Genomic DNA, 144,179 nt, shown 5'->3' on the forward strand with positions numbered 1-144,179 from the left:
CTGAGATAATCCGCTTCCCAATTGTCTATACCTGGGATATGAACCGCAGAAACTAGACAGGAGCTGGATTCCGCCCATACCAGAATTCGAGATACTTCTTTCATAGCCAGATGACTGTGAGTCCCTCCTTGATGATTGATGTATGCCACAGTTGTGACATTGTCTGTCTGAAAACAAATGAACGATTCTCTCTTTAGAAGAGGCCAAGACTGAAGAGCTCTGAAAATTGCACGGAGTTCCAAAATATTGATCGGTAATCTCACCTCCTGAGATTCCCAAACCCCTTGTGCTGTCAGAGACGCCCACACAGCTCCCCAACCTGTAAGACTTGCATCTGTTGAAATTACAGTCCAGGTCGGAAGAACAAAAGAAGCCCCCTGAACTAAACGATGGTGATCTGTCCACCACGTCAGAGAGTGTCGTACAATCGGTTTTAAAGATATTAATTGAGATATCTTTGTGTAATCCCTGCACCACTGGTTCAGCATACAGAGCTGAAGAGGCCGCATGTGAAAACGAGCAAAGGGGATCGCGTCCGATGCAGCAGTCATAAGACCTAGAATTTCCATGCATAAGGCTACCGAAGGGAATGATTGTGACTGAAGGTTTCGACAAGCTGATATCAATTTTAGATGTCTCTTGTCTGTCAAAGATAGAGTCATGGACACTGAATCTATCTGGAAACCTAAAAAGGTTACCTGTGTCTGAGGAATCAATGAACTTTTTGGTAAATTGATCCTCCAACCATGATGTTGAAGAAACAACACAAGTCGATTCGTATGAGATTCTGCTAAATGTGAAGACTGAGCAAGTACCAAGAAATCGTCCAAATAAGGAAATACCACAATACCCTGTTCTCTGATTACAGACAGAAGGGCACAGAGAACCTTCGTAAAAATTCTTGGAGCTGTAGCTAGGCCAAACGGCAGAGCCACAAACTGGTAATGCTTGTCTAGGAAAGAGAATCTCAGAAACTGATAGTGATCTGGATGAATCGGAATATGCAGATATGCATCCTGTAAATCTATTGTAGACATATAATGCCCTTGCTGAACAAAAGGCAGGATAGTCCTTACAGTTACCATTTTGAATGTTGGTATCCTTACATAACGATTCAATATTTTTAGATCCAGAACTGGTCTGAAGGAATTCTCCTTCTTTGGAACAATGAAGAGATTTGAATAAAACCCCAGTCCCTGTTCCAGAACTGGAACTGGCATAATTACTCCAGCCAACTCTAGATCTGAAACACATTTCAGAAATGCTTGAGCCTTCGCTGGGTTTACTGGGACACGGGAAAGAAAAAATCTCTTTGCAGGAGGCCTTATCTTGAAGCCAATTCTGTACCCTTCTGAAACAATGTTCTGAATCCAAAGATTGAGAACGGAATTGATCCAAATTTCTTTGAAAAAACATAATCTGCCCCCTACCAGCTGAGCTGGAATGAGGGCCGCACCTTAATGTGGACTTAGGAGCTGGCTTTGATTTTCTAAAAGGCTTGGATTTATTCCAGACTGGAGATGGTTTCCAAACTGATACCGCTCCTGAGGATGAAGGATCAGGTTTTTGTTCCTGGTTGTGACGAAAGGAACGAAAACGATTATTAGACCTAAATTTACCTTTAGATTTTTTATCCTGTGGTAAAAAAGTTCCTTTCCCTCCAGTAACAGTTGAGATAATAGAATCCAACTGAGAACCAAACAATTTATTACCCTGGAAAGAAAGGGAAAGCAGAGTAGACTTAGAAGACATATCAGCATTCCAAGTTTTAAGCCATAAAGCTCTTCTAGCTAAAATAGCTAGAGACATATACCTGACATCAATTCTAATGATATCAAAGATGGCATCACAAATAAAATTATTAGCATGTTGAAGAAGAATAATAATGCTATGAGAATTATGATCTGTTACTTGTTGCGCTAAAGCTTCTAACCAAAAAAGTTGAAGCTGCAGCAACATCCGCTAAAGATACAGCAGGTCTAAGAAGATTACCTGAACACAAGTAAGCTTTTCTTAGAAAGGATTCAATTTTCCTATCTAAAGGATCCTTAAAAGAAGTACCATCTGCCGTAGGAATAGTAGTACGCTTAGCAAGAGTAGAGACAGCCCCATCAACCTTAGGGATTTTGTCCCAAAACTCTAATCTGTCAGATGGCACAGGATATAATTGCTTAAAACGTTTAGAAGGAGTAAATGAATTACCCAAATTATTCCATTCCCTGGAAATTACTTCAGAAATAGCACCAGGGACAGGAAAAACTTCTGGAATAACTACAGGAGATTTAAAAACCTTATCTAAACGTTTAGATTTAGTATCAAGAGGACCAGAATCCTCAATTTCTAATGCAATTAGGACTTCTTTAAGTAAAGAACGAATAAATTCCATTTTAAATAAATATGAAGATTTATCAGCATCAACCTCTGAGACAGAATCCTCTGAACCAGAAGAACCATTATCAGAATCAGAATGATGATGATCATTTAAAAATTCATCTGAAAAATGAGAAGTTTTAAAAGACTTTTTACGTTTACTAGAAGGAGGAATAACAGACATAGCCTTCTTAATGGATTTAAGCCTTCTTAATGGATTTAGAAACAAAATCTCTTATGTTATCAGGAATACTCTGAGTATAAGATGTTGACGGAACAGCAACAGGTAATGTAACAGTACTAAAGGAAATATTATCTGCATTAACAAGTTTGTCATGACAAACAGTACAAACAACAGCTGGAGGAACAGATACCATAAGTTTACAGCAGATACACTTAGCTTTGGTAGCTCCAGCACCAGGCAGCGATTTTCCAGAAGTATCTTCTGACTCAGTTTCAACGTGGGACATCTTGCAATATTTAATAGAAAAAACAACATATAAAGCAAAATTGATCAAATTCCTTAAATGACAGTTTCAGGAATGGGAAAAAATGCCAGTGAACAAGCTTCTAGCAACCAGAAGCAATAAATAATGAGACTTAAATAATGTGGAGACAATAGTGATGCCCATATTTTTTTTTTATTTTTTTTTTAGCGCCAACAATGACGCCCACATTATTTGGCGCCTAAATGCTTTTGGCGCCAAAAATGACGCCACATCCGGAACGCCGACACTTTTGGCGCAAAAGAACGTAAAAAATGACGCAACTTCCGGCGACACGTATGACGCCGGAAACAGAAAAAAAAAATTTGCGCCAAAAAAGTCTGCGCCAAGAATGACGCAATAAAAACATAATTTATGCTTACCTGATAAATTCCTTTCTCCTGTAGTGTAGTCAGTCCACGGGTCATCCATTACTTATGGGATTATAACTCCTCCCTAACAGGAAGTGCAAGAGGATCACCCAAGCAGAGCTGCTATATAGCTCCTCCCCTCTACGTCATACCCAGTCATTCGACCGAAAACCAAACGAGAAAGGAGAAACTATAGGGTGCAGTGGTGACTGGAGTATAATTTAAAATTTAGACCTGCCATAAAAAACAGGGCGGGCCGTTGACTGACTACACTACAGGAGAAAGGAATTTATCAGGTAAGCATAAATTATGTTTTCTCCTGTTAAGTGTAGTCAGTCCACGGGTCATCCATTACTTATGGGATACCAATACCAAAGCTAAAAGTACACGGATGACGGGAGGGACAGGCAGGCTCTTTACACGGAAGGAACCACTGCCTGAAGAACCTTTCTCCCAAAAACAGCCTCCGAAGAAGCAAAAGTGTCAAATTTGGAAAATTTGGAAAAAGTGTGAAGTGAAGACCAAGTTGCAGCCTTGCAAATCTGTTCAACAGAGGCCTCATTCTTAATGGCCCAAGTGGAAGCCACAGCTCTAGTAGAATGAGCTGTAATTCTTTCAGGAGGCTGCTGTCCAGCAGTCTCATAGGCTAAACGTATTATGCTACGAAGCCAAAAAGAGAGAGAGGTGGCCGAAGCCTTTTGACCTCTCCTCTGTCCAGAATACACGACAAACTGGGAAGAAGTTTGTCGAAAATCTTTACTTGCCTGTAAATAAAATTTCAGGGCACGGACAACGTCCAGATTGTGCAGAAGTCGTTCCTTCTTTGAAGAAGGGTTAGGACACAATGATGGAACAACAATCTCTTGATTGATATTCCTGTTGGTAACTACCTTAGGTAAGAACCCAGGTTTAGTACGCAGAACTAGCTTGTCTGAATGGAAAAATCAGATAAGGGGAATCACAATGTAAGGCCGATAACTCAGAGACTCTTCGAGCCGAGGAAATAGCCATTAAAAACAGAACTTTCCAAGATAACAGCTTGATATCAATGGAATGAAGGGGTTCAAACGGAACACCCTGTAAAACGTTAAGAACTAAGTTTAAGCTCCATGGTGGAGCAACAGTTTTAAACACAGGCTTAATCCTGGCCAAAGCCTGACAAAAAGCCTGAACGTCTGGAACTTCTGACAGACGTTTGTGTAAAAGGATGGACAAAGCTGAGATCTGTCCCTTTAACGAACTAGTGGATAAACCCTTTTCTAAACCTTCTTGTAGAAAAGACAATATCCTAGGAATCCTAACCTTACTCCATGAGTAACTCTTGGATTCGTACCAATGCAAGTATTTGCACCATATTTTATGGTAAATTTTCCTGGTAACAGGCTTCCTAGCCTGTATTAAAGTATCAATCACTGACTCCGAGAATCCACGCTTTGATAGAATCAAGCGTTCAATCTCCAAGCAGTCAGCTTCAGAGAAATTAGATTTGGATGTTTGAAAGGACCCTGCACCAGAAGGTCCTGTCTCAGAGGTAGAGACCATGGTGGACAGGACGACATGTCAACTAGGTCTGCATACCAGGTCCTGCGTGGCCACGCAGGCGCTATTAGAATCACCGATGCTCTCTCCTGTTTGATCCTGGCAATCAATCGAGGAAGCAACGGGAAGGGTGGAAACACATAAGCCATGTTGAAGGCCCAAGGTGCTGTCAGAGCATCTATCAGCACCGCTCCCGGGTCTCTGGACCTGGATCCGTAGCATTCTTGGAGCAGTAGCCAACCCGAAGGGAAGAGCTACAAACTGGTAATGCCTGTCTAGGAAAGCAAATCTTAGGTACCGGTAATGATCTTTGTGAATCGGTATGTGCAGGTAGGCATCCTTTAAATCCACTGTGGTCATGTACTGACCCTTTAGGATCATGGGTAAGATTGTCCGAATAGTTTCCATTTTGAACGATGGAACTCTTAGGAATTTGTTTAGGATCTTTAAATCCAAGATTGGTCTGAAGGTTCCTTCCTTCTTGGGAACCACAAACAGATTTGAGTAAAGCCCTTGTCCGTGCTCCGACCGCGGAACCGGGTGGATCACTCCCATTAGTAAAAGATCTTGTACACAGCGTAGAAACGCCTCTTTCTTTATCTGGTTTGATGACAACCTTGAAAGATGAAATCTCCCTTTTGGAGGAGAAGCTTTGAAGTCCAGAAGTTATCCCTGAGATATGATCTCTAACGCCCAGGGATCCTGGACATCTCTTGCCCAAGCCTGGGCGAAGAGAGAAAGTCTGCCCCCTACTAGATCCGTTTCCGGATTGGGGGCCCTCACTTCATGCTGTCTTAGGGGCAGCAGCAGGTTTTCTGGCCTGCTTGCCCTTGTTCCAGGTCTGGTTAGGTTTCCAGCCCTGTCTGAATCTAGCAACAGATCCTTCCTGTTTTGGAGCGGAGGAAGTTGATGCTGCTCCTGCCTTGAAGTTACGAAAGGCACGAAAATTAGACTGTCTAGCCCTTGGTTTGGCTCTGTCTTGAGGCAGGGCATGGCCCTTACCTCCAGTAATGTCAGCGATAATTTCTTTCAAACCGGGCCCGAATAATGTCTGCCCTTTGAAAGGTATGTTAAGCAATTTAGATTTAGAAGTCACATCGGCTGACCAGGATTTTAGCCACAGCGCTCTGCGCGCCTGAATGGCGAATCCGGAATTCTTAGCCGTAAGCTTAGTTAGATGTACTACGGCATCAGAAATAAATGAATTAGCTAGCTTAAGGGCTTTAAGCTTGTTTGTAATCTCATCCAATGGAGCTGTTTCAAGGGTCTCTTCCAGAGACTCAAACCAGAATGCCGCCGCAGCCGTGACAGGCGCAATGCATGCGAGTGGTTGTAATATAAAACCTTGTTGAGTAAACATTTTCTTAAGGTAACCCTCTAACTTTTTATCCATTGGATCTGAAAAGGCACAGCTATCCTCCACCGGGATAGTGGTACGCTTAGCCAGAGTAGAAACTGCTCCCTCCACCTTAGGGACCGTCTGCCATAAGTCCCGTGTGGTGGCGTCTATTGGAAACATTTTTCTAAATATAGGAGGGGGGGAAAAGGGTACACCGGGCCTATCCCACTCCTTGGTAATAATCTCTGTAAGCCTCTTAGGTATAGGAAAGACGTCAGTACACGCCGGTACCGCATAGTATCTATCCAGCCTACATAATTTCTCTGGGATTGCAACCGTGTTACAATCATTCAGAGCCGCTAATACCTCCCCTAACAATACACGGAGGTTCTCAAGCTTAAATTTAAAATTTGAAATGTCTGAATCCAGTCTATTTGGATCAGATCCGTCACCTACAGAATGAAGCTCTCCGTCTTCATGCTCTGCCACTTGTGACGCAGTATCAGACATGGCTCTAACATTATCAGCGTATTCTGTTCTCACCCCAGAGTGGTCGCGTTTACCTCTAAGTTCTGGCAATTTAGATAAAACTTCAGTCATAACATTAGCCATGTCTTGTAAAGTGATTTGTAATGGCCGCCCTGATGTACTTGGTGCCACAATATCACGCACCTCCTGAGCGGGAGATGCAGGTACTGACACGTGAGGAGAGTTAGTCGGCATAACTTTCCCCTCGATGTCTGGTGAAATTTTCTTGACATGTACAGATTGGCTTTTATTTAAAGTAGCATCAATGCAATTAGTACACAAATTTCTATTGGGCTCCACATTGGTCTTAGAACATATTGCACAAAGAGATTCCTCTGTGTCAGACATGTTTAAACAAACTAGCAATTAGACTAGCAAGCTTGGAAAATACTTTTAAAACAATTTTCAAGTAATATAAAAAACGTTACTGCGCCTTTAAGAAGCACACAAAAACTGTCACAGTTGAAATAACAATGAACCGGATTAGTTATAGAAACCAATTTTTTACAGTAAATGCATTGATTTAGCAAAGGAATGCACCCACTAGCAAATGGATGATTAACCCCTTAATACCGGAAAAACGTATAACAATAAAATATAAACGTTTTTATCACAGTCAAAACACAGTCTCACAGGTCTGCTGTGAGTGATTACCTCCCTCAAAACTAGTTTTGGAGACCCCTGAGCTCTGTAGAGACGTCCTGGATCATGCAGGGAGAATAAGGAAGACTTGTGACTGAATTTCTACTGCGTAGAAAAGCGCCAAAATAGGCCCCTCCCACTCATAATACAACAGTGGGGAAGCTCAATAAACTGATTTTATTTAAAACAAACGACAGCCAAGTGGAAATTAATGCCCATAAAAGTACCTCAAAGCTAAAACGATTAACATGCCAGTAAACGTTTTAAATATAAATACATGAAAAGTTATAAAAAAGCCTGTTGCTAGTCGCTTTTACTGCAGAAAGGCTATAAGTTATATGTATACAGTATTTTCTTAGTGAAATGCCATTCCCCAGAAATACTTAGGTGCCAACATACATACATAACAGCCTGATACCAGTTGCTACTACTGCATATAAGGCTGTACTTACATTTTAACGGTATTAGCAGTATTTTCTCAGACAATTCCATTCCTTAGAAAATAATATACTGCCACATACCTCTTTGCAGGTGAACCCTGCCCGCTGTCCCCTGTTCTGAAGTTACCCCGCTCCTCAGAAGGCCGAGAACAGCAAATGGATCTTAGTTACGTCCGCTAAGATCATACACAAACTCAGGTAGATTCTTCTTCTAATGCTGCCTGAGAAAAAACAACACACTCCGGTGCCGTTTAAAATAACAAACTTTTGATTGAAGAAATAAAAACTAAGTTTTAATAACCACTGTCCTCTCACACATCCTATCGATTAGTTAGGTGCAAGAGAATGACTGGGTATGACGTAGAGGGGAGGAGCTATATAGCAGCTCTGCTTGGGTGATCCTCTTGCACTTCCTGTTAGGGAGGAGTTATAATCCCATAAGTAATGGATAACCCGTGGACTGACTACACTTAACAGGAGAAATGAAGCATTTTCAGCCCCCGCGAGCCTAACAGCCCACAGGGAAAAAGTCAAATTTTAAGGTAAGAAAAAAATTGATTTATTCATATGCATTATCCCAAATATGAAACTGACTGTCTGAAATAAGGAATGTTGAACATCCTGAGTCAAGGCAAATAAATGTTTGAATACATATATTTAGAACTTTATAAAAAAGTGCCCAACCATAGCTTAGAGTGTCACAGAAAATAAGACTTACTTACCCCAGGACACTCATCTACATGTTGTAGAAAGCCAAACCAGTACTGAAACGAAAATCAGCAGAGGTAATGGTATATAAATAAGAGTATATCGTCGATCTGAAAAGGGAGGTAAGAGATGAATCTCTACGACCGATAACAGAGAACCTATGAAATAGACCCCGTAGAAGGAGATAATTGAATTCAAATAGGCAATACTCTCCTCACATCCCTCTGACATTCACTGCACGCTGAGAGGAAAACCGGGCTCCAACCTGCTGCGGAGCGCATATCAATGTAGAATCTAGCACAAACTTACTTCACCACCTCCATAGGAGGCAAAGTTTGTAAAACTGATTTGTGGGTGTGGTGAGGGGTGTATTTATAGGCATTTTGAGGTTTGGGAAACTTTGCCCCTCCTGGTAGGAATGTATATCCCATACGTCACTAGCTCATGGACTCTTGCTAATTACATGAAAGAAATAACAAACTTTTGATTGAAGAGATAAAACTACAAATCTAACACCACATTCACTTTACCCTCCCGTGGAGATGCCCTATCTGTTAGAGCGGCAAAGAGAATGACTGGGGGGCGGAGCTAGAGGGGGAGCTATATGGACAGCTTTGCTGTGTGCTCTCTTTGCCACTTCCTGTAGGGAATGAAAATATCCCACAAGTAAGGATGAATCCGTGGACTGGATACACCTTGCAAGAGAAAGTTTAATAACATGCAGTAAATAAGGTAGAATTTGTGTTTTATTTTCTCAAAATTAGTGGGGGGGGCTTTTTCGCTACTGATGCATGCTTTGAGGGTTCCATAGCGTCCCAGCTTGTGAAGTACTCAATATAGATGTCCCTGTATGACTTTCAGACTTTGTGCCTGGGAGCGTGTGTGATTTTGAGTTTGAGAGCCTATTTGTTATTATGTTTTGTAGAGTAGAGGTAGTTTGATAAGGACCTGACAGCAGGGGTGTCTATTTCCTCCCCGAAAGGAGCACACTTTCTTTGCTCTCTTACTCAGCCTTTGCTGCAGCTGATGTTGCCTGCTGCTGATTCATCTCCTCCCCTAAGATCCTTATCACCGCCTCCAACAGACACGCAATACGCTGAAAGTAAAGACAGACTTGCTGTGACATCGCCTTCCTACTCAATGACGTCACCGCATCTAGAGGAATCCATTAAAGAAACAAGGATTCCGGATTTGGGTCACAATGGATCATGGTACTAGTTTCAGGGAGATTGCTTTTTTATTTGCGTGCGTCAGTAAGCCGCTATTACAATGAGGGAGACTCCCTGAAATTCAGGGAGAGTTGGGATGTCTGAAATCTTGAAATAACATACATAGCAATTTTACAAATTTACTCTTGGGGATCAATTTATCAAGAAGTGGATGCTACTTCAGAGGCCCATTTTTTCTGGCACAACGGAAACTAAAAGGTGGAGGATTGACAGCCCCTGCTAGTAGAAAGAAAGAATAAGGAATTCCGGTTTCTTGCAAATCACGATCCAAAGTTTATTGGGTTAAAATTGTGCAACAACAACAACATTTGTTACAGCCTTCTGTGGTACAGCACTGGGTGGTGGTCACTACTGCTGACGCGTTTCGGCTTTTCCCGCCGTAGTCATAGCATAGCTGATTGGCCACCAGTGAGGAGGGGGCGCCATTTCACAAGCATTTCTAGTGATATGCTGTCCGCATATAGCGAATCATGTCTGATCGACATTTTATAAATCAGGCCCTATGAATGTACTGATAAGGAAAATATACATTTGTATCTTTTCAAAATTATGATTTGAACCCCTATGTTCTGAAACAACACTTGAGGACTTACAAAAGGGGCCAATATTGGAGTATGCACAGCACATACACCCCAAAGCAACTGTCAAAAGTGTGCACTGCACACACACATCAGATTATTTTTATGTAACTGGTGTCAATTATAAACAGGAGTCTTATTTTAATTTAAAAAAGTATAAGCCTCACATAAAAAAAAATTAATCACAGTGGACCTTTTATTATCAGATTTGGCTTTTATCACAATTTGAGTGAGTTACCAATAAAATCAAGTATTGTTAAGCAGTCAATGCACATTCAAAAGTTATCTTTAGAACCTCCATCTTCTAGAATACAAATAGTTTTATTTAAAGGGATATAAAAGTCACTTTCATTGTACCCTTACGACTATTATTTTCAGTTGTAGTTGTTACTTTAAACTGTATATCAGAAGAACGACAGAAGGCCGCTATTGCTGCTGTGCAACACACTTTTGAAATTTCCGGCAGTGAAGGGGTTAATAAGGTAGCTTTGAAAGTTAATTTTTGCTGTAAAGTAGAGATTACCCTCCCACCTGACACCTCTGATCCCTACCCGATTCCTCCCAAACAGCTCTCTACCCTCCCTCATCCCAATTGGTCACTAGCTACCATTGTAGGTACTGGCAAAGAGTCTGCCAGTATGCAGTGTAGGGATGATATTTTTTTTTATTTATTTATTTTTTACATTTCTGGATTGTAGGCAACCTTCCTCAAAACCCACTTTCCCGATCCCACCTCAAACAGTTCACTAACCCCCCCAACTAGATGCTGCCATCTTAAGTACTGGCAGCTGTCTGCCAGTACCTAGTTTCCATGTTTTTTTTAACATTTAATTTTTAATATTTACAAAAAAAATTACTCTCTAGTGCAGCAGTCCCCCCTACCCCCTCACCCCTTTTCCATAGTGCAGCGTCCATCCATCCATCCCTCTCCTTTCTTTTCTGATCTGTAGCGTAGGGTCCCTCCCACAACTGCTGCTGGGCTGCCCACTCGCCTCCCACATCAACCGCTGGCCGCAATGGAGATTGCTGTAAAGAGTGGCACAGACCGTGTTACTGTCTGTAACAATCTGGCAATCTACCTTTACATGGTAACAAGAGCACGATCAGTACTCCCTTACAGTATAAAGGTAGATGCCTTCTGCCTCTGGCTGCGTCCTCAGCTGACAGCAGAGACCGCAGCATGAGGCAGAAGGCAGGACGTAGCTACTAAGTCAACAGGGTACACTGGGCAAAGCACCCTGTGACGTAGTAGCTACATCCAGGTGGCTTAAGCGGTTAAAGATACCATTAAAACATATATAAAAAAAAAGATGAAGTAACTACTATCCTTGTCATATACTGTACATGACAACAAAATAGTTTCACACACTCTAAAACAAGAATACTTGCCCAATCTAGAAGATTAGAAATAATATCTAGTATATATAATTTAGATTCTAGATTGCCAGTCACCATTTGCTGAGCCTTTACAGACCACAGTAATACTGTGTAGTAAGTAGTCTCTACATACCTCTGTGTAACGTGTCCTTGCTTTTAATGCTTTTATATGTTTAAAGATATTGCCATTCACCTTATCTACTTGTTGTTCATTTTTATACTACAAGAGTACAAAATAAAGCACTAAGTCATAGCTCACAATAGTCTGAGGACAGTTTTAAGTTTCCTGTTTTCATTAACCTGAACTTCACTTTTTGGTGTATCTTTCTTCCTTTGAGGTCATCTGTTCCTTATCATCATTGAAACTGTTTCATACTTACAAGGATCGTAATAACAAGGCCTTATTTTATGTGCACAGTATTTTTATTTACTTTTTTTTCTGTCACTGTTTTGTACTATTACTATTTTTTTGTTTTTTATTATGTAATTATATTTGTTTTTTTATTGGTATGGTTTACCTTTTTTTGTTTTAGAGTTTGCTGCTATATTTTTGGTTTGCAATGTAAAATTATGCCAATAGACAGGGGATTGCTATGTCTGACAAAATGGCTTTATGACGTTCTGACATATCTAAAAGTGTAACACAACAACAGTCACATTCCCATGATACTCATTTGCTAAACGGAAGTTCATATTTTCATATGAGGTCTCTCATGCCTTTCTAGATAACTGACATAAATAAAGGAATGTGTAATATTAGATTTCACACATATTTAAAATTTATGATTTTTTACAGATAAGAATTTATATTGCTACAATTTGGAATTGTGAACAAACGTTAAAAATTGATCCTTTAAGCTTTTGACAGAGATTTAGAACAAAAATTAAAAAAAAAAGTTAAATATGTTAAATCAAAGTAAACATAAAAAGAACGAGATCAAACAATGTACTTATTTTCTTGCAAAGAAGATAAGGGTGCTGCCATGATATAATTTAAGTTGTCCTGTGGCTTCCTGTCACATGAATTTTGCAGCAAAAATCCTTAACTGTGCATGGGCAAGAAACTGACTTATCATTGCTAGTGCACATGTCCTGTGAAGCCAGCTCAAGTAAAATATAAGTAGTTTTTGCTTTTTTATTGTCGTTCTTCTTCTGATATACAGTTTAAAGTAACTACTACAACTGAAAATAATAGTCGTAATGGATGAATGAATAATGAAAGATATTTTGATATCACTTTAAATAAAACTATTTGTATTCTAGAAGATGGAGGTTCTAAAGATAACTTTTGAATGTGCATCGACTGCTTAACAATACTTGATTTTATTGGTAACTCATTCAAATTGTGATAAAAGCCAAATCTGATAATCAAAGGTCCACTGTGACTTTTTTTATGTGAGGCTTATCATTTTTTTTAATTAAAAAAAGACTCCTGTTTAAAATTGACACCAGTAACATAAAAATAATCTGATGTGTGTGTGCAGTGCTCACTTTTGACAGATGCTTTGGGGTGTACGTACTGTGCATACTCCAATATTGGCCCCTTTTGTAAGTCCTCAAGTGATGTTTCAGAGCATAGGAGTTCAAATCATAATTTTGAAAAGATACAAATGTATATTTTCCTTATCAGTACACTCATAGGGCCCAATTTATAAAATGTCGATCAGACATGATTCGCTATATGCGGACAGCATATCACTAGAAATGCTTGTGCAATGCCGCCCCTCCTCACTGGTGGCCAATCAGCCGCTAGCAGGGACTGTCAATCCTCCACCTTTTAGGTGGCGGAGAGGTTAATGAGCAGCAGTTTTACAACCGCTGCTTCTTAACTTTAGTTTCCGGTGAGCCTGAAACAATGGGCCTCTGAAGCAGCATCCACTTCTTTATAAATTGATCCCCAAGAGTAAATTTGTAAAATTGCTATGTATGTTATTTCAAGATTTCAGACAACCCAACTCTCCCTGAAGTTCATGGAGTTTCCCTCATTGTAATAGCGGCTTACTGACGCCCGCAAATTAAATGCAATCTCCCTGAAACTACAAGTACCATGATCCAACGTGACCCAAATCCGGAATCAATGTTTCTTTAATGAATTCCTTTAGTTGCAGTGACGTCATTGAGCAGGAAGGCGATGTCACAGCAAGTCTGTCTTTACTTTCAGCGTATTGCGTGTCTGCCATCCTCCCTTCTGCTGTTTGGAGGCGGCAATAAGGATCTTAGGGGAGGAGATAAATCAGCAGCAGGCAACATCAGCTGCAGCATAGGCTGAGTGAGAACTGAGTAAGAGGGCAAAGAGAGTGCACCGCTGTGAGGGTGGAAATAGACACCCCTGTTTTTGGGTGAGAAACCCAAAGTTTGTGGAAAGATTAACGATTTTTTTAAGATAATTTCATTTGGCGGCGAAATGGTGGCATGAAATATTCGAAAATGTGCCTAGATCAATACCTTGGCTTGTCTACTAAAAAAAACAATATATAGTTTTGATAGGTAAATAAAAAAAAAACAAGGCTCTAAGTCTGTTTAAATGGAGTGATCGCAAAAATGCTAAAATTTCTCTGCTCTTTTGGGAATTTGTTTCTCTGAAATTCCCAGTCCTTAAGGGGTTAAACACAAATATATATGATGGATACTTATTTGCACCTCTGTCTGTTTTTTAATATAATTTTAAGGTAAACAGGACTCTAAATTGAATCATATTTCCTTTTGTAAATAGTCAAGAACCTGTTATTTACAATGGTATGAGAACCCAAACTTAACATTTTGAAATCTGACTTTTAACAAAAGTGTTAAACTTAAAAATCTTAGCAGCCTAGATGAGATCTATATTAATATGTTAAAAGAAAATAGTTGAGTAAAGAAAGTACACAATCATTATGCTGTACCAAAGCTTATTGTATTTCCCCTAGAGAATCTGTATTAGTAAAAACTAGAAATGAACAGACATGGCTTGTTCAAAACGCACATCTAAGCACTGACCTGTAGATCTGAATACTGTTATATGCTTTCCCATTTTCCTCTTTTCAGTTTTACAGACCTAGCTCATGTTAACGTAAATATAGAAAAGTGTTTTGCACAAATATATTTTACATTGCAGCAGTTAAAAAAAATGTATTTTGCATGAGTAATATTAGAACATTTAATGCATAATATTTTCAAGCTTAGATGTCATATTGTTTGTTGCATGCACAAGCAGATCATACAGACAAACTTCTAAAAAAAAAAATAGGTCCAGGCTCCCTAAAATATGGCACCCGTTATATTGGAAGCTCTGCATTTTCATGTTCGGTCAGTAGAGGGAGATCTTTGAAATAAAAAGCATAGTAAACCTTTGATACTGCATGGAAATAGGTATTATTTTTGTCTAAAGAGCTCAAATAAATTCTGTAGTGTTGAAAAAAGTAAACAAAAAACTACAGGTTATGTTTGACCTTTCCTCAATACCTTATATTACAATATAAATGAGACTATTGTTTTTAAGGAAGCTAACTCCCAGAATTTAGAAATATTTGTTTAGTATAATTTCAGTTTAAAAACAGCAGAGAATGTTACATTTAAATTTCAATTTATTAAAATGCTTATATTGAGTTAGAGTTTCTGACTTCAAAGATTTAATCTGCAGTAAAAAAAGATGTATCCAAAAAGTGCATACTCATCTTTGTAGACTAAAGCTATCAAGGGACATAATAATACAGATGTGCTTAGCTTCCTATGTCCTTGTTTTTAAGAAGTTAGATATCTGAATCAGTATGAACACAAGTATTATGTCCAGTTTCAATGTTGGAGTCCTATAATTAAATTTTATGGAACCCAACATCCAGGTAGACAAAGCAATAACCAGGTCGCTGCATGCAGAAGACCTTTAAATAACTCACTTTATTGTTCACTGCTAAGCAACTGAACTACACAAGGAACAAATAATACTGCAGGTTTGAACTGATAGATATTAGACAACTAAAGGGAAAATTAAGTAAATGTAATTTAGTCATTTGTACAAAAATGTATGCAGGCAATGTATATGCAAAAAATATTTGATGTATATGCATCTATATATAAGTATCAGCATATCATAAAAATGTCACATTGCACCATTCATTCCATTGTGCCAGTGTACTGTTGAAGTGTGTTGGCCATTTAGGTGTTGAACAAGGGCATGTACAGACAATGTTAAACTTCAAAATAATAAGCGCAACAGTGTTTTTTTTCTATGGTTTACAGAAAAAAAGTTCTCGAATTAGTAGCTGAAAGACCAGAAATTGGTTTGCCACCCAGGTTTAAAATTCTGGTCCTGGCAGACACATTCATTTTATATATATATATATATAATAAGTATGTAGGAAACCAGTTTAAACACATGGTATTAAGATCTGATAAAAACAGTTCTATTTCACAAGATAAATAATTTATGATTGCAAAATTGAATATGCTAATTAGCATGACCAAGATTTTTTTCTAACAAAAGCTGAAACCATTAAATCCAAGCGTAAATAAAGAATTACTAGAAACAATTTCCCGTTGTACTTGTTATTTATAGACCACTAATACTTGCTGGTTACTATGGCATCATTAGACTAACGTTTTAACAACATTGTTATAGCCAATGCTCAACATTAGTGGCTGTATACTTAAATGGCTAAAAAAAATGCTGTTAATATCTATTAATTAGAACAGCCTCATAAGCGTTATCGGTTTCTAAGGTCTCTCAGTATATCATTTTCTCTCCGGCTTTATATATTTGTCTCTATTTGTCTCCTTGTTTTTCCACTTACATTATTGCAAACTCTTCCATCTTGTGTCTATTAGGTCTGGATCATTCTCTCTGACCTCATTGTGAACCCAGGCTTGAGGTCAGGGGTCATCTCTAGAGGGAGGATCTATAGGAGATGTTCAGAGACCTGACACGCGCAGGGCCAGTTACTATTTTTCTCTGCACAGGAGGGCATGGGTTAATGAAGTGATGCTGAGCAGATCTCAAACAAGGCAGCAATGCCCTGAACATTCTTGTTAAAGCAGGTAATTATCATGTGATCTCAGCATTCAGGAAAGAGTTAATACAAGGTCTTCCCAACATACAATGCATAGTTATCATGGCTGTACATGCAACATTAGATTTTTAAAAAAAGGATAGCACATTATAGAGGAAGGATTGAAAAAAATACTGTGTGTGTAACATCTGAATGCAGGTACCCTCATCTGGACTTGAAAGTGGGTAATAATGTAAAAACATAAAATGTTCTCTCTGTGGCTATGCAAGCCAGAAAAACTTAACATCCATGTGACACTGATAACTGACCTTAAAAAAAGTCAGAATCTGAGAAATCCAGTTGCAATATCTGCATAGTTGAACTTCTACTGACATGTTTCATGCAGTAACTTCAATAGAGTTTTAGACATGTGGGTCAGAAAGTGCAAAATCTCACTGGGAACTTGACAGCTTGTAAGTGGCAGATCTCCTCACATCCCTAATTGGCCTGGTGTCTGTGAAGCCAGGCAACAGAAGATTTTAATTTTCTGCTTGTGATGGCTTCAAATACAAGTAACCTGCTTATCAGATATCTTCCTCTGCCACAAAGGTTTGCGGGGTATCACGTCAAACAGCTCTTACGTTTGAACTGGATATGTTTATAGACACGTGCATCTAACACCTTACTGATTCTTCATTTTTGAATCAAATATATTTGAAACTTTAAAGATACAGGCCAAATAATATTTGCAATTAATTCACCAATACTTGCCTGTCCATTAATAAATATCCTGTTAACATTCTCTATTTATAAATGACGAGTTTAAAGAAGAATTGCAAAAGTATACAGAAGTGCACTACGCTGAAGATTTTAGAGATAATTACCATAAATGAAAATTCAGGAACAGATGCTGACCAGATTTAAAAAAATAAATAAAAAACAATATATAAAATCTAACGCTGAAAAAAAAGAAAGAAAACATTATAGTAAATATAAATGCAAATAGTGATCCAGCAAATAATGATCTTTACTGTATAAAGGTAAAGCAAGATTATCAACAATCCAGCAAACTACATTGTGTAAATATAATACACGAGCATTTATTGTTTGTACAAAACAGTTATATCAGCTATAGACTGATCTATATGTGTTTGTAGTTGAGTAGGACTATGCCATGTATGTATAGCATACATGACAGCAAAGGTAGATTTGCTTTCCTGCAGAAGAGATATGCATAATGTGCAATAATTTAATAAAGCAAAAATCTGTTTTATATGTTTTCTGAATAGTGAACCCTATATCGTGTTTTTCTTCACTTTAAGCTTGCAAACAAACAAATAAGTAGAACAAAACAAAAGGAATTTGTCTTGATGCTTCCAAGAAGATATATCCTGAGATGAATCCTACACACAAGACATTTTGTAAGAGAATGAACCAGGTTTAAATGACACATCCACTTGCACCAAAAATATTGTTGTAGACTGATCATATATACTAGAGTAAACCTTTTTTATAAAAAGTGTCTGCCTAAATTGGCGATAACCTTCGAAATATCCCATCCTCATGGTACCTTTTTTATTTATTTATCTATTTTTTTATTGTAAACAAAAAACAAAAACTTGAAAGGACATTAAAGAAAGATTAAAATGATTTGTTTTGTTATTTTAAATCCTTAATATATATCAATAATTAAATATATACTTTTGACATATATGTATTCTTAATAATTTGCGATGCAATGAAGCCATATAGTATGGCGCAGCCCACAGGTGGAGTAGCAGCAAAATTGTTATGAGTACCAGCTTGGACACTTATGTCACAGGTTCACCACCCATGTGCTAGAGAATAGAGCTTGGCAAAGTGCCAGTTGTATGGGCACAAAGCGTGTAGGTTCTTCATGCAGAAGGTCTGTTGGCCACATTTCACTGTGAGATACTCATTTTATTCATTGCTCAATAAAAGTTATTTTTTTAATCCCCTGTGTCTAAACTGGATTAAAGCTTGAATTAGAGAATGGAGCTTGACCAATCCTTTAAACTAGGGAGCCAGGGCTCATAGAAATCTTATTTGTGTTAATAACATTTTGGATCTACGCAAACAGCCTTGTCTGGTTCCTACAAAATCTCTGTGTCTGGTTTTTCTGTATTCTTAAACTTGAAATAAATTTGTATAACTAGCACATTGTTAGAGCCCTTTCCTCACTAAAGGTGCATCTTATTAAAAAAAATACGTAAAACAGTGATACAACCGTTAGGTGGAATTTACATATCACAACCAAAGATCTGAAAATGAGTACATTTAAAGGGACATTAAACACTAAACACACGCTAGATAGAATGATGCATTCAAAGAAAAGATTAGTCCATGACTAACATGTAGATGTATTTTTTAAAGTTTCATTAGTTTTTAAAAAAATGACAAAATAAGTGTAAAGTTTTAGTGTCTATAAAACACTGGGAGCTGCCATGTTGTAACTTGTGTTACCTCCTCTGCTGTGGCCAATTAGGAACAGTTATACATAGGTCATTAGAGTGTGCAGCCAATGGTTGTGCTGTATTTAACGGTGTTCTGCACTTCCATTTCTAACAGGAACTGAAAAGCTCACAATTTCAGAATGGAATTACAGGCAAAGAGGACAAAATAAATAATGAAAGTATATTGCAGAGCTGTTTTATATATACAATTTATCATTTTATATTACCATCTCAAAGTCTTTAATATCCCTTTAAGTGTGAGACAATATGTCTACAACTAAGATATTTAACTGCACAGAGCCTTGTTACACTTAATGGGCCATGAAACTTTACTTCAATTATCAAATTTTCTTTGTTTTGGTACCTTTTGTTGAAAAGCAGTGATGTAAGCTAAGGAGTGTGCCGTGTCTGGAATGCTATACGGCAGCAATTTTGCAAGAATGTTATCCATATCGAAGAGCACTTGATGGCAGCAGTATTTCCTGCCAAGTAGTGTTCCAGTCACCTACCTAAGTATATCTTTAACAAAAAATATCAAAGCAAATTTGATAATAGAAATACCGTAAATTGGAAACGTCTTTCAAGTTGCATGTATTCTTTGGGTTTAAACCACATCACCAAATCTCTAGACACTTAAAGGGACAGTATACTGTAAAATAGTTTTTCCCTTAATGTGTTTACAATTGCTTTTTATACCAACTGCAGAGTAAAAAATGTATGAAAATTAGCTTTTTAATGTTTATTTCTGTATATTAAAGCTCTGATTTTGTGTTTTGAAGCCACAGCCTAATAAAATAGGTTGAGCTTGTAGATATAATCAGATCTCATTACTGTATCACATTGTGCACATATACCAGCTTCTTTATCTTATATCTGTCCTTAAAACAATCACCAATACTTTGAGAGAACAATGGAAAATCAACATTTTATTACCTTATCTCTGCTTTATCACACTGGGAGTGTAATTTCTTCTGCTGGCTGTGATTACAAAGCTTATCTATAGCTGGTACGCGCGGCCACAAACTTTCAGAATAGGTGGGGATACCACATGCTAAATTAACAATTTCAAATGCCAATATAAGGGTAAAGGAGCTACTTGTAAACAATTTAATACACTCCAGCAGGTAAAGTGGATCATTTAGAACAAATTAAAGGGGAGAAAATTTTTGAGTAAACTGTCCCTTTAAGGCTTCTAGTTGCTATGTATGTATTACACAAGTTATCCATTAGCTAAGCTAATACAACTATCATTTCATTTTCTTCATCATATAACCCATCCTGAGCCACTCACACATATTATTAGGTACTGCACCTCACATAATATTGGTTCTTAACTGCTGTATTCTCTGCAATCAACGTAAACAACAAATAGGGATGTAAACAGGGCTGGCATTAGAAAGAAACAAAAGCCTCACTTGCGGATCTTCGTTTAGTTGATATGCTGATATACCTTCAGTAATATTTGTATTATTATTATTATTTTATGTACCGTATGGTTTATGGATCCCTAATTTAAGAGCATTTGCTTGCAGTGCTTGTTCCAATCTACTTGCTGGAAACACTCAAAATCTGGCTCAACTGTTGACAGTGATATTTGGTTGTTTGACGACATATAGCAGTCTTAGTAATAGCAAAACCTGTGCTGAAATAAGAAATATTTTTCACCCATTACCATGCAGTACTCACCATCTTCCTCGTATTTGCCTTCATCTTGGTTATATTTAAAAAAAACAGACTGTGAGAAAGCAAAATGTACAGCATGAGTGGCTAAAGATAAGCAGATGCCGAGATATTGAGTGGGTCAGCTCTGCAAGAACAGACGGGCACTGTAAAGAATGGCGCCAAGGGCAGCCACACCTGAAAAGCCAGCCATGACTGTATAAATAAGACCCTGTACAAAATTTGGTCACTCTTAGTTTTCTTACTTGCTTACTGTAGCACAGTGAGGGATGAAAGCTGTTATTCATAAATTGGCAAATGTACACGTAAGAATTTAAATGTTTATCAGAAGCAGGTGTAAAATGAATTAATAAAATGTATTTGTTTAAACACAAATAACCATAATGTATATCATGTACAATGAAAATATAATTATGTCTGCCCCATTCTCACTAAAGTAACACAAAAGAATTAATAAACAACAAATTGATCTGGCTAGTAAACATTTTTTAATGAATATTACAAAACTCTATTGATCTCCATCCCTACATCAAGAAATTTGTTTCCTAAAACAGCCATGTCTTTGTCCATTAAACGTAAAGACAATATAAAAATAACTGAACATCTAATTAAAATGATGTAAGTTAAGAAAATATACTTCTAACAATCAGAGATTTGTTAGACAGCATATAATATTTATCTGAAGGATATATATCTATATCTGTCTGTCTATCTATATATCTATCTACCTATCTATAAGTATAAATCCCCAAATCCGTAATTCCAAAATCCAAATTTATTCTGAAATCCAAACTTTTTCATTAATATTTTTGTAAAAATAAAACGATCAAAAATTAGTTTTTTTCTCATCTGTAAGTCACAATCTTCTGATGTTTGTGTTCTAAAATGCAAATAATAGTCTATATTTATTTAAAACAACAAATATTACCTTTCTGATTACAGTACTGTACTATATCTTTCTGATGGTACCATGTATACAAAAGTACTGAAGATGATATAAAAATAGGTTGCATTCATAAGATGTATATGACATGTAAATATTGCCTAATGACATAAGATAATTTTATTTACACTTGCTCCCATACCCTCTCCAAGGTGTCCCATTTTACCCATGTAAATATTCCAAAATCCAAACTATTCCGAAATACAAACCTTTCTGGTCCTAAGCAGTTTGGATAAATGGTTTAGATAGATAAAGAGATAGATAGATAAAACTTAGAGAACAGGTACTATTTATAATACCATGAAATCTGATGAAGGGGTTAAGTGTGCTGAACTATCTCATTAAAATTAAGCTAAGAAAATACATTTGTAACAATAATCACAAATCACACATTAGTTAGACACACAAAAGGTGCAACAAATATCTTTGTCCACCCACCCCAGGAATAAGCATAAATGCCAATAAAACATGTAAAGCCTATTAATTAGTCTTAGCAGATCAGATAAAATTGAAAAGAAGCACTTTGTATATATGTATATTTTACTACTGGTAAAGGATCATCCACAGTGGGGCAACTATCTGGATGATGGAGTCAGAATGTACAAGAAATGCAATAAATCTCCACAATTGTCTGAAGATAGGAAACGTTTTCCTCCAAAACGTCATAGTAAATGTGGCTACTATTAAAACAAAAACCTTTTAATGTGTAATTCTTGTTTGACTTATTTATCAATTAAAAATACCCAATAAACATAGCACATTATTCCACATTATTGTGTGTGTGTGTGTGTGTATGTACATATATATATATATATATATATATATATATACACACTATATATATATATATATATATATATATATATATATATATATATATATATATATATATATATATATATATATATATATACACACAGTATATATATATATATATATATATATATATACACACAGTATATATATATATAGATCAGTCATTTTTATTTTATTTTTTCAATTCACAATTGCATCTTTTTGCCTTCCAGATGCCTTCCAAGAATTTCTACTAGTTAGGTTTCCTGCAACAAGATGTTAGGATTTTGAGAAAAGAATTTGCAAGTACTACAACAATCAAAGTGAGATAATGGAAAACAGGAGAAAAAATAACGAGGAAAGTACCAAAGAGCGCAATAAAATATAGCAATAAAGAATGGAGGAAAACTATATTTATTTATATATGGTTAAAACAAGACAATATTAGAATTTGTGTTTGATATTAAACCATTTTTAAGAAATGTTATTTAATGAATATTGCTGAATAAATACACAACTGCTAAACAAATGACCACCATAGATTATACCTTATACTCAAATGGTACCTGCAACTCTTTGCCTTTATCTAACTTCCATCAGCTGACAATTAAACAGTTAGAAAACAGAATTTTGGCAAAATGTGTGTCAATAACACGAATAACAAAATAGGCCTCATTAAAAGGTTTTAGAAATATACACCAATAACCCATCAAACGCCTAGTTATAGAATTGTACAGCTAACAAAACTCTTATGGAAGGCTTGTCAGCTGATGTAGTGTATAAAATCACAACACTTGTTCACAGCCCACCCCCAACTCCTGGAATAAACCCCTCCAGGGGCAAAAAGGGACATCAACAAGGAGAAGAAAGATACAGGAGCGATGGGACTCACTCATCTTCCATCGGTTCAAGAGTTCAGTCACAACCTCAAAACAGAAACTTGCACCTATTCTTCTACAACACGGAACCACATGGCCAGACAACAGCAGGGGGTAAAGGAAAATAATATTATATCCGAAGACTAGGGGAAAACGAAGCAGAACATGAAGGGACAGAACAGTGTTGGGAGACAGCATCATACTGAAACCAAGGATACAAGAAGAAAAAAAAATCATTCAGTGAGAACAGATCTGTACAAACAAAAGAGAAAAAGTGAAGTGTATCAATAACAGGAAAAATATTTTTTTATAGTATTTAAGAGTTTTTGCAGCTGAAGCTCCTATGTACCGTGAGTGTCTGAATCTAAGTGCTTACAAGATCATTTTTGGTTTCCAGGGCACTTCCTAGGGCACAGCCTTTAGATATATCAAAAAAGAAAAGAAAAAAGCTACTTCTATATTAAGCATGACAGAAGACAACATACACGTGACTAGTAGATGTCTTTATTTTAATTAAAAAATATTATGCTACAGCTAGGCTGGGCTGTGCCTTACTGATTATATTTATTTTTTCTAGATTCAATTTCCAGTTGGGAAATATCATGCAATGTTAAGCATACTACATACAAAGGATAGATATATACATATATATATATATATATATATATATATATATATACACACAGTATATGTGTGTATGTGGGCATTTTTCACAATAAATTGTATTTCTTCCTATACAAATATTAGTAGGTGCATTGTATAAGCTGCCTGAATATTATTTGCCGTATATTGTACTGCTTGAGTACATTAAGTACAGCACGTGTGACACTTAGAGATGCTTATTGGTTTGTCTACCAGTAACAAATATTTTCACTAATTAACCATTTGGTTTTTCAGTCTCCTGGTTTGACTAACAGAACAAGAACACTGCAGGCTTGTGTGTCTATAGGATAATATATTAGGAAGGGTTTTATTAAATTTTTTTAAATCTATGTGATCTTAAAAATAATAGGGAAAAAATTGTACATTGTACCCCCAAACTCGAAAGGGTGTGCAGTGGTAGACTGAAGAGCGGATCTGTTCCCTCCGCCCTCTGGGATATAAATGAGATTTGGAGTTAGGGGAGCAGCACCTCAGGGAAGCGCAGGGACGTGTGTTGACTGATGAATCCTTCATAACTTCCTCCGTGTTGCCGGGCGGGTTCATCTGCAGGACAAAGCTATCCATCTCCTCTCCGCTCTCCCTGCAGCGCTCACCCCCTCCTCTGCTTTCCTCCTCACTTCTGCTCTCTTCTTTGCCTTCTCTCCTCCCTTTTTTTGCTTTTTGCTTAGCTCTTATCTCTCTCCTCCCCACTACCTTCATTTCCTAAGCTGTTCCTCAATTTTCTGTGCTTGCTACCCCCTCTCTCTTTTATCCCCCTTCAGTTCAACTTCAGTGAAGGCTCCTTCATACAGCAATCAACGAGGAATAGAATTAATAAAGATTAACAGGGTAATGCTCTGCAATTTTATGGCAGGAAATAGGTTACTGGAGTAATAGTCTGCAGCCTCTTTTTATGGGTGTGGGTGATGTCGGCTGTGATAACCATTGCATATACATTAATTTTTTTAATGAACCAAACCACATTTTAAGGTTCTTATGTACTAATGAGAAAATTCACTGACATCGTCTTCTGAATCCACCTTCAAAAATATATTATGGGTGCAAACTATGTACCAATCATCCAAAACTTCAATGAAGAACAGAAATATCACCTTTTTTCAGGAACACATTCCTAATGAACCTATATGTATATCAGGTGTGCATAAATCATGCTCCACCTACATAAATAGTACAGACACAATGGTCTATCACCATTCAGAAAATACATTTGGGATAGATACCTCTCACTGCCTACAAAGGTACATCAAGGACACCTACCTTACAAAGATACACCAGGGGCATATGTTTCTCACCCTTTCTACAAAGCAGACATTAATGACACATACCTCTTTTTTGTTTTTCCCCAGAAACATTAAATGTATTTATTATACCACAATTCCTACAAATATAATATAAATATAAACCAATGACCAAAGCACATTTTCCCTCATCCAATAAAAGTCAAGTTAGAAACAATGCCAGATAAAAAATAAACAATATACATGTATTATATTTTAGATGTTTTGCTCTGTGATTATACATTTGCCATCATTTTATTTGTATTTATAATATTTATATTATATATTTTAGATGTACAGGAGACAAATAAAATGAACACATATTATTTACCACCCCCCTCCCTTAATCTTACTGTTACCTCTGTTTTTTGTTGTTTATTGTTTCTTTTAAGGGGCTACTGACAATTATGTTAACCTGTGAACCTATATCTCAAGTCACCTATTACCGGAGAAATATTGCTGTACATAACAGACTAATTACTAACTAGCAAGCACATTACCAGGGTCACCCACACATACCAGAGTCACGCTTCACAAACTTTTTTTACTACTCAAAAACATTAACTTCCTTTATCCAGCCAGGTAAACATGGTCTCATGTTATTGGAGTACCTAATGTCAGCATTTTTTTTCTATTTAATAAAATATGATATTTTTAATGTACTTTCATCAAGAAATGATTTGCTTTTTTTAATTCACTACAATATTTTGGTGGCACATCTGGCAATAAAGAGGTTAATTGTGAGATTCTTAAAACCATATCATTCCCTCAATAATGATGATTAATTGTTCAATCCTCTCTGACCTATTGAAGGAAGTGGGTGGGAATGTTGGGAAGATGAATATCCAGCTCATCTGCATAGCAGAATATGATTTACATGTATAATGCAACTACCTTGGGTCACTAGATCTTCATTTCAGCTCTCATTAGCTGGATAGTTTTGTGACTAGGCTTTTCTATTCCTTGTTACATTGGTGAAATTCATGTTTGCATGCTTAATTTCCATAATTAATATATGATTTTCTACTTACAATGTATATATTAGCCCTAGTTATCTCTTGTTTTACTTCAGGCTGGATACATTTCTTGTGCTATGTCCCCTGGTATACGGCTACTTTATTTGGGGGGGGGGGGTAATAGGACACAAACAATAAGTAAAAGGGGGAATAGAGTAAGACACAGCACATGAGATGTTTGGCTGGGAACAAGCAAGCACACACAGCCTTGTGACATTTCAGGCAGCGTCTCTTTCATCTCCTTGATCTATCGGATTCCATCCTGTATTGGCATCGTGCCACGCTCCCTCCCTAATCGCCATCACATGGTACTTAATGCATGGGGCGGGACACGCAGGAGGGAGCCGGGCAGAGACGCCGCAAAACACCAGCTGAAATCATCAGCAGAAGGAGATGGGTAGATTTCACAGTTAACAAAGTGCAGGGGACATTGGATAATTCAAAGCCAACAGTTCTAGCTTGTTTTTCCATAAAGGCGCAACAAAAACTTTATTAATATACATACTATCAAAAAAAAAAATTAAAGTGCATGACTTCCCCACCAAAACGTCAAGAATGCCATATAGGAATGCAATGTAGATGCCAGAAAAGGTAAGAATAATCATGCTCTATTGGAACAACACCAATGAAGTCTCCTATACCTATACCAACTGTTCCACCAAGTACATACAGTGAACAGCAATGTGATAAAGCACCTGTGACAGATTAATTCATCCATTAAACATGTAATATACTCACGGGTAATGTAATATATGATTCTATAATGCTGCAAAGCCACTAACTTCATATAAATATACTCACACATTGCATTCAAAAGGGGGTATTGCTAAAAAGGTTGGTATAAAAAAATATTAAACAAAAAAAAGTTTAACGCTACATAAGAAAAATCACTTCTTAAACAAGTAAACTCTTTTCATGCAGCAAAATATTTTCAGATAAAGTTGTTTAAACTGATTTTGACACTAACATGAAGTGTTTTTTTGTGCACAACCTATTTTTTGTTGCTACAGATTCCTGATTGGCTTATAAGAACACCTCCCACAGCTCTGTTCTAAGTAGCATGCCACAGATGTATGAAAGCAATAAATGAATAAATATAGGGCCAGATTACGAGTAAAGCACAAACGTTTGTGCACGAGCGATAAGGGTGTTTGCTCTTGTCGGGCTTACCACTGGTATTGTGAGTTGAAAGTAAACACGATTACTTGAACGCAATCGCTATTTTTGCTAGAATGATTACGACTTCAGAGCTCTGGTTAAAGAGCACAAAAAAAGTTGCACAAAACACATCAAAAATACATTACAGAGTACAGTTATCCTCATAATAACACTATAGGGCTCTCAATTCCTCCTGTATGTGTTTGTAAATGTTGTCCTGTCTCTTACAAATTTTATATTATTGTTTTATTTAAATGAACTGTATCCATGGACAGCACTGCAGAATATGATGGCGCTTCATAAATAAAGTAGAATAATAATAAAAAAAAGGGAAATTTATTCTTACCTGATAAATGTGTTTCTTTTACAATACGATGAGTCCACGGATTTCATCCCTACTTATGGTATTACGCCTCCTGGTCAACAGGAGGAGGCAAATAGCACCACAGCAGAGCTGTATATATAGCTCCTCCCTTCCCTCCCACTCCAGTCATTCGACTGAAGTTAGGAAGAGAAAGGAAAAGCCAAGGTGCAGAGGTGACTGAAGTTTAACAAAAATAAAAGACCTGCAATAGAAAAACAGGGTGGGCCGTGGACTCATCGTATCGCAAAAATAAACAAATTTATCAGGTAAGAATAAATTTCCCTTTTCTTTTACAAGATAAAATGAGTCCACGGATTTCATCCTTACTTATGGGATACAATACCAAAGCTATAGGACATGGATGAAAGGGTAGGGACAAGACAGGGAACCTAAACAGAAGGAATCACTTCTTGAAGAACTTTTCTCCCAAAAACACCTTCGGACGAAGCAAAAGTATCAAATTTGGAAAATTTGGAAAAAGTGTGAAGAGAAGACCAAGTTGCAGCTTTGCAAATCTGTTAAACAGAAGCATCATTTTTGAATGCCCATGAGGAAGCCACAGCCCTAGTGGAATGAGCCATAATTCGATCAGGAGGCTGCTGTCCAGCAGTCTCATATGCAAAATGGATGATACTCTTCAGCCAAAAAGAAAGAGAGGTAGCCGTAGCTTTCTGACCCCTACGTTTCCCAGAAAACACAACAAACAGGGAAGATGATTGACGAAAATCCTTAGTTGCCTGCAAATAAAACTTCAAGGCACGGACCACGTCCAAATTATGCAACAGTCGCTCCTTCTTAGAAGAAGGATTAGGACACAAGGAAGGAACAACAATTTCCTGATTAATATTCTTATTTGAAACAACCTTAGGAAGAAAACCAGATTTGGTACGTAACACCACCTTATCTGAATGAAAAATAAGATAAGGAGATTCACATAGTAATGCCGAAAGCTCAGATACTCTGCGAGCAGAAGAAATAGCAACCAAAAATAAAACTTTCCAAGATAGTAACTTAATATATATGGAATGCATAGGTTCAAACGGAACCCCTTGAAAAACTGAAAGCACTAAATTCAAACTCCAAGGAGGAGCAATTGGTCTAAACACAGGCCTGATTCTCGTCAGAGCCTGACAAAAAGATTGAACAACTGGTACATCTGCCAGACGCTTGTGTAACAAAATAGATAAAGCAGAAATCTGTCCCTTTAAGGAACTTGCTGACAACCCTTTCTCCAATCCGTCTTGGAGAAAAGACAAAATCCTGGGAACCCTAACCCTACTCCATGAGTAGCCCTTGGATTCGCACCAATAAAGATATTTACGCCATATTTTATGGTAAATTTTTCTAGTAACAGGCTTACGTGCCTGAATCAAGGTATCTATGACCGAATCAGAGAACCCTTGCTTAGATAAAATTAAGCATTCAATCTCCAAGCAGATAGCTGCAGAGAAACTAGATTTGGATAATGGAAGGGTCCCTGAACGAGAAGGTCTTTCCTCAAGGGAAGCTTCCACTGTGGCTGAGATGACAAGTCCACCAGAACGGCATACCAAGTCCTGCGAGGCCACGCAGGAGCGATGAGGATCACCGAAGCCCTCTCCTGTTTGACTCAAGCAATCAACCCGGGAAGGAGAGCAAACGGAGGGAACACATAAGCTAGGCTGAAAGACCAAGGTACTGCCAAGGCATCTATCAGCTCGGCCTGGGGATCCCTGGACCTGGACCCGTATCTCGGAAGCTTGGCTTTCTGACGAGAAGCCATAAGATCCAACTCCGGCTTGCCCCATTTGAGAATCAGGTTGGCAAATATCTCCGGATGAAGTTCCCATTCTCCCGGATGAAATGTCTGTCTGCTCAGAAAATCCGCCTCCCAGTTTTCCACACCTGGGATGTGGATCGCCGATAGATAACAAGAGTGAGCCTCCGCCCACTGAATTATCTTGGCTACTTCTGTCATCGCTAAGGAACTCCTTGTTCCTCCCTGATGATTGATGTAAGCTACAGTCGTAATGTTGTCCGACTGGAATGTGATGAACTTGGCTGCAGCCAACTTAGGCCAAGCCTAAAGTGCGTTGAATATTGCTCTCAACTCTAGGATATTGATGGGAAGTAGAGACTCCGTTCGAGTCCATACACCCTGAGCCCTCAGGGAGTTCCAGACTGCTCCCCATCCTAACAGGCTGGCATCCGTTGTCACTATCACCCATGAGGGCCTGTGGAAGCATGTCCCCTGGGATAGATGATCCAGCGCCAACCACCATAGGAGAGAGTCCCTTGTTCTCTGGTCTAGATTTATTTGAGGAGACAAATTTGTATAGTCTCCATTCCACTGACTGAGCATGGTCAGTTGCAGAGGCCTGAGATGAAACCGAGCAAATGGAATGATGTCCATTGCCGCTACCATCAAACCAATTACCTCCATGCACTGAGCCACTGACGGCCGAGGATTTGTCTGAAGGGCTCGGCATGTGTCCAGAATCTTTAATTTTCTGACCTCCGTCAAAAAGATTTTCATGGATAGAGAGTCGATTAGAGTTCCCAAGAAAGAAACCCTTTTGTGGAACTAGCGAACTCTTCTTCAGATTTACCTTCCACCCATGAGTCCTCAGGAAGGATAGAACAATGTCGGTATGAGACTTTGCTAGCTGATAAGACGACGCCTGGATCAGAATATCGTCCAGATAAGGTGCCACTGCAATGCCTTGCGGTCTTAGAACCGTCAGCAGAGACCCCAGAACCTTTGTGAAAATTCTGGGTGTCGTGGCCAGACCGAAAGGAAGAGCCACAAACTGAAAATGTTTGTCCAGAAAGGCAAACTTCAGGAACTTGTGATGATCTCTGTGGATAGGAACATGAAGATATGCATCCTTTAGATCCATGCTAGTCATAAATTAACCCTCCTGGATCAATGGAAGAATGGTACGAATAGTTTCCATCTTGAAAGATGGAACTCTGAGAAACTTGTTTAGACTCTTGAGATTTAAGATAGGTCTGAAAGTTCCCTCTTTTTTGGGAACTACAAACAGATTTGAATAAAACCCCTGTCCCTGTTCCTGAATTGGAATGGGACAAATTACTCCCATGGAAGATAGATCTCTTACACAGCGTAAGAACGCCTCTCTCTTTATCTGGTCTACAGACAATTGAGAAAGGAATCTTCCTCTGGGGGAAGTATTTCTGAACTCCAGTCTGTATCCCTGAGATACTATATCTATTGCCCAAGGATCTTGAAAGTCTCTTATCCAGGCATGGACGAAAAAATTATATTTTGCTCCCTACTAGATCCGGTCCCGGATCGGGGGCCACCCCTTCATGCTGACTTAGATGCAGCAACGGGTTTTTTGGGTTGTTTGCCCTTGTTCCAAGCCTGGTTGGGCCTCCACGTGGACTTGGGTTGGGAATAGCCCCCATCCTGCTTAGTGGAAGAGGAAGAGGGGGTTCCCTTGAAATTTCGAAACGAACGAAAATTACTCTGTTGACCCCTTTGTTTGGGTTTTTTATCCTGAGGGAGGAGGTGACCCTTGCCACCCGTGATATCAGAAATAATTTCTTTCAAGTCAGGACCAAACAAGGTCTTTCCCTTGTAAGGAATAGCCAAAAGCTTAGATTTGGATGACACATCGGCAGACCAGGACTTCAGCCACAAGGCCCTACGTGCTAAGATTGAAAATCCTGAGCTCTTAGCCGCCAACTTGGTAATTTGCAGAGAACCATCTGTCACAAAAGAATTGGTCAACTTAAGGGCTTTATTTCTATCCTGCATCTCTTCCAAAGAAGTTTCAGTTTTAAGAGATTCCTCCAGAGCATCAAACCAATAAGCAGCCGCCGTGGTAACCATGACGATGCAGGCTGCCGGTTGCAAAAGTAACCCCTGATGAACATAAAGCTTCTTAAGAAGACCCTCTAATTTCTTATCCATAGAGTCCTTAAAGGCACAACTATCCTCAATAGGGATAGTAGTTAGTTTAGCCAAAGTGGAAATAGCACCTTCCACCTTAGGAACCGTCTGCCAAGACTCCCTGATAGAATCCGCTATGGGATACATCTTCCTGAAAACAGGAGAAGGAGAGAATGGTATACCTGGTCTCTCCCATTCCTTAGCAATAATTTCCGAAGTTCTCTTGGGAACTGGAAAAACATCTGAATAAGAAGGAACTTCTAGATATCTGTCCAACTTACTCAATTTTTCTGGAGGAACCACGATTGAATCGCAGTCCTCCAGAGTCACCAAAAACCTCCTTCAATAACAGGCGAAGGTGTTCCAGCTTAAACCTGAAAGACATTACTGCTGAATCCGTCGGTAGCCAGGCGCTATCCGATTCAGAAAGTTCACCTTCAGATAAGGGCTCCAATTCCGATCCCTGTAATGGCATATCTGACATCGCCATTAAAGCATCCAAAGTCGTATTAGCCACAAGTTCATCCTTCCTTCTGCGTTTGCCTTGAAGGACAGTAAAGGCAGACAACACTTCAGAAAGTGTAGAGGACATAACTGCTGCTATGTTCTTTAGAGTAAATGCAGTCGAAACTGCGGAGGTACTGGACTGCGCCTGGGAAGGCGTTAGGGACTGTGACGCTTGGGGAGAAAGATGCGGCATACTCTGATTCTCATCAGTAGAACCCTGAGAAGCATCTGCTTTAGTTAAATCCTTATCAAAAAACATTTGTTCTCTGAACTGTAAAGCCCTCTCAGTACACGTGGGACAAAAGGCAACAGGAGGTTCCACATTTGCATTCAAACATAATGAACATGTAACATACCTGATATCATCCATATTAGCATTTAAACAAAACAGACTTGGTCTTAGTTTTGTAAATTAATAATAAACAAGGACCTCTGAATAAAGTGTGCAGCTGTACCTTTAAAAGAAATTCCCAAAGTTACAGCACCCACACACCGGCCAAATTAAAAAGGAGAGATAAGGGGAATATAAAAAGGAAAAATAAGAAATGAACCCTTTTACCACAGGTCCGTTAAACTAAGCTGCCTCTGCCGCCTCAACAGCACTGCTGCGACGCCTACCTGCCCCCTCGATATCCTCTCCGATGCAATATAATCTGCCTAAGACCGCTTGCTTTTCATTCTAAAACCATGCGGTCCTGGCAGTCAGTGAGGCTCCGATCTCTCTCTCACCCACGATGCATATGTCGGAATATAGCCGCGCGGCTTCCAGAGCGCGGGAGAATAACTCCGCCCTTCGTGGGCGTGACCCAACTCCGAGCGTCTCCCTCAAAGAAAACCGTGAGTCAATGTCGCTGCAAGAGCAGCCGTAAAGACAAGCGGTCTGGCCCAATAAAAGTGCTTTCTTATATTACCGCACACACATTGAGAGAAACACCACATAATCACTGGAGACATGCTCCGTATTGTCCAAACAGTTAGCCCCGTACTATCAAACAGTTAGCCCCAGCGTCAGCCCTAAGTCCAACTGCGCTCCCACATAGAAGTAAAAATGTGTACAGAGCGTCCCTATCTAATCCTCCCCCACCTCATCCTCCCTATATACCTGTAGAGAGGTCCTGGGGTAAAATTAGGGAGTCATAGAAATAAAATTTTGCAGCAATTTCTGAGTTAGTGCTGTGCCAGAAAATAATTGCTGCACATACCTTGGTGCTGATCGACAGCATGAATAGTCCCACAGCTATGAAGAAGTCTTCTGTATCTTCTTGCCCTCCTGTGGAGACAGACAGGGCCTTAGTTTGGAATTGCTAAGACCATATTAAGAAGGGCAGCACACAAAATGGGAGGCACAGTGAGAAATTAATCCCACCAGTTCCCAATGCTTTAAAGCCACCTGTAGCTCTGCTAACAAGAGGCTGACCAGGTCCTGGCTACACCCTGAAATAAAATAGTACTCACTGGTACCATTTAAAAATAAAAAAAACTCTTGATTGAAGAAACTAAACTAACACCTCACTTTACCTCTTCCTATTACTAACACAGGCAAAGAGAATGACTGGAGTGGGAGGGAAGGGAGGAGCTATATATACAGCTCTGCTGTGGTGCTCTTTGCCTCCTCCTGTTGACCATGAATCCGTGGACTCATCGTATTTTGTAAAAGAAAATAAAAAAATTCCACACAAAAGTTATAAGGGCTCAAAGATAGTAGTGAGTACGGCATTCAGCCGAAACGCGTATAATGTAGTGTTTTGCTTTTGTACCTATGTCCCTCCATGGACTTTTTAACATTTTACCAATAAATGTTATGTTTTATAATTTTGCTGCTGTTTCAACCCCTCTTTTTGGTTGATTTACATTACGCCTATTGAAGCAGCACCACCTTCAAAGTGAATAGCCATTTGTTTGGCTCTATCGGGACTGTTTCTATATAGTTGAATACCTGCAACGAATTGCCTATGAGTTACGGATGTGAACTGTTCGATTTTCTGCATATTCTTCCATATTGCTCATACCTACACAGTAGGGTTTATTCATATTGTCCCTGATATTGTGACTGTATGTTCCTAAATCACTATTTTAAGTCTCTCTCACTCCCGACACGTTCTCTGGTTGTTTATATGTATTTACAGACATATATAATTGCATTGGAGCCCTTTGCAGTTAAGTAGATGAAAACACGAAAAAAACATATTAATGCAATATTCGTTTTTAATAAAAGTTTTAACTATGTATTTACTGTAAATATTTCACATTCCAATGTTCTGTAAATAGCAGAACATGTTCTAAGTATTTTAAATAGATATTCCTATAAATATATATATATATATGAATATATCTATACCTATATATAATCATGTATATATATATATATATATATATATATATATATATATATATATATATATATATATTTATATATTTAGGTATAAATATATATTGTACCAAAATACCATCAGATATATATAGTAATATGTATTTCTGAATATATAGAACATGTTCTTCTATGTGAAGAACCTTGGAATTTGAAATATTCATATTTTCATCTCGGGCTAGGGTGTGAGTTGGGTGTTTTTTTTCTCCATTGAATACATGAACACCGCTCGTCCTATTAAATACAATAAATCGAATAAAAAAATATGTAATGTATGTCCCTTTAAATAGGAACACAAGGAATAGGTTTTGTTTTTTCCAGATGTCAAAGAAAGATCGAAACCCTGATCACCTATTAACTCACTATTTGCTAATATATTCATGTTTAAGACACATATAACATACAGACAGGCTTAACGGTATTAATGAACTGATGTTTGTGTAAAGATATATTCAGCAAGGAGCAATGAAGGTTATACGGAGAGACTGACATGCGTGTGTATGTTTGCATGTGCATATGTGTGTGTATATATGTGTGACTATATACAGTGATCTTTTTTGTATTACTTAATTTGCATTGGAGGTTTTCCCCTATTATCTTTTTACTCACCATAACTGCTTTATAGATATACATCTGTTGTCATATGTTATATTTGCCCCATGACTACAAATGTGGGTTATATGTACTGCTTTACCACTCCCTGTTGTTATGACACATTCCTATGCACTGTTCCACTCTCACAGTGAGCCTGCCTTCTCCAGCATTCTCAGTATTGCCAACCAATAGATGGTGCTATAAGCACAATGCAGGGTCTCTGTTCTTATTTGAAGCTTAGGAATTAACCTTGTCTTTGCCTCACACAAACACCGCACAATACTGGAGGGAATTAACCTGTTTCACTCCAGAACTAAACAGTAGAAAAATGATTTAACACTAGCCAGCTTCATTCTCTGCATTATGATATGGTAGGGGGATACTTTAACCTATATGGTAAGGCTGGGACACAAGTCTGAGAGCGGCCTGATGCGGCTGTGCGCGCTCAGTGTGTCCTGCCTTTTCATCTCTGCGCGCTCAGCTGCATCAGGTCACATAGCTGCGTAGCTGAGCGTTCAGAGTTGAAAATATTTGAACTTTAGAAGCGATGTGACACGGCGCGAAGCAGCTGCTTTGCGCCACATCGCTCGCAGTGTGTCAAGCGGAGCGACACGCAGCATGTAGAAGCGGCTGTGCGCGCTCAGTGTGTCCTGCCTTTTCATCTCTGCTCGCTTAGCTGCATCAGGTCACGTAGCTGAACGCTCAGAGTTGAAAATATTTGAACTTCAGAAGTGATGTGACGCGGCGCGAAGCAGCTGCTTCGCCTCGCGCCACATCGCTTGCAGTGTGTCACAGCCTTTAAGGCTGTGATACACTGCAAGCAGAGCGACACGTAGCATGTAGAAGCGGCTGTGTGCGCTCAGTGTGTCCTGCCTTTTCATCTCTGAGCACTCTGCTGTGTCAAGTCGCGTAGCTGAGCGCTCAGAGATGAAATATTTGATCTTCAGAAGTGAAGCAACGCGGAGCGAAGCAGCTGCTTCGCCTCGCGCCGCATCGCTTGCAGTGTGTCACAGCCTTTACACCTCAAGCTGTTATAGCATGTCACTCCTTCTTTAGGTGTGGGACCTCACTTAGTAAACCAGCAGGAATCAGACAGCATATATAGTAACATATTGCTGTAAATGTACTTTATAAATAACCATATAGACATACACAATTTAATTTAAAGCTATGAGTGAGCTCATAGTTCAGGAATTTACTTTTTATTCTTGAGTTAGAACTCATGAAGATTTTCCTTTGTGTTTATATATATATATTATTAAAACATAATTAAATCAAGCAAAGCAAATTGAACCAAGATCCTAGTACAAAGGAGGCAGGTACAATATCTCTTAGGGGTAGATTTATCAAAGCCATTCTCCTTTAATTCCGTCCAAAATAGCGCATAGGAACTGATTGTCATATTCATCAAAGCACTCTGCGCCTATAATTGCGCAAATTTTAAAGAAACTGCTTTGCACTCCGCTTGCATTCGCCTAGGCGCACGGGCGCGCTCCCAAGTGCAACAATATACATTAGTAATAGGCGTAATTTAACAGCCCGACCTACAAATATGCCCAGTTTCTTATTTATCATTGCGTGCTTCAATTGCGTGCTGTATATTTCGCCATACAGACTGAGGTGAACACCATTATAATACTTGCTTTTACATCTTGTGGTGCAGTACTTTCTTCTTTTAACTAATTTTTTAAAGGCTAAACGCCAAGAAGACTGTTATTGCCAGAAATTTGCGCTTCCACAGGCGCATATGGGTACCAACAGTTTTATATATATATCGATATATTGATATATTTATTTTTGCGATCTTAAATTATCAACATATGGCAAAAACACAAAAAGAAAAATGTATACTAGGCGCTGCAATATGTTGTACAAATTATACTTATATGGGTATTGATCAATATTGAGTAATCAAAAAGAAACAATACATATGCTACATATAAATATATCTACCTAAAAAATCAAACATTCGATAAACGATCTGTAGATATTGATAATCAAATGTTAAGTAATCCTCCACATAAAGGGACACTGTACCCAAAAAATTTCTTTCATGATTCGGATTGAGCATGAAATTTTAAGCAACTTTCTAATTTACTCCTTTTATCAAATTTTCTTCATTCTCTTGGTATCTTTATTTGAAATGCAAGAATGTGAGTTTAGATGCCGGCCCATTTTTGGTGAACAACCTGGGTTGTCCTTGCTGATTGGTGGATAAATCCATCCATCAATAAAAAGTGCTGTCCAGAGTACAGAAACCAAAAAAAAGCTTAGATGCCTTCTTTTTCAAATAATGATAGCAAGAGAACAAAGAAAAATTGATAATAGGAGTAAATTAGAAAGTTGCTTAAAATTGCATGCTCTTTCTGAATTACAAAAGAAAAAAATTGGGTACAGTGTCCCTTTAAGGATAATAAGGAAAGTTCTTACAGTTCCCAAACAGTTACAATTCTTTCAGTCCAAGGGAGCAAAGGGAGAAATAATCCAATGTATATGGATAGTAGATCTCTGTGGCTGCTCCTTTAAAATAGTCCCATCACGAACTCTGCATCGAAAACTAAAAAAACATAGGAAAGAACAGAAGCGCACAAATGCATCTAAGTGCAGATTAAAATGACACCTTTAATATTATAATGCCCTATAAATGAATCACACTCACACTTTAAAAACAATGTAAAAGCAGTGTTACAATTATAATAACTTGCAAACCAGCTCCGCGTCTTCTCCCGAATACACAGAACTCCAAGTTAGCGCATCCACCAATTGCTGAAGAGGGTGAGTTTCCAATTAGGCCAATCGGATGTTCATAGGCTCTCAAATCTCCTGATGGTTTGTAGCTCCTAAGGGAGTTATTTAGGAGGCAGAGACTGTTCTTTAGTGGAGTCCGATGGAGTGATCTACCCCCTTAGACTACCTGACTTGTGCAAGTCTTTGGAGGTTTATTAGCAATGTTCCTCTCCTTTATAATGTTACAATGAATCAACCAGCTAGTCCATCTTAAACTGAGGTGAATTGCGTTCACAAAAAAGTTCTCTATGCAAATCATCTTCATCAAATAGTTTATAAAGCTAAAAAAATCCCATCTAAAAGTACTAATTCCACTGAAATTTAAAGGAAAAAACAACTCAGATTAAAACTCCATATTTAGACACCTTTCTCCCCAGTGCACCCAAGTCTGAACATAAAGACTTGTGGTTGAATAAGTCTGGCTATTTTAGATGCTAGGTAACGCTGGGTTTTTCATATTTGGTTGTTCAGGTCTAGAGGCCCTTTTATCAAGCTCCGAATGGAGCTTGAGGGCCCATGTTTCTGGCGAGCCTGCAGGCGGACCGCTACTCCACAACCCTGTCCGCCTGCTCTGAGCACAATTGTGATTGACACACCCCTGCTGGCGGCCGCGAATCTGCAGGGGGCGGCGTTGCATCAGCAGCTCACAAGAGCTGCTGGTGCAATGCTGAATACGCAGAGCGTATTGCTCTCCGCATTCAGCTAGGTCTGTCGGACCTAATCCGCACTGTCGGATCAGGTCCAACAGACCTTTAATAAATAGGCCTCATAATGTTTAACATTTTGATTACTTTGGCGTAATTAGGTGACTTTTCCATTCTACATAATAACTCATTTGTGATTACCGTTTATCAATGATTAGACACTTTCCAATTTATTTCCATTATCGAAATTTGCAGTCTTTTTATATGCACACTTTCTGAGGCACCAGTTCCTATTCAGCATGTGCACAAGTTCACAGATTATAAATATACTAGTCTGTGATTGGCTGATGTTTGTCACTTTATACAGGGGGGGGCGGAAAAGAGAAGAAAAAATAGATTTGCCAGAAAACAAATATACTACTTATTTGAAATTCAGAGTAAGTATTATACATTATCTTTTTTTTATACACTTATTAATTATGCAACTCTACTGTATTTAGTGGTCCTTTAATGAGAGGTAAAAGTGGTTTTAGAATAATAACTATTTTGGTGCTCTGTATTTTGATTTCCTTTCTTTGTCCATTAAAGGGACAGTATACACTCATTTTCATATAACTGCATGTAATAGACACTACTATAAAGAATAAGATGCACAGATACTGATATAAAAATCCAGTATAAAACTGTTTTAAAACTTACTTAGAAGTTCTAAGTTTAGCTCTGCTGAAAAGGTGGCTGGAAAGCCCACTGCAAGTGGGAAATAAGACCCTCCCCCCCTCCCCCTTCTTTTGCATATAAAAAGACCCTTTACACAAACAGGAGCAAGTTGGAGAAGGTAGCTGACGGTATTCACATAAAACTTTGGGGCTTGGTTAGGAGTCTGAAAATCAGAGCAATGTTATTTAAAAATAAGCAAAACTATACATTTTTTAAAAAAGAAAACTTTATGGGCTATATAAATAGATCATCTACAAAACATTTATGCAAAGAAAAAAATGAGTGTATAATGTCCCTTTAAGGAATATTAAAAGAGTAACTGCACCACAGTGATATATGGTTCTTCTTTAAATGCAGTCTTTTGCACCTTTGCAAGGCATTTCTAGATAGGTAGATCTGTCTATCTATATACATACATATGTATATATATATATATATATTCACTAAACAAATTAGCCAATGTCACTGGCATGATCAAAAACATGTTTGTAAAGTAATACATACATCTCAAAATCCCCTGGCTAGTACATGATGCAAATTCTTAGCCTAAGACAAAATTCTGCGAGCTGACGAAAGAAATCAAAGAGGAGAGTTCTGATTAGAGATGTGTGCTTATCTACACAGATGACAGGAATCAAGTGGTTACGGCCTTCCCTGCACATGCCTGTCTCTGATCTCTCCTGGCTCTCCCACTGTCACCCACCTACAGGCCATCTAACCTCACTATCACAATATAAACATGTTATCTGCCGAGACAGATTAGGCTGGTGCAAAAAATCTGCAAACCTGCAGTTGACAGTAACAAACCCAGGGCTAATACGCTGCTTTCTTTATCCTACTGCCTATGGCACTGTATTTGAATTTGATTTTTTTTCATGTAAAACTTTTCAAAACAGTCATATTATATAATATAGTATATAGCAGGGGAATTTAGACGCTAGGAAGATGTGCTATGTTCTGTTACCATTTTCTCCATTTCTCAGATTTTGATAATTGATTATTTTATTTCTTTAAATAAACTTTTTTTTTTACATTCACCTCAATATCAAACAATTTTGTACAAATAGAATCCAATAGGCACTGCATATTACAATCTTATGCTCTTTTAAATCTTTAAAGGGACAGCACTTTTTTATTCTTTTATTTATTTTGCTCTCTTTTCCTGTAATTTAAGTCTAAAAATGAAGTTTGACATGTCAGAACATAACAGGCTTCACAAACCTAACCTTCATATCTATCCCTAATTGGCTTAAGCAGAGATGATTAAAGGGACAGTGAATTCAAAATTAACCTTTTGTGATTGTGATGGAGTCTGCAACTTTCCAATTTACTTCTGTTATCTAATTTGCTTGTTCTATTGGTAACTTTTGTTGGAAAACATAACTACGTATGCTCAGGAGCACATCGGGTGAGCTAATGACAAGAGGTATATATGTAAAGCCACCAATCAGCAGCTATCTCCCGGTAGTGCATTGTTGCATGGATATCAAGAGAATGAAGCAAATTTGATAAAAGAAGTAAATTGGAAAGTTGTTTAAAATAGTATGCTGTATCTGAATGATGAAAGAAACAAATTGGGTTTATATATTTGCCTATTGTACTGCACAACATATATATAAGTCTGAGCTGCAGGAATCTCTAGCAGTTACGGCTGTAAAGTTTCAGTCGAGAGCTGGAGATCCTAAGCTCATGGCATCTGTCTTCATATAGAAGTCAGATGCCCAATCGTTACAGATGGTGACACTGTGTGTGTCACCGTATGTAATGATCGTTGCTGGTGCCAGCGGGACGTGTGGGAGGGAAACCAGGAGGCGATCCAGCAACGGAGGGGGGAGGGAGGAGAGAGGGAGTGGGATGGGCCCTACTCTGAAGAAAAATAAATAAAGGGAGAGGGAGGAATGGGGGGCTACAGTACAAAAAAGAAGGTGATGTGGGGGGCACTAGGGAATGTCCCCCCAGACTACTAAACTACAGAAAAAAATATATATATAGTACTGAGCAAAAGTCTTAGGCCACCATTATATTTGTTGTTCTAACAAAGTTTTAATGACCATCCATATTTATTTTTCGGTCTCTATATTAAGATACAAACAGAAAATACAGGAAATATGTACACAAAATATAAAAAACACAATTTCAGGACAAAATGGCATCTTCAGGCAAAAGTCAGTATTTAGTGTGACCTCCCTTGGCACTAAGCATATCTATTCTTGAACACTTTTGGAGAGACTGCCCTGAAGTTTTCTGAATTAATCTTCTGGTATATTATACCAGGCTTCTTTCAGCACTTCCCAGAGTTCTTCTTTAGATTTACGTTGTCTATTATTTCTTTCTATGTCCAGGTGATCCTATACTGCCTCTATAATATTCAGGTCTGATGACTGTCAGTGTTTTATCAGCTGTTTTTCTCTACAAATATGATTTCACTGCATTAGCAGTGTGCTTGGGATCGTTATCATGCTGAAAAATAAAACCATTCCCAATAAGGCGCTTTCCAGAAGGAATGGTGTGATAAATTAAAACCTGTCTGTACTTTTCAGCATTTATGATCCCATCAATTCGGACAAAATCGTCAACACCACTGGCAGAAATTCAGCCTTAAACAAGGACAGACTCTCAACCATGTTTCACTGAAGTCCGCAATCACTGATTCTTCCATCTATCTCCAATTCTACTTCTCACATATTGTCTACGATTGCACCCAAACATTTCAAACTTGGATTTGTCACTCCATAATACTCTTTTACACTGATCTTCTTTGCAATATTTATAAGCTTTAGCATATCTTAGCCTTTTCACCCTGTTCCCCTTCCGAAAAGTTTTTTCTTGGCTGCTACCCTTCCACAAAAAACATTCCTGATCAAGCTTCTTCACACTGTAGAAGGGTCAACTTGGCATCCCGATGAAGCTGCCAGATGCTAAGCCAGGTCCTTGCTGAACTTCTTCCGGTCTCTCAAAGAAGAAACTCTGAGAAACTTCTCTTCAGAAAAAAATAAAATAATAAATAAAAGAAAAGCTACTTAAACAATCTGCATACTAGTGTGGGGGGGGGGGGGGGGGTGAGGCAGGGAAGAAAGGTGTTTGTGAGGGATCGGGTAGGGATCAGGGGATGGGAGGTGTCAGGTGGGAGAGTAATCTCTACACTAAAGCTAAAATAAATCTTACAAGCTTCCTGATTAACCCCTTCACTGCCGGAAATAATGGAAGTGTGGTGTACAGCAGCAATTAGCTGCATTCTAATTACTAAAATGCAATGGCAAAGCCATATATGTCCACTATTTCTAAACAAATCCCAAAGAAGGATCCCAGAGAAGTTTTTACAATCATTTGTGCCATAATTGCACAAGCGGTATGTTAATAATATCAGTGAGAAACCCAAAGTTTGTGAAAAAGTTAACTTTTTTTTATATATGATCGCATTTGGCGGTGAAATGGTGGCATGAAATATACCAAAATGGGCCTAGATCAATACCTCGGGTTGGAGTGATAGCAAAAATGCTAAACATTCTCCTGTATTTTGGGCAAGTTCTCTGAAAGTCCCTGTAGTGAAGTGGATTGGATCCTCCAAATAAAGTGGGTGGAGTCTGCCTATTTAAAAACAATTGTAAACAACAAGGTGAGTGTGCATTCAAAATATTTTCAAGGCAGCTCAGATTGCAGAAAAATCTTGAAATTACAATTTGTTAACTGTCCCTTTAAAGCTACATTGCACACACAATTGTCTTTCCATCTAAAACAAGGTATTCCTATATTAATACATTTTTTATAATGTATTTTCTTAATAAAACTATCCTTGCCACATTTCAAGAGGATTGTCTCTCTCCACCAATTTGAGCTATGTGAGTTGTCTCTACTAGCCAGTTTAAATTTAAACAGCTTTTTTTTTTTTATCTTGGTAAAAAAAAGAAAAAAATGCTGCTATGTTCAATGACGCTTTAATAGGCCATTCTAATGAAAAAATACATACTCTAATTCGCAAAGAGCATTTTAACACTAGCGATCCTGCAACTCTATGGGCTAGATTGCAATTGGCATTCAAATTTTTTTTGCTCACTCCCAAACTTCACTAGAAGTAATCTTTTAACACAGTTGCTTTAGCATGTGTATTACACGTTGTAAGTAAATAATTTGCGCACACGCAAAACCCGATGCATGCTAACTTCCGTACTTTGGATATTGCGTCCAGGTTTACTTCTTATCCCCATAGACGTCAATCGAGCGCACTGAATTAAAAAAAAAAACACACTTATTGCTTACTAGCTAAACTGACACGCATTAGACCTACAGCACTAAACCTGAAGTGAGTTATGAATCTTTAACATTCCAATGTTCTTCACATAGAAGAAAATGTTTTTTTTTATTTTAAAAGTTTATTTCTATATATATCTGATGATTTTTATGTAAAATATATATCTATACCTATATATCTATATGAATATATATATATATATATATATATATATATATATATATATATATATATATATGTATTAGAGACACAGTAAAACACATTACAATATATAAACTTTTTTTTTTAAATTCATGTTTAAAGGTATTTAAGTGGAAAGGGCTCCAAAGTGTATATATATGATATATATGTGTAACTAATGGGCGTATTCAAGACAAAAGATGAATATTAGATGGGGGATGCTGCATCCATACGGTTGGATCAAGTGAAGATGATGGCAGCTGTATGTCCTGATGAAGTATAAGCTACAGAGATCATTTCACTAGCAATGCAGAGAAATAAAATGGAGTGAAGAGCCACTTAATAAAATATCGCTTTTATATAGAAAATATCTTAACTTTTGAACGCTGTTATGACGTTCTATTCCATCCTAACTGTGTCAGGCTTTAGCGCCGTTAGGACGGAATAGAATGTCATAACCGTTTGGCTGCCCTGAAGCCAACAGCGCTTCCAGGATGCGATCGCGGTCTGGAGGGCATGCCTAGCATCATAGGGACGCCCCCCTGACCCAATCCTATTATTGAAATCTCACGATCGCAAGATCTCAATTTGTTTACATTGGAACAATGTTCCGATGTAGACAAATTAACCCTGTCATCAAAGGGTTAAAGGAACAGTGTTATTATTTTTGTACACATCACATATCTGGAGTTATTTTAAATCACTGAAAAAAGTAATATTTGAAAGGCAGTGATTTATAAAATATATAGTAGTATATTTAAATATGGACCACATACACAGTGAAAATTCTCATTGAAAACAGTAATAGCTTTTACAAGAAGCATTTTCTAATACTTCAGAAAAAGAACAGAGGCGCCACTGTGGCCCAGTACCACTAAAACAGGTAGAAATTAATGCTGGATAACAAGTTATACTCACAAACGGTAGCACCCAACGGTGCTAGTGGGGCAGGCTGGAACTTTGCAGTGGTCCAGCTCACTGTAGGCTTCCAGCAATAAGGTCTGGTTAGATCACCTTGGGGGAGCCCTCCTGTTGCCTGTATGAACACAAAAAGCAATTTCTACCTGTTTTGGTGGTACTAGGCCATGGTGGCACCTTTTTCTGCAGATCACGTTATATCAGGATTTGACCGTCTTTCGACAGAGAGCTGCCTCATTTTGGATCATTTGGACTTTTATGTTCAGTTGGTTTATGGTTTTTGATTGTTTTTTGTATAGTGAATAAGAAGCACCCCCTTTGGGATTGGTTGTACAGTTATACACCATTCTCTATTCTATTTTTCTAATACTTGCATATTTTAAAAATGCTTCTATTCAAAAGTGAAATGCATTGATGTATATTTCAATTTTGGCTGGAATGTCCTTTTAAAGGGACACTAAAGACAAAATTACCTTTCATGATTAAGAGCACACAATTGCTTTCCAATTTACGCATATTATCTTTTTATATGCACACTTTCTGAGGTATCATCTCTTACTGAGCATGTGTAATAGTTCACAGTCTGTATGAGTATGTGATTTGCTGATGGCTGTCACATGAACTCCAGCTCTGAAGTTTCAATGCACAAGAATAAACTGAAAAATGTGACAAGTGAGAACACAAATTGGCTTATTTTTTAATTTCCTTTCATTTAAATCTGAACATAGTAGTCTTCCCCTGGAAAAGGCTGGAATGCATTTCATGACCCTCCTGCTAAAAGGGATATGAGACCTAAACATGTTCTTTTGTGATTCACACAGAGCACACAATTTTAAAAAAGTTTCCAATTTACTTCTATGATCAAATTTGCTTTGTTTCCATGCTATTCTTTGTTGAAGAGATACCTGGGGTAGGTGTCTGGACCACTACATGGCAGAAAATAGTGCTGCCATCTAGTGAGCTTGCAAATGGATAACATACTTGCAAAGCTGCTGCCATATAGTGCTCCAGAAATGGGCAGCCTTCTAAGCTAATGTCCTTGCATTTCAACCAAAGATACCAAAAGAACAAAGAATTGATAATAGAAGTAAATTAGGAAGTTGTTTAAAATTGCATGTTCTATTTATATCATAAAAGAAAAAAAATAGGTTTTATTTCCCTTTACGGGAACTTATTAAAGGGACATGAAACCCAATTTTTTTTCTTTCGTGATTTAGAAAGAGCATGCAATTTTAAACAACTTTCTAATTTACTTCTAATATCTAATTTGCTTCATTCTCTTGATATCACTTGCTGAAAAGCATATCTAGATATGCTCAGAAACTGCTGATTGGTTGCTGCACATAGAGGCCTTGTGTGATTGGCTCACACATGTGCATTGCTATTTTTTCAACAAAGGATATCTAAAGAATTGAGCAAATTAGATAATAGAAGTAAATTGGAAAGTTGTTTAAAATTGCATGCCCTATCTGAATCATGAAAGTTTAATTTTGACTAGACTGTCCCTTTAATATCTCTATCTAATCGGCCACAGCAGAAAAGATGAATAAATAAAACTCAATGGGCTGTTCGACCTTTAATGTATTTTTATTCTTCTGAGGGTTTTCCTCAAGCACAAAAAGGGACACTGCTACCTAAGGGCCCGTTGATCTAAAGGTCTCTGGGCTGGCATAATTATTAAAGAATGCTCATCAGTCCTTCTATTTCCCTCGTGGAATGATCTAAAGCCGGGGTGTCTCACTAAGGGGCGTATACTGCTTTTCCATATGCTATGTGCACAATAAAATTTGTATTTTAAAAATCTTACAAAATGAATAAATGAACCATTCACACAAAAATACGTAGGGAAAAATGAAAATTTGTATGTAAATTACTCCGGAATAATTTGTATCAAATATAAACAGCATAATTTAAGTACACAGGATGTGCAAAAATCACTTAGAATTTTGTATTTTTAAGTACAAAATACAAATGGACAGATTACAAGCGGAGCACTAAATATCGCTATTAAGAAAGCGATATTTATGCTCCACTGTATAATACCAGCGCACACTAATGTGTGCTGGTATTACAAGTTAAACAGCAATGCGAACACGAGCATTGCTCTCACAAGAGCGTGCTTCCATAGGCTCCAATGGGAGCCTTGTTCTGATGTTGTCAGATACGGCATCAGAGCCTAAGCACAGCGATTGCAGCATTTGTGAATATATATGTATATGCTGATATAGATATATATAGTTATGTGTTAATATGTGTATAAACAAATATTAACACATAAATATATATGTATATAAGCATATACATGTATATTTACAGGGAATACACAGTTCCCATAGACTGTAATGTAAAGGCACTTTTCAGTGTCTGTTTTCTTCTAACACCCCACTCTCACCATCCTTAGACCCCAAAAACTGCCTAGTGCAGTTGTTTTTTATTTTAAAAAAAAAAAAAGCTACATTTTTTTTAAATAAAAAATTATAATGCCCTCTATTTTGAGGGTATTTGGGGCACTTTTAGAAAATTAACCAGAGATGGGATCTGTGGTTAATTTTCTGAGCGCTAATTGCTACTGCGAGCTTGTGGTAGCAATAACCAGTCACATGGATTTAGCGCTCCACTTGTAATCTAGCCCCGAGTGTAATTGTTGTTTTTTCGTAAAATGGGCTGAACATGGGCGTTCCATGGGCGTATATGAAATTGTCTCTCTAATTCCAGCGTAATTTTGTAAAGATTCTCGCACTTCAGATGTCACAGTTTTTTCTCATCAACTAAAAGCTGGCAGGCAAGCTTTTCTCAAAACACTGAAAGTATTTATAACACTAACAGACAAACACATGCATGCGAAAATGTAGGCGATTTTAAGATGCTATACGCAGAAAGCAGCGTAATTTGATTTATGTTGGCTGCAGGATTTAATTTTTAATGTGTGCCCCCCTCCTCACTGCTAACTTCGCTCCCCAGTGCGAAGTGTTGCTTTCCAGCAAGCTCCTTTACTTTCAATAGGAGACATCTTGCCACTCGCAGGGACTGCCCATTTTTTACGATAATTCCACCAGGGCAGCCCTTACGAGGGTCGAAGAGAAAACCCTTATCTGATCTTGCGAGGTTTAGATAATCGGGTCTTTAGAGTATGAAATTGGTACAACAACATATAAATATGCACAGACATCCTATAAAAAATATCCTTTTGGTTTTTTTGTGATAGTGCAGCCTTAATAGTATGATTTATCTGATGTCAAAAAGTTGATTTTTTTTTTCTGGTTTCTTAAGTGAAATCACAATTACTGAAATCAAATAAATCATTGTTATCTGATACAAAAGTAATAACTTAGCTTTAAAAAAAAACAGTAAACACCCTGCAATTACAACATTTTTCTACCTGTGTTTGAATATTAGAACAGAATAATACCTTGTTTGATGCAGTTGTTTTTCAATGGTCAAACTCCACACAACACTTTTCATATTTGGAAGAGCCAATCTGGAGCCTGCAGATGACAGGACTTGTCAGTGTCATTGTGTTAACAAAATCTTCTTTGTTTGGCTTTAGCAAAAATGATAACAAACTGGAAATTAAAGGTACATGAAACCCACATTTTTTCTTTCAGGATTTAGAAAGAGAATGCAATTTTAAACATCTTTCTAATTTACTTCTATTATCTCATTTGTTTTATTCTCTTGATATTCTTTGCTGAAAAGCATATCCAGATATGCTCAGTAGCTGCTGATTGGTTGCTGCACATAGAAGCCTCGTGTGATTGGCTCACCCATGTGCATTGTTTTTTCTTCAACTAAGGATATCTAAAAAAATAAGCAAAATAAATAATAGAAGTAAATTGTAATGTTGTTTAAATTTGTATTCTCTATCTGAATCATGAAATAAAGATTTTGGGTTTAGTGGCCCTTTAAGGAGATATATTGTCAAGCCTGTCATGTGCGTTTTTCAGTTTTTAGGACTAGAACATCCACAATTTTCATACTTAAATTACAGAAAAAGGGGGTAAAAAAATAATACAAGTATATTGCTAAGTTGTTTTACTATGCATAATTAAGTAAAGTAGAACATGAGCTATGTATCAAATGTGTATAAGAATTGTATACAGCATTTTAAAACAGAATAAGACCATATAATATAGTTCTGAGTTTAATATCACAGTATTGCCTATAAACTTGTCTTTCTACAAGTATTCAACACATAACTAGTTCTTAGAGTGATGAATGGAATCCCTGCTTGGTCTTGCCTAAAATACTGTTAAAGGGACATGAAACCCACATTTTTTCTTTCATGATTTAGACAGAAAATGCATTTTTAAACATCTTTCTAATTTACTTCTATTATCTAATTTGTTTTATTCTCTTGATATTCTTTGCTGAAAAGCATATCTAGATATGCTCAGTAGCTGCTGATTGGTTGCTGCACATAGAAGCCTCATGTGATTGGCTCACCCATGTGCATTGCTTTTTCTTCAAATGAGGATATCTAAAAAATGAAGCAAAATAAATAATAGAAGTAAATTGTAATGTTTTTTAAATTTGTATTCTCTATCTGAATCATGAAAGAAAGATTGTGGGTTTAGTGGCCCTTTAAGTTACTTAGACAAGGACCAATCATCATTTACTGCTGTAATTAGGGTTGCCAGGTGTCCAGTATTCAACCAGACAGCTCAGTATTTTAGCAGGCTGTCCAGGAAAATCTTCACACAAAAATACTGGACACTCAAATGTCCAGTTTATTTGAAGGGACAGTCTACACCAGAATGTTTATTGTTTAAAATTATAGCTAATCCCTTTATTACCCATTCCTAAGTTTTGCATAACCAACACAGTTATATTAATATATGTTTTACCTATGTGATTGGCTTGTATCTACACCTCTGCAGACTGCCCCCTTATCTCAGTGCTTTTTACAGACATACAGTTTAAACAATCAGTGCATACTCCTAAATAACTCCACGGGAGTGAGCACATTGGTATGTATATGACACACAAGAATTATTACTGTCTGAGAAAAACTTTCAAAATGCTCTGAGCTATGAGGTGGTTTTCAACAGTTTTAGAAATCAGTTTGAGCCTGCAAGTGTAGCTTTTCAAAAATACCACCAAGGGAACAAAGCAAATTTAAAGATAAAAGTCAATTGGAAAGTTGTTTAAAATTGCATGCCCTATCTGAATCATACAAGTTTAATTTTGACTAGACTGTCCCTTTAAAATCGCTGTGAGTTAGCTTCTATGCCTTATTGCAAATATAAGCTCCTATGCCTTATTGCAAATATGGGTGCGAAATAAGCGAGGGACAGTTAAAGGGGTTAAATCTATTCTGTTTACATGTGTTACTGGCAGGTAAAATTATTTATTTGTATATCACTGGCAGCCAAAGAGGTAAAAATATTTATCTGTATATCGCTGGCAGCCAAAGAGGTAAAAAAAAGTATTTGAATGTCATTGACAGCCAAGGGGCAAAATTATTTATTTGTATATCACTGGCAGCCAAAGCGGTAAAATGAATTATTTGTATATCACTGGCAACCAATGAGGAAAAAATATTTTTTTGTATATCACTGACAGCCAAATAGTAAAATTATTTATCTGTATATCACTGGCAGCCAAATAGGTAAAATTATGTATTTGTATATCACAGGCAGCCAAGGGGTAAAATAATTTATTTGTAAATCACTGGCAGCCAAATAGGTAAAATTATTTATTTGTATATCACTGACTGCCAAATAGGTAAAATTATTTATTTGTATGTTACAGACAGCCAAAGAGGTAACATTATTTATTTGTATGTCACTGGCAGCCAAGGGGTAAAATTGTTTATTTGTATGTTATTGGCAGCCAAAGAGGTACAATTATTTATTTGTATGTCACTGGCAGCCAAGGGGTAAAATTGTTTATTTGTATGTTATTGGCAGCCAAAGGGATACAATTATATATTTGTATGTCACTGGCAGCCAAGGGGTAAAATTGTTTATTTGTATGTTATTGGCAGCCAAAGAGGTACAATTATTTTTTTGTATGTCACTGGCAGCCAAGGGGTAAAATTGTTTATTTGTATATTATTGACAGCCAAAGAGCTACAATTATTTTTTTGTATGTCACTGGCAGCCAAGGGGTAAAATTGTTTATTTGTATATTATTGACAGCCAAAGAGATACAATTATTTATTTGTATGTCACTGGCGGCCAAGGGGTAACATTATTTATTTGTATATCACTGGCAGCCAAAGAGGTAAATTTATTTATCTTTATGTCACTGGCAGCCAAAGAGGTAAAATTATTTATTTGTATGTCACTGACAGCCAAAGAGGTAAACATTTTTTATCTGTATATCACTGGCAGCCACAGAGATAAAATTATTAATTTGTATATCACTGGCAGCCAAAGGGGTAAAATAATTTATTTGTATGTTACTGACAGACAGAGAGGTAAAATATTTATTTGTATGTCACTGGCTGCCAAAGAGGTAAAAATATTTATTTGTATGTCACTGATAGCCATGGGGTAAAATTATTTATTTGTATATCACTGGCAGCCAAGGGGTAAAATGACCGGTCAATTGCGGAAATACATAGTAGAATAAAGAGTGGGAGGTTTGTGTGATCCTACCTACCATTGTGCCCAGTCACCAACAGATTATCCAGTATTTTTGTGGCGGACAAGTGGCAACCCTACTAAGCAGCCAACAAAAAAAGTTTAGGGTTTATTTTTATTTTGTTTTTGAGAAAATATGCATTATAATATTAGTAAACCACTACTGTCATATTTTTAGCAGATAAGACTTTAATTAAATATCGCTCCTTCCTATAGGCTGAAAGTCAAGCCAGGTCTTCAGGTGCTGCCAAGATCAGGAAGGACCAGAGACATCAGATGGAAGCTGCTGTCAACGTTTAGAGTACAGTATATGGCCCACACTTCATTTTTGTAGCAATTTCTGGTATGGCTCTGCCCCTGAACTGCTGTCTTTTGCACAGGTGATGAGCATAGAGTGTTTAATATTTCAGTTGTTTAATGCAGCAGGTCTGTCATGAGTACAGTAAGTGGCTTTGAGGTGCTTAAGACCCGTTAGCAGACTAATGAGGAGAGAGAAAAAGGCACTTGATATCTACAGTTGCACTCATGTGCTTTGTATACATGTATTTATTAATGCCAGACTTTAGTTTCCAAATCAAACATTAAAAACAATGGAAATTCTGGCATTAAAATCCCCCCCTAAATATAATATATTGAACTTTTAGTGGAAAACTGTGATTGCATTTTTTTTTATGTGATTAAACATTGTATATTGGATTCAATTTTAGTGTCCCTTAATTATATGGGGGGGGGTTGTGCTTAAAAAATACACTTAAAGGGCCATAATACCCAAATGTTTAAACACTTGAAAGTGATGCAGCATAGCTGTAAAAAGCTGATTAGAAAATATCACCTGAACATCTCTATGTAAAAAAGGAAGATATTTTACCTCAAAAGTTCCTCAGTAGCCACCTCCCATTGTAAAGGATTTCTAAGCAGCATTTTAGTGTGTTTGTCCTGGGACATCTGAAGGGACTAGCATCATGCACTCTCATATTATTTCACCAATCAGGTAAAGGAAGCTTACTATGAAATCTCATGAGAGTTAAGTCAAATCTCATGAGATCACAGTAAGAGTTCATGACCTCAGCACTGCTGATGCTGATTGGCTGCTTTTCATTTCTTCATTTTTTTTAATTTTTTTACCTGCAGCTGGGAGCAGCTGAGTATAACTTTTTACACAGAACTTACTCTGCTGAGCTGAGGAGATTGTGAGGTAAAATATCTTCCTTTTTTACATAGAGATGCTCAGGTGATATTTTCCTGTCAGCTTTTTACAGTTATACTGCATCAGTTTCAAGTGATTTAGCATATGAGTATTATGTCCCTTTAAATTATTTTACTCTTTATTTGTGGATCTTTAATAAAAGTTTATGAAAATATTAAATTTAATTTTTTGAATATACATTACCTAAGATATAGCTTAAATCCTTTAACTGGTTTCTAAAAAAACAGAAAATAAACTGGAAATTAGGCTAATAAAGCCAAAAGAAAAGAAAATAATTCAACAGCAATTCTAAATTGTCTCATAGTTATTCATAAACACAAAAAATAGTGGTAATTGTTAAAGGAATATGAAAACAAAACACTAAGATTAATTAATCTTTTCCATTCCCCCAGAGCATTGTAAAAACATTTAGTATAACACATACATACTACTTTTTGCATAATAATCTCTCCCCTGCTACAAACATCCGTGTGCACAGTAATATTGCCGATAACATTAATCACTCCCTGCATGCACGGTAACACTTCTCACTCACTAGTCACTTTCTTAGCTGTGCAAGTTTACTTTAAAAAAAATGCTAATTTGCTTGGTTTGCTACAGCGTGATTGGCTGAACCCATCCTGCATTAAAAAAAAATGCTGAATTCAGGGGTTGGCTTTTTAACCATCTCAAACAAAAGCTTTATTGCTAACATACCTACAGTAAGTGGTGCATCCCCATCTATTTTATTATGACAGATAGGGAGGCACAGATCCTAAAATATATTCATGCCCCTCCCCCACGTTTTGGGATTATTCTTCATATCCTAACATGTATGCACTGTATCCAGTGTAAAGCACAAATATATGTAGCAGTAGGAAAGTAAGAAATATAGCTTTTTCCTATATGCAGAAAGAGTGCATAACCAATACAAATTATTGAGTGGGCATCTAATGAATGGGACATGTATGTGTATTTTAAAAAAATAAACAGGAGAGGGCACTGCCCTTCGAGGGTGCTACCATTTGAAAGATTTTCAGTCTTTCTACAGATTACTAAAAATTTTACTTTTTACTTAGTATGTGTAACAGAAAAAGGTTAATAGCATAAGAAACACAAATGTACCAAAAACTGAACAAAACATCACTTTTATTGATAAATTCACTTAGCATACTCAAATATTCCATTTAAGAATCTACAAAAAAATGCATTAGTCAAGAATTTATTTGAATTGGGAAATTATTACTACAAAAAAATAATAACACAAATATTGTTACTTCACAAAGTCATTTTATAAAACTAATATATTAAAATAATGAACTTCTGTTATACTTCAAAACCTAATTAAAAAGGGACACTAAGCATAATGTTTTTTCTTTAATGATTAAGATACGGCATGCAATGTTAAGCAACTTTCTAATTGACTCCTATTATCAATTTTCTTCGTTCTTTTGCTATCTTTATTTAAAAAGCATGAATGTGATGCATAGGAGCCAGCCCATTGTTGGTTGAGAACCTGGGTTATGCTTGCTTATGAGGGTTGCCACCTTTTGCCCAGAAGATTCCTGGACACTTTCTAAATGGGGGCATGGCTTGGGCGTGGCTTGGGGCGTGGCTTCGTGCAGCCTCAAAATTAATATGAAATCAAATTTATATGTATATAATATACAGTATATATAAAATATATATATAATATATATATATACACATATATAATATATATACACATATAATATATATATATATACACACATATAATATATATACACACATATAATATATATACACATATATATATAATATATATACACATATATATATAATATATACTGTATACACATATATATAATATATATATATATACACATATATATAATATATATATATATATATATATATATATATATATATATATATATATATATATATATATATATATATATAAGCTTTCAACCAGCCGAAAATACGTTATATTTAGCAGAACTTAGGGAGCATAAGGAGAAAAAATATATATATCAGCATGAGGTAACTATAGTCATAACTTGGTGTCAAATGTTTTTTTTAACGTTAAAACAATGCACTGTGCTCACTAAATAAATACTAAATACTTGTCCCCAGTAAGTTGGACCAGTCACCGGCTGCACGAGCACGCACCTCTGCTCACTCACTGTCTTCTTGTCAGATTGTCTCCTCCTGGCTGAGTCCTTACACAATCTGCGCACGCAGTGCAGGCTCAGCGCAGCAAGGAACATGGAAGTGAAGTGACGTTACGTGACCCCCTCCTCCTCCTCCCTCCCACATACTCCAGAGTCAGACAGCGCAGGTTCCGTCGCTCCTCCCACCGGGTTATTATGAGCTCCTCTGCTCTGGCCAGCTGTTTTTTTAAAATCTGCGGTCAGTGCTGTGCCAGCCCCAGGGGAGCTCTTACCCCGGGGCATTTGACAGTATTTCCGGGGCACAGGACATACAGTCCCAGACCGGGACTATCCCGGTGAAACCGGGGCAGGTGGCAACCCTATTGCTTATTGGTGGGTAAAGGTCAGCCTCCAATAAGCAAGCACTATCCATGGTGCTGAACCTAAAATGGGCTGGCTGCTAAGATTTACATTCAGGGTTTTTAAATAAAGATAGCAAGAGAATTAATAAAAATTGATAATAGGAGTGAATTAGAAAGTTGATTAAAATTGCATGCTCTATCTGAATCATGAAAGAAAAAAATAGGTTTAGTGTCCCTTTAATGGTTGGAAAAATAAAACAGATATCCAGTCCAATAATAAAAGTACAATAGTAAAAAGCATACATAATACCCTGAAGACTTTACCAAAACCTCACCCCGCCTACTTTTTAGCTCCGAGTTCATTTGCATTCTGGGAAATGTAGTTTCAGCATACTTTCAGGATCTTACGGATGGTACTTTGCTGTCTATATCTTTCCCGAGCGACATAAGTGGTGATGAAACAATGCAGTATGTATCAGAACAGAGACATTAAAAGGGATCAGTCTTCCCTTGTTCTTTTTTATTGGTTATGTACTCATTCTGCATAAAACAGAGCCCAACATGCTGTTTACAAATCACATATAATATTATTATGTTATATATGTTTTTGTCTCGCACTTATTTTTAAGAATTGTTAGATTTGGTCATTGGAAATGATGTCAGTAATTTATGCACAAATCATAGTTTTATGGTTAAAATACAATTCCATGTCAGCATTTTGTATTCATTTTCTGTATAGTATGCAGTCTTATTTCTTCTATACAGTGGATGAATAATAATTATTATATATTATATATATATATATATATATATATATATATATATATATATATATATATATATATATATATATATATATATATATATATATATATATATATAATTGACAAATAATAAAGGTAATACATTAGGCGAGAAGCAGGTCGCTCATGCAAGAACAAAGAACCATGAAAAAGAAAGCTAAATCTCTAGAAATATTATTCCATACTAGAAATGCAATGCAAGGTACGTATTCCCACTAAATTTCTATAGCACCTGTTTCTTGTTGGATAAAAAAACTAATGTAACTGTTGGAAAACATTTAAAACAATTAGGACCTCCCTCTTACAAGCACTTATAACTGCATGTACTATCTTATTCAATTCTTCAGCTCATCCTTTAGGGGGAGTAAATGATTTTTACATATTTCAGATTTGATTAGAAGGATTTTAGCAATAGCCACACGTTGGCTTATACTGGAAGAAAATGCTATAAGTAATATATAGATAGCTTTGCTGAGAACAGCTCTTCTAGTATATGCCCCATACACTTGCATTCAGATACATATTGTGTGGGGATAACTTACATGTCTGATCTGTGATAAATACACACCATTGACTCTTTGAATAGGGTTGCCAGCTGGGCTCCACAAAATACTGAATGATCTGTAGGCAGGGGTGCATTTTGGCCTAAGCAAACAAGACACTTGCCTAGGGCAGCAGATTTGGGGGGGGGGGGGGGCAGCACTATTTGAGTCTCACTACACACAGTACACTACACACCATAAACCCACACACACTAACTATAATCATATGCACATACACTTAAACTTCAACCTTTACTTTAGAAATTCCATTTAAAAATATGTGACATTACACCCTCACCAAAAAATATTATGGAAAAAATGCTTAAAATCTAGGGCGGGGGGGGGGGGGAGCAGAATGGGGAAGCAGAATTTTTAGTGCCTAGGGCAGCATAAAACCTACATACACCACTGTCTGTAGGTGACTAGGCACAATGGTAGGTGGAGGGTCACACAATACCCGCCTCAAAAGCTCCACCTTAGCTCCCACTCTTGATTCTACCATGTACATTTTTTCCACAATTGAGCAGTCATTTTACCCCTTGGCTGCCAGTAGCTTACAAACAAATTATTTTACCACTTTAGTAGCCAGATAACACAAAAACAGTAGTTTTTAACCCCTTGACTGCTCCTCACTTCTTTCTGCTTCATGTATAATTTACTGAGGCATAAGAGGTCATTTACATTTAGCACTCAAGCTAACATTTAAGTGTCCAGTATTTTTGTGAAGATTTTACTGGACAACCTGCTAAAATACTGTACACCTGACAACCCTAATTTTAAAAGAGGGTGTATAGAGTATATGCACTGTAATAGCTAATTATAAAACAATGATATTTTTTACTTGGAAGCATTTTGCAAACGTGTATTAAAAAAAATGGGCCCCATTACATATGCCGTGTCGCCCTCAAAAGCCGGCAATGCCGGTTTTTACGCAGTTTTGGTATCCAATATACAGCGCCGCATATAAATGCGGCACGTATATTTCACCTGTCGCCCACAATTTTTTACTCCCCTAAGCTAACATGGGACCGCGTCACAAATTGGTATCCAATATTCAGCACAAGGACTTACGTGGCGAAAATGGAGAAATCGTACTCCATTTTCACCTTGCCACAAAAAGGCAGCCACAACAAGTCTTGGGAGAACCATAACTCCCGAAATTGCCTGCAAAAATAAACTAACACCTAACGCATGCGCAATATCTATCTACCTGTCAACTGCAATCCCCCACCGCAATAACTAATAAAGACTATTAACCCCTATATCCGCCATCAAACCCACACCACAACTAAAAATAAAGTATTAACCCCTAAATCCGCCAACCCCAACATCGCAAACTACTTAATAAAACTATTAACCCCTAATCCGCCATTAACCCACAATGCAAACTACCTATTAAAGTATTAACCCCTAAACCGCCAAAGCCCACAACGCAAATAAATAATTAAATTACTAAGCCACCTAACACCCCCTATCAGCCAATAGAATTTCAGTAGCTCTCACCCTATTGACTGATTTGAACAGGCAATAGGATTTGAGTAGCTCTCATCCTATTGCTTGATTTGAACAGCCAATAGGATTTGAGTAGCTCTCATCCTATTGGCTGATTTGAATTTGAAGAATCAAATCAGCCAAAAGGAATTCAAGGGACGCCATTTTTAATCACGTACCTTGAATTCACTATTCAGTGTACTGTGGCGATCGTACGAAGAGGATCCTCCACACTCCATGGCTCCGAGGTCGCCGGTCTTCAGCTCCGAGGTCATCGGTCTTCAGCTCCGCCCTCCGCTTCCTGCCGGGTTGTTCCTGGGAGAAGAAAGAAGAGGTCGCTGCATGGAAGAACCTTTTCCGCCGGATTTCAGGAACGGTGAATACCAACCTGGGGGTTAGACTTAAGTTTTTTTTTAATTTTTAATTTTTATTTAGATTAGGGTGGGCAATGCGTAAAATAGCTAAATGCCCTTTTTAGGGCAATGGGTAGTTTAGGTTTTTTAGTGTTAAGTTTTTTATTTGGGGGGGAGTTGGTGGGTGGGGGGTTTTACTGTTAGGGGGGCCTTTGTGTATTTTGAATGTAAAAGAGCTGTTTATCTTGGGGCAATGCCCTGCAAAAAGCACTTTTAAGGGCTACTGGTAGTTTATTCTTAGATTAGGGAGGGTTTTTATTTTGGGGGGCTTTTTATTTTCATAGGGATTAGGTATAATTTTTTAAAATTTTATAAATTTGTTTTTTATTTTCTGTAATCTTAGATTTTTTTATTTTCTGTAATTGTAGCTTAAAGGGACAGTCTACACCAGAATTTTAATTTTGACTAGACTGTCCCTTTAATTTATACTTAGTTTTTTTTAATTTTTAAAGTAGTGTTAGTTTTTTTTATTTTAATAGTTAGTAACTTTAGTATTTAGTAATTTAGGTAATTTGGGTTCATTTAGGGGGTGTTAGGTTAGGGGGTTTAGTAATTTAATGATTTATTTGCGTTGTGGGCTTTGGCGGTTTAGGGGTTAATACTTTAATAGGTTTATTGCGTTGTGGTCTTTGGTGGTTTAGGGGTTAATACTTTAATAGGTAGTTTGCGTTGTGGATTAATGGCGGATTAGGGGTTAAAAATTTTATTAGGTAGTTTGCAATGTTGGGGTTGGCGGATTTAGGGGTTAATTCTTTAATAGGTTTATTGCTGTGTAGGTTTGATGGCGGATATAGGGGTTAATAGTTTAATTAGGCATATTGTGTTGTGGGGGGTTGTCGGTTTTGGGGTTAATACTTTTATTAGTTCCGATGTGGGTTTGATGGCGGATATAGGGGTTTTACGTGTCGGGCTTATTTTTGGGAGGCGTGTTAGACTGTTACTGGAGATTTTATATTTTTCTTAGGCGCCAGCAGTTTCTAAAGTGCCGTAAGTCACTAGCGACTCCAGAAATTTGCATTTACGCTCATTTCTGGACATCGCTAGTTTATCCGACTTACAGCACTTTATGAACTGCCGGCATACTATATGTAATAGCCCGATGTTCGAAGTGAAATTACGGGTGGGGCAGGTTTCAGCGTTTGTGCCGAAGCCTGCGCCGTATATGTAATCTCGCCCAATGTTTCTATTTGATTTGAAATGGAGTTGTGTGCATTAGATCTTGTGTATGGCAACATCTTATTTCCCACGAGATTCCAGTATGAGAATGTTGTGGCCAGTGCTCGGAATCTTATGTGAGCGTTGGCATTAGCCAGGGCCCTAATCCAAACATCAATTACTATGTGAGCCATCAGATCTCCAGCGGTGAGAGACTGCTTGTGACATTGGGGTTGGCAATTTGTCATGGATGGAGACTCCAGCATAGAGGAAAACACAGTTGTGACAGATGTGATATACTTTTGAAATGTCAGTCTTACCCATTTTAGGGCTAGATTACTGCACGTGTCGGGTTGCGCTCGTATTACAAGTTAAAAGTAAAAAGTTTTCACTCAAGCGCAAACCTGATGTGCGCAAAAGCCACATATATAATATTGCACGTGTGATAACCTATTCCCCCATAGAAGTCAATAGAGAAAAAAGTGGAAAAAACCCTAAGAGCCCACTCTTGCGCAAACCCAATCGCATATTCTCAAGTGCACTAACCCGACATAAAAATTTCACATTCCAATGTTTTTCACATAGAAGAATATAATATTCTGTTGTACACCCTATGTGTCAACTCTAGGGGGCGCAAATATATAAAATAAATGTGGTAATCCTATATAAAGCACGCTATCTATATAACAGTGTATGTATATATGTATATATATATATATATATATATATATATCTCAACTATAAATCAAGAAGAAGAGGAGGTTTATAATAAAACCCCCTCAAAGACTGGGAATTCAGCACTCTTTTAAAGTAAAAGAAAATGGCAACACAAGTAACATATGAAAAAAGTGAGAATTAATAACAGTGAGGGGGCGCTAGTAGAATAGCAGATTAGCAAGATATATACAATGAATCTCAACTATTAAATAAATACCAAATAAATATAAAAAGGAGAATAATGTGAACATTTGCTGTAGTGCTAGGATGGAGCAAATACACAGAGAGGCACTATATGTGCAGATCACTTATGGGAAATGTAGTTCCAAAACCTCTGGAGAGCAAAGTTTGGACACCCCTGACTTAGAGTATAATTAGATACATTTTCATGGAATGCCAAATGGGTACTCACATTTAAGCTGAGCACACTTATGTGCTGGTAGGAGCAGACTGACAGATTGGAAGAAAGGTGTGTCAGCTCATCCCATATGCAGGACTCCAAATAGGCTGTGTTTCAAAAGCATGGAGGTTTGGATGGCAGGTCTCCCATGTGTTGTAAAAAACAGCAGGTAGGTAAGGTATGTCCACTCAAACCTACCTGCTGTTTTTTACATGGGTAAGGTATTTTTTATGTCTTTTGTGCTATTTTTTAGTTTTGCGAAACAGTTAACCAGAGCTCTATGGTTGCGCTAATCATTCTAGCGTAAATCTCAATTGCGCTCACGTCTTTGCATTTACTTTGAACTTGTAAAACGAGCGCAATTTAGCTTGCGAGCAAACAAATGCAAAAACCCGATATTGCTCGCGCGCAAACAATAGCGCTCCATTTATAATCTGTCCCTTAATGTTTTTGTTTTAAAACACTGTCATACAAAAAGGAGAAGATGGAGTGGTTCACCCAGTTACATCTAATGAGGAGGGGCCTGCAAATGACTTGCTACAAGTGGAGCTCAAACTGAACTTGAAGTTAGGGAATTTACTGTTTTAAGATCATGTAAATTCTGTTTACAATGCCTTATTATATGCCTGGGATGGTGATGAGAAGTATGTATATATCAGACCAAAGAGAAGGCGCATATCTTTTTTTTTTGTAATGAACCCAGTATCGTTTGGCATGGTTCAAACATGGGTAAGAACAGATCCTGCATGTATTATCTGTCTACATAGCTGCCGCTCTGTCATGTATTTTATTTTCCTTTCTTAGATAAATTGAAAGGAACAGGAAATGTCAGTGCATTTCAGTTTCAATATTTTTTGCAGTGTACTTTATTAAAGGGGCAGTAAAGTCAAAATTAAGCTTTCATGATTTAGATAGAGCATACAATTTAAAAAAAAAACTTTCAAATTTACTTCTATTATCAAATTTGCTTTGTTCACTTTGTGTTTTTTGTTGTAAAGTAAATCTAGGTAGGCTGATAGGAGCTTAGGAGCGTGCACTTGTCTATAACAGTCTATGGCAGCATTGTTTGGAATTATGTATAATATTGCTATAAAACAATGTTGCAACCCCTGCTACCAGATGGCTAGAGAAACGTGCACGCTCCTGAACTCACTTAGGAATACTCTTGAACAAAGGATAGCAAGAGAACTAAGCAAAATTGATAGTAGAAGTAATTGGAAAGTTGTTTAAAATAGCATGTTTTAACCAACCAATTTAAGTTTAATTTTGAATTTACTGTCCTTTTAAGCTTCTACAAAAAGCTTTTCCAGTTTGAGCAATCACTTTAATGTACACCTGTCTTGTGGCATATACTTATGTATGTCTAATGCACTGGTACAGTTTGCAGCTGATGGTGGTTCATATCCTATCAATGCCTACACAATATCATCACCCGCATGTTAATGCAAGTGAACGAGGCATATCTAAGTATTGTCCATAAGGCATCCAGATTGGCTCCTAAAAATAAGGTGAGTGGAGGGTGGAGTTTGGCCATTGAACATATAGCAAAAAAGGTGTTAATCAGTTCTGAAAAAATGCCCACACATTGCTGATATGTTTAAACTACTGCAAGGTAACATAAAGCCTTGTAATTACAAGGTGCTGAATGTCCCTTTAACCTTCACAAAATTACTCCTTTAGATATCTATTTATCATCTATCTATATATGTGTCTATCATCTATCTATCTATCTATTATATATCTTTCTATTTATCTATCTATATCTGTGTCTATGTATCATCTATTATCTATCGATTTATCTATCTATGTCTATATGTCTGTCTATCTGTCCATATACATAATATTATGCCTTTAACTCATCTATGATATAAACACTTGTTAAACATTTGTACATGCATTCGATTTTTGTTATAAATCTGCCAGGCTTAACTCCATTAAAACTGTGAACGCGCATAGTGATGCTCTGCCAACATTGTCCTAATCTTACGTCTTCAGAGCACTGTGCGATTAATACTGTCCCTGACAGAAAGCCTGCAACTCCGAAACAGAAAAAAGCGTTAATAGCAGATGGAGAGACTGACTTGGAGTGGGAGGAGTGACACTGTGTGAAAAAGGTCAGACAATCTTGCTGGCTGTGATAATTGGTTACACCTCTCTGCCCCACTCCTTCATTAAGCTCTCTGATAATCTTGAGACCATGCCAAACCACATCAAGTCATACCCTAAACTGAGTGAAAGAATTATGCTGCATCTTGTAACTCCAGCTATAGTAGGTTCCTCTTTTATTATCCTGTATATGATCAGTGCAAATTTATGTTGTAGAGTACATTTTTAAACTATAAGAATATGGCTGAATAAATACAAGCCTTGTGGATTTTTTTTTGTGGTAATTAATCCATCCATCTACAGTATATGCTTTTTTGGGGGATATTTCTCAGCCTGCTACAGTTTATATCTGTTGGCTGACTGGTATACTAAATAAGAAAGACTTGGGACAATAGTACTGATACATATCGTGTGAGTGAGTGCTTGATATAGATAAAAAAATATTACTTTCCTGTGAATAATCAATTCAGGTGCACACACATTTTCATTATTCAAACGCATTTCCTCCGTTTTTTTTGTGTTTTTTTTTACTTTACAGGTTCCTTTTGGGGAAGTGAAGCATGTATGGGATTGGCTGCTGATTAAAAGTCTGGTTTGTAAACCTGAATTGGAGTGCTCTAAAAGACCTATTTGTGGGTATCAATATCCCCAGAGTGAGATGAGTGGCGCCCACATTTAGGGTGTCTTCAAATGACTCTGTGGACGTTTTGAGGTGTTTTTCCAGCACTGTTTTGTGCACAACCATTGTCCTCTCATTTTTCATGAACCAACATGGCAAGAACCTAACCCCCCCCCTTTCAAAAGCACAAGAGACACTACTGAAAATCTGTGAGGTAGCCCTTTGTAAAGTTGTAAGGGCGCTTGTGGTCAGAATGGTTATTGGTGTAGGAAGATTCTCTGAACAGAGGGCTATAGGAAGGCTCTGGCATTGGAGGGATTAGATGTTGCAGTGAAAAGTATAATGCTCCCCTGACCTAGGAATCCTCAAGCCAACAAAGGATGAGACAACGCGGTTACGAACCAGCTTGAGGAAATGGGAGTCAGACGTTTACTAAATTGTGGAATAACAAAGACATAAGACACTGTGTATATAAGGACTTCACAAGCCTTTTCAATGGAAGGCTCTACATATTCTTATTGGGTGTTGTAGAGTGCTGCAGTTCAGGAGATCTGCACTCACTGCAGTACTTTTCGGATGTACCTGCTGGTGCACAGAGATTTCTAACTCAAGCTGCAAGATTTACCTCAGTCTTACTAGTTTGCCAAAAGCAAAGATGAAGCTTATTTTTTAAACATGCATAATGTTTGATAAGCTACAATTCTCACATTGTCTGTAAATAACTATAACAGGTAGATTACGAGTTTTGCGTTACGGCTTTTAACACTGAAAAAATGGCAATTTCAGTGTAATGGCAGTAACGCAGCTATTGAGAGTCGTGTTGGTATAGCTATACCGCAAGCATTTTAGCCTGTAATGCAACGTCCATTCTGCACTCAAACAAATTACGTTTTTGCGTGGGATTTTCATCATAGCGCCGGTATTACAGGTTGTGCGGTGAGGCTAAAAAGCTTGCATTACAGCTTATACCGACACGATCCATACCGCCATCTGAAAGCAGTAGTTATGAGTTTTGCGCCACAAAAATGTTTAACAAAACTCATAACTAAACTGTTACAAGGCTCCTCGTTGAGCCCCACCCTCTTCAACATCTACATGGCCCCTCTCGCCGCCATCACTCAACGTCACAACCTCAACATCGTCTCCTACGCTGACGACACCCAGCTAATCCTAAGACCCCACCACTGCCAAGAGAAACGTCCACGAAGAGATGACAGCAGTCGCCGCCCGGATGAGTAACAACTGCCTCAAACTGAACGCTGACAAATCTGAAGTCCTCCTCCTCAGACCCACCACATCCGCCTGGGATAACTCCTGGTGGCCACAGCCCTCGGACACCCTCCAACCCCCACCTACCATGCACAAAATCTAGGCTTCATCCTTGACTTTTCACTCTCCATGAACCGACAAATCAACACCGTGTCTTCCACCTGCTTCCACATACTCCCCCTGCTGCAAAAAATCTTCAAATGGATCCCACCCAACACCCGAAAGACGGTCACCAATGCACTCATCAGCAGCAGACTGGACTACGGCAACTCACTCTACGCCGGATGCACCATCAAGCTTCAAAAGAGACTCCAGCACATCCAGAACACCTCGGCAAGACTCATCCTCAACATCCCCCGGCAATCCCCCACCACAAAACACCTGTGAGACCTGCACTGGCTCCCCATTAACAAATGAATCACCTTCAAGCTACTCACCCACATGTTCAAAGCCCTCCAGAACATACTTAAACCACCGTGTCACCTTCTACACCCCCGCCAGACAACTACGGTTGGCAGACCAAGCCCTCGCGATCATCCCCTGAATAAGAAAAACCAAGGCTGGAGGCAGGTCCTTCTCGCAACTGGCAGCCAAAACTTGGAACACCCTGCCTATACACCTCAGACAAGCTGCCGATCTAACAAAGTTCAGAAAGGACCTCAAGACCTGGCTCTTTAACTGAACAGCAACTGTTAGCGTTTTCACACTAGATCAGCTCCCCTTAGCACCTTGAGACCCTCACGAGTGAATAGCCGCACTTTACAAGAATCCAACAGATAGATATATTACAAAGTACACAAACACCCATAAACTACCTATTAACCCCTAAACCGCCACCCTCCCGCATCGCAAACACTATTTAAAACTTATTAACCACTAATCTGCCACCCACCCACATTGCGACTATTAAATAAATTTATTAACCCCTAATCTGCCGCTCCCAACATCGCCACACTGCCAGACATCACCGCCACTATAATAAAGTTATTAACCTCTATTCCGACGCTCCCCGACAGCACGGCCACTATAATGTTTTGAACAGCCAATAGGATTTTAGAAGCTCTCATCCCATTGACTGATTTTAATTTAAAGAATCAAATCAGCCAATAGGAATGCAAGGTACGCCATTTTGAAACGGCTACCTTGCATTGAAGCTTCAGTGTACGGTGGGACCTTATGAAGAGGATGCTCCGCACTGGATGTCTTCGCCGCTCCATCGGGATAAGATGGATGAAGATGTCGCCGCCTGGATGAAGAATTCTCGCCACATGGATGCCCGGACTTCAGCAACTGTGAGTAGATATTCTGGGGTTAGTGTTAGGTATTTTTTTTTATTTTTTGGGGGTGTTTTTTCAGATTAGGGTTTGGGCTTTTAAAAAAGAGCTAAATGCAGTTTTAAGGGCAATAAAAAAGAGCTGAATGCCATTTTAAGGGCAATGCCCATACAAAGGCCCCTTTGGGGGCAATGGGTAGCTTAGGTTTTTTTTAGACTTAGGTTTTTTATTTTGGTGGGTTGATTGGGTGGTGGGTTTTACTGTTGGGGGACTTTGAATTTTTTTTTACAGGTAAAAGAGCTGTTTAACTTAGGGCAATGCCCTACAAAAGGCCCTTTAAGGGCTATTGGTAGTTCATTGTAGGCTATGGGTGTTTTTATTTTGGAGGGGCTTTTTTATTTTTATAGGGCTATTAGATTAGGTGTAATTGTTTTTAGTTTTGAAAATTTTGTTTATTATTTTTTGTAAGCTTAGTGTTTTTTATTTTTCATAATTTAGTGTTTATAATTTTTTGTAATTTTAGATTTTTTTAATTTTTTTTCGTAGTGTTAGGTTTTTTAAATTTTTTAATTTAGATATTTTAATTAGTAGTATTTTTTATTTTGTTAGAATAGTAAGGTTAGGTTAATTTATAGTTTAATAGTAGGTTTATTTTTATGGGCGTGGCTTGTGTGAGATAAAAATGTATCTATTGTGCATTTGTTATTCTCTCACTTCCTGTGTATGGAGGAGAGATATCTGCATCTTATCGTTTTTCAAGTTTAACTGTCATTTGTTAGCCTGTCATTACTGAAACAGCTCCAGTTTGGATTCAGGTTTTAAAAAATAAAGCAGATTCTTTTTAAATAGGCACCTCAGCAAAGCTATTGCTGAGGTGTAGAGGCGGTTTGAGGTGTTATTAAGACATTTTTATTACTTATTACGTTTCATTTTTTGTATTTGTTCAAAAAATAAAGCAGTTTCCTTTTTGCATTGCGTCAAAAATAAAGCAGTTTTGTTTTAAAATTTTAAGAGACAGAAACAGTTTTTTCTTTATTTAAATTGTTCATAATTTAATTATTTAATTATTTGTATTTATTCTGTTACAGATTACAGATGTCCTTTATGTTTGAATGCTAATATTGAACCACCAATTACTTTTTGTTCCTCATGTGTTGAGAGAACATTAAATCTTAAGGATGCCTATATTGTCTAAGACGGATGCTGTCCAGGAGTCTTCTGACAATGTGCAAGATATGCCGCATTTTTCTCCTCAGGTGTCCCTAATTTTAGTACCCATTAATTCAGTGCCCTGTGCTTCCTCTCAAGCTCCGGCTGGGTTCTCCTTGCAAGACATTTGCTTCCCTCATGTCTTCTGCAGTTTCTGATGCGTTGCCTGCTTTTCCCATGCTACAGGGAAAGCGCAAGAGGAAGTCTAAAGAATCAGTGCGTAAGGTATCTGACTCGGTCGTGGCTATTCCGAATATTTTCTCTCATAAATCTGATGAGGAGGATTTTTCGGTAGCATCTGAGGGTGAAATATCAGATTTTGACAGTGTAATTCCTTCCTCTGATTCTGAAGTCGTATCCTTCAGGTTTTAGCTGGAACACCTCAGTTTACTATTCAAGGAGGTTTTGGCTACTCTGGACGACTCTGACTCTACTGTCATTGTCAACCATAAAAAGTCTAGTAAACTTAACAAGTATTATGATGTACCTTCCATGCTGGAATGTTTTCCTGTACCAGATCGGGCTTCAAAAATTATTGCTAAAGAATGGGAGAAGCCGGGTATTCCTTTTCTCCTTCTCCTATTTTTAAGAAGATGTTTCCCATTGATGACTCTATCAAGGAATCTTGGCAAATGGTCCCCAAGGTGGAAGGGGCAATTTCCACTTTAGCTTAGAGAACTACTATTCCCATAGAGGATAGCTGTTCTTTTAAGGACCCCATGGATAAGAAACTTGAGGGTTTTCTTAAGAAAATGTATGTTCACCAGGGTTTACAATGGCAACCTGCGGTGTGTATTGCTACCGTTTCTAGCGTGGCGGCATATTGGTTTGATGTGTTGTCTGATTGCTTTCAAACAGTCATTCCCCTTGAAGAGATCCAAGACAGGATCAGGGCTCTTAAATTGGCCAATTTAATTTCTGATGCTTCCCTTCAAGTTATCAAGTTGGAAGCAAAGATTTCTAGTTTTGCCATTCTGGCTCGAAGAGCTTTATGGCTGAAATCTTGGTCTGCAGATGTGTCGTCTAAGTCTAAGCTTTTGTCTATTCCTTACAAGGGTAAGACCTTGTTTGGCCCAGCTTTGGCTGAGATTATTTCTGACATTACAGGAGGAAAGGGTCATTTCCTTCCTCAGGATAAGAAATCTAAGCAGAAGGGATGTCAGAGTAATTTTCGTTCCTTTTGAAACTTCAAGGGTAAACCTTCCTCTCCCTCTACAAAACAGGGGCAGATTTCTTCTCTCAAGATTATCTGTAGACCAGATAAAAAGAGAGGCGTTCTTATGTTTTGTTTGGGGTCTATCCGAAATGGGAGTGATAGTTCCTGTTCCAGTACAGGAGCAGGGTCTGGGATTTTACTCCAATCTGTTTGTGGTTCCCAAGAAAGAGGGAACCTTCAGACCAATCTTGGATCTCAAGAGTCTAAACAAATTCCTCAGAAAACCGTCCTTCAAAATGGAAACTATTTGTTCCATTCTTCCCTTAGTTCAAGAGGGTCAATTTATGACAACAGTAGATTTAAAGGATGCGTACCTTCATGTTCCCATCCACAGGGATCATCACAAGTTTCTGAGATTTGCTTTTCTCCACAAACACTTCCAGTTTTTGGCTCTTTCTTTCGGACTAGCTACAGCTCCCAGAATTTTTTCTAAGGTTCTGGGATCTCTGTTGGCAGTGCTCCGGTTACAGGGTATTGCAGTGGCGCCTTATCTGGGCGACATTCTGCTTCAGACCCAGTCTTTTCATCTAGCAAGCTCCCACACAGAGATGCTTGTATCCTTCCTGCGCTCTCATGGTTGGAAGGTGAATCTGGAAAAGAGTTCCTTAATTCCATCTACAAGGGTAGTCTTTTTGGGAACCATAATAGATTCCGTTTTGATGAAAATACTTCTGACGGAGGTCAGAAAATCCAAGATTTTTAAATCTTGTCTGTCTCTTCAGTCCTTTCCTCAGCCATCAGTGGCTCAATCGCTCTCATGGTAGCCGCCATGGATATTATTCCTTTTGCTTTTTTCCATCACAGACCTCTGCCGTTATGCATGCTCAGACAGTGGAACAGGTATTATGCGGATCTGTCTCCGCTAATTCATTTGGATCAGATGACAAGAGATTCTCTTTCTTGGTGGTTGTCTCAGGATCATCTCTCTCAGGAAACCTGTTTTTGCAGACCTATCTGGGTGATAGTGACTACGGACGCCAGCCTGACAGGTTGGGGAGCAGTCTGGGGCCTTCTAAGGGCTCAGGGGACATGGACTTGGAAAGAATATGTTCTCCCCATAAACAGTCTAGAGCTAAGAGCAATCTTCAATGCTCTTCTGGCCTGGCCACAGTTAGCTTCTGCCCGGTTTATCAGATTTTAGTTGGACAACATAACCTCAGTAGCTTATATCAACCATCAGGGTGGAACTCAGAGTTCTTTGGCCATGAAAGAGGTGTCCAAGATTATTCAGTGGACAGAGACCTACAACTGTTGTCTATCTGCGATCCACATTCCAGGAGTGGACAATTGGGAATCGGATTTTCTGAGCAGACAGACCTTTCACCCGGGGAATGGGAATTGCATCCGGAAGTTTTTTCCAACTTGATTCTCTAATGGGGACAGCCGGATCTAGATCTCATGGCATCTCATCAGAATGCCAAGCTCCCGAGGTACGGGTTGAGGTCCAGGGACCCTCAGGCGTTTCTGATAGATGCTCTGGCAGTTCCTTGCAATTTCAATCTAGCATACCTATTTCCTCCGTTCGCTCTCCTTCCTCGGGTCATTGCTCGGATCAAGCAAGAGAGGGTGTCAGTGATTCTCATTGCTCTGGCATGGCCTCGCAGGATTTGGTATGCAGACCTAGTGGAAATGTCATCTCTCTCTCCTTGGAAACTTCCTCTAAGAAAGGACCTTCTACTTCAGGGGCCCTTCCTTCATCCAAATCTAGTTTCTCTGAAGCTGACTGCTTGGAGATTGAACGCTTAATTTTATCTTAGCGTGTTTTTTTTTAGATCAGGTCATTGAGACTATGATTCAGGCTTGCAAGCCTGTTACCAGGAAAATTTACCATAAGATCTGTATTGGTGCGATTCCAAAGGCTACTCTTGGAGTAGAGTTCGGATTCCTAGGATTTTATCTTTTCTCCAAGAAGGGGTTATCGGCAAGCTCCTTGAAAGGTCAAATTTCTGCCTTATCTATTTTGTTACATAGACGTCTGACAGAGGTACCAGATGTTCAATAGTTCTGTCAGGCCTTGGTCAGAATCAGGCCTGTGTTCAAACCTGTTACTCCTCCCTGGAGTCTTAATCTTGTTCTTAAGGTTCTTCCTCAAGCTCCTTTTGAACCTATGCATTCCTTAGATATTAAGTTTTTATCTTGGAAGGTTTTGTTTCTTGTTGCTATTTCTTCTGCTCGTAGAGTCTCTGAACTCTCGGCTTTACAGCATGAGTCTCCCTATCTTATCTTTCACTCGGATAAGGTTGTTTTATGTACTAAATTGGGTTCTCTTCCTAAAGTAGTTTCAGATCAGTACATTAATCAGGAGATTGTTGTTCCTTCTTTATGTCCTAATCCTTCTTCTCATAAGGAACGTCTTGTAGACGTGGTTCGTACTCTAAAATTCTATTTACAGGCGACTAAGGATTTTTGTCAGTCTTCTGCTCTGTTTGTAGTTTTCTCTGGGAAACGTAAGGGACAGAAAGGAGAAGGTTACGGCTCATTCTACGAGGGCTGTTTCCTCTTCCTGGGCATTCAAAAATTAGGCTTCTGTAGAACAGATTTGCAAGGCTGCAACTCTCTACATACTTTTTCAAAATTCTATAAGTTCGATACTTTTGCTTCGGCTGAGGCTTCTTATGCGAGAAAGGTTCTTCAAGCAGTGGTGCCTTCTGTTTAGGTTCCCTGTCTTGTCCCTCCCTTATCATCTGTGTCCTCTAGCTATATTGATTCCCAATAGTAATTAGATGATCCGTGGACTCATCGTGTCATTAGAAAGAAAATAAAATTTATGCTTACCTGATAAATGTCTTTCTTGACACGATGAGTCCACGGCCTGCCCTGTTTTTGATGACAGGATATTTTTTGTTATGTTATAAACCTCAGGCACCTCTGCACCTTGTTGCTTCCTTTCTCTCCTTTACTTCGGTTGAATGACTAGGGTTGGATAGAAGGGAGGTGATATTTAAGAGCTTTGCTGTGGTGCTCTTTGCCGCCTCCTGCTGGCCAGGAGGTGAATATCTCAATAGTAATTAGATGATCCGTGTACTCATCGTGTCAAGAAAGAAAGAAATTTATCAGGTAAGCATAAATTTTGTTTTTGTGAAACAAAAAAGTGTAATAAAAAATACATTACAAAGTACAGTTACACTCATAATAACACCATCTAATAAAATTATTTTAAACAAATTGCAAAAAAAGTTATAAGGGCTCAAAGATATGAGGTATCAGGTGTTAGAAAAAGAAGTCTGCAAAGTGCTTTAACATTGAGATACATAATCATATACATGTCTAAATATGTATATGTGTATATAAATATATATATATACAGTATTTATATGTCAAAAACACACAGATAATATCAGCGCTAATGAAAAAGAGACCCAGTGAATTGGAGAAAAACACCAGACTCTGTATATATAATAAATAATAAAACACAGTCTTCCTGAGTAGTGGAAACAGTCACTTCTTATGTAAGGAAGAGACAGTCACTCCTTTTGTGAAAGGGTACAGAGCCATCCAGAAAGTAAGTCCTAGCAGAATCTAAAAAACAGACAGAAGAGGGAATGGGCGCACAGAAGAACTGGATCTGGGTGTAGTGTGGTTGAATTTCACAAAGACAGGAACAACAAGTAAAATTTGCACTCACTTGTAATACCCTGAAACGTTATGAGCTATGTAAACAGCACTGAAGCTCATCACAGCCAAGGCAAAACAGTCTGCTGAAATGTATCCACTGTTTAGTCCCACCTGAATAATCACCAGCCCAGAGGATTCTTTCTTGAAGATGCTAAAAACTCATGCACAGAGTTCTCTAAGGGCTTATAAGGGATTTAAAATTACAGCAGGTCTAAGGGACAGGGACAATGTCTGTGAAAAAACTGATTTATTGTGGTGCCACAGCACACTTATAAATGCAAACACTTGCACAGCAAATAAAACCAACAGTGTAAAGAACTGCAAGCTACTTAAAACTATAAAAAAACTGCCAACTTTATAACATGAGCCGGTCTTCCTGTTATGCAGAAGCTGAACCGCAAAACCAAGCAGCTGATCGCCTATTTTGCCGGAGTAAGACAGCGTGTGATGCCGGGGGGTGGAGCCTGATGCATTTCACAACTCTATTGGTTGCTTCTTCAGAGGTGGGTGCTGCCCCCCCACAGCTCTTAATTTATGCATCAATGCTCATGGGCTAAGGATTGCCCAACTTCCATCTTTGTTACTGGCAAGATGGGTCCCCTATTAATAAAGCAAAACAAAAACGGTAACAGTCCAGCACAACAGGCCACTGCACGCCAACCTAGGTCACCACAGAGACCCACGAATATCCAAATATTTTCCAAAGTAGGAAGGCAGCAAAAAAGTGGTATTCAGTTATTTATTGAGCACACAAAACAGCAAAGTTTCGGGAGTACCCCTCCCTTAATCATGCAATATAAAATACTGATACAAAGTATCCTTATATACCCAACCACCACAAGGGGGCAGTAATGGGTATTCACAAAATTAACCATTTCATATGTTTAGTTAAGATAAAAATAACTCAATAGGATACAAAACAGTACTACGAAATCCTAACTAGAGACAGCAGCATATATATGTATTTTTAATTGAAATTTTGAAAAACGATTTGAAAAACAATAAAGAAAACATACTGTTTAAACTAATTTTAGAATTTTTTTGTCAAAAAAACATTTTTTAATTTATATAGGCAAAAGAACATATGCTTTTTAGAGGGACTTAGATAAAGCCAATGAATATAGTTTAAACCAGCAATCAAAGGTTGACCACTTTTTTGATGCCTTCCTACTTTGGAAAATATTTAAATACCCCTATTAATAAAGAGCAAGGCTCTATTTTGCTTAATTTACAAACTATACTAAAAAACGGTCTCAGTTTTGAAGTATATGTTATAAAGTTGAGGTGCTACTTTCAAATAAAACCTCATAAGCTTTAACACTTTGAATGCTAAAATTATGAATTATAAATAGAAAAATCGTAAATAATAAAAACAATCTAGCAGGGCTCAAAATTTCAAGTCCTAAGTTACTAGCCAGGACAAAATGTTACTTGCCACTTCTAATCCCACCACACCCACTAATTCACCCCCTCTTTGCATAGGTTTAGCCATTGTGAAACATTTTGTAATATTGTGTTTTTTTATACCATAACAAATGAAATGCTACATACAGTAATACATTAACAACAATAAGTTAGAAAAACCAACTAGAGGTTCTGGAGAAGACAACAGCTGGATAGAAAAAGGAAGTTGTTGAGGTCATAGCAGACCTGAAGATTTTCTTTTTCTATAATTATCTCACCCTTCTCGGTCTTAAAGGGACAGTTCACTCATAAATGTTCTCCCATTTAAATTGTTTCCAATGATCCATTTTACCTGCTGGAGTGTATTCGATTGCTTACAAGTAGCTCCTTGTTTTGGCCTTTGAAATAGCTGATTTAGATTGTGGTATCCCAACCTATACTGATAATTTTGATACTGGAATCTCAGCTATTGAATAACCTAATAGTAAACACAGCCAGCAGAAGAAATGACACTCCCAGTGGGGTGCAGGATAGTTAAGTAATAAAATTATAATTTTCCATTGTTCTCTCTATTTGTAGATTTAGTTTTCCAGACAAATATAAGATGTGTGTACATAAAATGATAACATAGTGAGATATGATATTACCTGAAGCTCAACCCATTGTAATAGGCTGTGGTTTAAAAGCACAAAACCAGCTACTTCATATACTGTACACAAATAAACCTGGAAATGCAATTTCTCATACATTTTATACTCTGCAGCTGGTATAACAAGTCATTGAAAATACATTAATATTACATTTAACATATTAAAGAGATCATAAAATCTACAAAAAAGCTGCAAGATTAATGTCCTTGTTCAGACCTAATGGACCCAGGCTATCTAGAGCATGTATCCAAAAGGTCTCCTTGAGGGGGGGGGGGGGTAGTAATCTACTACCCCCCCCCCCCAGGACCTACTTGCACTTGGAATCACTATTATGAAAATCTTTAAAACGTCTAACTGATGGATTTTTTAGGACTCCTGTCTCAATGTTTTTAATATGTTCGAGGCATCTAGTTTTAAGGGTCCGTTTGGTCCTCCCTATGTACCAAAGTCGAGTATTACATTTACATTCTAACATGTAAACCACAAATTCTGACTTATTAAAGTCATATTAAAGACTTATTAAAGTCATATTAGATATTAGACTTATTAAAGACATATTAGACTTATTAAAGTCATATTAAAGAGATCACTTGATGACTTATTAAAGACATATTAGACTTATTAAAGTCATATTAAAGAGATCATAAAATCTACAAAAAAGCTGCAAGATTAATGGACCCAGGCTATCTAGAGCATGGATCCAAAAGGTCTCCTTGAGGGGGGGTAGTAATCATCTACCCCCCCCCCCCAGGACCTACTTGCACTTGGAATCACTATTATGAAAATCTTTAAAACGTCTAACTGATGGATTTTTTAGGACTCCTGTCTCAATGTTTTTAATATGTTCGAGGCATCTAGTTTTAAGGGTCCGTTTGGTCCTCCCTATGTACCAAAGTCGAGTATTACATTTACATTCTAACATGTAAACCACAAATTCTGACTTACAATTCAACCTCCCTTTAATTTCATGATTTTTTCCTTTTATATCTATGCCTATGTTTTTATTCTTTTGAACTGTGGGTGTGTTCACAGCACACACAGTTTTCCTGTAACATTTAAAAAACCCATTAAGAGCAGCAGAATGCACATAACCATGATTTTCTCTTTTTTCTCTTGTTTAGTTATACTTGGGGTTACAAGATTTTTTATATTTTTATTTTTTCTAAAAATGACATCTGGTTTTTGCCCTATTGAGTCCTTTAAAAGGGGATCCTTCATAAGTATCCCCCAGTGTTTATTCAGAATACTCTTTATATTGGAGTAACCTCCATTGAAAGTGGTGACAAAACTCATTCCCTTCTTTCTGGAGTTAGACCTGTATTTAATTGCTTGCTCTGGATTGGTCACAGTGTTCTTTATTTTTCTTGTTAATATATTGTCCCTATCCAAATTTTTGGTTCTATTATATGCTTTTTCAGCTGTCTTTTCAGGGAAATGTTTCGCCTTAAAACGCCCCTTCAAGGTATTAGCCTCCTCCTCAAAATCTTTAGATAGGGTACAATTTTGCCTAATCCGCTGAAACTGGCCATACGGGATGTTCTCAATCCATCTAGGATGATGGCCACTCCTAGCATCCAAATAGCCATTAGTGTCAGTTTCTTTGCGGTAGATTGAAAGAGCACTACATCCAAGAAGTTTATTTCCTTCTCATTAATGTTCTGAGTAAATTTTAAATTAAAGATATTGGAGTTAAGATTTCTTGTAAATTCCGACCAACTGGTGTGATCTCCATCCCAGATGATCAGAATATCATCTAAATATCATCTCCAAAAAAACTGGTGTTTATCCCTGTAACCATCTCCTTGGTCATTATATATCAAACTATCTTCAAAGAAACCCATGTACAGGTTTGCAAAATTCAGAGAAAATGTAGTCCCCATTGCGGTGCCACTTATTTGCAAAAAGAATATGTCCAGGAAAAGAAAATAGTTCTTCTCCAGAACAAATCTAATAGATTCAAGAATAAATGTTCTCTGTATGTCCTGGAATTGTTTGCCAAAAAATATTTTATTGCCTCAATTCCACCGCCATGGGGAATAGAAGTATATAATGCAGAAACATCTAAAGTTGCCCATCTGTACGTGAGTTTCCAAGATATACCTTTCAATATTTCCAGTAAATGGGGGTATCTCTTAAATAGGATTTTAGGTCACTTACCATAGGTTTGAGAAATATATCGACGTATTCTGATAACCTTGCCATTAAGGAGTCTATACCCAATATTATGGGTCTACCTGGGGGGCATTTAGGATCTTTATGGATCTTTGACAAATTATAGAACACAGCCTTACTGGGTTCCTCATTTGCCAAAAATCTCCATTCTTTGATGTTTAATACCTTATCATGCAGCCCTTTATTAATAAGTGTTGCATATTCGTTCAGAAAAGGCGTGGTTGGATCCCGATCCAATACCCTATATGTATTAATATCGGAAAACAAATTATGTGCTTCTCTTAGGTATTCTGTCTTATCCTGGATTACGATCCCGCCACCCTTGTCCACTTCTTTCACAATAATATTCTCATTATTTTTACGGTTAGTTAGTGCATCTTTTTCTTTAAGGCTCAAGTTATGTTTTTAAAATTTGTTATAAATTTTCCTTGGGATTGGACAGGAAAAAATATAGATTTGGGTCTTAAATGACTGCGAAGTGCTTTATATTCTTGTACAGCTCCTGAGGGAGGTATAGTGGCTTCCATTTCGGGCCAATCTTCGGGCAAATTTAATATCTGACTATAATTTTCTTGTTCCAAATCAAACAGGGCTTGTAGGGTTTCATTATCCTCCTTTCTAAGGTCCTTGCTCTCCCTGCCATTCTTTTCCTCTTTTTTCAAAGTGGCGGACAAGTGTCAATTTTCTAATAAATTTAGTTAGATTTTGTTTGTATGTCTGACTTGATTCGATTCCTCAAAATTGAAATGATTCCTTTGTTCACTATATTCTAAAATGGGAGTAGCAGGTGTATTTGGAGTGAATGGTACTGCAGTGTCTGATTCCAAGATTTCTGCTTCCTCTTTTTGTTTAGCCATAAAATCCCTTGAATTTTTTATTTTTATTTATTTTAGTGCCCCTCTCAACCTTACTAAGGCGGTCTCTAGTTTTCCTATCCATTTTATCATATTGTGCTATACAGCAACAAGCGTTTCAAGTTTTTTCAACTCAATTTATAGTTTTTCTATATTTTGTTCTCTATAATTGATAATAACTTTAATTAGATGTATTGAGCAATCTCCCAGAAGAGAGTCCCACTCTGTGAGCAGCTCTATATCAGTACTATTGATAATAGGTACTTTAGACAATAGACAGAGTTAGACCTCTTGGTGTGATCCCTGCCTTTAAGTAGGTTTCCAAGCCTACAATATAACACCAATTTAAAATTACAATCTTGCTCAATTTTTCTATTCTCTTAAAGGGACACTGAACCCAAATGTTTTCTTTTGTGATTCAGATAGAGCATGCAATTTAAACAACTTTCTAATTTACTCCTATTATAATTTTTTCTTCATTCTCTTGCTTTCTTTATTTGAAAAAGACGTCATCTAAGCTATTTTTTTTGGTTCAGTACCATGGAAAGCACTTGTTTATTGGTAGGTGAATTTATCCACCAATCAGCAAGAACAACACAGTGTGTTCACCAAAAAAGGGCCGGCATCTAAACTTACATTCTTGCATTTCAAATAAAGATACCTAGATAATGAAAATAATTTGATAATAGGAATAAATCAGAAATTTGCTTAAAATTGCATGTTCTATCTGAATCACGATAGAAAAAAAATTGGGTTCAGTGTGCCTTTAAATAATTTTTTTGGATCAGTACTGATATCTGCACCCGTACTCCCGTTTGCATAATTTATTTTAACAGATAGGGAGCGTTTCCGATTAGTAATATCAAAATACGCACCAAAACCTTGAGACTCCATCTCTACAACAGCTAAATATAAAACATAATGTCTATGGACACCAGAACAGAGACCACAGCCAACCTAAATCACAAAAACACACAGATAATATCAGCGCTAATGAAAAAGAGACCCAGTGAATTTATGTATTTACAGACATATATACACATATAAACACATAAATACATATGTACACACATATAGACACATATATAAGTGTATTGGAACCCTTTGCAGTCAAGTAGATAAAAAAATGCAAAATCATATTTATGCAATATTTATATATTATAAAAAGTGTTATACTGTGTATTTACTGTAAATATTTCACATTCCAACGTTCTGCATACAACAGAATATGTTCTAAGTATTTATAAAGATATTCCTATATATATCTGTATACATCTATGCCTATATATAATCATATATATATATATATATATATATATATATATATATATATATATATATATATATATATATATACAGGTGGCCCTCATTTTACAACGGTTCAATTTACACCGTTTCAGAATAACAACCTTTTTTTCCAGTCATGTCACTGCTATTGAAAAGCATTGAGAAGCAGTGCATTTATTAAAATAGCCAGTAGGTGGAGCTGTCCGCTTGTGTTGCAGCAAAGCCAAGCAAGCTAAAATTAATCAGTTTAACTAGACCTGAGCTGTCGAGCAGATTTCAAAGGAACAAGATCTTCCTGTCTATAAATCAGTCCAGATTGGAATGCATAGAAAGAACTGTTTCCAGAAAAATGCAAGTGAAGTCTGTGTTGTGTGATTATTTTATTAGGTTTATAATGCTGTTTAGCAAATGTTTTTTGTTCATTTAACTTAATTTAATTATATATTCTGTGTTGTGTGATTATTATATTAGGTTTATAATGCGGTTTAGCATTTAAAGTCTTCATTTCAAAGCTTTAAAAATAATGTATTAGGTGTTACTTATGACAATTTTGAGAGGAGCCTGGAACCCATCTCCCTCACTTCCTATTGACTTACATTATAAACTGGGTTTCAATTTACAATGGTTTTGATTTACAACCATTCCTTCTGGAACCTAACCCCGGCGTAAACTGAGGGCTACCTGTATATATATAGGTATAGCTACTGTATATATTGTACCAAAATACCTTCATATATACAGTATGTAGAAATATGTATTTATGAATAAAGAGAACATATTCTGCTATGTGAAGAACAGTGGAATGTGAAATATTCATATTTTCATGTCGGGTTAGTGCACTTGCAATCAGGCATGTGCGCAAGTAGGGTGTTAGGGGGTTTTCCCACTATTTTTTCTCCATTAACTTCTAAGGGTGAATAGGTTATCGCACAATATTCTAAGTTCGGCTTTTTGTGCGCGTCATGTTAGCACTTGTGTGAAAATAGTTTATTTAAAACTTGTAATATGAGTGCTATCTAACTTGTGCAACAAAGCTTACTTCTAGCAGAGTTAGCGTGCGAGTGGAAGCGTTAAATACCGCTCTACTTGTAATCTGGCCCTTAATGTTCCTTACAAATGCATTGTTACCCTGTCCTATATGGAATAAAAATACTCAATAAATACTCAATATGCTAGAAGGTTCACCATTTAATTTTCAGAAGCTCAGTCTGTTTGCTAATGCTGTACACTGCAGTATCCACGCTGCTGCTACACTAACTGCCGCTATGTGGTGGGAGAGACTGACTCATAAGTAGCAGGTGCTTTTCTTTCTAGCATGTTACCATATGCTCTGAGCATCTTCTGTTTTAGGATCCACTGTGTACAGGGGAGAGCCTAGATAGCAATAAGACAAGACAGACTGCTCGTTAGAAGTTCTAATGTATGTCTGCAAGGTGCAATGAGGCAAGGGGCATGCTCAGACTGCTTTATTGCGTTAATAAAGTAGCCCATCTTGTCTCATTGCTTATTTAAACCATTTTCTTCTAATTAAAGGAAGGAAGTATTGCTGATTTAGATATTAGATTCTGTCTGCCAATTGGGCCTGTAGTTTAAAGTGGAGAGTTAAGGATTCTTACAATGTTTAACTAGGGGCCTATCAAACTGTATATGTGTCTTACAAGTGTTGAGCAAATAAGATTGGTGCTTAGAACAGCTGGGTTTTTAAAGGATGTAAAATCAATGGCTCTTTAATTCTTAGATATGTGATAACGCATTAAATATTAGGGCACTGGCATTTGAATAATATTTTGGCAAATTATATTCTATATGCAAACAAAGTATGAATATCTGCCAGGTGAATCTGCATTTAAATAATCATTTAAAGCTGTGAACAATTACATGAACCTGATAAACAATATGGTGTTTGATCTTGTTTGCTAGTAAATGTAAGATCTACCAAAATAATAACCTTACATGATAAACAGTATTTATTATAATGTCTTTTTATGAGCTGAAACTGGAAATAAATCATTACAATAGTGATCTCTAATATCAATAACCACTTGCAATAAACTATCTTATTTTTAAGGGGTCAATTTTTTTTCTCTCAGTTAAGTGTGAATAAAGGATATGTACCATAGTACAGTTATAAAGTTTTTTTTCTCTTATTTTGTAAATGTATCAAAGCTAGAGTAGAACTTTTGTGAGGATATTCATTTCCAGGAGATAATACGAGAAACAACTTCTTTATTCAAAGATTGTCAGTGAATACCTAAATGAAATGATTGTAGCATCTTAGTGAACATTACAGTTAAAATGATGGCTTGAATGATACAGACATGGGGCTAGATTACAAGTGGAGCCCTATTTAGCGCTTTCGCTCGCACGCAAACACCGCTAAAACTAAACTTTTAATATGGGTGGATTAGCATGCATATTACAAGTTGAAAGTAAAGTGTTTGTGCACAAGCAAAACTCAATGTGTGCTATTGTCAGGACTTCAGATATTGTGACAACATTAACGCATTCACCCCATAGACTTTAATTGAGCTGTGCTTTAAAAAAAATAAACTAAAAACTTACACTTATCGCTTGCATGCTCACCCGACACCATGTTAGACCTATAGCGCTAAACCCAAAGGTAGTTATAAATATTTTACTTTCCAATGTTCTTCATATAGTATAAATTTTCTTTTTATTTTGAAATATATATTTCTGTATATATATATGATTAATTTTTTTGTACAATATACACTCAACGGACACTTTATTAGGTACACCTGTTCAATTGATTGGTAACACAAATTTCTAATCAGCAAATCACATGGCAACAACTCAATGCATTTAGGCATCTAGACTTTGTGAAGACGACTTGCTGAAGTTCAAACTGAGCATCAGAATGGGGAAGAAAGGGGATTTAAGTGACTTTGAACATGGCATGGTTGCTGGTGTCAGACAGAATGGTCTGAGTATTTAAAAAAACTGCTGATCTACTGCGATTTTCACACACAACCATCTCTAGGGTTTACAGAGAAAGGTCCGAAAAAGAGAAAATATCCAGTGAGCGGCAGTTGTGTGGACGAAAATGCCTTGTTGATGTCAGAGGAGAATGGGCAGACAGGTTCGAGATGATAGAAAGGCAACAGTAACTCAAATAACTACTCGTTACCACCAAGGTATGTAGAATACCATCTTTGAACACACAACACGTTGAACCTTGAAGCAGATGGGCTACAGCAGCAGAAGACCACACCATGTGCCACTCCTGTCAGCTAAGAACAAGAAACTGAGGCTACAATTCTCACAGGCTCACTAAAATTGGACAACAGAAGATTGGAAAAACGTTGCCTGGTCTGATGAGTCTTGATTTCAGCTGCGGCATTCAGATGGTAGGGTCAGAATTTGGTGTAAACAACATAAACAATGAGTTCACTGTACTCAAATAGCCTCCACAGTCTCCAGATCTCAATCCAATAGAGCACCTTTGGGATTTGGTTGAATGAGAGATTCGCATCATGGATGTGCAGCCAACAAATCTGCAGCAACTGTGTGATGCTATCATGTCAATATGGACCAAAATATCTGAGGAATGTTTCCAACACCTTGTTGAATCTATGCCATGAAGAATTAAAGGGACATGAAACCCAAATTTTTTCTTTCATGGTTTAGAAAGAGCATGCAATTTAAACAACTTTCTAATTTATTTCTATTATCTAATTTGCTTCATTCTCTTCATATTCTTTGCTGAAAATTATATCTAGATAGGCTCAGTAGCTGCTGATTGGTGGCTGCAAATAAATGCCTTGTGCGATTGGCTCACTCATGTGCATTGCTATTTTTTCAACAAAGGATATCTAAAAAATAAAGCAAATTAGATAATAGAAATCAACTGGAATGTATATATATATATATATATATATATATATATATATATATATATATATATATATACATATAAATATTAAAAAATACGAAGAACATTTTCTACTATGTGAAGAACATTGGAATGTAAGATATTTACAGTAAATACACAGTAAAATATAATACAGTATATTAAAAAATAATTATATGTTTAAATAATATATATATATATATGTCTATATATGTGTATACATCTGTATATATGTGTTTATATGTGTATATATTTATATATGTTTTACCCTTATAAAACATTTTATGAATATTTAGATAAATAATTCTGATCAGATAGTGTATGTATGAATGTAACACTTTATTTTAATTTATTTATGTGTTGTTTGGTGCAGTTTTTTTTTTAAAAATTCTTACTCTTTACACTGTCCCCACTTGCGCTTGAGCAAATACGTTTAACAATAGCGCGCCACTGGTTATCTTACACACTGCTGGGTATATAGTTCTTGTATTCTAAATAAAAAAGTGTTATTGTGCACTATGACTGTTGCAAAGATAACAGTATATGTAAAATAAATTATGCAAAATTAGATCATGAAGTTTTTACAAATTACAACTGTATACATTGGGAATCACACTCTTGGAAATTATAGTTTTTATTGATATTTTTCTGATTAGTGACTTTATTAACCTGCATATGACAAACAAGGTAATATGAGATTTAAATATGTCACATCTACAAGCTATTGTGGCTGTTTGTTGCATATTCATTAATAAAGCCACTGATCACACCTCTTGAATTTTCTTTAGCTTAAAGGGACAGGAAACCACCCTAAAATTTTATTTCATGATTTGTATATAACATACAAATTTAAACATCTTTCCAATTTACTTCTATTATCAAATTTGCTTCATTATCTTGTTATCCTTTGCTAAAGGAACATCATTGCACTACTGGCAGCTAGCTGAATACCTCTAGTTAGCCAATCACAAGAGACAAAGGTATGCAGGCACCAATCAGCAGCTAGCTCCCACTAGTGTAGGCTATGAGGCCTACTTATCAAGCCGTCAACTATGCTGCATTCGCCGGCACCAATACGCTCGCCTAACATTACCTAACATCGCAGCCGCAGACCTGAATACGCTCTCCTTATTTATCAAAAAAGCTGTCAAAAAGCCGTGCACCAAGTACGGGGCGATGAGCAGCGGACTGTTGTTAACTAGCAGTCCTCGATCTCACTGCTATTCGGCTTTTTCACAACTTTATTTATACCCTGTCACTAAACACCACCACTATACTTAAATGTTTAACCCCTATCCCGCCGCTCCTGGAGCCCACCACAACTAAATACAGTTAATAACCCCTATCCCGCTGCTCCCGGAGCCCACCGCAACTAAATAAAGTTATTAACCCCTATCCCGCCGCAACTAAATAAAAGTATTAACCCCTAAACCCCTGGCCTCCCACATCACTACCACTTACTAAACATATTAACCCCTAAACCGCCAGCCCCCCACATCACCATAAACTAAATTAAGCTATTAACCCCAAACCTAACAACCCGCTAACTTTACATTAAATATTAACTCCTCCCTATATTATAATAAATGCAAACTTACCTTTAGAATTAAAATAAACTATATTAAACTACTAATTATCTATCCTATCTATTATACTAAAATTATATTAAACTATATTTAACTATTAATTAACCTACATTAACTATTATACTAAAATTACATTAAACTACAAATTAAATTAACTATATTACATATTTAAAAACCTAACCCTACTCAAGTTATTTAAATCTACTATAAAGAATTACTAAGTTACAAAAAAATAACAACTACGTTACAAAAAATACAAAACACTAAGTTACACAAAATAACAAACACTAAGTTACACAAAATAAAAAACACTAAGTTACAAACCCCCCCCCCACTAAATTACACAAAATAAAAAATAAATTATCAAATATTTAAACTAATTACACCTAATCTAAGAGCCCTATGAAAATAAAAAAGCCCCCCCAAAATAAAAACACCCTAGCCTACAATAAACTGCCAATGGCCCTTAAAAGGGCCTTTTTCCGGGCATTGCCCCAAAGAAATCAGCTCTATTACCTGTAAATAAAAATACAAACCCCCCCCCAACAGTAAAACCCACCACCCACACAACCAACCCCACAAATAAAAACTTATCTAAATAAACTAAGCTCCCCATTGCCCTGAAAAGGGCATTTGGATGGGCATTGCCCTTAAAAGGGCATTTAGCTCTTTTTCCGCCCAAAGTCCCTAACCTAAAAATAAAACCCACCCAATAAACTCTTAAAAAAAACACTAACACTAACCCCCAAACATCCACTTACAGTTTTTGAAGACTCGACATCCATCCTTAACGAAGTGGCAGAAGTCCTTAGCGAAGCCGGCAGAAGTCTTCATCCAAGCGGGCCGAAGTCTTCATCCAACTGGGCAGAAGTCTTCATCCAGACGGCATCTTCTATCTTCATCCATCTGGCGCGGAGCGGCTCCTTCTTCAAGACATACGGCATGGAGCATCCTCTTCTTCCGACGTCTTCTGAACAATGAAGTTTCCCTTTAAATGACGGCATCCAAGATGGCGTCCCTTACATTCCGATTGGCTGATAGAATCAGCCAATCGGAATTAAGGTGGAAAAAAAATCCTATTGGCTGTTGCAATCAGCCAATAGGATTGAGCTCGCATTCTATTGGCTATTCCAATCAGCCAATAGAATGCAAGCTCAATCCTATTGGCTGATTGCAACAACTTGGATGAAGACTTCTGCCGGCTTCGATGAGGACTTCTGCCACTTCGTTGAGGATGGATGTCAGGTCTTCAAAAACTGTAAGTGGATCTTCGGAGGTTAGTGTTAGGTTTTTTTTAGGGTTAATTGGGTTTATTAGGTTAGGGACTTTGGGTCGGAAAAAGAGCTAAATGCCCTTTTAAGGGCAATGCCCATCCAAATGCCATTTCAGGGCAATGGGGAGCTTATGTCTTTTAGATAGGTTTTTATTTGGGGGGTTGGTTGTGTGGGTGGTGGGTTTTACTGTTGGGAGGGGTGTTTGAATTTTTTTTACAGGTAAAAGAGCTCATTTCTTTGGGGCAATGCCCTGCAAAAGGCCCTTTTAAGGGCCATTGGTAGTTTAGTGTAGGCTAGGGTTTTTTTATTTTGGGGGGGGCTTTTTTTTTTTTTTGTAAATAAATTTTTATTGAAGTTGAAGTAAAAATTGACAAACAGGATTCACCTTTAAGACAATAATACATCCAAGAGAATATTACAATGCCTATAAGCAAATATTAGTTACAAAACGCTCATGTAATAAGAGAAATACATATCAAAAGTGAACATGGTGCTAGGCAAAAGTTTAGGTGAAATGAATTAGAACTTCATTTTATATTATATTACTAGCGAATGATCTCCACAACCTAGTAGGAAAGACTTCTTAGCTTATCTGAATCAAGGTATCTGCCTGTGGAGGGTTAGCATCTGAGTCGGCCACTCTTGGGCCGCATTATATAGGGGGGGAAGGACTATCAGCGGGCGAGAGCCGCTTAAATATAAGGGGGGGGGGGAGATGGGAGATGGAGGGGCGAAGCCTTCCAAACATTGCGGTGGAGCTTATAATGCAATTAAATCAGGAGTTATAGCTAATAGTGTCTGACCTATATATGAATATGATGCCTCCTACAATATTAATACTTTGAAACAGGTCACCAGCATGAAATATGCCATATCAACAGTGGGATTAACAGTACTAAATAGTTCTAATTGAGAGTGCCTATGTATAACATTTGATATATTAAAAAGTCAGATGTGTATGAGTAACTTTGTAAGCAGGGAGCTAGTGATAAGATATTAGGTATATCCAATTGGTATATAGGCAGAAATCTCTAAGGACTACCATTTGTAAAGGCAAACATGAACAAACATTGAGATAAAACATATGCAAAACAAGCTATAAATATGAGCTCCATATACAGCTATGAAACATATTTAACCCCTTAATGACCGAGGACGTGCAGGGTACGTCCTCAAAAAAAAGGCAGTTAACGCCTGAGGACGTACCCTGCACGTCCTTGGTGTGGAAAGCAGCTGGAAGTGATCCTGCTCGCTTCCAGCTGCTTTCCGGTTATTGCAGTGATGCCTCGATATGGAGGCATCCTGCAATAACCTCACATGGCCATCCGATGCAGAGAGAGCCACTCTGTGGCCCTCTCTGCACCGGACATCGATGGCCGGTTTCGTTGGTGGGTGGGAGCCGAATTGGGAGGCGGGTGGGCGGCCATCGGTGTGCCGCGTGACGTCAAGGGGGGCGGGATCGGGGGCGGGACCGTCAGGGGCACGTGCACGGGGGCGCGCGCGCGTGCACGGAGGGTGGCGGGCGGGCGCGTGCACGGGCGGGAGCGGGTGGGAACCGCTACACTACGGAAAATGTTTTAATAAAAGTGGCCTAATCTTGTTTTTGCAAAAGCACAAAAAGTGATTGTGGAGGGGTGGGGGGTTGGTTTTGTGTGGGGGGAAGCTACACTACAGAAACGTTTAACAAATGTAAAATAAAACCCATTTTTTCTTCTAAACTGGGTACTGGCAGACAGCTGCCAGTACCCAAGATGGCGCCCATTAAGTTAGAGTGGGAGGGTTATAGAGCTGTTTGGGGGGGATCAGTGAGGTTGGGGGCTAAGGGGGGATCGTACACAGCAGCATATGTAAATATGCTTAAAAAAAAATAAAAAAAAATATAGCTTTTATTTTAGTACTGGCAGACTTTCTGCCAGTACTTAAGATGGCTGGGACAATTGTGGGGTGGGGGAGGGAAGAGAGCTCTTTGGGAGGGATCAGGGGGTCTGATGTTTCAGGTGGGAGGCTGAGCTCTACACTAAATCTAATATTAACCCTGCAAGCTCCCTACAAGCTACCTAATTAACCCCTTCACTGCTAGCCATAATACACGTGTGATGCGCAGCGGCATTTAGCGGCCTTCTAAATACCAAAAAGCAACGCCAAAGCCATATATGTCTGCTATTTCTGAACAAAGGGGATCCCAGAGAAGCATTTACAACCATTTGTGCCATAACTGCACAAGCTGTTTGTAAATGATTTCAGTGAGAAACCTAAAATTGTGAAAAAATTTGTGAAAAAGTGAACGATTTTTTTTATTTGATCGCATTTGGCGGTGAAATGGTGGCATGAAATATACCAAAATGGGCCTAGATCAATACTTTGGGTTGTCTACTACACTACACTAAAGCTAAAATTACCCCAAAAAGCTCCCTACATGCTCCCTAATTAACCCCTACACTGCTGGGCATAATACACGTGTGGTGCGCAGTGGCATTTAGTGGCATTCTAATTACCAAAAAGCAACACCAAAGCCATATAAGTCTGCTATTTATGAACAAAGGGGATCCCAGAGAAGAATTTACAACCATTTGTGCCATAATTGCACAAGCTGTTTGTAAATAATTTCAGTGAGAAACCTAAAGTTTGTGAAAAAAATTTTGAAAAAGTGAACGATTTTTTTTATTTGATCGCATTTGGCGGTGAAATGGTGGCATGAAATATACCAAAATGGGCCTAGATCAATACTTTGGGTTGTCTACTAAAAAAAATATATACATGTCAATGAATATTCAGAGATTCCTAAAAGATATCAGTGTTCTAATATAACTAGCACTAATTTTGAAAAAAAAAATGGTTTGGAAATAGCAAAGTGCTACTTGTATTTATGGCCCTATAACTTGCAAAAAAAGCAAAGAACATGTAAACATTGGGTATTTCTAAACTCAGGACAAAATTTAGAAACTATTTAGCATAGGTGTTTTTTGGTGGTTGTAGATATGTAACAGATTTTGGGGGTCAAAGTTAGAAAAAGTGTTTATTTTTTTTAATTTTTCCTCATATTTTATAATTTTTTTATAGTAAATTATAAGATATGATGAAAATAATGGTATCTTTAGAAAGTCCATTTAATGGCGAGAAAAACGGTATATAATATGTGTGGGTACAGTAAATGAGTAAGAGGAAAATTACAGCTAAACACAAACACCACAAAAATGTAAAAATAGCCTTGGTCCCAAACGGACAGAAAATGGAAAAGTGCTGTGGTCATTAAGGGGTTAAATATATAATGAGTATGCAACACTATAAATCTCAAAGTCAAGGTGGCTGGGTCAGGGGTGCTGCAGTTTACCGATTAGGCATTCTAAGGTCATTAGATAGGGATAGCAATTTCTGCGTGTAAATTAGAGCTAACACACATAACAGTCTAAGCATCTCTAGTATATAACAAGCTTAATTGATCGGATGAACTATAAACTAATGAACATAGGGGCACACATAGGGAGGCAATAAGAGATTCAAAAATAAGATAGTGTCCAGTTTCAGATAGATAATAGGTTAGCTATGCTTTAGGAAATGTGATGAACCAAATGCTAAAGCAAGTATTAGAAATACACTCTTGATAACACAAACTATTTTAACACATTCACCGCTAATAGCGAGTAACCTATAAGAAAACAAATATATCTTGTGCATCTCTAAAAATAATGCAAATGGGTTAAGTAGAGGCTATTCTGCATAGTGAGCCTTAAGTAACAATTTGTGAGCATAGTATAATATAATATAACTTAGATGGATACCCAAATTCAAAAGTCATACCAAACAAAACAATAAAAGAGTCGGGTACACATAGTAAGCTTTAAATAGCAGTTTGTTTGCAGAACATAATGTAAGTTAGTATAGATGATACCTAGGTTAAATCGTCACAACCAGCAAACAATATAATGTTGAGCTCAAGTTTTACCATTAAGAAAAGTTTGGCCCTGAAGGGTGTCTCTGGGATGAACCAGTTTAGGCTATAAGGATATTTATCAGCTAAACTGATAAAAAAAACAGTGCAAGGGGTAACCATTACTAATTTAATAACAGCCCTTAATCGTTTAGCCTAATATTTATTGCACCAAAGTTCCAAAGAGATAAAACCTTTATTATAACAATTGAGAAGAAATTAGTCCCTTTGTTTCCGATCATCAGATCATCATTTATGGGATCTAATTTGAAGTCAGAGTCTCAAGTTGGTGGTGACAGATCCATGATGACTCCTTTACCCTACCCCAGATCGTACTGTTATAAGCGATGTACTCTGAGTGACCTGGGGAGCAAAATCATGCATGTCCCGTGTGGATAGCGATGAGACATCAGGATATCCCAGCCGTCTGTGGACATCGACCCCTTCTATTTGAATACTGTATACGCTCTTGTCCACTCGGAGTGTAAACAGACTGACCTGACTTTTTAGGTGGTCATGCCGCCTCACAATTTCTGAAACTGGATCCGCTTCTCCATCTGTCATCACCTCTGCAATGCTATTCGGGAAAGGTATCTCAGCTATTTCCAGTACCTCCTCAATGAGAGCCATGCCATGCTTAATCGCTCTCCCTTGTGAGTGCTGCCAATTCCATATGGCCTCCACCCGGGAACAACACTGGGGCCCTACAGTGCTGAACCGGGCATCAAAGACATCTATGCGCTGATAATGTGAATCAGAGGAAGGTAAGTCGGCTCCATCATGCAGCGCATCAATACAAGCAGAGAAATGTTGGTCTAATCGATTAGACAGCTCTTTCAATAGTAATGCAATGTGCTCCATCTGTAGCTAGGTGCTCTGTGTAATCTTTTGCTCCGCTTCACCCTCAGGAGTTGTGACGACGGCTATAAATGTGAAAGTTGGTGCGTTATTTATTCCTTCACCTCCCGTTTCAAAGACATAACCAGCCTGAGTCTGTCACTATGTGTCATTCCCTTAGTAATGAACAGCCTGCAGTATAGCGGGGTTCCAGGGGTTCATGGGGATTAAATTAGAGCAGCGAAGTACGGTATCTGCCGTCTTAGGCCTGATTCCCCAGTCCAGTCAAATCCAATGTTTAAAGGGTGGATGAAGGCCCGTATCTGGTAGACGTCTGTCTGAACATGGATCAGTTAGTGTCCTCGCTACATTTATAGTGTAATCTGCCTCCTTTGGGGCAAGTTAATAGCCATTAAATGATATTATATAGAGGAGCTCTGCAGACACGCGTCCATTCTCTTTGCTAGTTGGCTCCGCCCCTCGGGGGGGGCTTTTTTTATTTTCATAGGGCTCTTAGATTAGGTGTACTTAGTTTAAATATTTGATCATTTATTTTTTATTTTGTGTAATTTAGTGTTTTTTATTTTGTGTAACTTAATGTTTGTTATTTTGTGTAACTTAGTTGTTATTTTTTTGTAACTTAGTAATTTTTAATAGTAGATTTAAATAATTTGAGTAGGGTTAGGTTTTTAAATATGTAAAATTGTTAATTTAATTGTTAGTTTAATGTAATTTTAGTATAATAGTTAGGGTAGGTTAATTAATAGTTTAATATAGTTTATTTTAATTCTAAAGGTAAGTTTAAATTTATTATAAGCTAGGGATGAGTTAATATTTAATGTAAAGTTAGCGGGTTGTTAGGTTTAGGGGTTAATAGCTTAATTTAGTTTATGGCGATCTGGGGGGCTGGCGGTTTAAGGGTTAATAGGTTTAGTAAGTGGTAGTGATGTGAGAGGCCAGGGGTTTAGGGGTTAATAATTTTATTTAGTTGCGGCGGGATAGGGGTTAATAACATTATTTAGGTGGCGGCGGGGTCGGGAATGGTGGAATAGGGGTTAATAACATTATGTAGGTGGCGGCGGTGTCGGGGGCGGCAGATTAAGGGTGTTTAGACTTGGGGTACATGTTAGGGTGTTAGGTGTAAACGTTACTTTTATTCTAGCATAGAAATCAATGGGATATCTGGCAGCATCGAACATGAGCTTTTGCTGCTTTCAGACTCCCATTGATTCCTATGGCATCCGCGGCCTCCAGGGTGGCGGATTGAAAAGCAGGTACGCTGGGCCGGAATAGTGGCGAGCGTACCTGTTAGTAACTTGCAAAAGTTGTCAGATAGTGCTGAATTTGTATTCGGAACATCTGTAATGACGTAAGCATTGATCTGTGTCGGATTGAGACTGGTGGATCATATGTTACGTCACAGATTTCAACTTTTGCCGGTCTATAGGCTTTGATAAATAGGGCGAATCAGGCTCACCACAATTATGCTGCGGAATTCCAGCGTATTTGCGGTTGACGGCTTGATAAATAGGCCTCTATGTGCATATTCGTTTTCAACAAGGGATACCAAGCGAATGAAGCACATATGAAAATAGAAGTGAATTTAAAAACCTCTTAAAAGTACATGCTCTTTGTGACTCCTGCAAGCTTATTTGTTGAACAGAACCACCAGATACTACAAGTACAGTCAGCTCTAAGACAATCACAAAAATGCATGGGAAGAGTTTTATTAGTATGTAATGCTATTACATAAAGTGTTACATTAAAGTTAAAGAGACAGTCTACTCCAACATTTTTATTGTTTAAAGGGACAGTCTACATCAGAATTTTAATTGTTTAAAAAGATAAATAATCCCTTTATTACCCATTCCCCAGTTTTACATAACCAACACAATTATATTAATATACTTTTTACCACTGTGATTACCTTGTATCTAAGCCTCTGCAGACTGCCCCCTTATGTCAGTGTTTTTGACAGACATGCAGTTTAGCTAATCAGTGCAGACTCCTAAATAACTCCTTGGGAGTGAGCACAATGTTATCTATAGGACACACATGAACTAGTACTGTCTAACTGTGAAAAACTTTCAAAATGCTCTGGGCTAAGAGGCGGTTTTCAACGGTTTAGAAATCAGTTTGAGCCTACCTAGGTTTAGCTTTTGAAAAATACCACAAAGGGAACAAAGCAAATTTAATGGTAAAAGTCAATTGGAATGTTGTTTAAAATTCCATGCCCTATCTGAATCATGAAAGTTTAATTTTGAGTAGACTGTCCTTTTAAAAAGATAGATAATCCCTTTATTACCCATTCCCTAGTTTTGCATAACCAACCCTGTTATATTAATAGCCTTTTAACTCTGTGACTACCTTGTATTTAAGCCTCTGCAAACGGCCCCCCTTATCTAAGTTCTTTTGACAGAATTGCATGTTAGTCAATTAGTGCTGACTCCTAAATAACTTCATGGGAGTGAGCTCAATGTTATCTATGTCGCACACATGAACGTAACTGTCAAAAACAGTCAAAATGCACTGAGTTAAGAGGCAGTTCAATGGCTTACAAAGTAACATATGAGCCTACCCAAGTTAAAGTGAAAGTAAATCCTAGCATTTTACAAACGCTAGGATTTACTATTGAAACAAATAAAGGGCACTTTCATTCATGAAGTATAAGATACTTCATGTAGAAAGCTCCTTTATTTGTTTCAACCGATCGGCGTTTTTAGCTGCTACAGTAGCCCACGGCTAAAAAGTTTTTTGGCTAAGAGGTGACGTTTTCACCTCTTAGCAAATAGCCATGCGGTAAATCCAGCTTGGCGCCCGTGGGAGCCGGATTTACCGCACTGCTATTGACTAAGAGGTGAATTTTTTTAGCCGTGCTCTGCTGTAGGAGCTAAGAGCGCCGATCGATTGAATCAAATAAAGGAGCTTTCTACATGAAGTACAGTATTTTATACTTCATGAATGAAAGTGCCCTTTATTTGTTTCAATAGTAAATCCTAGCGTTTGTAAAATGCTAGGATTTACTTTCACTTTAAGCTTTACACAAAGAATACCAAGAGAGCAAAGCAAATTTGATAATAAATATAAATTGGAAAGTTGTTTAAAATAGCATGTCCTATCTGCATCATACATCACTGTCCCTTTAATGTATCACTTTTATGTTCCCTTACATTTTGCTCCTAAATTTAAATTAATTTCCATAAACATTGTGTAAAACCATCTTTAGTTGCAGTAGAATAGGTCGTGTTAGGAAGTCAGGATTATATTTTCATTTAGGTTTTGATTCATTTTAAAAGTGGGTTGGGTCTAGACTTTTTATGAAACTAATGAAAACACCAAAGCTTAACTCTAAAATATTTATTTTGCTATTTCTGTTCCAGAAAGGACAAAGGTCATTGAATCTGTGCCTTTATCGAATGGTTCATAGAGAAATTCTGTTCATTCTCTCAAAGGTTGACCAGACAGTACTCGGTCTTTATTGTTTCCATATTACTGGTCTCACAAAGGGATCAGGTGGGGTTTGTGTTTCCAGACTTGGATAAAAGTTGTGTCTGTTTGTGGTGTCTATACATTGTGGGGTCTAATAACATTTTGTAAGCAGTAATGTTGCAGAAAGCAGTCACTAAGTGCTGGTGCACAGCTATTTCTGCCACTCTGAGTGCTGTCAGGATACTTGATAAATGGCCTCTGGTGCAGTGTGCTGGTCAGGAGCAATCAGCAGTCCTGCTAACTTAATATACTGCTTTATAAGCTGCTATGGATCCATAAGGAATTTGTTTAACCCTTTAAAAAGCTTGTATACGTATTACTGATATTTAACCATTGCAGTGCACGACATTCCTAACAAATTTACTTACTACAGAATGTGCATTTTGACAATAACAAAGGCGACTTATTTGTATTAAATTTGGATTCATCTAATATGTACTGAACTGTAATGTTTGAGAGTGGAATTTCAAGACTCAAACCTTCACATGTAAGTTATCAGGTGAACAACTACCTGAAACATCTGTTATCAATAGAATCTTGCAAGCTCATATAATATAATTTCCAGACAACTTACATAAATAAACACAGCTTGTTTAATGTCCGACGTTGTTAGTTTTTCCCTCATACTCATGACCAGAAGGATATCATTCACTTTGCAATAAGTCAGGCTACAGCACCTGGGTATATATAGAAGATACATTGGGGCCTATCTATCAAGTTCTGTACGGAGCTTGAGGGCCCGTGTTTCTGGCGAGCCTGCAGGCTCGCCAGAAACACCAGTTATGAAGCAGCGGCGCTCCATAACCCTGTCCGCCTGCTCTGATGAGGCAGACAGGAATCACCGGAATTCAACCCGATCAAGTACGATCGGGTTGATTGACACCCCCTGCTGGCGGCGATTGATTGGCCGCGAATCTGCAAGGGGCGGCGTTGCACCAGCAACTCACAAGAGCTGCTGGTGCAATGCTGAATACGGAGAGCGTATTGCTCTCCGCATTTAGCGGTCTGTCGGACCTGATCATTTAATGGACAAGCAGTTCTGTACTGTGAATAGCATCAATATCGTTGCATCTTAAATAAACCGATTTCCCTTTACTGTAAAAAACAACCAAATATAAAATACTAAGGAATTATTTATTAAAATCTGTACAAGAAAACAACACCACATGTTCAAACCATTTCTGTAAAATAATTTCTATCTCCGGTTGCCTCAAAGTCATTAGTACTATAGCCTTCAAATCTTCTGTCTGGCAATGAGCACTTATTTTTGCTGCCCAAATGCATAATTTTATCGAGCAAAACTCAGCTGCAATTTACTGTTCCATTCTTCCAATGTATTTTAGTGTCTGATGACAATATATTTACTGACCCAGTTTCCCTAACAATAGTTTGGCTGAGATGAGAAGTGCATAGCATCTTTACATCTGTATAGCCTCATAAGAGGGTGGTAGCTGAATTGGGGCTTTTGAACAAATAGGAAGCCCCTTTAAAATCCAACCTGGCAAGAATCTTCCTATTAAAAGTAATAGGCGCATCTGTTTTTTTCACCTGTTGGCATGATACAGGTTCAAAAAGCAACACACCCAGTACAAACTACATTTTACTGGGTGAAGCCCACTATTAAAAGCCTTTTTTTTTTTAAAAAAAACCCATTGCTCTCCCCAGGCTTCTATGTGACCAGGTCCTCGCTCTGGTTCTGATGCTGCTACTGATTTTCTCTGGATACATGAATATGTCCTCAATAAACTTGTCTTTCTGTTCCAAGAAATGAGAGCCACGTATGAAAAAGCCTCACTTTTTTCTACCTTGATGTCAGAGTGTGTGTGAGAATTGGTCTATCCTGAGACCCAATAATGTGAAAACTGTGAGTGATTTCTGATTTAAACCAGAAGGACATTTTGTTACTGCACAGATCTAACTTCAGTTTTAAAGGGTGTTTTTACAGCATAGCATTTACAATATTCAAACTCTTGGATTTAGGGGTTGTCTGAATTTTGCATCTGTTAAAAAATGCAAAATTTTTTTTTTTTTAGAGTACTTTACAAACACACACACACATACATACACACACATACAGTACATACACACACAAGCACACATACAGTACATACACACACACACATACAGTACATACACACACAAGCACACATACAGTACATACACACACATACAGTACATACACACACAAGCACACATACAGTACATACACACAATACAGTACATACACACACACACATACACAGACACAAGCACACACATACATACACACACATACATACACACACATACAGTACTTACACACACAAGCACACATACAGTACATACACACACACACATACAGTACATACACACACAAGCACACATACAGTACATACACACACATACAGTACATACACACACAAGCACACATACAGTACATACACACAATACAGTACATACACACACATACATACACAGACACAAGCACACACAGACACAAGCACACACATACATACACACACATACATACACATACAGTACTTACACACACACATAACATACACACACACATACAGTACATACACGCACACAAACATACAGTACATACACGCACACACATACAGTACATACACACACAAGCACACATACAGTACTTACACACACACACATACAGTACATACACACACAAGCACACATACAGTACATACACACACAAGCACACATACAGTACTTACACACACACACACACACACACACACACACACACATACAGTACATACACGCACACACATACAGTACATACACACACAAGCACACATACAGTACTTACAAACAATACAGTACATACACACACATACATACACAGACACAAGCACACACACATAACATACACACACATACATACATACACACACATACATACTCACACATACAGTACATACACACATACATACACACACACATAACATACACACACACATACAGTACATACACGCACACACACATACAGTACATGCACACACACATAACATACACACACACACACATACATACACACACACAAGCATACACACATAACATACACACACACAAGCACACACACATACACACACACAAGCACACACACATAACATACACACACACATACAGTACATACACGCACACACACACACAAGCACACACACATAACATACACACACACAAACATATACACAAAGTGAACCAGAATGTTACAAGTATATGCTTGGGATGGTCGTGTCACAGAAAAAGGTAGTGTTTACTTGCACATGTGCAGATCTGTTGTGGTTTCTTTCTGGACAACAAGCAGCCCCAATATACACATTGGTTGAATGTTAAAGCATTAAAGGGACATTAAACACCTCAAGATATTCATATAAATTGTTTAGTTACATGTAGTAAAACAACTTTGGAATATATTTTCATTATTTATTTTGTTTCCCTTTCCTGTAATTTAATTCTGAATATTGTGGGCTTTCCAATTCATGGAAGTGCAGACACAGCTATATTCCACACAGTCATTAGTTGCACACTCTAGTAAGCCATTTATAACCATTCCTAATTGGCCTCAGCAGAAAAGGTAACCTAAGTTACAATATGGTGGCACCCAGTGCTTTATGGATATTTAACTTTACTCTTATTTTTTCAATATTTAAACAACCAATATGATTTTTAAAAATACATGTACAAATGATTCTCAAGATAATCTTTTCTCTGAGTACATCATTCAAGCAATGATTTATTTCGTGTTTAATGTCCCTTTAATCTTAATGAATTACTCCCCATGCCCCTTTAAGGGTGACATTTATGGGGGGGGGGGCACACTGTAGTGTTGCTTCATGTTAGATTCTGATTTTACGTATTGATCATCACTCATTACAGGGCAAGTATAATTAGCTTGATCTAGGAGTGGATGCATATAGAGGTAAATTTAAACACCTGCTTTTGTGCAAAAACAATTCCCCAAATAATTAAAATTACCTCAAACAGCTACTGATTTGCAGCATTTAAAAAACAAACAAGGTAATAGAGTTTGCTTTTTGGCAACTCTAGTAAGTGTGAGACAAACATAATTTTTAAACAGAAGCAAGAGGGGCACTGTCTATGTCCCTTTAACAGAAGTGGGCCTGAGGTATTAAAAAAACAAATATTACAAGCTAATTTCTGCAAGTTTGAATGAACAAAGTTTTAGCAATGCAGTCTGTGTGAAAGCAATGCTGTGAAATAATTTCATTACCTCTGCCAATACTATTAAATGTTTATAATTACACGTTTTGGCAGAACAATAAACATTTGGAGAGGTGTGTAAACAAAGACCCCAAACAAATGTAATTCTGCCGGTATTCCAAGTGCTTGATATGAAAATGACAGAGAATTCTGTGATCTGCCAGTAACAGGGAAAGCAGAGCGGTTGGCAGCTGGTTTCAGAGGCCTTGCTTAGCATGCATCTCACCTCCTCTCTGAGTCGTTTGGAAGCAATGTCTTTACAGAAGGAGTGTGCACTGAATTTCATAGGTATGGGGTGAAATCCAGGTCACGAGCAGCTATTCCACTTCCTTGCCAGAGGAGACTCTAATGCTCTATTCTACAATATTTAGGAAAAATATAAAGCAGCTAAACGTTCAGCGCCATGCAGCATTTACAACATTTGATATTATAAATGGTTTATAATCTACAATATTTAGATAGTAACATTCAAGGGTTTTAAATATATTATAGGTTTGTGTTCAGGATGGGGATTAAATGAGACATTACCTTTATATTTAAATTCTGTATGAGTCTATAATAAAGCTAAGAATGATATCCCCCCCCCCCCTGAAGTCTTTATTGTGGATACATATCTATAAAGGAATGATAGAACACGCAGTCTTGTCAGGTTATCGGCAGAGATCTCATAGACCAAAATTAATTTTCATTCTTGAAAGTCAGTATTTTTCCATTAAATAGTAATTTTATTAGCAGATCTTCAAATTCTCATACATTTGGCCCCTAGAACTTGTCTGCACAATATAATAATAAAATCACTATATTTAATGTAAAAGTGCTCTGCAGGTGTATTTTTAGCAGGTGACACATTTAAAGCCCCACTTGCTAATCATAGATAAAACGTTTGTCTAAGGGCTTAGCAATGCCACGAAGACTGTAAGGCACTGAGAGAGTTAATGTAACTCTGGAATAGAAACAGATCACAGATGAAGGTGCCGAGCTGGCAGTAGCTGGTCGATCTGCAATCTGCACCGCAGCTCGTTACATGTTTACAATTAACAGCCAAGCTGTCTCTGTTAATGAGTATGCAAATTCCTAAACAACATGTGTTAACCATTTCTTCCCAGCAGTACTTTTGCAGTAGCATCAGGATTTATTACATGTGCATATTATCTTATTTCTTGAAACACAGTATGCTTTTATCATTTAGAATAAGCAGCCTGGCAATCAGAGCTCTATACAGTTACGCCAGGCAGCAGCTGTGCATCACACAGTGCTGCATCAGAGACCAGTTTCATTATCTAACGCTTTTACTCACCATCTCAGAGACATGCTATTAGGAGTCTCTTCTCCTGATCATACTGTGATCATTTTATGGCAAGGGTTTTCAAACCTATCCTCAGCCTCCCTATTAGGGCAGATTTTCAGTATTACCTTGGGTAAGAGCAGGTTAATAACCATGGGCCAAATTACAAGTGGCACGCTAAGGATAGTGCGAGACACAATAAGCAGTATCGCTGGACCATGCTAACATTAGTGCTCAAGTTGATATTACAAGTCCATGGTAAACCCCATTTACCAGAGAAGGGCAAGTGCGGCTGACATCGCTCTAGCACAATCTAGACTTTCACTGGATCTCACAACTGCGCTAAATAGCACTCATATTACAAGTTGAAAGTTATAATTTATGGTCCAGCGAAAGCAGAAACTGCGCTAGAATATGTGTAAATATGTGTATGGGCATATGTATACATCTTTATATATCCTGCTGTTACCACCTTAAAATTCCACAAGACACAAATAAGACTTTAACCCTCTCTCTCATTATCATCTCTTACAATCCATAATAAATGCCTCTGCAAGGCTGATCTTCCTTACACATCGTTTCTCATCTTCTGCACCTCTCTGCCAATCCCTTCACTGGCTTTCTCTAAACTCCAGAATAAAACACAAAATCCTGACTCTGATATTCAAGGCTCTCAATAACACTTATATCTCAGACCTTGGGGTAAATTTACCAAGCAACGGATCGCCAGAAACAAGAGTTTAGAATTACGACCGCTGCTCCTTAACTCATCCGACACTGAGGTGGTGGACCGCAATCATCCTGATAAGATACAATCGGGATGATTAACACACCTAAATGTGCAGGGGGTGGCATTGCACAAGCATTTCACCAGAAATGCTTGTGCAATATTAAATGCCGACAGCATATGCATTTGATAAATTGGCCCCTTGTCTCCAGATAATATAACCCCCATCCCCTTAGCTCTACATGACTTCCCGTCTACACGACTTGTCCAGATTAGCCCCAATCTTGTGGAACTCTCTGTTTCAATCCAAAATACTCTCCCCTAGTTTTCCAACTTTCAAGTGCTCCTTAAAGACTCTACTGTTCAGGGATGCATTCGATATACACTAACATTTTCTTATCTTAGATCCTTACCTCCTTTTGTCATCCCCTTGAACCCCCTTACCATGTAAGCCTAAGAACCTTGCTGTTTTGTAGATCACCTATATCAGCTATACGTGTGTCACTAAATAATTGTAGCTTTTGTAGATGATCACTATCACTAGTAACCAAGGAGCTTCTGACCACAGCTGTTCTAACCCTGGTACCCAAACCAATGTTACAGATTTGAACCCTAACCACAACCTTCCCTGTTGCATTTAGCAAGTTTAACAACAAGTTGGCCATACTGCAATTAACCTTAACCATCCATCCTTGACCCAGCTCTAATGGAATTAGAACCTATCCACAAATGAATTAACCTTGTCTTTCCATCAATTAAACAACAATTAAACCTGGATAAGCAATGAGCATCCTCACTATATATTCCCTTCAAATTGCAATATCTGCCAATACCCAGGGCCCCCCTTTACTCTGTTTTCAAATCTTTCCAAAACTGAGTGTCCCCCCAAATCTGGTGAAATCATCTTTTATCTTTAGCCCACAGTCCTCTTCTCCCCTGGATCTGGCCCTAATCCAGGTTTCCCTCATATTTATACAATTATTAAAACAATCCTACAGTGAGTCCACTCGCCACATTTCTGATTGATTAAACTGGTAATTTATCAGGCTAGCTTTTATAACCATATAGATAGACAGAAATATGAGTGTGTGGAAGGAAAGGTGAGACTCCCTGTTGTTAATAGCTAGAAGAGGCTAAATAAAGAAGATGACTTAAAGGGAAATAAAGTATTAAATGAAAGGGACAGTCTACACCAGAAATGTTAGTGTTTAAAAAGATAGATAATTTCTTTATTACCTATTCCCCAGTTTTGCATAACCAACAAGGTTATATTAATATACTTTTTACCTCTGTGATTACCTTGTATCTAAGCCTCTGCAGACTGACCCCTTATTTCAGTTCTTTTGACAAACTGACATTTTAGCCAATCAGTGCTGACTCATAAATAAATCCATGGGAGTGAGCACAATGTTATCTATATGGCACTGTCTACCTGTAAAAAACTGAGATTAGAGGCAGCCTTCAAGGGCTTAGAAATTAGCATATGAGCCTATAAATGTTTAGCTTTTAACAAAGAATACCAAGAGAACACATCAAATTTTATGATAAAAGTAAATTTGAAAGTTGATTAAAATTGCATAACCTATCTGAATAATGAAATTTTAATTTTGACTAGACTGTCCCTTTAATGCTAGATATAATGTTAAATTCAAATAAAAGATTAGCCTGAGGGTAGTATATAGATATATTTTTTGAAAACGTATATTTTTTATTAAATATTGAAGAAATAAATGTAAAGGTTCAGTTTTTTTAAAAGGTTTAAAACAGTGTTCCTTTAGTAAAATGTTAAATCAAAGTAAAACACAAAAAGAAACAGACTGTTAAAAACAGCAAACAACATACTTATTTTCTTGCAAAATGAGCACTTAGAAATTCTCAGTGTAGCCACTGCATTTAGTGAGATAAAGGAGCTACGATTATAAAACTTAAGATCTGCTGTCACTGTCAGCAAAAGTAGTCTAATGAGGATGGACAGGAAACTGAATGGAGCTAGTGCTCAAGCAACCACTTCAAATGCTGTAGAGACCACAGCCTCCTTGTGGGGCTGTGGCAGGAAGTAATGGACACTGCACCAGTGTATTAAAAAAACAAAACAAAATAAAATGTAAAATCATTTAAAAACTAATAATAATACATATTGCAAAGATTTTATTAAGAATAAGTCACTGCTTAGTGCTTTGTTATAATAATGACAGGCTGTTTTATATCACTTTATAGAACTTTAATTGCTAAAAAGTAATGGGCACCACCAGGCTAAAACCTATGTTTCCCTTATCTTATGTATTCTGCTGAGGCCAAAAAGGGATATATATATATCGTCAATGGCAGTGTGTGAAATATAACAATGACTAGTCCTAAAGCCCGTTTACACGGGCCATTTTTTGCAGTACAGCGGTCCCACCCCTTTTGTGCTCTCTCCCCCTCTCTTTTGCACTCTCTCTTGCTCCACCTCTATTTTGCTCTCTCTCTCCCCCCTCTCTTTTGCTCTCTTTCTCCCCCTCTCTTTTGCTCTCTTTCTCCCCCTCTCTTTTGTGCTCTCTCCCCCCTCTCTTTTGCTCCCTCTCTCCCCCCTCTCTTTTGCTCCCTCTCTCCCCCTCTCTTTTGCTTTCTCTCCCCCCTCTCTTTTGCTCTCACTCCCCCTCTCTTTTGCGCTCTCTCCCCCCTCTCTTTTAACGTTCTCTCCCTCCTCTCTTTTGCATTCTCTCTCTCTTTTGCGTTCTCTCTCCCCCCCCTCTTTTGCTCTCTCTCTCTCCCCCTCTCTTTTGCGCTCTCTGTCTCTCCCCTCTCTTTTGCCCTCTCTCTCTCCCCCTCTCTTTTGCGCTCTGTCTCTCCCCCTCTCTTTTGCGCTCTCTCTCTCCCCCACTCTCTTTTGCTCTGTCTCTCACCCCTTTTTTTGCTCTCTCTCTCCATCCCTCTCTTTTGCTCTTTCTCTCCATCCCTCTCTTTTGCTCTCTCTCTCCCCCTCTCTTTTGATCTGTCTCTCTCCCCTCTCTTTTGCTCTCTCTCTCTCCATCCCTCTCTTTTGCTCTCTCTCTCTCCCCCTCTCTTTTTCTCTCTCTCCCCCTGTCTATTGCTCTCTCTCCCCCTGTCTTTTGCTCTCTTCCCCCTCTCTTTTACTCTCTCTCCCCCTCTCTTTTTCTCTCTCTTCCCTCTATTTTGCTCTTTCCCCTCTCTTTTGCTCTCTCTCCCCCTCTCTTTTGCTTTTTCCCCTCTCTATGCTCTCTCTCCATCCCTCTCTTTTGCTCTCTCTCCCCCCTCTCTTTTGCTCTCTCTCCCCCCTCTCTTTTGCTCTCTCTCCCCCTCTCTTCTTTTGTTCTCTCTCTTCCCCTCTCTTTTGCTCTCTCTCTTTCCCCCTCTTATTTTCTCTCTCCCCCTCTCTTTTGCTCTCTCTCCTCTCTTTTTCTCTCTCTTCCCTCTCTTTTGCTATTTCCACTCTCTTTTGCTCTTCCCCTCTATTTTGCTCTCTCTCCCCCCTCTCTTCTGCTCTTTCCCCTCTCTTCTGCTCCTCCCCCTCTCTTTAGCTATTTCCTATCTCTTTTTGTCTCTCCCCCTTTCTTTCTATTTCTCTCCCCTCTCTCTTGCGCCGACCGCTCCCGGCCACGCCCCATCACGCCCGACCACGCCCGGCCACGCCCATGCTCCACCCGACCACGCCCACACTCCCGTCCGGCCACGCTCACATTCGCCCCACTGCCGCAAACAGCATGTCAGGTAAGGCCAGGTGTGTTTGTCCTCTTGCTGTCTCTACTGCGCATGACAGCTTCGGACAAACACACTTGGCCTTTTATATTATAGGATAAGGTAACCATTAAAGTCCTTTTAACATTGCTATATTGCACACATAGCTATTATTTGCACACTTTATCTACTATGTCAATGTGTTTACTAAGCCTTTAAAGGGACAGTAAAGTCAAAATTAAACTTTCGTGGTTTAACTAGAGCATGCACTTTCACAAACTTTCCAGTTTACATATATTATACAATTTGCTTTCTTCCCTAGATTACAAGTGGGGCGCTATTTATCACTTTCACTATAGAGCTAATTGCGCTAGAAGTAAACTTTTTCCTCGCGTTTGATTGCTCTGGCATTATAAGTTGAAAAAAGCTGAACCTACAATATCTCTTGGGATAACCTATTCCCCCCTAGTTGTTAATTTAACAAAAAAAGGGGGGGGGGGGGAAACAAACACCCAACTCACACACAAACCCGCCTGCATATTCTCATGTGCACTAATCCACTAACCCCACATGAAAATATTAACCCCTTAAGGACAAGGCCATTTTCAATTTCTTTCCCTGAAGGACCAGGGCTATTTTTAAATTTCTGCGGTGTTTGTGTTTAGCTGTAATTTTCCTCTTACTCATTTACTGTACCCACACATATTATATACCGTTTTTCTCGCCATTAAATGGACTTTCTAAAGATACCATTATCTAGGCCCATCTTGGTATATTTCATGCTACCATTTCACCGCTAAATGCGATCAAATAAAAAAAAACTTAACATTTTTCACAATTTTAGGTTTCTCACTGAAATTATTTACAAACAACTTTTGCAAGTATGGCATAAATGATTGTAAATGCTTCTCTGGGATCCCCTTTGTTCAGAAATAGCAGACATATATGGCTTTGGCGTTGCTTTTTGGTAATTATAAGGCCGCTAAATGCCGCTGCGCACCACACGTGTATTATGCCCAGCAGTGCAGGGGTTAATTAGGTCGTTTGTAGGGAGCTTGCAGGGTTAATTTTAGCTTTAGCGTAGAGATCAGCCTCCCACCTGACACATCACACCCCAGGATCCCTCCCAAACAGCTCTCTTCCCTCCCCCATCCCACAATTGTCCCCGCCATCTTAAGTACTGGCAGAAAGTCTGCCAGTACTAAAATAAAAGGTATATTTAAAATGTTTTAAAAAAATTGTATAGCATATTTACAAATGCAGCTGTGTAGGATCCCCCTTAGCCCCCAACCTCCCTGATCCCCCCCCAAACAGCTCTCTAACCCTCCACCTCTACCTTACTGGGAGCCATCTTGGGTACTGGCAGCTGTCTGCCAGTACCCAGTTTACAAATAAAAATGTTTTTTTTATAATTTTTTTTATTCTTTTTTCTGTAGTGTAACTCCCCCCCCCCCCCACAGACCAATCCCCCACCCGCTCCCAGATCCCTTAGATTTACTTTTATTAGGGATTTTATCCCCCCTTGCTGCCACTTATATCAAATGTTTTTTTCTGTAGTGTAGCGGTTCCCACCCGCTCCCTCCACGTGCACGCGCCCGCCCGCCGCCCCCCATGCACGCGCGCGTTCCCGACAACCCCGCCCCCGATCCCGCCCCCCTCTCTCTTCAGTCTTTCATCAATGGCCGCCCACCCGCCTCCCACGTCAGCTCCCACCCACCAACGATTGCGGCCATCGATGCCGGTGCAGAGAGGGCCACAGAGTGGCTCTCTCTGCATCGGTTGGGGGAAAAATTTTATTGCAGGATGCCTCGATATCGAGGCATCACTGCAATAACCGTAAAGCGTCTGGAAGCGATCAGGATCGCTTCCAGCCGCTTTAATCCCCAACGTCGTACAGGGTACGTCGCTGGCCTTTAAAGACCAGGTTGTGTGCGACGTACCCCGTACGACTCGTGTCGTTAAGGGGTTAATATTTCACATTCCAATGTTCTGCACATACAGGAATATGTTCTATTTATTCATAAACGCTTCAAAAAGAGAAAGTGGAGGCTGTTTCCTTAAAAATAATTCCTTTATTGATTCAGTTTAAAACCGGCAAACACAGCAAGGATAGGGTATGGTGTAGAAAGCGCATAATTCAATAAAGGAATTATTTTTAAGGAAACAGCCTCCACTTTCTCTTTTTGAAGCTATTATTGTCCGGAGTTTGGCTGTTTCCTGCTGTGCATTACGAGCTTATACTTCAAAAAGGAGTGCATTGTGTGCTGTTCTATATTTGGCAGTTCCCTATTGCAAGCAGGAACTGTTTTTCGCTACGTCACTGGCGGAGGGATACTGCTTTCTATCGGAGGAACAAGTGTCTGGAATAAGTTGAGGCGGAGCAAGGGATCTCTGCCTCGTTCCAGAGTGTGTTCCATTGGCCGGGATTGGGCCGTGCCCCCTTAGAGGCGTCTGGATTGAACCTACAGCCGCGAATGGCGATACCCGCCTTCTCCATTGGATTGGGTGAGTGAGGTCTCCATTGTCCACGCTGGAGCGAGTGAATGAGTGATACACCAAGGAACTTGGTAGTTTCTATTTAGCACCTTGCACTTTATTTGATACCTTTTTGTTGTTAATACATTATAGACTGCCTATCATATTCTGGGTTTCCTTTCCTTACATTTATCTATTTATTCATAAATACATATTTCTATATTTATCTGATGGTGTTTTGGTACAATAAATATCTATACCTATATATATAGATGACTATATATATGGGTATAGCTATATAAATATATATATAGGAATATCTATTTATAAATACTTAGAACATGTTCTGCTATGTGAATGTCAAATATTTACAGTAAATACTCAGTATAACACTTTATAAAATACTTTTTCATGTTTTCATCTATTTAACTGCAAAGGGCTGCTATTTATGTGTTTATATGTGTATATATATATCTGTAAATACATATATACACATATAAATGCATGAATACATATGTACACATATATAGACATATCTATCTATATCTATCTATCTATCTATCTATCTATCTATATATATTGCAGCCTTTTTCTTTTTCTAACACCTCATATCTTTGAGCCCTTATAACTTTTTGTGCAATATTTTTTTGAAATAATTTTTATTAGATGGTGTTAAGTGTAGGGGGTAGATTTATCATAGTACGAGCGGACATGATACAATGTAGCATATCATGTCCGCTGCACATCGATGAACTGCTGATGCAATGCCGCCCCCTGCAGATTTGCAGGGGGTGTCAATCAACCCAATAGTATTTGATCGGGTTGATTTCTGTCCGCGGCCTCAGAGCAGGCAGACAAGTTTTGCAAATTAGTTAACCACAGCACTGAGCACACGGTTATCATTCTAGCGTAAATCACGATTGTGCTCAAGCAATCACGTTTGCTTTCAACTTGTAATACCAGCGCAATTTAACCTGTGCACAAACAATCGCAAAAGCCCGATATCACTTGCATGCAAATGTTTGTGCTCCATATGAGGAAATTTATACAAGAAAATTCACCTCAATATATATAACATGATGAACAATACCATTTATTGAAAGATAAATTGTAAACATCTGAGGTCTAAGGCTTCCTGCTGGGTATATACACAAGCATGGGTTGAACAAATTCCAATTGCTCAATTTGTAAAAATCTACTTTGTAAAGTACCCTTTAAACCTTAAGTATAACTACAACATGCAGGCTGTATAGATGGGTATCTAGTCCCTTCCATACACCAAAAGATTGCCACATTATGTTTTAGCTAAAATAGACATCTAATAACAGATCAATGAAACAGGAACAGAAAAGCCCCTATGGTAACACATGGATACAGAGAACACTGGTGACAGGAACAAGCAACCTCACACACGTGTAATTTAAACAAGGAAGAGAGTATGGGGCCCATTTATCAAGTTCCGGATGGAGCCTGAGGGCCCCTGTTTCTGGCGAGCCTGCAGACTCACCAGAAACAGCAGTGATGAAGCAGCGGTCTAAAGAACGCTGCACCATAACCTGTCCGTCTGCTCTGAGCAGGCGGACACACATCGCCGAAAATCAACACGATCGAGTACGATCGGGTTGATTGACACCTCCCTACTGGCGGCGAATCTGCAGGGGGCGGCATTGCACCAGCAGCTCACAAGAGCTGCTGGTGCAATGCTTAATACGGAGAGCGTATTGCTCTCCGCATTCAGCGAGGTCTGTCGGACCTGATCCGCACTGTTGGATCAGGCCTGCCAGACCTTTGATAAATATCCCCGTTTGTCATTCGGCCTGTTCTTAAAGGGACATTATACACTCTATTTTTCTTTGCATAAATGTTTTGTAGATGATCCATTTATACAGCCCACACAGGTTTTTTTTTTTTTTTTTTTTTAATTATAGTTTTGCTTATTTTTAAATAACCTTGCACTGATTTTCAGACTCCTAACCAAGTGCCAAAGTTTTGGGAGAATACCGCTGTATACCTACTCCAGCTTGCTCCTGTTTGTGTAAAGAGTCTTTTCATATGCAGAGGAAGGGAGAGGGGGGAGTGTTTGTTATTTCCCAGTTTCAGTGGGTGTCCTAGCTAATCCTTTTAACAGAGTTAAACTGGGAGCTTCTAAGTAAGTTTTTAAACTATTTTATACTGGATTTTTATATCAGTATCTGTGCATATTATTCTTTATAGAAGTGTCTATTACATGCAGTTAAATGAAAATTGGTGTATACTGTCCCTTTAAATACACAATTCTGATTGGAATGGTATGACCAGTAAGCTTGCAAGTTGAGCATATACAGTATAAAAATAGTCTAGACCAATTTACCATCAAATACTGCTCTATATACCTTTTATATGCACAACTTGCAAGTGTACTGGTTAACCACAAACAGATAAAATAAGACAAGAACCCACTGTTGATAATATAGACAAACTCAGACCAATGTATTTTCTATTGCTTGAATCAGTCAATAAGACTATGAGGCCTATTTATCAAATGTCTGTCGGACCTGATCCGACAGTACGGATCAGGTTCGACAGACATCGCTGAATGCGGAGAGCAATACGCTCTCCGTATCCAGCAGTGCACCAGCAGCTCTTGTGAGCTGCTGGTGCAACGCCGCCCCCTGCAGACTCGCCGCCAGCAGGGAGGTGTCAATCAACCCGATCGTACTCGATTGGGTTGAATTGTGGCGATCTCTGTCCGCCTCATCAGAGCAGGCGGACAGGGTTATGGCGCAGCGGTCTTTAGACCACTGCTTCATAACTGCTGTTTCTGGCGAGTCTTATGACTCGCCAGAAACACGGGCCCTCAAGCTCCATTCGTAGCTTGATAAATGGGCCTCTTAGTCTATAATATCAGCAAAAATGTTTTTTGCAAATGAAGTATTTTTTACGGCAAATTCTATAACTTATGGGCATTTGAATATGTTTTTCAATTTATGTGTAAATTTTCTGTATAATACTTTACTAATGTGTAAATGTAGGTACTGTAGCCCACTCTGGTACCAAGCTGCGGTATTCAGAGATGTGGAATTTCGCATTAATATGTCACGTATAAAAAGCGGTTTAATAGACACATATATTCTCTTCTTTCATGATTGCTTTTTTAGCTTATTTCGGCACCCTGTTGATCTCTAAAGAACTGAACTATCGCTCTTCATTGGATAAATAAAAACATGTAACTAAGATATACAGAAATGGACCTGTTTGGGAACTTCTGCACATAAGACAACCTGAAAGGGAACTAAACAACAAAACGGTCATGGATTGGTGAATACCATTTTTTAGAAATAATCACCTAGATTACGAGTTTTGCGTTAACAGGGGTGCAGTGCTAACGAGCAGTTTTCCCTCACCGCTCACCTATAGACAACGCTGGTATTACGGGTTTTTACAAACCCGCCGTTAGCCGCAGAAAAGTGAGCGGAGAGCAAAATTTAGCTCCACATCTCACCTCAATACCAGCGCTGCTTACGGTTGCGGTGAGCTGGCAAAACGTGCTCGTGCACGATTTCCCCATAGGAATCAATGGGGAAAGCAGGCTGAAAAAAAACATAACACCTGCAAAAAAGAAGCGTTCAGCTCTTAACGCAGTCCCATTGATACCTATGAGGAAATACATTTTATGTCTACACCTAACACCCTAACATGAACCCCGAGTCTAAACACCCCTAATCTTACACTTATTAACCCCTAATCCGCCCCCCCCGACATCGCCGACACCTGCATAATATTATTAACCCCTAATCTGCCACTCCGGACACCGCCGCCACCTACATTATACTTATTAACCCCTAATCTGCTGCCCCCAACATTGCCGAACGCTACATTATATTTATTAACCCCTAATCTGCTGCCCCCAATGTCGCTGCCACTATATTAAATGTATTAACCCCAAAACCTAAGTCTAACCCTAAACCTAACCCCCCTAACTTAAATATAATTTAAATATATCTAAATAAATATTCCTATCATTAACTAAATAATTCCTATTTAAAACTAAATACTTACCTATAAAATAAACCTTAAGATAGCTACAATATAACTAATAGTTACATTGTATCTATCTTAGGGTTTATTTTTATTTTACAGACAAGTTTGTATTTATTTTAACTAGGTAGAATAGTTATTAAATAGTTATTAACTATTTAATAGTTACCTAGTTAAAATAAATTCAAATTTACCTGTAAAATAAATCCTAACCTAAGTTATAATTACACCTAACACTACACTATAATTAAATTAATTACCTAAACTAAATACAATGAAATACAATTTAAAAAATTATCTAAAGTACGAAACCCCCCCCCACTAAATTACAGAAAATAATAAAATAATTACAAGTTTTTAAAACTAATTACACCTAATCTAATCCCCCTTATAAAATAAAAAAAACCAAAATAATAAAAAGCCCTACCCTATACTAAATTACAAATAGCCCTTAAAAGGGCCTTTTGCGGGGCATTGCCCCAAAGTAATCAGCTCTTTTACCTGTAAAAAAAGTACAATACCCCCAACATTAAAACCCACCACCCACACACCCAACCCTACTCTAAAACCCACCCAATACCCCCTTAATAAAACCTAACACTAACCCCTTGAAGATCACCCTACCTTGAGAAGTCTTCACCCAACTGGGCCGAAGTCCTCAACGAAGCCGGGCGAAGTGGTCCTCCAGATGGGCAGAAGTCTTCATCCAAGCCGGGAAGAAGAGGTCCTCCAGACGGGCAGAAGTCTTCATCCAGATGGCATCTTCTATCTTCATCCATCCGGCGAAGAGCGGCTCCATCTTAAAGACATCCAACGTGGAGCATCCTCTTCAAACGAAGTCCAACTGAAGAATGAAGGTTCCTTTAAATGACGTCATCCAAGATGGTGTCCCTTGAATTCCGATTGGTTGATAGAATTCTATCAGCCAATCGGAATTAAGGTAGAAAAAAATCCTATTGGCTGATGTAATCAGCCAATAGGATTGAACTTCAATCTTCGTTTGAAGAGGATGCTCCGCGTCAGATGTCTTGAAGATGGAGCCGCTCCGTGCCGGATGGATGAAGATAGAAGATGCCGCCTGGATGAAGACTTCTGCCCGTCTGGAGGACCACTTCGCCCGGCTTCGTTGAGGACTTCGGCCCGGTTGGGTGAAGACTTCTCAAGGTAGGGTGATCTTCAAGGGGCTAGTGTTAGTTTTTTTTAAGGGGGGATTGGGTGGGTTTTAGAGTAGGGTTGGGTGTGTGGGTGGTGGGTTTTAATGTTGGGGGGGGTATTGTACTTTTTTTACAGGTAAAAGAGCTGATTACTTTGGGGCAATGCCCCGCAAAAGGCCCTTTTGAGGACTTTTTGTAATTTAGTATAGGGTAGGGCTTTTTATTATTTTGGGGGGCTTTTTATTTTATTAGGGGGTTTAGATTAGGTGTAATTAGCTTAAAAAACTTGTGGGGGGGGGTTCGTACTTTAGATAATTTTTTTAAAATTGTATTTAATTGTATTTAGTTTAGGTAATTAATTTAATTATAGTGTAGTGTTAGGTGTAATTGTAACTTAGGTTAGGATTTATTTTACAGGTAAATTTGAATTTATTTTAACTAGGTAGCTATTAAATAGTTAATAACTATTTAATAACTATTCTACCTAGTTAAAATAAATACAAACTTGCCTGTAAAATAAAAGTAAACCCTAAGCTAGCTACAATGTAACTATTAGTTATATTGTAGCTATCTTATGGTTTATTTTATAGGTAAGTATTTAGTTTTAAATAGGAATAATTTAGTGAATTGTAGTAATTTTATTTAGATATATTTAAATTATATTTAAGTTAGGGGGTGTTAGGGTTAGGGTTAGGGTTAGACTTAGATTTAGGGTTAATACATTTAATATAGTTGCGGTGACGTTGGGGGCGGCAGATTAGGTAGGTGTCGGCGATATTAGGGACGGCAGATTAGGGGTTAATAAAATGTAACTAGTGTTTGTGATGCGGAAGGGCGGCGGTTTAGGGGTTAATATATTTTTTATAGTGGCGGCGATGTCCGCTTCGGCAGATTAGGGGTTAAAAATATTTTTTAGTGTTTGCGATGTGGGGGGGGGGGCCTCGGTTTAGGGGTTAATAGGTAGTTTATGGGTGTTAGTGTACTTTTTAGCACTTTAGTTAAGAGTTTTATACTACGGCATTAGCCCATAAAACTCTTAACTACTGACTTTTAAATGCGGTATCAGTCTTGACAGGAGAGGCTGTATCGCTCACTTTTTGGAAGACTCGTAATACCGGCGTTATGCAAGTCCCATTGAAAATATAGGATACGCAATTGACGTAAGTGGATTTGCGGTATTTTTGAGTCTGACCAAAAAAGTGAGCGGTGAGCCTGTCATTTCAAGACTCGTAATACCAGCGGGTGTTAAAAAGCAGCGTTGGGACCTCTCAACACTGCTTTTTAAGGCTAACGCAAGACTCGTAATCTAGCCGAATGTGTTTTTATCGGTAATCAATTTTTTAGGTATGAATTTAGCGTTCTAACTTGGATAAATTGTATAAGTATATATGTAAACTAGATCAGATTTTAATTGTGAGTATAGGTTATATAGTCTTTTAAAGCTGTTAATGTTTTTAACGATATCGGGTGTAAATCTGACCTGATACAATGAGGTATCAGATAGCGTCAATGTTCGTGTATTTAAAGCCACCTGCAATGCGGTAATGCATATGACTTTTTGTAAGCCAGTCTATACTTTAATTACTCTTGAAAAAAAAAAGATGGTTTAACCGTTGAAACGCACTGAGATAAATAAAACAACTTTTTTTATCTATCTTTCCTGACCATATGTGGAGCCGTTTTATTCAATACTATTCTGTGAGTATTTTACACTGGATGTTTGGAAACACTAGGCCAATGTGATATTTTTTAACAGACACAGATATAGTCCTTTTGGAAGAATCGTGGAATCCGGAGGGGAATCTGGCACTGTGTGGAGCCGTTTATTCAACACTATTCTGTGAGTATTTTACACTTGTTTGTAAGGTGTTTGGAAACACTATGCCAATGTGTTATTCTCTACCAGACACAGACGCAGTCTTTTTGGAGGAACCGTGGAATACATAGTGGAATTTTCAGGAATCCCCTATGAATCAGCACCTCCTTCTACAACCAGTACTGATATCAAAACTGGACAATCCCTGAATTATTATTTTAGTGAAAAGTGACTTTTAAAGGGACAGTCAAGTCCAATAAAAACTTTCATGATTCAAATAGGGCATGTCATGTTAAACAACTATCCAATTTACTTTTATCACCAATTTTGCTTTGTTCTCTTGGTATTCTTAGTTGAAAGCTAAACCTAGGAGGTTCATATGCTAATTTCTTAGACCTTGAAGGCCACCTCTAAGCTGAATGCATTCACTACTAGAGGGCGTAGATACAAGGTAATTACAGAGGTAAAACGTGTATTAATATAACAGTGTTATGCAAAATTGGGGAATGGGTAATAAAGGGATTATCTATCTTTTTAAACAACAAAAATTCTGGTGTTGACTGTCCTTTTAACTTTTTGCTTATACGTGTATTTTATATTTCAGCTTGATATTTTACACGTGACCGTTCTAAGAATTATTCATATATCAATGTAATTTATACAATATAGTGTACTAGTCCTAAACCCCGTTCACACGGGCCATTTTTTGCAGTACATCGGTCCCACCCCTTGCTCTCTCTCCCTCCCCCTCTCTTTTGCTCTCGCTCCCCCCTCTCTTTTGCTCTCTCTCTCCCCTCTCTTTTGCTCTCTCTCCTCTCTCTTTTGCTCTCTCTCCCCTCTCTTTTGCTCTCTCCCCTCTCTTTTGTTCCCTCTCCTCCCTCTCTTTTGCTCTCTCTCCCCCCTCTCTTTTGCACTCTCTCTCCCCTCTCTTTTGCGCTCTCGCCTCCTCTCTTTTGCACTCTCTCCACTTCTCTTTTGCGCTCTTTCTCCCCCCTCTATTTTGCGCTCTCTCTCCCACCTCTCTTTTGCGCTCTCTCTCTCCCCCCTCTCGCTTGTGCTCTCTCCCCCCTCTCTCTTGTGCTCTCTTCCCCTTACTTTTGAGCTCTCTCGCTCCACCTCTCTTTTGCTCTCTCTACCCCCTCTCTTTTGCTCTCTCCCACTCTCTTTTGCTCTCTCTCTCTCCCTCTCTTTTGCTCTCTCTCCCCCTCTCTTTTGCGCTCTCTCTCCTCTCTCTTTTGCAATCTCTCTCCCCCCTCTCTTTTGTGCTCTCTCTCTCCCCTGTCTTCTGCGCTCTCTCTCCCCCTGTCTTTTGCACTCTCTCTCCCCCCTCTCTTTTGCGCTCTCTCTCTCCCCCTTTCTTTTGCGCTCTCTCTCCCCCTCTCTTTTGCGCTCTCTCTCCCCCTCTCTTTTGCTCTGTCTCTCTGCCCTCTCTTTTGCTCTGTCTCTCCATCCCTCTCTTTTGCTCTCTCTCCACCCTCTCTCTCTCCCCTCTCCTCCCCTCTTTTGCTCTCTCTCCCCCTCTCTATTGCTCTCTCCCCCTCTATTATTTTGCTCTCTCTTCCCCTGTCTTTTGCTCTCTCTCTTCCCCCCTCTTATTTTCTCTCTCCCCCTCTCTTTTGTTCTCTCTCTCCCCTCTATTTTGCTCATTCTCCTCTATTTTGCTCTCTCCCCCCTCTTTTTTGCTCTTTCCCCCCTCTTTTGCTCTCTCTCTTACCCTCTCTTTAACTCTTTCCCATCTCTTTTGCTCTCTGCCCCTCTCTTTCTATCTCCTTCCCCTCTCTCTCATGCAACCACGCCCACCGTCACCGTGCCGCAGCAGATCAGGTAGACTCTAAGGCCAGGTGTGTATGTCCTCGTGATGTCTACTGCGCATGACAGCTTCGGACAAACACACTTGGCCTTTTATATTATAGGATAGGAAATTAATTTATCCTTTGAGACTAAAAGGCATATTATTAAATATTGCTGAAGTATTTTAAATTATTATAAAGTATTCTAGGGTTATATTCAATTGTGCTAAGTTTTATAATTAGGCATTAGATTTGATTGTATCATTTTGTTTGAAATTTTAGAGCAAACTCACTAGCTAAATTCTGCTAATTAGTCGCTCGTGTAAATGATTAATATTACTGTTTTATTTTTGGATTGTTGCTGAAGTATTTTAAATTATAAAGTATTCTAGGAATATATTTAATTGTGCTAGGTCTTATAATTAGGCATTAGATTTGATGGTATCATTTTATTTGAAATTTTAGTTCAAACTCACTAGCTAAATTGTGCTAATTAGTTGCTTGTGTAAATGATTAATATTACTGTTTTATTTTTGGATTGTTCTAGAAGGTTTTAAACAGTGGTGACTGATATCATATTCATTCTGTTAATATTGAATTCTCCAATACAATATTGTGCTCATATCCAGAGTATAAAAGACAATTGAATTGAATTTTAATTAATTTAATTAATTTCTATAGCTTGTTTTGTACTTAATTAATATTGTAATACATTTTAATCTATTATATATTTTATCTAATTAAGCCTGTGTTACTGCATAAATATATTCGTTGTGTTCATAACATTACACCTGTCAGAAAAGTTTACTTCTAATTAATGCCATCCACTCATAATCTAGCCCATAATGAGTCCCACAGGGGGGTAGGAAAGTTAATCAATTTCTATAGCAAATATCTTGAAAATGACAATAATAAGTATTTATGAAAAATTATTGATTGTGATGATCTCTACAATGATGTAAACTTTATGTTTCATATCTTTTTAACATCACTACAATCTTTTTTTCAAAAGTTGAATGCTGAGCCTCCAGTCTTCTGAGTGCTATAACTAAAAGAGGCTGAATACAGACCGCCTACGGTTGACGATTTAGATGGACACATTGCTTTTATTTATTTACTTTTTGGGGGGCAAGTTTGAGATGGGATCTAGATGTAGGAGAGGGTCCTTATTGGCGAGGGTGGGCTTTGTGTAGGTGGCTGTGAATGAGGGTGTGCAAGAATTGTATGGTGAAATCATGTCCCTTGGTTGCTGGTGGACACATTTTTCTTAATGGATCATGTAACTTCCCTGACCAGGAAGCTAAATGAACAGGATTGCACTTAGCCATAATAGTTATTGACATACAAAGTAATAGCTTAATCATACACGAACCACAACTGATAGAGACATGGTTGCCGCTTTATTGCGACCATGTTGCTGTAATGAGTGACACGATTGATTTGAAGGAACAGAATTGTAAAATTAAAAATAAAAAAGCTGGGAAAGATAGGGATGTAATGTAAATGAAAGTTTAAAGGCTGAATGCAGAGTAATAAAGCGGGGATAGATAGTGAAAAACTGAAAGCTTGATTAAGGCCCAAAGACTGATGACATAAAGTAGCAAAGTGATGTTAGAGAGAGGATATCAAAATAAGACAGGACTTAAATAGAAGAAGATAAAAAGACAGAAATCGCAGTGAAATAACACCCCGCCCTCAGAAGCACTGTCTTAATACATGTTCAGTCTAATCTGTAACTGAATCAAAATGCAAAGCTCAGCAAAATGAATCTGTGGTTCATGCAAATTAGATGAAACGACAAATTCACATAATGTGCATAGTTAGTTTTGTCTCATTTGTCTCATTTTCCACTCCCACATTAAAAAAGAAGAAAAGGATTTTTTAAAAGTATTTTTAGTAGTAGAATTGTACACATGATTATAAAATGATGTTACTGTTCAGGAATAAAATGCTTATCTATTACATAAATATAAAATAAAGGTTGAATATATTGTATATCAGAGTTTTGATTTCTTTGTCTTTTTTTTTAGAGAAAATTATTGTTCATTTTAATAAAAGTAAAACCTTAATTTAATTCTATTATTAGCATTTCTTTGTTTGTTTAATTCATTTATTTCTTTGTAATCTAGAATAGATTGCCATATTTAGGTGATATCTTTATTGTAATATTTGATGACATTTTTGATACCGAGGACCCCCACTTTTTGGGATCACGATCTCTGGTAAAATTGACATCTATTTTGTAGTTTTATATCTACAAAAAAGAATATTCTTTTTGTAAACAAATTCCGTAAGCTCAAGTAACATAATATAATAAATAAAATTGATATTAATTGGACATTTTGTGAGGCCTAGAATCAGACTGGAAATAGGTAAATGTTGATAATATTACATTATATTAGCCTTCATAATGGTATACCTGTAATTAATCAAGGAATGCGCACTGTGATTATAATCTTGTATAAAATACAGGAGAAGGTGTGGGTTTGATGTGCACTGTATGTTTCCACCCTTATCAGAGCCTCTTAAATTAGATTCCTGTTGTAAATTAAAGGGTAACCTCCTTATGACCATTATGTGCCACACATCCTTTCCGTGCTTGTTTTCAAGTATTTTTACATTGGTATATTGCATGTTGTAAAAAATGTAAAACAAAAATGTTTAACTGGGGAAAACAGGTTCATGAAACCAGAGGCGTAACTAGAAACCACAGGGCCCAGGTACAAGAATCTAAGAAGGTGAATTTGATACATATCTTTTTTTTTTTTTTACATTTAACACAGAAAAAAAATGTGAATCAGATTACCTGTCTGGAAAAGGAGGTACCCTGTGCCCACAGTCTGTGAGATGGTCTGAACCCCTATTACTGTATATAGTGACACAGTTTAACCCACCAGTACTGTATATAGTGAGTCAGTGACACAGTCTGTAATGTGCCGGTGAGATGGCTGGCCTGACCCTACCCACTCCAGTACTTTATAAAGTGACCACAGTAGTCAGTGACATGGTCCAGCCCCCCCGTACTGTATATAGTGGTACTGTATAGTGACACTGTTTACCCCATGTCCCCCCATGCTGTAGTAACAAGGTCTGTAATTTGCTGGTTCCACAAACATACACACACACATACATACATGCACAAATAAACACACACAGTCACATACATACATACACACACACACACACACACACATAAACACCAATGGGTAAAACAGAAACCCCTGTAGTCAGAGACACTAGTGAAGCATCATGTCACACTCACATGATATCAATGCAGGCAGTGGCAGGTCAACGTTTTTTATTTAAAAATAAAACTAAGCTGGGCCCCCACCCTCAGGTGTAGATTTTGTACATAGCAACGGCAGAAATAACATATAGTGCATTAAAGGGATATTAAACCCAACATTTTTCTTTCATGATTCAGATAGAGCATGCAATTTTTTTAATTTTTTTTTATTATCTTTATTCAATATCCAATTGTGTAACAAGTTAAGACAGATCACATACAGCATTCCATTGCGCCTCACAGGGCATCTTAATTGGTCATTATAACAACATAATGACCGAGGCGGAGGAAAAAAAATAATTATATATATATATATATATATATATATATAAATATCCTCCAAAGAGAGATAAGCACAGTCTTACATTACCACAACTGCCAGGGTGCACTTCATATAAATTGTATCCAATCCTCGTTTGCAAGAAGGCACTCACTGGTCTTTAGTAAAAAACAACTTTTAATTCATAGATTTAAAAAGCAATTACATCCATAACGTTTCGATGTCGTTATGACATCTTTGTCAAATGTTCTGCTAACATCACCAATATAGGACAAACATGTTCCCAAAGTAGAAAATCGCTAACATCATACATTTAAATACAACCTTATATACCCATTCATATGCACATCTTCCCGCTCCTGCAGATCCTTCATCTCCCCCCTGACTTCATCGCGCTCAAACGTGGGCGTGAGCGTGAGACGTCATTTGTTTCCAATTGGCCATGTGTCTCCATGGCAACCGCTTGTAAACACACTACGGAGTGTCTTTCTTAGCCGCTCCCACTGTTGTCATCATGCAACTGCGTGACTATAGCCCTATCGTATAGGCTAATCAGCAGGCGGTTGTCATGGGAACCTACAGCCAGGAAGAAAAAACCTAAACACCAACAAACTGTGTTAGTCCCAATATAAGGCGTATGAGTTCAGATAGGCATCGAACGATATGACAACTTGAGGATGAAGATAAACTTCATATGAAGCACAACAGTGCCTTTCAATTAAAGATCCACGAGTGGTTTAACCACGATCGATACTATCCCCACACATAACAGCCCAAAAATAAAGGGACACATTAAATATAGACAAAATTAAAAACAATGTAACTGTTTAGCAAATATCACCTATGCTAATAGTTTGCAATCCCTGACTGACATAGTTAACACTATATTCCCTAATAAAACATTATCTTTGATATGTACACTCCATTTTTGTATATTCTTTTGATACATAAGAAACCATCTCCTTCATGCCTGATTGGAATAGATAGAAACCAGTGTGTACCCACTAGAATGAAGATTCATGTGGATTCCTGGAATATATTCCTACATATTGGGATGGTAGATCAAAGTATATGTCCATGTTCAGTTTATGGGTTATTTAGTGTAGAATGGTCCAAAGTCCAGATTAGTGTTCAATCCCTTTGGTATGACCGTGTCCAGCATATGAATCCATTTGGTTTCTCTCTGGAGCAATCGATTTGCTCTATTGCCACCACTTGGTAATGGTGGAATATGGTCTATGACCATCGTTTTCATACTTGAGACACTATGTCTGTGTTGTGCGAAATGGCGTGCTACAGGTTGATCTGAATCACCCGATTTTAAGGCTTCGCGGATGGCACATCGATGGTTTGCCATCCTATCTCTGAAGCTCGTGACAGTTTTCCCAATGTACACCAGGGAACATGGGCAAATCAACATGTAAATGACATGTGTACTGGTGCAGGTCAGTCGATGACGAATAGTGTAAAGTTTATTCGTATGTGGATGTTGAAAGGTCTTCCCTCTTATCATGCCATTGCACGTCGTACAGCCCCCACAAGTGTAACAGCCTTTATTTGAGGGCTTCAGTCATGTGTCTTTCTGGTAACAGCTGACTGGATCAGTCTTCACTAACAGATCACGTAAATTATCAGCCCGTCTATGCACCATACGTGGTGGCCTGGTGCCATAGAAAGGGAGCGTCGTATCCGTTTCCAGGATTGACCAGTGTTGACATACAGATCTGGTCAATTTCATACTCATAGGAGTATAAGTGCTGATAAAGTTCTGTTGAGTTGTGGTAATGTGTTTTGATTTATTCACATTGGTGGCCGTGCCTTCCAATAACTCCACTCTTATGTTATGGACCACTCTACTGTCATAACCCCTCTTTACCAGCTTCTCCTCCATCTCATCCAGTTGTTTTAACATCGTGGGTACATCACTGTTGTTGCGGATGACCCTATATATATATATATATTCTCTTTTTCCCCCCTTCCATTCCCTCTCTCCCCCTCCCCTCCTTCCTCCTTCCCTCCCCTCTCCTCCTTACCTTTTTCCCTTTTTGACATCATGAGAATAGATAAGAGTTAAGAGAAAAAAAATTGACTACTTAAATAAGTTAATTTTTTGGGAAGAGAAATTCTATGGCCTAGATTTGGAGTTTGGCGGTAGATGGGCTGTTAACGCTCCGCGGGCTTTTTTCTGGCCGCACCATAAATTTAACTCTGGTATCGAGAGTTCAAACAAATGCTGCGTTAGGCTCCAAAAAAGGAGCGTAGACCCTTTTTTACCGCAAATGCAACTCTCGATACCAGAGTTGCTTACGGACGCGGCCAGCCTCAAAAACGTGCTCGTGCACGATATCCCCATAGGAAACAATGGGGCTGTTTGAGCTGAAAAAAAACCTAACACCTGCAAAAAAGCAGCGTTCAGCTCCTAACGCAGCCCCATTGTTTCCTATGGGGAAACACTTCCTACGTCTGCACCTAACACTCTAACATGTACCCCGAGTCTAAACACCCCTAACCTTACACTTATTAACCCCTAATCTGCCGCCCCCCGCTATCGCTGACCCCTGCATATTTTTTTTAACCCCTAATCTGCCGCTCCGTAAACCGCCGCAACCTACGTTATCCCTATGTACCCCTAATCTGCTGCCCCTAACATCGCCGACCCCTATATTATATTTATTAACCCCTAATCTGCCCCCCACAACGTCGCCGACACCTGCCTACACTTATTAACCCCTAATCTGCCGAGCGGATCTGATCAGCCAATAGAATGCGAGCTCAATCTGATTGGCTGATTGGATCAGCCAATAGGATTGAACTTGATTCTGATTGGCTGATTCCATCAGCCAATCAGAATATTCCTACCTTAATTACGATTGGCTGATAGAATCCTATCAGCCAATCGGAATTCAAGGGACGCCATCTTGGATGACGTCCCTTAAAGGAACCGTCATTCGTCGGGAGACAACGGAAGAAGAGGATGGATCCACGTCGCCTGCTTCAAGATGGACCCGCTCCGCACCGGATGCAAGAAGATCGAAGATGCCGCTTGGAGAAGATGTTTGCCGGTCCGGATGTCCTCTTCTTGCCGGATAGGAGGAAGACTTTGGAGCCTCTTCTGGACCTCTTCAGCACCGGATGCCAGGACGGATCGGTGATACCTGGATGGTGAAGACAAGGTAGGAAGATCTTCAGGGGCTTAGTGTTAGGTTTATTTAAGGGGGGTTTGGGTTAGATTAGGGGTATGTGGGTGGTGGGTTGTAATGTTGGGGGGGGTATTGTATGTGTTTTTTTTACAGGCAAAAGAGCTGAAATTCTTGGGGCATGCCCCGCAAAGGGCCCTGTTCAGGGCTGGTAAGGTAAAAGAGCTTTTAACTTTTTTAATTTAGAATAGGGTAGGGAATTTTTTATTTTGGGGGTCTTTGTTATTTTATTAGGGGGCTTAGAGTAGGTGTAATTAGTTTAAAATTGTTGTAATAATTTTCTGATGTTTGTAAATATTTTTTTATTTTTTGTAACTTAGTTCTTTTTTATTTTTTGTACTTTAGCTAGTTTATTTAATTGTATTTATTTGTAGGAATTGTGTTTAATTAATTTATTGATAGTGTAGTGTTAGGTTAATTGTAGGTAATTGTAGGTAGTTTATTTAATTAATTTATTGATAGGGTAGTGTTAGGTTTAATTATATCTTAGGTTAGGATTTATTTTACAGGTAAATTTGTTATTATTTTAACTAGGTAACTATTAAATAGCTATTGTACCTGGTTAAAATAATTACAAAGTTGCCTGTAAAATAAATATTAATCCTAAAATAGCTATAATATAATTATAATTTATATTGTAGCTATATTAGGATTTATTTTACAGGTAAGTATTTAGCTTTAAATAGGAATAAGTTATTTAATAAGAGTTAATTAATTTCGTTAGATGTAAATTATATTTAAGTAAGGGGGGTGTTAGTGTTAGGGTTAGACTTAGCTTTAGGGGTTAATCCATTTATTATAGTAGCGATGAGCTCCGGTCGTCAGATTAGGGGTTAATAATTGAAGGTAGGTGTCGGCGATGTTAGGGAGGGCAGATTAGGGGTTAATACTATTTATGATAGGGTTAGTGAGGCGGATTAGGGGTTAATAACTTTATTATAGTAGCGCTCAGGTCCGCTCGGCAGATTAGGGGTTAATAAGTGTAGGCAGGTGTCGGCGACGTTGAGGGGGGCAGATTAGGGGTTAATAAATATAATATAGGGGTCGGCGGTGTTAGGGGCAGCAGATTAGGGGTACATAAGGATAACGTAGGTGGCGGCGCTTTGCGGTCGGAAGATTAGGGGTTAATTATTGTAAGTAGCTGGCGGCGACGTTGTGGGGGGCAGGTTAGGGGTTAATAAATGTAATACAGGGGTCGGCGGTGTTAGGGGCAGCAGATTAGGGGTACATAAGTATAACGTAGGTGGCGGTCGGCAGATTAGGGGTTAAAAAATTTAAATCGAGTGGCGGCGATGTGGGGGGACCTCGGTTTAGGGGTACATAGGTAGTTTATGGGTGTTAGTGTACTTTAGGGTACAGTAGTTAAGAGCTTTATGAACCGGCGTTAGCCCAGAAAGCTCTTAACTCCTGCTTTTTTCCGGCGGCTGGAGTTTTGTCGTTAGAGCTCTAACGCTCACTTCAGAAACGACTCTAAATACCGGCGTTAGAAAGATCCCATTGAAAAGATAGGATACGCAATTGACGTAAGAAAAGTGAGCGTTAGACCCTTTAATCACTGACTCCAAATACCGGCGGTAGCCTAAAACCAGCGTTAGGAGCCTCTAACGCTGGTTTTCACGGCTAACGCCAAACTCCAAATCTAGGCCTATGTTACCAAATTCCTAATTAAACCAGTTCTGAATGCCTAAATGGATATATTAAATAATCTATTTTCTTCTTTGGAAAGGTTTTGATAAACAATGACCATTTTGAAAAAAAATTATAGACATCTCGAGTATCATGTATGTTTGTGTTAAATTGTTCCAATATACATTGTTTTTTAATACAGTTCTTAATCTCTGGAATACTAGGAGTCAAGGGTTCTTTCCATTTTTTAAATATTAAGTATCTGGCTGCTAATATAGCCGTATTAATAATTTTTTTCTTGCTAGATAAAGTTCTGCCTTCTCAGTTGGTAAATGCCCTGACTACAACAAAAAAAAAAGCCTGTTTAAAAGATCCAAGGTCACAGGTTCAAATCCCGGCAGGGCCGACTCAGCCCTTCATCCTTCCGAGGTCGATAAAATTAGCACCATTAAATTGGGTAATAATAACAACTATTACTATTTAGCTGCCGATTTGGTGAATTCTGAGAGTGAGCGCTGAAAAAGCGCTTTGAGTCCCACTGGGAGAAAGGCGCTATATAAATACTAGTTATTATTATTATTATTATTCTAAGGAATATTATGCTTGCATATAATAGGATCAGGTGAGGAATCCCCACCCTCTTATTCAGCCAATACTCTAGTTTAAGCAATACTGATCTGACTTTTGGGCATTCCCATAGCATATGTTTAAGGTTGGCCGCATTTAGCGAACATTTCGGGCATTTGTTAAAATGGGTATTCCCACATTTGTGCCCCTTATCGGGCATGAAATATGCCATATGAAGAAGTTTCATGTGGGATTCTCTCCATGTGGAGGAAAGGGTAGTTCGACTAACTTCCTCAATGGATATTTGGATATTACCTGCTTCCGTTGGGACCGGTGCTAAGACTGGTACCCATTTGGACGCGATTTTTGTTGTATTACTAGGGCCTTTACATGCTTTCACAATTTGATAACAAGGAGAAATATGCCCATTTTTAAATAATGTTAGCCAATTATCTATAACTTCCCAAGACCAATTCCAGCCAGAATCATTTATTAATTTCCAGGCATAGTGTCTGGCCTGCAAATAAGCATAAAAATCCTTCTGAGGGAGTTCAAATTCCCTTCTGAGAGCCTCAAATGTTTTAATACCACTCTCTGTTATAGCCAATAAATGAACAACCTTATCCAGGCCAACTTCATGCCATCTTTGAAATAGTGATGATTGTAAGCCCGCCTGGAATTGAGGATTTCCTTTTAACAGTAAGTACTTAGAGACCCTCCCATCGATTTCCAATAGGTTACAGATCTTCAACCATGCCTTAATTGGATTAACTATCGACCTGACTTTTTTAATTTCAGTTGGGATATCTCCAAATTGTATGTGTATTAATGCTACAGGAAAAAATGGGAAAGTTATGTTGTTTTCTAACTCATAATCTGTTATATAATCTTTGGCAAATAACCAGTCAGTTGCTAAACGAGCTAAAAATGCAAAATTATACAACTGGAGATCCAAAAGAGCACAGCCCCCAAATATTTTAGGTAGAAAAAGTTTTGTCAATGCAATTCTGGGTTTTTTACCTTGCCAGATATATTTTCTCAGGGCCATGTTTAAAATCTTGATATCTTTGCCTTTTATAAACAATGAGATATTTTGGCAGATGTATATGATTTTCGGGAACAGTACCATTTTGTACAGTGCTATACGGCCTGACAATGAAAGAGGGAGATTTTGCCAGTTTTTCATTGCTCTTATTATTCTTTCCATTATCGGTAGAACATTAAGTCAGTACCATTCTTCAGGGTTTGAAGAAATTACAATTCCCAGATACCTGAATGAATCAGTGACAATTTTAAAAGGTATATTTTCGCATGATTGATTAGTCTATTTTATCCATAGCAGTTTGGACTTAGAGGTATTTACTTTGAAGCTTGAGAATTAACTGAATTGCTTGATATTCAATAATAACTTTGGTAAATTTATCTGAGTATTGCTTATATACATATATATCAAAATATCATCAGCATATTAGGCTATCTTGAGCTCCGTCTTCCCTATTTTGATACCATCCATGTGTTGTCTAATTAGACTCGCCAATGGTTCGATTATAATATCAAAGAGCAAAGGGGAGAGAGGACATCCCTGCCTTGTTCTTCTAGCTAGGCATATATCTGTTGATAGTCTACCATTATCAACCAATCTTGTATGGACTTTATTGTATCATTTTTCAATAAATTTGGAAAAATGGCCTTTAAACCCAAACTGAGACAGAGAATGGAAAAGATGATCTTAATGAAATGAGTAAAAACGCTTTTTCAGCATCAATTGAAATGATTGCCATATCTTGGATTTCCTCTCCCCCCTCCTGAACCTGCTTCAATACTGTTTTAAAATAATTAATAGTAAGGAGTAATTACTGAATTTTAGCCAAAGAATTTCTATGTGTTAAAAATCCAGCTTGATTTTTATGGATTATTGTAGGAAGGAAGGTTTGTAATCTACGAGCCAAGATTGATGTCATCATTTTATAATCTGTGTTTAGCAGAGCTATTGGTCTGTAGGATACTTTTTGAGCTGGATCTTTCCCCGGTTTTAATATAAGAGTGGTATAAGAAGCCGCAAAATTAGGCAAGGCCGGTTTTCCTTCAATATACATATCATTAAACAGCGTAGTTAGGCATGAGGCAATAGATGAAGATAATATTTTATAAAATTCATTAGGGAAACTATCAGAACCTGCGGCCTTATCAAGGGGCAGATCCTGAATACCCTTAATAACCGCTGCCTCAGCTATAGGGGAATTCAACATTGTATTTAAATCTCCTGTTATCTTTGGACAGGAAATCTTTTTCCAGAAGTCTACACATTCTGCCTTGTTAGATGCTTTTAAAGAATAGGGAATTTTGTAATAATCAGCAAAAAATTTTAAAATGTCTTCTGGCTTTGTGAATACCTTATCATCCTTTTGAATAGTTTCAATCAATGCTGCGCCTTTGTCTTGCTTATTAACCAAGTTAGCAAGAAGTTTGCCTGCTTTATTACCATATTTAAATAATTGGGATTTTTGTGTAGATCTATGGATAAGAGTATCTCTTTCCTTTTTGGCTTGTGTATAGCTATTCCATGCTTCGGGTGTTTTATTTAACATGTAACTGTTTTATGCATTTGATAGTGTTTTTAAGGTTTCCTCTTTCTTTTTTTTATTATTTCTGTTTCTTTTAATATTATATGCCAAAATCTCCCCCCTCATTACTGCCTTTGCAGCTTCCCAGAAGACCGCCAGTCGATTTGTATATTCTTGATTAAATTGGGCATATTCCTCAAATTTGTGCTTTAGGCATGTTTTAAACTCTATGGCCTCTAGTTATGAAAGTCTGGCGGACCTGATCCGCCAGTGCGGATCAGGTCCACCAGACCTCGCTGAATACGGCGAGCAATACGCTCGCTGTATTCATCATTGCACCAGCAGCTCACAAGAGCTGCTGGTGCAACGCCGCCCCCTGCAGACTCACCGCCAATAGGCCACCAGCAGGGGGTGTCAATCAACCCGATCGTACACGATTGGGTTGTATTGTTGCGATGTCTGTCTGCCTGCTCAGAGCAGGCGGACAGGTTATGGAGCAGTGGTCTTTGTGACTGCTGCGTCATAACTGCTGTTTCTGGCGAGTCTGATGATTCACCAGAAACACAGGGCATCAAGCTCCTTTCGGAGCTTAATACATATGCCCCTATGTCTGAGGCTAAAAACTGGGGAAAATAGAACTGTGAATTTTTAGCTTTTGGATCTATAGGTCAAATTTCAATGGTTATCGAAGCTTGAACAGAAATTGTGATAGGGAGGATATCAGATTCTATATTTAGTTTATACAATTTTTTATCTAATAAAAATAAATCAATTCTTAAAAAAGACTTATGAGCCCTAGACAGGCAGGTATATTTTTTAGTATCTGGGTTTTGCAATCTCCAGATATCCTTCAACCTCAGATTAGAAAATAATTTAAGGAAGATTTTAGCTTCCAAATTATCCTTTTCGTTCTTAGAGATATAGCATCTTGCCTCAATATGTCTAAAAAATATTTTGGGGCCATGTTAAAAGCTCCTCCTACTATTAAAAAACCCTCCATATTGGAGAGTATCTTGGCTTGCAGGTTTTCCCAAAAATCAGGTTTAATATTTGGCACATATAGGTTACACAGTGTGTATAGAGATTTAGCAATTTTAATTTTTATTAGTAGAATTCTCCCACCTGGATCCGCATCGACAGACATAGTTTCGTAACTTTTCTTTTTACCAATCAATATAGATACTCCTCCCTTCCTTTCAGCTGCGGGAGAGGCGATTACTTCCTTTACCCAAGAACTCTTAAGTTTAAATTTCAGATGGGTTTCCTGGAGGAAAGCAATGTCTGTATTTACCTTTCTTAAATAAGATAGTATTGTATTTCTCTTAATAAAGGATGTTAAGCCCCCTATATTCCAGGAAACCATTTTATAATTCTTTTCTATATCCATTCTTTAGACAAAATATGAGGGAAAGGAGACTGAAGGGAGATAAAAAGATTTACAAATATACATCAGGGGGGGGAGGAGGAAGAAGAGAAGAGAAAAAAAAAAGGCGACACCTACATTATATTTATTAACCCATAATCTGCCACCCCCAATGTTGCCGCAACCTAACTACACTTATTAACCCCTAATCTGCCGCCCCCAACGTCGCCACCACTATAATAAATATATTAACCCCTAAACCTAACCCTAACCCCCCCTAACTTAAATATAATTTAAATAAATCTAAATAAAATTACTATCATTAACTAAATAATTCCTATTTAAAACTAAATACTTACCTATAAAATAAAACCTAAGCTAGCTACAATATAACTAATAGTTACTTTGTTGCTAGCTTAGGGTTTATTTTTATTTTACAGGCAAGTTTTGTATTTATTTTAACTAGGTACAATAGTTATTAAATAGTTATTAACTATTTAATAACTACCTAGTTAAAATAAAGACAAATTTACCTGTAAAATAAAACCTATCCTAAATTACAATTACACCTAACACTACAATTAAATTAATTACCTAAATTAAATACAATTAATTACAATTAAATAAAATTATCTAAAGTACAACCCCCCCACTAAATTACAGAAAATAATAAAGAAATTACAAGATTTTTAAACTAATTACACCTAATCTAATCCCCCTAACAAATAAAAAAAGCACCCCCCAAAATAAAAAAAACCCTACCCTACACTAAATTACAAATAGCCCTTAAAAGGGCCTTTTGCGGGGCATTGCCCCAAAGTAATCAGCTCTTTTATCTGAAAAAAAATTACAATCCCCCCCAACATTAAAACCCACCACCCACACAACCAACCCTACTCTAAAACCCACCCAATACCCCCTTAAAAAAACCTAACACTAACCCCTTGAAGATCACCTTACCGGGAGATGTCTTCACCCAACCAGGCAGAAGTGGTCCTCCAGAAGGGCAGAAGTCTTCATCCAACCAGGCAGAAGTGGTCCTCCAGACGGGCAGAAGTCTTCACCCAGACGGCATCTTCTATCTTCATCCATCCGGCGCGGAGCGGGTCCATCTTCAAGACATCCAACGCAGAGCATCCTCTTCTTTCTACATACTACGACTGAATGAAGGTTCCTTTAAATGACGTCATCCAAGATGGCGTCCCTTCAATTCCGATTGGCTGATAGAATTCTATCAGCCAATCGGAATTAAAGTAGAAAAAATCCTATTGGCTGATTGCATCAGCCAATAGAATTTTTCCTACCTTAATTCCGATTGGCTGATAGGATTCTATCAGCCAATCGCAATTGAAGGGACGCCATCTTGGATGATGTCATTTAAAGGAACCTTCATTTAGTCGTCGGCCACAGAAAGAAGAGGATGCTCCACGTTGGATGTCTTGAAGATGGACCCGTTCCGCGTCAGATGGATGAAGATAGAAGATGCCGTCTGGATGAAGACTTCTGCCTGTCTGGAGGACCACTTCTGCCCGGTTGGATGAAGACTTCTCCCGGCTTCGTTGAGGACTGCAGCCCGGTTGGGTGAAGACGTCTCCCGGTAAGGTGATCTTCAGGGGGTTAGTGTTAGTTTTTTTTAAGGGGGGATTGGGTGAGTTTTAGAGTAAGGTTGGTTGTGTGGGTGGTGGGTTTTAATGTTGGGGGGGTATCTGTATTTTTTTTTTACAGGTAAAAGAGCTGATTACTTTGGGGCAATCCCCCGCAAAAGGCCCTTTTAAGGGCTATTTGTAATTTAGTGTAGGGCAGGGCTTTTTTATTTTGGGGGGGGCTTTTTTATTTTGTTAGGGGGATTAGATTAGGTGTAATTAGTTTAAAAATCTTGTAATTTGTTTATTATTTTCTGTAATTTAGTATTTGTTTTTTTTTGTTTTTTTTGTACTTTAGATAATTTTATTTAAATGTAATTAATTGTATTTAATTTAGTTAATTTATTTAATTATAGTGTAGTGTTTGGTGTAATTGTAACTTAAGCTAGGTTTTATTTTACAGGTAAATTTGTCTTTATTTTAACTAGGTAGTTATTAAATAGTTAATAACTATTTATTTAATAACTATTGTACCTAGTTAAAATAAATACAAACTTGCCTGTAAAATAAAAATAAACCCTAAGCTAGCTACAATGTAACTATTAGTTATATTGTAACTAGCTTAGGGTTTATTTTATAGGTAAGTATTTAGTTTTAAATTAATTTAAATTTAATTGTAGTAATTTTATTTAGATTTTTTTTAAATTTTAAATTATATTTAAGTTAGGGGGGGTTAGGGTTAGACTTAGGTTTAGGGGTTAATACATTTAATATAGGTTAATAAATGTAGGTAGGTGGCGGCGATGTTAAGGACGGCAGATTAAGGGTTAATAATATTTAACTAGTATTTGCGATGCGGGAGTGCGGCGGTTTAGGGGTTAATATATTTATTATAGTGGTGGCGATGTCCGGTTCGGCAGATTAGGGGTTAAAATATTTATTTTAGTGTTTGCGATGTGGGGGGGCCTCGGTTTAGGGGTTAATAGGTAGTTTATGGGTGTTAGTGTACTTTTTAGCACTTTAGTTAAGAGTTTTATGCTACGGCGTTGTAGTGTAAAACTCTTAACTACTGACTTTTAAATGCGGTACCAGGCTTGACAGGAGAGGGTCTACCGCTCACTTTTGGTCAGACTCGTAATACCGGCGCTATGCAAGTCCCATTGAAAATATAGGATACGCAATTGACGTAATTGATTTGCGGTATTTACGAGTCTGGCAAAAAAAGTGAGCGGTACACCTGTACCTGCAAGACTCGTAATACCAGCGGGCGCTAAAAAGCGTTGGGACCGGCCAACGCTGCTTTTTAACCCTAACGCACAACTCGTAATCTAGGCCCAAATTTGTTAATAATTTTTTAATTGATAGCATTACTAATTGGCCTCTTGATTAACTTACAGATATCGTCGGTGCAATAATTTTTTCTGCCTCCCTGGCTGACTCAAAAAAGGTGTGTATTATCGTTGATTGATTATTATTTTTATTTTGCTGGGTATATTAGAATGGCTCGATACCCCTGATTGATTAATCTGGTACATATTGGGGATAACTCCCTCCTCTTTGCTGATGTTTCAGCCGAGAAATCCTTAAAAAGCATTATTTTGGCATTACCCAAGAAAATGGGTTGTTTTTTTCTGAAAAATTGTAATAGTGTGAGTTTGTCTTGGCGATACTTGGCCTGGGCCTAATTTTCCCTTTGTCCGAGATTTGCCATCCTAGCCTATGAGCTCTTTCAATTACTATTTGTGGATGAGTTTGTGGTATTTGTAAAAGATGTGGTAATGTAACTGTTAATAGTTTATTTAAGTCTTCATATTGTTTTTCTTCGGGAACCCCTATTAGTCTGAAGTTGTTTCTATTAGCACGATTTTCCAAGTCTTCGAGCTTAATCTGTGTTTTAAGGAGTTTGGAATTTATGTCATCTAGCTTTGTACTGTGACTTCCTATTATATCCTCTAAGTCAGAGATTCTTTGTTCTGCTTCAGAAATTCTGTTAGAGAACTGACGACGTTTCGGTTGATAAAGAGTTAATATCTTGCTTAATCTCATTTCTGAGTACTTCAAATTTAGGGGATAATGCTTCAGTTATTCTTGAAACTAACAATTGTGTATCTATTGGCTTGTTGATCTGTGATATATTAATGCTGCTACCATGTATGGCTGCCAACGTTTCTTGGGTGATCTTTTTTTTTTTTTCTCTTTACCTTGCTTCCATAACTGAAGGTGAAGTTCTGGCTTGTGCGGTGAAAAATTTATCCATGTGACCGTGGATATAAAGTGAAAAAAGAAGGTGAGTTTTTGTGTGCTTCAACTGTGAGAAGGTCCTGGCAAGGACAGGAGGGAAGAGGGAAGGGGAGGAGAAAAAATTAGGGAAGCCCCCTCTAGTAAAGTGCGTGAAAGGGAGTATGGAAGTGTGGGTACTGATTAATAAAGGACAACCGTGTAAAGAAAATCTAGTGACGCCGGATACTTACAATTCAGTTAGGGAGGTTAGCAATTTGATTAATTTAGTGAAACCAGAGTCGACTCAGATCACCTTTTGAGGGGATACAAAGTCCCTTTGGGGGTAAAACCAGCATGTTAGAACCGTATATCCCACTTTATCTCAGGAGATATTCCTGACTTTATACTAGTAAACTGTGCCAATATCAATTATATTCTTACATGGATTATTTTACTTTCATCTTACCATGAAAGCGTTATAAACAATTTTATAAAAAGGAAATATACATCAACATTTTTTATGTTGAACAATCACACCTTTAAATTAATTTTTGACCTTTAATGTTATGGTTTTATCATAATAATCAAAGGAACAATCGACTCCTCTCAGATGTATAAAACAACAATTTTATTGGTTATTTAAAACACAATCGGCTAGATTTAGAGTTTTGTCGGTAACGACCCGCATAGCTAACGCTGGCTTTTTTCTGGCCGCACCTTTAAAATAACTCTGGTATTGAGAGTCCACATAAAGGCTGCGTTAGGCTCCAAAAAAGGAGCGTAGAGCATTTTTAACGCAGCTTCAACTCTCGATACCAGAGTTGCTTACGCAAGCGGCCAGCCTCAAAAACGTGCTCGTGCATGATTCCCCCATAGAAAACAATGGGGCTGTTTGAGCTGAAAAAAAACCTAACACCTGCAAAAAAGCCGCGTTCATCTCCTAACGCAGCCCCATTGTTTGCTATGGGGAAACACTTCCTACGTCTGCACCTAACACTCTAACATGTACCCCGAGTCTAAACACCCCTAACCTTACACTTATTAACCCCTAATCTGCCGCCCCCGCTATCGCTGACCCCTGCATATTATTATTAACCCCTAATCTGCCGCTCCGTAAACCGCCGCTACTTACATTATCCCTATGTACCCCTAATCTGCTGTCCCTAACACCGCCGACCACTATATTATATTTATTAACCCCTAATCTGCCGCCCACAACGTCGCCTCCACCTGCCTACACTTATTAACCCCTAATCTGCCGACCGGACCGCACCGCTATTATAATAAAGTTATTAACCCCTAATCCGCCTCACTAACCCTATAATAAATAGTATTAACCCCTAATCTGCCCTCCCTAACATCGCCGACACCTAACTTCAAACATTAACCCCTAATCTGCCGACTGGAGCTCACCGCTATTCTAATAAATGTATTAACCCCTAAAGCTAAGTCTAACCCTAACACTAACACCCCCCTAAGTTAAATATAATTTAAATCTAACGAAATTAATTAACTCTTATCAAATAAATTATTCCTATTTAAAGCTAAATACTTACCTGTAAAATAAATCCTAATATAGCTACAATATAAATTATAATTATATTATAGCTATTTTAGGATTTATAGCTATTATTACAATAGCTATTAAATAGTTAAGAACTATTTAATAGCTAAAATAGTTAAAATAATTACAAAATTACCTGTAAAATAAATCCTAACCTAAGTTACAATTAAACCTAACACTACACTATCAATAAATTAATTAAATAAAATACCAACAATTACCTACAATTAAACCTAACACTACACTATCAATAAATTATTTAAATACAATATCTACAAATAAATACAAAGAAATAAACTAACTAAAGTACAAAAAATAAAAAAGAACTAAGTTACAAAAAATAAAAAAATATTTACAAACATTGGAAAAATATTACAACAATTTTAAACTAATTACACCTACTCTAAGCCCCCTAATAAAATAACAAAGCCCCCCAAAATAAAAAAATGCCCTACCCTATTCTAAATTACAAAAGTTCAAAGCTCTTTTACCTTACCAGCCCCAAAGAATTCAGCTCTTTTGCCTGTAAAAAAAAACATACAATACCCCCCCAACATTACAACCCACCACCCACATACCCCTAACCTAACCCAAACCCCCCTTAAATAAACCTAACACTAAGCCCCTGAAGATCTTCCTATCTTATCTTCACCCTGCCAGGTTCACCGATCCGTCCTCGGAAGTCTTGATCCAAGCCCAAGCGGGGGCTGAAGAGTGACGTCCATCCTCGGGCTGAAGTCTGGATCCAAGCGGCGACTGAAGAAATCCATCCTCGGGCTGAAGTCGGAAGTCCATCATCTGGATGAAGTCTTCTATCAAGCCGCATCTTCAATCTTCTTTCTTCTGGAGCGGAGCGGAACCATCTTCTTCCAAGCCGACGCGGAACATCCTCTTCAACCGACGACTAGACGACGAATGACGGTTCCTTTAAATGACGTCATCCAAGATGGCGTGCCTTGAATTCCGATTGGCTGATAGGATTCTATCAGCCAATCGGAATTAAGGTAGGAATATTCTGATTGGCTGATGGAATCAGCCAATCAGAATCAAGTTCAATCCTATCAGCCAATCAGAATTCGAGGGACGCCATCTTGGATGACGTCCCTTAAAGGAACCGTCATTCGTCGGGAAGTCATCGTTGGAAGAAGATGGGTCCGCGGTGGAGGTCTTCAAGATGGAGCCGGTCCTCATCGGATGAAGATAGAAGATGCCGCTTGGAAGAAGATGGTTGCCGGTCCGGATCTACTCTTCTTCCCGGATAGGATGAAGACTTTGGAGCCTCTTCTGGACTTCTTCAGCCGTCGGATGATGGATGTCTAGCCCCCGCTTGGGCTTAGATCAAGACATCGGAGCCAGGACGGATCGGTGTGATACCCGGTGAGGTGAAGACAAGGTAGGAAGATCTTCAGGGGCTTAGTGTTAGGTTTATTTAAGGGGGGTTTGGGTTAGATTAGGGGTATGTGGGTGGTGGGTTGTAATGTTGGGGGGGGTATTGTATGTGTTTTTTTACAGGAAAAAGAGCTGAATTTCTTGGGGCATGCCCCGCAAAGGGCCCTGTTCAGGGCTGGTAAGGTAAAAGAGCTTTGAACTTTTGTAATTTAGAATAGGGTAGGGCATTTTTTATTTTGGGGGGCTTTGTTATTTTATTAGGGGGCTTAGAGTAGGTGTAATTAGTTTAAAATTGTTGTAATATTTTTCTTATGTTTGTAAATATTTTTTTATTTTTTGTAACTTAGTTCTTTTTTATTTTTTGTACTTTAGTTAGTTTATTTCATTGTATTTATTTGTAGATATTGCATTTAATTAATTTATTGATAGTGTAGTGTTAGGTTTAATTGTAGGTAATTGTAGGTATTTTATTTAATTAATTTATTGATAGTGTAGTGTTAGGTTTAATTGTAACTTAGGTTAGGATTTATTTTACAGGTAATTTTGTAATTATTTTAACTATTTTAGCTATTAAATAGTTCTTAACTATTTCATAGCTATTGTACCTGGTTAAAATAATTACAAAGTTACCTGTAAAATAAATATTAATCCTAAAATAGCTATAATATAATTATAATTTATATTGTAGCTATATTAGGATTTATTTTACAGGTAAGTATTTAGCTTTAAATAGGAATAATTTATTTAATAAGAGTTAATTTATTTCGTTAGATTTAAATTATATTTAACTTAGGGGGGTGTTAGTGTTAGGGTTAGACTTAGCTTTAGGGGTTAATCCATTTATTAGAATAGCGGCGAGATTCGGTCGACAGATTAGGGGTTAATAATTGAAGTTAGGTGTCGGCGATGTTAGGGAGGGCAGATTAGGGGTTAATACTATTTATTATAGGGTTATTGAGGCGGGAGTGAGGCGGATTAGGGGTTAATAACTTATTTATAGTAGCGGTGAGATCCGCTCGGCAGATTAGGGGTTAATAAGTGTAGGCAGGTGGAGGCGACGTTGAGGGGGGCAGGTTAGGGGTTAATAAATATAATATAGGGGTCGGCGGTGTTAGGGTCAGCAGATTAGGGGTACATAGCTATAATGTAGCTGGCGGCGGCGTGCAGACGGCAGATTAGGGGTTAATAAATGTAGGTAGCTGGCGGCGATGTTGAGGGGGGCAGGTTAGGGGTTAATAAATATAATATAGGGGTCGGCGGTGTTAGGGGCAGCAGATTAGGGGTACATAAGGATAACGTAGGTGGCGGTCAGCAGATTAGGGGTTAAAAAAAATTAATCGAGTGGCGGCGATGTGGGGGGACCTCGGTTTCGGGGTACATAGGTAGTTTATGGGTGTTAGTGTACTTTAGAGCACAGTAGTTAAGAGTTTTATGAACCGGTGTTAGCCCAGAAAGCTCTTAACTACTGACTTTTTTCTGCGGCTGGAGTTTTGTCGTTAGATTTCTAACGCTCACTTCAGCCACGACTCTAAATACCGGAGTTAGGAAGATCCCATTGAAAAGATAGGATACGCAATTGACGTAAGGGGATCTGCGGTATGGAAAAGTCGCGGCTGAAAAGTGAGCGTTAGACCCTTTCCTGACTGACTCCAAATACCGGCGGTAGCCTAAAACCAGCGTTAGGAGCCTCTAACGCTGGTTTTCACGGCTACCGCCAAACTCAAAATCTAGGCCAATGGAAGCTCCAGAAATCTCTCATATAGCGGGCGCAGCACTAGGGCTTACGTGTTTCGGCTGATTAGCCATACTCATAGCCTATTAGTGCTGTGCTTTACACTCATATTTAAAATACATAACAAAATGTCATTGGCTGTGTGGTAATTGCAATTAAAACAAAAACATACGCTCACTATATTAACCCTTTCCTCCTTTTTTCAGCCTCCACTCACCAAGGTAAAAAAGCTGGTATAACCTATAGTAAATAGTGACAAACCTACATGTATATGCATGTACACAATGGGTATACACAACTGGTATCTTATGACCACATACAACAAGACACACACAGCAACCCCAGTATGCACATGCATATACATTATCAGTGCTACCTGCAAGACTACACAACTGCGATAAAATGTGACAGTATACACTTCTTTTATAATATATCTATACACATTTTGTGATGAAATGAACAATAAACTTTGATACACTTTAATACATACCCATCTATGTTTACTACTGAAAGGGGTGTATGAGTATGTGTATGTGTGACATACCACTCCAGTGTTGGATTACCTGCCATGCCACAGGCAGTCACAATATTTACTTACTTCTTTCTCTGGAGTGGCAAGGATACCTAATTGAAAAATCCATCATACAACACAATTGGGGGTATATTTGATAAATTATTGCGATAACTAAAGTCAACTGATGGAAAGCTTAGCTCATTGAGGAATTATATTTTGTATTGTGTATTAAATAGTCAGAATCTATAGACACATCCACCGGATATTTAATATTTAATATTACATCGGGAGCAACAAGACACACACAGCAACCCCAGTATGCACATGCATATACATTATCAGTGCTACCTGCAAGACTACACAACTGCGATAAAATGTGACAGTATACACTTCTTTTATAATATATCTATACACATTTTGTGATGAAATGAACAATAAACTTTGATACACTTTAATACATACCCATCTATGTTTACTACTGAAAGGGGTGTATGAGTATGTGTATGTGTGACATACCACTCCAGTGTTGGATTACCTGCCACAATATTTACTTACTTCTTTCTCTGGAGTGGCAAGGATACCTAATTGAAAAATCCATCATACAACACAATTGGGGGTATATTTGATAAATGATTGCGATAACTAAAGTCAACTGTTGGAAAGCTTAGCTCATTGAGGAATTATATTTTGTATTGTGTATTAAATAGTCAGAATCTATAGACACATCCACTGGATATTTAATATTTAATATTACATCGGGAGAAATCTTGAAGTACTAGGGAACTAAAGAAGAGTAAGGGAATATTAACAAAACTGTGCATTTTTATATTTTTATATGTATAAATACGTGCATGAATACATACACATATACATACATACACGTACACACACATATAGCCTTGGAGGGAAATCACACTGGACATTACAGGGATCAAGGAAATCAACTATTCCCAATAGTTTATCAAATCATATTTGGAATTGAGCCCCTTGGGTATTCTAGTGTCTAATTTAAATATCCAGTAGATCTCCCTCTTGGCCAAGAGCTGATCTAGATTTCCACCCCTATTAGGCAAAATTACTTTCTCTATGGCGCACCATTTGAATGAATTTAAACTTCCCTCATGTACACCAGAGAAATGTTGTACTAGAGGTGTGGATGCTTTTCCCACATTGATGGTGGACAAGTGTTCTCGTATTCTAGATCTCACATCCCTAGATGTGAGACCTATATATTGCAAATTGCATTGGGTGCAATTGATAAGGTATATTACATAGTTGGTAGTACAATTTAGGCAGGACGTATGCCAAAACTTTTACCATTGGCAGATGAGATGAAGTTTTTTGTGATATGCACATAATCACAGGGCCTACATCTGCCACATTTGTACATACCGACATGTCTCAACCAAGAACTACTATTGCTCGTAATTTGCTTTAGTTGGGTGGATGCCAAAATTCCCCCTAGAGTTCTATTTTTCCTGTATGAACACTTTATACCCATATCTACGGCCGTGACCAAACGATCATCCGCTGCTAGAAGAGGAAAGTGTTTTTTGACTATCTCACATATCTGTTGATACTGTGTGCTATACTCCGTGACAAAATGTACCCCCTGAAACCTTTCTGATGGTTTTGGTCTGCATTCATCCACCAAAAGCACGTCTCTCTTGGTGTGTTCCACTGCTTTTCTTGCTCTTAGTATATTATGGTCTGGATATTTTCTGTCCCTGAGTCTTTCAGTTAAATGATTGGCTTCTCTATCAAAATCTGTAGGACTGGAACAATTCCTTTTAATCCTTGTGAATTATCCCTTGGCAATAGCAAATCTAATCTGCTTCGGGTGACAGCTATTTCCATGCAAAATGGTATTGCCTGTAATGGGCTTGCGATAAACACTCGTGGATACTCTTTGTCCAACCACTCCTTTTAGGGTTAAATCCAAAAAGTTAATTTGTGTTGTATTCATTTTGAAAGTGAAACGCAAGCCTATTTCATTGCAATTCAATTAGTGAAGAAAATTTGGAATATATCTTTTTTGAAAGGGTTCTCATCCCCAAAGATGCGGCACAGCTCCTACCAACCCAAATACAGGTTGGTATAGGATGGGGCAAATTTTGCCTCCATAGCCGTGCCGCATCTCTGGAGATAGAACTCCCCCTCAAACTTGAAGAAATTGTGTGTGAGGAGATATTGAATCACCCTGATTACAAAAAATTGAAAAGCAGGGGAAAAGTCACTGCATCTATGAAGAAAGAAAGAAACCGCTTCAATACCCTTATCATGCGGTATGGAGGAGTACAGAGCAACAGCGTCCACTGTGAGCCAAATATAACCTTCCTTCCATTCAAAGTCATCAAAAATATTAATCACATGCTTGGTGTCCCTAAGATAGGAAACCAATGACAGCACAATAGGTTGTAGGATATAGTCCACCCACTGTGAGAGGTGCGGTGCTCCAATAAGGAGTGGATCCCACTCACAATGAGCCGACCCTGAACATTTGTTGTACTTTTATGGACTTTTGGAAGATCGTGGAACCAGGGGGTCCTGGGAAATTTGACATCCAGATATTCAACCGTCTGGTCATCCAGGAACCCCTGTTCCCTACCATCATCCAAAATGTGTTTCAATTCATACCTATAATTGTTGGTTGGATCTCTATCCAGCATTAGGTAGTCATGACTATTATGCAATTGGCATTGTGCTTCTGTTATATAATCTATCCTATTTATCACAGCCACTGCTCCGCCTTTATCTGCAGTGCGTATATCATGGTTGCTTTTCAATTGTACCAAGGCTTCCTTTTGTTTAAACGTTAGATTTTGTTTGTTGTTGGTAGCATTATTTTCCAATTTAATTAAATCTGTCTCTATCCTATGCTGGAAAGTCTCTAAAACACTTCCCCTACTATGTATGGGGTAGAATTTAGATTTTTCTTTCAAAGTCAGGCCCTTGTTTATTGTACCTATAGTTGTACCAGATTCAATTGCCAGAGATTGTAACATTACAATATCACATGCTTCATCAAAGCTTTGTATTTTATTCAAAGTTGGCTGAATCTGTGTGTCAGAGTGCTCTGTTGTTAAATACTCCCCCCCCCCCAACATGCTTTTTTAGAGTAAGGTTTCTTATTAAAGGATTTACATCCAGACGTGTTTGGAATACATTAAGGTTGGTTGTAGGGGAAAAACTTAGGCCAAGAGCAAGAACACTGTATTGCTCTGGTGTGAGTATTATAGAAGAAAGATTAATAACATTATTCTTTATTTGTATTTTGTCTGTGGACGATTTCCCCTGAGCTGATACCTCCCCTGGGTATTCTGTATCTGACCCCCACTGTTCATTTGATCTAGGGCCTGTGGAAAAACCTGTTCTAGTTCTGTATGTATAGTATTAGTGGGGAGATAGGTCGGGTTGTCTGATGGTATGTGTCTTGTTGAATATTACTGCGCTCTTTTGGTCTAACTGTTTGCTCATTAGCGGGAACCATCTTATTTTTCAATATCCCCAAGGGGGGAGGGGCGGCATGGGCAGACGCAGAGAATTTGTTTCCTTCATCAGAAGAGCTTTCTGTGTCGCTTCCAGAAAATGAAACATTCTTAGAAGCATTAGTTTTATTTCCTCTGCGTCTGTGATTGCCTCTCCGCTGACCACTGGTGAATTGGTTACGTCTAAACTCCCACCACTGTTTACGATTCCAAATATAGACAGAATTCGTCTGGTAATCAGACTGATCTCTTAAGAATTTGGAATGCTTATTTTCCATAATTAAACTTTTCCATCTAGCTACCATACCCCTTAGGATGGAATCAAATTTAGTAAATTGTGGTTCACTGATACGTTTGTCCATCTCAATTTGTAAGTCCGTTATCTCTTTTTTGATAACCTCCAACTGCTTAAAGGGACACTCAATCAAAATTAAACTTTCATTATTCAGATAGAGCATGCCATTTTAAACAACTTTCCAATTTACTTCCATTAACAAAATATGCACAGTATTTTTATATTTAAACTTTTTGAGTCACCAGCTCCTACTGAGCATGTGCAAGAATAAGTGTGTATGCATTTGTGAATGGCTGATGGCTGTCACATGGTATGTGTATGCATTTGTGATTGGCTGATGGCTGTCACATGGTACAGGGGGAGTGGAAAAAGACATAACTTTTAAAATTGTCGGAAACAAAATCTACAACTCATTTGAAGTTCCGACTAAGTGCTATTGCATTGTCCTGTTATCTTGCATTTGTTGATTATGCAAATCTACTGTGTTGACTGGTCCTTTAAGTTTATAATTCCTCAGCATAATCATAAGTCTTGATGAACAGTCTGACAAAATATCATTCCAACCCTTGATGAAGTCTTTTTCACTTGGGTCCACATCAAAAGTGGGGAACTTATAAACTCTAAGACATCTTGGAATCATCCCTTCATTCATGTATTTATCAAAGGCCCAAATGTCCCACTGCACTTTGCACTCTTTCAAAAGTAAAGATTCCATGGACTCAAATAGGGTACTTAATGATAGAATCCCTTTATCGTCAGAAAAAATCTGCTCATAATCTTACATGTCGTTACTCCTTGCCGTGGCTGGCATTAAAGAAAAAAAGTCCTTGTTTGACTGAGCAAAGTTTTCTTATGCTGAAGCCTCCATTTTAACACAGAGCTCAACGTACCTGAAATACACTGTATTAGCCTCAGACGATACCTCCAGAAAGTATCAGTAATATGACCGTAGTAAAAAACAAGAAAACTGAGGGATTAACAGTTATAGTTCACTCTTAGATAGTGCATACACATGCTGCCCTGCTGCTGCCCAAACACTGCCTCCCCATATATAAACACACACTCTTCAGGGTACTCCACTTACCCCGCTCCAGGCGTTCCTTGGTCCTTTTGGCTGGAATTATATGCTGCAGTGCAGAGGGGCTCCACAAACTCAGGACCACAATCCGTTTGGCCTCCTCTCACTGTGCCAGTATCTCATCAGCTCAGGTCCTCCGCGTGCGGCGTAGGCACACGCTATGGAAAGTGTTGGCATTGGGGGAGGGGTTAGGCATGGCGTGCAGGCAGTGCACAGAGCTCTGAGTGTAGAAATTCGATCAACTGGATATGTGAAATGACAATCAAAGGAACGATCGACTCCTCTCAGATGTATAAAACAACAATTTTATTGGTTATTTAAAACACAATGGAAGCTCCAGAAATCTCTCATATAGCAGGCGCAGCACTAGGGCTTACGCGTTTCGGCTGATTAGCCGTACTCATATCCTATTAGTGCTGTGCTTTACACTCATATTTAAAATACATACCAAAATTTCATTGGCTGTGGGGTAATTGCAATTAAAACAAAAACATACGCTCACTATATTAACCCTTTCCTCCTTTTTATTATGTTTCATTATTAACAGTTATTTCCTCTCTCTATAATCAAGTTGTTGCCCTCTAAGGAGTACAATGGTATCTTTTGGGAAATATATGTTTAAACCAGCATTTTCATATAACCATATGAAAAAGTTAAGAAAAGAAAGAAAAAAACCTCAGAAGTTACAGTTCTATCATAAACTTAATTAATTAATGTGTTATAGCCCCGCTGAAAAAAGAACAAACATTGACATAGTAACTTATATAACTATTGTGCTTCAATTAGTAACAATTATTTCCTCACTCCTTGATCAAATTGTTGCCTTCTGTAAAATATAGTAATACCTTTTGTTAAATATTAATTCACATTATGTATTTAAAGGGACACTGAACCCAAATTTTTTCTTTCATGATTCAGATAGAGCATGCAATTTTAAACAACTTTCTAATTTACTTCTATTATCAATTTTTCTTTGTTCTCTTTCTTTCTTTAAACCCAAATTTTTTCTTTCGTGATTCAGATTGAGCATGCAATTTTAAGCAATTTTCTAATTTACTCCTATTATCAAATTGTCTTCATTCTCTTGGTATCTTTATTTGAAATGCAAGAATGTAAGTTTAGATGCCGGCCCATTTTTGGTGAACAACCTGGGTTGTCCTTGCTGATTGGTGGATAAATTCATCCACCAATAAAAAAGTGCTGTCCAGAGTACTGAAACCAAAAAAAAGCTTAGATGCCTTCTTTTTCAAATAATGATAGCAAGAGAACGAAGAAAAATTCATAATAGGAGTAAATTAGAAAGTTGCTTAAAATTGCATGCTCTATCTGAATTACAAAATAAAAAATTGGGTACAGTGTCCCTTTAATATTCAACATGGAGATCTCTAATTCCTCTCACCAAGAAAATCTTCAAAGGAAAAAAAAATCCAAGCGCATGATTAAAGTATAATTTATTTATTTTTAAAAATCACTAAGGCACAATAAAAAGTAATAAAAAATAAAAAATGAATACGGTGAAAGTGAACAAATTTCCTCTTAGCAGTGCTTTCCTTATTGTAGTGTCTGCAGTTACATCCCACACCAGAGAATCCAAACCTCTCAACTAGAGTACTCAGTGTGGGATCTCCTCTACACACCTCTACAGAAGCCCACAGGAAACAAACTTCCTAAAGTGTTTCATTTGTAATCGGCCAAACTTCATCAAGAGAAAACCACTTCTAACTCACATGGAGCAATCTACTTTATAAATGCACCGGTGTGTATGTAAGCACCGCCCCTTCAGAGGAAAAACATTACAAAAATAAAAAGAAGGGGTCATGCTACATTATATATATAATGAACTATATATATATGACTTTTGCATAACAAAAATACCATTATACATACACAATTAGAAACACATACTGATGAATAATAAAACATTAATGCATAAAACTCCATGCCTGAAATGTAATCTGAAAATAACAAATATTCCACATCTGCTAAGTAAACATAAAAAGTAACCGGTAATGATAAACTTGTTCATAAACACATTAACCCCAACAGGATACAAGTGTGTTTCAAGTAACACCAAATCCAAAACAATAACACGAATGTTGCATGAAAAAATATGGTAAATTAATGTTAAATCATTTTTAAAATAATTTTTTAATATAAAAGCCAGAATGTTCATGTCAATATTTAACCATTTGGGTGCATGGACCCAAGTAGGTAAATCCAGAAGGTTTTCTCGTTGTCTCAAGGTCAGAAGTCTGTTTGGATTTCCCTGAAATGGAACCTAATCAATAATCTGAACCTTGAGGCCATCAGGAGAAGCGTGAAGCACAAATCTAAAATGCATTACCAACATGTTCCCCCCAAATGTGTCCTCATGGTCCTCTTTATTCTACCAGTATGCACATAAAATTGCATCTACAAGTAAGCATATATACTACATGCATGCAACCACAAGACACCGTATGTTTCATTTTCACTTTGTGCTTAGCACAAATAACCAGAGGTCAGACCTGTGGTTAATGAAAAAAATGTTCCCCAATTGCCCCCCCCCCCCCAAATAAAGTGGACAGTTCTTTGACATGAATAAAAATATGAGCATTTTTCTTTTTTTAATAAAAGACTGCAGTTATAATGGGTTAAAGTGAGGGGAAGTAGGATATTTGGGGAAAAAACAACAACCAAAAAACGGCACTGAAAGTGATTTTACATAGATGGGGACTGTATTTTTATTGTAAAACATATATGTATATGCTTATATACATATATATTTATGGGTTAATATGTCTATATACACATATAAACACATAAATATATTTTTATTATGCTGCCCAACGCTGCGCAAATTACCCCCTGCGCTAGGTTCTTTGCCGCTTCTGACGGCATGAGAATGAGGTTCCCATTGGAGCCTATGGAAGCGTGCTCTTGAAAATGCAATATTGCGCTCCACTCGTAATCTAGGCCATAAAGTGGAGTTTTTAGACTACCAGAAAATAGATAACATCATTATTATTTTGAATGGAATATGGAAGAAAAGTACCAATTTTGCTCAGCATTTGAATAATAATTATTTAAATTTAAAATTTGTAAGTACAACATCTGAAGTGGAGTTTTTAGACTTAGGGGCCGATTTATCAAGTGTCTA

The 144,179-nt window shown here is 38.0% G+C and overlaps 1 protein-coding gene across 1 annotated transcript; it reads left to right on the top strand.

Moving 5' to 3' along the window:
- The first annotated feature begins 32,954 nt into the window (after positions 1-32,954).
- Positions 32,955-63,652, top strand: SMUG1 (single-strand-selective monofunctional uracil-DNA glycosylase 1). Its single transcript, XM_053705539.1, is given in 6 exon segments — positions 32,955-33,085; positions 55,299-55,360; positions 60,971-61,197; positions 63,113-63,331; positions 63,333-63,485; positions 63,488-63,652. Coding segments are annotated over 6 exon segments (957 nt in total).
- Positions 63,653-144,179: the final 80,527 nt, after the last annotated feature.

This window comes from Bombina bombina, chromosome 3 (genome assembly GCF_027579735.1).
Source record: "Bombina bombina isolate aBomBom1 chromosome 3, aBomBom1.pri, whole genome shotgun sequence".
Lineage (NCBI taxonomy): Eukaryota > Metazoa > Chordata > Amphibia > Anura > Bombinatoridae > Bombina > Bombina bombina.